The sequence below is a fragment of the Leuresthes tenuis genome, unplaced genomic scaffold, assembly GCF_036924035.1.
Source record: "Leuresthes tenuis unplaced genomic scaffold, fLeuTen1.0.hap1 SCAF_3, whole genome shotgun sequence".
Lineage (NCBI taxonomy): Eukaryota > Metazoa > Chordata > Actinopteri > Atheriniformes > Atherinopsidae > Leuresthes > Leuresthes tenuis.
Genome location: NW_027325357.1, coordinates 18098667 through 18239808, shown reverse-complemented (window position 1 = coordinate 18239808; position 141142 = coordinate 18098667). Strand labels below are relative to the sequence as shown.

The 141142-nt window shown below is 40.2% G+C and overlaps 10 protein-coding genes across 16 annotated transcripts; 2 read left to right on the top strand and 8 right to left on the bottom strand.

Moving 5' to 3' along the window:
• Window positions 1-46629: 46629 nt before the first annotated feature.
• Window positions 46630-55025, bottom strand: gata2b (GATA binding protein 2b). The gene is made up of 5 exons (XM_072382248.1): window positions 54635-55025; window positions 53534-54127; window positions 51833-51978; window positions 49177-49302; window positions 46630-47630 (listed from the first exon to the last, which is right to left on the bottom strand). Exons 1-5 carry the CDS (start codon window positions 54858-54860, stop codon window positions 47346-47348), a joined length of 1377 nt encoding a protein of 458 aa, XP_072238349.1. The 5' UTR covers window positions 54861-55025; the 3' UTR covers window positions 46630-47345.
• A 12846-nt stretch (window positions 55026-67871) lies between these two features.
• On the bottom strand, window positions 67872-74674 carry LOC140304170 (fibroleukin). Its single transcript, XM_072383158.1, has 6 exons — window positions 73607-74674; window positions 72006-72201; window positions 71582-71659; window positions 71391-71503; window positions 70989-71251; window positions 67872-68347 (listed from the first exon to the last, which is right to left on the bottom strand). Exons 1-6 carry the CDS (start codon window positions 73883-73885, stop codon window positions 68005-68007), a joined length of 1272 nt encoding a protein of 423 aa, XP_072239259.1. The 5' UTR covers window positions 73886-74674; the 3' UTR covers window positions 67872-68004.
• A 1816-nt stretch (window positions 74675-76490) lies between these two features.
• On the top strand, window positions 76491-85065 carry LOC140303481 (ras-related protein rab7-like). Its single transcript, XM_072382247.1, has 6 exons — window positions 76491-76858; window positions 80699-80761; window positions 82560-82686; window positions 82810-83028; window positions 83411-83539; window positions 83672-85065. The coding sequence occupies exons 2-6, from the start codon at window positions 80709-80711 to the stop codon at window positions 83765-83767; spliced, it is 624 nt and encodes a 207-aa protein (XP_072238348.1). The 5' UTR covers window positions 76491-76858; window positions 80699-80708; the 3' UTR covers window positions 83768-85065.
• A 1065-nt stretch (window positions 85066-86130) lies between these two features.
• On the top strand, window positions 86131-89548 carry arpc4 (actin related protein 2/3 complex, subunit 4). 2 transcript variants are annotated; one of them, XM_072382261.1, is made up of 6 exons: window positions 86131-86201; window positions 87181-87299; window positions 87413-87524; window positions 87906-88001; window positions 88570-88740; window positions 88976-89548. In XM_072382261.1, exons 1-6 carry the CDS (start codon window positions 86199-86201, stop codon window positions 88979-88981), a joined length of 507 nt encoding a protein of 168 aa, XP_072238362.1. In that variant the 5' UTR covers window positions 86131-86198; the 3' UTR covers window positions 88982-89548. The 2 variants fall into 2 exon arrangements, with proteins under 2 accessions (XP_072238362.1, XP_072238361.1); XM_072382260.1 differs by having other exon boundaries at window positions 88570-88751; window positions 88989-89548.
• A 140-nt stretch (window positions 89549-89688) lies between these two features.
• pfkfb4b (6-phosphofructo-2-kinase/fructose-2,6-biphosphatase 4b) lies at window positions 89689-104734 on the bottom strand. Of its 2 annotated transcripts, none has more exons than XM_072382259.1 (14): window positions 104633-104734; window positions 94689-94805; window positions 94504-94600; window positions 94201-94267; window positions 94032-94106; window positions 93887-93943; window positions 93526-93647; window positions 93235-93442; window positions 92976-93122; window positions 92779-92883; window positions 92556-92685; window positions 92338-92400; window positions 92066-92130; window positions 89689-90632 (listed from the first exon to the last, which is right to left on the bottom strand). In XM_072382259.1, exons 1-14 carry the CDS (start codon window positions 104673-104675, stop codon window positions 90573-90575), a joined length of 1356 nt encoding a protein of 451 aa, XP_072238360.1. In that variant the 5' UTR covers window positions 104676-104734; the 3' UTR covers window positions 89689-90572. The 2 variants fall into 2 exon arrangements, with proteins under 2 accessions (XP_072238360.1, XP_072238359.1); XM_072382258.1 differs by lacking the exon at window positions 104633-104734 and adding an exon at window positions 96381-96569.
• Window positions 104735-107311: 2577 nt separating this feature from the next.
• LOC140303479 (actin nucleation-promoting factor WASL) lies at window positions 107312-111481 on the bottom strand. 4 transcript variants are annotated; one of them, XR_011915190.1, is made up of 5 exons: window positions 111046-111469; window positions 108561-109056; window positions 108183-108474; window positions 107602-108057; window positions 107312-107515 (listed from the first exon to the last, which is right to left on the bottom strand). XR_011915190.1 is itself a non-coding variant. In XM_072382246.1 (5 exons), the coding sequence occupies exons 1-4, from the start codon at window positions 111142-111144 to the stop codon at window positions 108394-108396; spliced, it is 414 nt and encodes a 137-aa protein (XP_072238347.1). In that variant the 5' UTR covers window positions 111145-111469; the 3' UTR covers window positions 107594-108057; window positions 108183-108393. The 4 variants fall into 4 exon arrangements, 1 of the variants encoding a protein (XP_072238347.1); XR_011915191.1 differs by lacking the exon at window positions 107312-107515 and having other exon boundaries at window positions 107594-107825; window positions 107904-108057; window positions 111046-111476; XM_072382246.1 differs by lacking the exon at window positions 107312-107515 and having other exon boundaries at window positions 107594-108057; window positions 108561-108647; window positions 108910-109056.
• Window positions 111482-112635: 1154 nt separating this feature from the next.
• On the bottom strand, window positions 112636-117571 carry LOC140303478 (MAP kinase-activated protein kinase 2-like). Its single transcript, XM_072382245.1, has 10 exons — window positions 116944-117571; window positions 115813-115952; window positions 114601-114665; window positions 114440-114519; window positions 114211-114337; window positions 113988-114063; window positions 113747-113871; window positions 113290-113375; window positions 113124-113204; window positions 112636-113027 (listed from the first exon to the last, which is right to left on the bottom strand). The coding sequence occupies exons 1-10, from the start codon at window positions 117205-117207 to the stop codon at window positions 112791-112793; spliced, it is 1281 nt and encodes a 426-aa protein (XP_072238346.1). The 5' UTR covers window positions 117208-117571; the 3' UTR covers window positions 112636-112790.
• A 615-nt stretch (window positions 117572-118186) lies between these two features.
• Window positions 118187-125356, bottom strand: uroc1 (urocanate hydratase 1). The gene is made up of 19 exons (XM_072382244.1): window positions 125016-125356; window positions 124272-124402; window positions 123690-123783; window positions 123523-123582; window positions 123300-123428; window positions 123142-123203; window positions 122984-123050; window positions 122726-122869; window positions 122531-122619; window positions 121160-121222; window positions 120867-121046; window positions 120668-120765; window positions 120485-120557; window positions 120120-120309; window positions 119936-120034; window positions 119730-119829; window positions 119315-119396; window positions 119128-119227; window positions 118187-119010 (listed from the first exon to the last, which is right to left on the bottom strand). Exons 1-19 carry the CDS (start codon window positions 125139-125141, stop codon window positions 118870-118872), a joined length of 2028 nt encoding a protein of 675 aa, XP_072238345.1. The 5' UTR covers window positions 125142-125356; the 3' UTR covers window positions 118187-118869.
• A 2474-nt stretch (window positions 125357-127830) lies between these two features.
• Window positions 127831-130763, bottom strand: chchd4b (coiled-coil-helix-coiled-coil-helix domain containing 4b). Of its 2 annotated transcripts, XM_072382243.1 has the most exons (5): window positions 130555-130763; window positions 128808-128906; window positions 128441-128695; window positions 128366-128395; window positions 127831-128245 (listed from the first exon to the last, which is right to left on the bottom strand). In XM_072382243.1, exons 1-5 carry the CDS (start codon window positions 130574-130576, stop codon window positions 128169-128171), a joined length of 483 nt encoding a protein of 160 aa, XP_072238344.1. In that variant the 5' UTR covers window positions 130577-130763; the 3' UTR covers window positions 127831-128168. The 2 variants fall into 2 exon arrangements, with proteins under 2 accessions (XP_072238344.1, XP_072238343.1); XM_072382242.1 differs by lacking the exon at window positions 128366-128395 and having other exon boundaries at window positions 128411-128695.
• A 1156-nt stretch (window positions 130764-131919) lies between these two features.
• On the bottom strand, window positions 131920-138093 carry sec61a1a (SEC61 translocon subunit alpha 1a). Its single transcript, XM_072382241.1, has 12 exons — window positions 137995-138093; window positions 137309-137376; window positions 137130-137195; window positions 136227-136305; window positions 136018-136149; window positions 135828-135937; window positions 135259-135412; window positions 134962-135122; window positions 134671-134868; window positions 133883-134074; window positions 133721-133797; window positions 131920-133493 (listed from the first exon to the last, which is right to left on the bottom strand). Exons 1-12 carry the CDS (start codon window positions 137999-138001, stop codon window positions 133307-133309), a joined length of 1431 nt encoding a protein of 476 aa, XP_072238342.1. The 5' UTR covers window positions 138002-138093; the 3' UTR covers window positions 131920-133306.
• Window positions 138094-141142: the final 3049 nt, after the last annotated feature.

The window sequence follows — 141142 nt, the reverse complement described above, 5'->3', positions numbered from 1 at the left end:
TAAGCTGATTGGTTGATAGCACAGAAGACAGGAATTATGCTGGAGGTGCAGATAAGGTACTGTTATATAAGCTGGAACCAGACCAGGACTGACGTGTTGAGCGTACTTTTGACGTGAGCTGTGTGTCAGACAGCGAGGAGGTGAGCTTTCACACAGCAGCAATGAGGGACGATGCAGAAAGGAGGCCTTGTGAGGACACAGACCAACATCACAGAAACCACTCAAGCAACTGAAAAATCACAAGCATCAGAAAATCTAGACATAAGGGACTTTACTTTCTTGTGTTTTGCTCACATTTGGTTCAGCAGTTCTGTTGTTTGGCTGTATGATACAGCCAATAAATAACGATATGGTATTCACGCTCCTTTAAAGACAACGTTTTGTGGTTATAATTTGAATATGCTGTAATCCGTGTGCATCGCTCTCCAATAAGACTCATCCCAGGTGATTGTTGTTTCACTTCTCACAAACTGAATTGTGTGGTGACCCTTTTTTTTTATAAGACCGATTACACACTGTTTGATTCATTCAGCCCTTACTTCTTTCTTTTTTTTTACTTCCACATTGCTTTTTTTATTGTTTTATATGAGCCCTTATCAAACAAGCTTAGTGAGCTTGGAGGATCTTGTTTTGCTTATTTTGTACCAACAAATTGATATAAAATACAGTTAGCCTCAGGCCTGATTTCTTTTTGTACCAAGAGTTTTTAATTCAATTTCTTTTTTTTTCCAGCAGTTCTTTTAGCCTAAATTACTTAGATTTGTTTTGGAATTGCTTTAATTATTCTCAGTTAATTTAGCTAAAGTTGCTTTTTCAAACATTTTACTCCAAGTTTCTTATTTGTTCATTTAAACTGTTTTTTCCCCCTTTTTTTAAACGTTCATACTTGGCTGGTAAATGAGGAACACAGACTGAATCACTGAATTGCTAAATATCAGTTATTCTTTCGTGTTTTAATGCATGCTTTACAAAGATTGAACTTTCAAAATGATCAGAGATGAAATCCTCTTTAAAATGATTGCATGACAAGGAAATTATTGTCAGACAGAACAAAACTTTCAACATTGTTCAAACACAGTATCTGATAACGCCCCATCTGTGGTTGCTGAGTTGATGAATACTAACCAGAATAACAAAAGTCACAGTACACAAATTTAGTCACAATCTGTATTTTCAGTGAACACTAGAAAAGAAACAGTCGATGAGGAAAATGTTCCTCTCCATTTATTTTGGAGATTCAGAGCTGAGACATCTACATTTGGCACTAGTGTCATCTTGGCTTATGTTTTAACAGTAATAGTAATATGTAATACAGTAATATTCAGTAATACAGTAGTATTCTCCAGAATTTATGTAAATAGGCCCAAACAACACAATTATGATAGTCTTTGTCTGATTCCTCTTCATCAACAGCTCTCTCTGTGTATTTATCAACTGGATCTTAGTGTTTGTTTAAGAAAATACATAGTTGATTTGAAACCTTTGTGAACTCAGCAGGCAGAGAGATATCATATGGAAAGGGTTAGCTGACTGGCTCACTCATCTGGATGTAGTTTTATGGAAGACACATCTTGACTCACTGATTCATTTTCTTGATTTAGCTCATTTTTTTGTTTTTTATTCCTCTTCTTACTAATGAAGCAAAAACTGCTTTCATACATGGCCACTCTTGTTCTGATGCTCTTTTTTCTTTTACAGGGCAGCCGCTGTTAAACCCTTCCTCCTGAAAGCATTTTGTTCTGGCAACGCAATGTTGATTTTCTTAAAACTACATTTGGACAAACTTTACAGTTGATTTCCAAAAGTATATCTCTTGGCTATTTGCCGCCTGTCCTCAAGCAAAACATACACTGTTCAAACTAAGGTCTTGTCCCAAAAATGTTATGCTTTATTCCCCAGTCTGGGTAAAGTCATGTGTGAATTATATGCTTGCACGTGGGACTTTAAAAAGTTTACACAGTCCCACCAGAGTTTGAACTGTATGTTTTATTTGTCCACCTCTCCAAATGCAAACTCAGCTGAAGACTTTTCATCTGGTTGGATTTTTGGTAGGCTTAATATTTACATAATCATGTTGCTTTGGTATTTTCACATTTGTTATATATTTATTTTTTCACCAAGGCAACAGGGATAGGACATTAGTTGATCATGAATGAATGTGAATGTCATGACAATCCATTGTTTGCAGAGAAATTTAAATTAAAAACACATCGTCCAGTCAAAAGAGAAAACAGGGAATCCGCAGTCATGAGCCGTTATCCTCTGGAGATCATGCATGTCTATACAAATTTCCACGTAACACCATTCATTCATTTTCTATACTAATTTTATTCTATTCAGGAGAACACAGGAAGGCCCCGGCTGAGAATTGGACCAAGAACCTTCGTGCTGTGAGGCGGCAGTACTAATGACCACACCATAGTGCAGCCCCATGAAACACCATCTAATACAAGAGTTGATATGTTTCAGTCTAAATAAAGTTGCAGATCAATTAACTGATGGATAAATCATGTAATACTGCCAGGGAGTTGGGCAACACTGGAGAGAAAAACTTTTATTTTCAAAGTTAGCCAACTTATGGTCCTCATTCTTGACTTGTGACATTACTTCACATAGGAAATCATAGACCATGTTTGCAGCTGCAATCATGACCATGGTTGTAATCAACCATGGCAACTTCTTTTATTATGACATGTAGGGAAAAGGGAGGTATTGTCACTCACTTCTGCTGCTTGGAAAAAGACTGCAGGCAAGGTATGAAGCGACCTGAGTCTAACTGTCCGTACTCCCATAAATAGGCATGCACATAATCGCTAACACAGGAGAGACAGACACATGTGGACATTTACAATCAGGTTTTCTACCACTTTGATCCATTAGTCCAGGCCTTGAGGCTTTGAAAACCTTTCAGTATCTTGCTCTTAGCTCAAAACATATGGTTATTGTGGTTAGTCTAATGAGTAATATTGAGGTTTAATGACATAACTCCCACCTGGAGAGGCAGTCTTTGAGCAGCTATTATCAAGCCTGCTGTAGAGATAAGGCAGCCATTAGCCAGGCTTGATCATTTCATGGCTGCCGCAACAATAAGAGTGACAGCCCTTTAACTACGCCCACTAAGATTCACAGCTTCCTCTTTTAAGTCATGTCTACAGATATGTGGTGGAGGGTTTTATGTGTGGGTCAGAGGCCATTTTAAATAAGCAATAAATGTTAAATCTGCCTGACATCTTCAGTATCCATTACTGCAAAGAGCATGGAAAGGAGTAGACAGAGAGGAAAGAGCGGGAGTGAAGCTGGTAGGTGGAGGAGATGAGATCAATAGAAGCAGAATAGGGGATTGATTCAGGCTCTTAGATCTTTGAGATTAGTAGCTCGATTAGAGACAAATATGGAGGCTTATTCATGTGACCTTAGCAGTGACAGCCTAAACTAAGGCGCCATAGAGTAATTACATTCAAACCCCAATATCCTATTGATGCTGGAGATTTGTGGATGACTGCTGCAGGACAAAAAATGTTTGTATGGCCCAGTTTCAGATTAGACTGGTGCGCTGTCACTTAATGATTTTTCTATGCTTTTGACTGCACTCTCCGGCGCAGAGTTACTTCTTTCATTGGTTGGTTCACCCTGAATGTTTTTGGATATTACTTCCAACAAACCTCTCATCGCGTTATCTTGTGGAGAATGCTTTAGGGTAGTTTCTGTTTTGCAGTAAAATATGTTTTCAGATGACCTGAGGTGTTATTGAACAATAGAGGCTTCATGTGTTCTGGATGTTCCAGTACAAAACGTGCCCCATGCAAATGTAGGCAAATGCAAGTCATCATGTTATCTATTGCCGCTTGTCTATAAGAACTGGTCTGACAGGTGGAATCGCTTCATGACCTCAAATGATCTAACACACTCTTATCAACCATAAAAAATTCCTACGGTAACCCTCATAGCAGTTATATACCTTATTTTGGTATGTAAAAAAAACATAGGAGGACATTTCTACACTGGACTCATCAAAACTTGCCTGTGTTTAATCAGTGTTGCTGCTATAGGTGTTTTTGTATTTTGAATGTATTTCCATGATGTTTGTGCATTTTTTTGTTCAGGCTTTGTCCTTGTCCTCCACTATTTCTGTCTATTCCTATTCCTTGTCTATTTCTGTTCATGGAGCTTGGTTAAGGCATGCCTGTAGTCAGTGCTAATCAAAAGTTCCTCTCGGCCCCCTCAACTTCACTCTATCCCACCCACTTAGAATGTTTTAAAACAGTGAAAGCATAATTTCATTCTGCCTGATCTGTGCTCACCCCATTGCTCCTCCATTTGGCGCTTTAAGTTGTGAAAAAGATTTCCCTCACCACTCCAGCCTCTGTGCAGTATAGCTGTTCTCATTCACATGTTTAGAATTGCTCAGCTATGTTGCAATGAGGCCTTCATCTTAAGCATTTCCAAGTTTAGATTAAGGTTTTGGTAGGAGTACATTCCTAGGCTGATGTGTTTGTGATTTAAAAGACTGTCAGTGTCATGCTTGCTCAAATTGTTCCAGAGCATCAAAAGCAGAGTCACTGTCAAACAAATGTATGTCACGTTAAATCCAATACAGAGTCCTGACTGAACTGATAGAGTAGGTTTATTTTTTTTAATTGCAGCTTGTGTATTTCTCTTTCAGGATTATGCAAACACTGCAAGTCCAAATTTTGTGTTACTGGGTGGTGAGATGAACAGGGAGGAATTGAGTTGTGGTTAAATTGGGAGGTGGCCCTAGATTACTTTCTGTGAAACTGGCCTTGATGGTGAACTTCGATCATTGATTGGCTTCAACTTTATGGTTTTGCTATAGGAGAGGCAAAGCAATGGACTGAAATTTCAAGGTTTTAATATTTCCATAAAGAACCACACCAGGTGCAGAACCAATGAGTATACAGACACCAGCATTCAAAAGCTACTCGTTCAAACTTCAGACTGGAATTTACAAATAGATTACAAACTAAAAAAATGCTGTTGGACAGGGATGTAAAAAGTATTGGTGGGATGGAGGCAATGGCTTCTTGACCTCTTGTTTCCAGTGTACTTGGACATAAGACTCCATTAGGGTCTGTGAGACGTAATTATGGTCATCAGAAGGTGTTCATGAGGCTCTGTGCTGATGTCCACTCACTGATCAATTTGTTGTGACGGCACAGACTTGCATGGACACACACAGAATACTGTATCTCAGTCTGTAGATACCGATCTGCTGCTCAAGCGGTCCTACAAGTGGACTTGAAGAGGATATGCCAGTAAAAACAACAGTACTTGTCTTGATACTTGTCTGAGGTTGCCTGCAGTCTTACTATACATATCCACAGCTGAACACAATTGGGCCCTTGCTCAAAATCTTGGGTCAGGCCTCACCGTCCTTCAAACTCCATCTTTATTTGTGAATCTATCTACACAGTTGTTCGATATCATGTTGGAAAAAATGTGGACAAAATCTCTCAACACTCATGTAAGCTGCGTGCCAACTGAAATATCTGTCATCTTTAAAGTTTGGGATTTTTTTCAGGAAACTAAAAGGTTCTTTCCAATCAAGTTATTTTCAACCGAGTGGAAAGTAAGAATGTAGGTTAACAAGCTTTTCCTCGAAAACGAAAGCTACTTAGCCAGGCTAGATCATACTTGCACAAAGTTACACTTACTTTTTTTCTAGATGATATTTCAATATTTTCTAATTGCTATTATTAATTAACCCTCTAAGTGCCATGGTCGACTTAAGTCGACAAGATGGCGCCTTGAATAAAACGGCCGATTGTGGCAAAAATAACGTCATATTTTGTTCCTACTCTCCACTTCTGGTTGGCAGACATGTCACACTTCACATTTGACGCAAAAAACGTCATCCTTCAATGTAATTTTTTTGAGCTACAGCAAGTTGAATCTGTATGAGTTCTTCACCGAGCGAGTAGTCATTGAGCTACAGCAGCAGAGCGATATAGTCAGCATTAGCAAGTATTTTTTTTCCAATAATCGCACACTGTCCACTAAAAAGTCTCTCCTGTGACATCAGTTTGTTAACTTGTCATTTTAATCAAGTTGTGATAGGCTTTTGGGAGTGCCTAAACCACTGCTGACATCAAGAAACGACTTCCAAAGTCACCACCATTGTTGGTGTCAGTGGGTTTAACCATTTTAGCAGTCACACACACACACATACATATACATAGAACCAGTAAAACCATTAGAACAACATTATAGTGAGTTAGTGCAGAAAAATATCTATATTTTCATTATTGATAATTACAGTGATGCTCAAACTGTCCACAATTCTAAACCAAACATTTATTTTAGTTATATATTTGCGGGTTTTGTTTTCACACAAATGCTTTATTTTCCATTAATGTCAGCCTGTAATTAATGTGGCTTACGGGTTGTTTATGATTGGCAGGAAAAGTTTATTTCTGTTGCATATAATGATATGGCTGTGGGAGATATGGCAGTAAATACTTACAGCTAGAATTAGCGTTGAAAAAGTACCCTCCTACCAATGCTCCTGTGCAGACAGCCATTTTAAATTAGATGAATAAATTTGGAAGCCTAATTATTTTTGGTGCTGTAAGCTATTATTTCTCTCTATGAGAAAGTGAGGGATGAGATGAGAGAAAGAGGGGATACATGATCCCTAGAAAACAAATGCAGATGTATTTGCTCACAATCTCTCACTTCTTCAGCCCCCCTTTTCTTTTTGCCAACAGGCATAACTTTATTTTTTTTCACCCGTCATTAGATTGGCACCAAACAAAACAAACTCAATTAACCTTATTTTTCCCCCTTAATTTTCTTAATTCGATGCTGCTATAATGGTGGAGGTTTAATGTTGAATAAGTAGCTGAAACAATTGTCTTTTAAATCAGTGAATGCCATCATCACAAACCACAGCTTGTCAGTCTCTCTACTTTCAGCCCCACACATGGTGTTTTTGGCTGAGTGTAATTCAATCAATTCACACTAACTTTCTCCTCCTCCCCTCTTTTCCTGCTGAACTTGCCGGGTCATGTTCCGTGGCTCATGTGTTTGATTGAGGCCTCCCTCTCGTGTCTGGGAGACGGAGGAGGTGGGCTCCGTGGGGACAGACGGCTCAGTCACATCGGGACTGAACTTCCCTGAGCTGGGAAACAATTACAACTTCCCCCATCCTCACCCTTCTCCTCATTTCTCCACTGTCTGTCCAGGGCTGGTCTTTTCTTTCTCTGTCTTGCTTTAACACGGTCTCTTCCATCCCCAGTCCTGGGGCGCTATATACTCCGTTATTTATTTATGTATCAAGAGACGGAAATGGGCTCCCACCCAAGGAAGAGGGGTGAGAGGGAGGTGAATTGTGACTTTGTGCACATAGAGGTGTGTGTTTGCATGTATAAGCACATGCATATACTACACATGCATTGTATCGCTGTGTCTGGACTGATATGTAGCCTTTTACTTATCCTGTGGTGTTTTGAAGTACAAATAGCAATGATTTGTGCATCACAGTTGTGCGATAGGTGAAGTAGAACGTCCCTCTTTCTGGTTTCATGGCATACTGCTGATTGACAATGGAGTTAGTGAGATTTAAGGCCATAACAGATGATTGTACCATGGCATCAGAGCCAATGTCATCGCTCATCCTCAGTTGGTCTTTGACTTTTGTTTGTTTTGCACATAGAGTTCATTATTAATAGCATGTTTTCACAGAGACGGGTTTCTGTAAATATTCAAATCTGCTCTCTTTGTGTTGTAAAGCAACACAGATGTAGCAGTCACAGTGCAAAGTTTCGTTTTAGCAAGCATGACTAACTGTGCAGTACACGCCTGCATGAAACACCTCTGCCAAAAGTATCAGACCCCCCCCCCCCCCAAATAAAATGCAGGACACAAGAAAAAGAAAAACATGAAAAAAAACTGAAGCAGACTTACCATTAGATGAGAAGTTCTGATTGCATTGTGCACTTCCCAACTCCTTCCTGTACTTGACTTTTGCCTGACCTAAGGGACACCCCCTTTGAAAGAAGTTAGGGACTTCTGCTCAGACGCTCCAAGCTCGAGGTGGAGTAAGACGGGGTGAGCTGAGGTTCAGAGTGCCAGCTTTTTACGTTCAGGCTGGAGTTCGTGTTATCTCCTCAATCACTGCCGCACGCTGCTGTAATTGCAGCCTCTGATCCTTTTCTGGACGAGCTTTCATTTTCCTCTGAGGAGATTTTTGAAAGTCTTTTAAATGTTTCCCTCCTCAGTCAACTCTTAACCTTTTTCTTTGGATACTTGAAAAGAAAATCAGATGTTGAAAAAAGCCAATCTAACTCAACTTTGTCAGAGCTACATGTGTGATTAATTGTGAATGTCTTACAAATGACACCAACCAAACAGCAGTGTGGTTTGATAGGGTTTTATTCTGCTTGACATGTATTTATTCTGTTGAATGCTGCCTTGTCGTAGTTTTTTCTTTTTTATATTGGGGGAAGAGGGTTTTTGTGCTTTGTTATATGGTCTCACAGTTTTCCAGAGAAATCACACTTTGCTTTAATGTTGCACTGGTGCCATGCATCTAAAATATACTTTATACATATATTTACCCAAGTCATTGTTAGAGGGAGCTGTGTCTTCTCTCTACCCTGTTTAATTGTTATTTCTCTGTTAACAATGAAAACAACAGATGTTTCCAGAAAGATTTTTTAGACTTTTAGTCGACATTCTGTCCTTTCCGTTACAAACTGGTTAAATGTCACATGAGTCAAGTGTTTACATTACTTGACTTAAAACTCGACTCTAAGCTTGCAATGCAAGTTTGATAAGCCTAGAACAACACATTACATCCGCTTCGTCTGATGAGAGGGCGTACGCCTTTTTCTTCAGACTTTCTTATGACTCAAATCATTCTTCAAAGATTAATTTAGCATGTTCTTTGGCAAGTTTAGTATTCTGGTTTGCATTGAAATGAGACCAGTATTCATAGAACCAGCTTTTAAATACGTACTTTACCCAAGTTTTGTTCTGAAAAGTGATATCCACCGATTTACAGCTGTTCATCTTATAAATTGAGTTAGACAAGAGAAATGTACCTACGGTGTTATATATAGTAGAAAAAAATGTGCCTGTGTGTGTTTGCATGTACTTTCTGTGGCCAGGTCTGCTTTCTTATCACCTTCTACCTCTGTGATTGGCTTTAATCAGCTCTCTGAGCTCTGATTGGCCTTTATCTCCCAACCTGCCTCAGATTGGGAGGTCATAACGCCTTACTGCAATGGAGCATAAATGTCCTGATAAGACACCGATAGCAGAGTCCAGCCCCAACACACACCGATAACACTCAACATTATGTGCTGACTGTCATCTGCTGCTGGCAGACCCACATAGGTTATTTTACTCATTTTGATATAACAAGCTCTGCTATTATTTTTAAAATGATTACGTAGACTTTGTTGTGTTGTTAATTTGTTACTTTTTCCAAAAAATTTTTATAAAATCAGTTACCGGATTTTCCAAACTCATTTCCAGCTGATATGAGTTATAATATATTAGATTAGTGAACTTTTATTATATCAACTTTAATTTCCAGTTCAATTTGGTTGTAAATTGCTATGATTCATGTAAATGCCTAATTATATAATAGCCAAAGAGAACACAGATTTAGGGCTGGAAGTCCGCTTATTCTAATCTATGAGTATTGTCTTTATACATTTCAAATGTACATGTTTCAGCAGTGCCTCCTTTTTGTCCTCAAGATATTCTTGTGAAGGATTATAATTAGGGGGTGGTCATCATTAAGCTTGGTCAGACCAGTGATTTTGGTGTGCATTTGTGTGCAAGTGCTACAGGACCAAGAGTGAGTGCACAGATTCTATTTACATTATTTTTCTGATTATTGTCAGGGTGTTCTGTTAATCCTGTCATTTTTTCTCTACAGTGATAATGAATGAAACAAATGAGAGAAATGCTGTAGATACAACATGGGAAACAAATGTATTTCTTTTGTTGGAGGATCCCATTAAGACACTTTTGTAATTTTTACAAGTCACTAGAAACGATAAGTTCAGCTGTTTGAGAGCCTAGACTGATTAGATAACTGTGCTTTGACATTTTCCGGCATTCTTTCCTGATTAATTTGTGTGAATGATTTTCAGATTTGTTACAAACAGAAAAACAGAAAACACTTTGATGTGTGTTTTTGGGTGCCAAATGATGACATTACAGCATATTATGTGTGTTGGTTTTGAGAGTTTTTCTTTTTTTTTAATTTTGTAGAATTTTAAATTAAAAGGGAAATATGACAGTGCTTCATACATTTACCTCAGCATTACTGAGTTAAAACACACTGACAAGGAATAAATAGATTTGTTGCCTATATTAAGTCCTATTGAATTTCTTTCAATGACATCTGAGATTGCTTTCTTAAAAGATAAAAAAGCATTACTGTAATTAGGAGTAAAGGCATACGATTTTATTTGAAAAAAGATAAATATATTGTTTTTTTCAAAAGTTTTCAAACTAAAATGATCACCATCTTGAATAACTGCACTATTTAAGTTTAGGTAACTGTTTAAATAACATGACAATATAACACTGATGGGTCCATTCTGCAAAATAAATACCTTTGCCTTGATATTGTATAAATTGTTTATGTATTGTATGTATCTATATTTTGTTGTATTTTTGCTCTTGCTTAAGTAGATAGTCAGTTATTTTCTCTCTTGTGACTGTAGCATTAAACACTGCAGGTCTGTACCGTCTGTCTGCGTAACACAAGTGTTGAGTTGGGTTATACTGAACTGAGTGGGAAATCATTTAAGATGCTCATGAGGTTTTCCAATGTGGAAAATTGAACTCAACCATTCTCTCCAGCTCAGGCCTTTAGTTTAATGGTGTACAGTATATCAAACACATCCAGATCTCAATTACCATTCTTAATGAGAGAACCACTCTAGAGGAATCCCTTCTCCATCTGCAACCTTCAAAGGCCCTTAAAAGAACATCTGAGGGTCTTTATCAGACAAAGTTTTGCCTTCATTTGAATAATTCTCTAAATCGGCCAGAGGGAGATATGAAAGTGAAGAGTGAGGTCCTGAAGTCCTGAAACTGAAATGAGATCTGGGTATCGCAGGGAGGGAGACGTTGTGCACTATGATATGGATTACAGTTTAGGGGTCTTTATCATTCTCTCCTCCAGTTTTTGCCCTTTTCTCTCTTTGCCCCAACTTATGCTTCCCTAATATTTGCGTTAAAGCCCTTACAAATGTACCGGTGTTCAGTATATACTACACTCACGCTGAAACATTAACATACGAACTCGCTCAGAGGTAAAAGGGGGGTCAGGAGGTGTTGAAGGGGAAGAGAAAACGTCTCAGATATGAGTGTTCAGAGGGCCTGTATCTCATTACATAGGAGAGTGATAGCCATCAGAGTCAGAATAATATTTAGCACATGCTGCCTGCTAATGAAGCAGTAATGTCCACAGACTGGAAATGAGAACCAGAGATGGCTCTCTTTTTCTTTTATCCCCTCATCTTTGCTTCACTTTCCTTCCATCCCTGCTTTGTGTTGACTGTTGACCATTGAAAAAATTAGATGCTACCCGTTATTATTTGTATTTGTTTCTTTCATTGTTTTTGTGAGGCCTTCATATGAACTTTTACTTACTTACTTTTTCTATTCCTTATATTACATATTCCTCTTTTGAGTTCAGTCCCTGTCATCCAGTTATAATTACTGTACATCTGGTACACGGGAATCAACTGAGGGCAACTAAATGTGCATGACTATCACACTTGCCAGCAGTTTTATAAAATGTCACTAGTGTTTGATTGTTGCAACTATAGCACAGAAACGTATTTATGTCTTGTATTGTTTCGTTTACATCCAAGGGAAAGCGTTATCAAAGTTCTCGTTAATATAATTATTTAAGAATAATCAATTACAATATCCTTTTATGGAGTTAGTGTCCTGACGGTTTACAAAAAAAGATTAGTGACACGTGATTATATTCTTGACCTTTTCTTATTGCTTTCTTGATGGTATTACCTTTTTATACAGATGATTTCAACAGTACCTTTTATAGATAAATGGTTGACAGCAAAAACTATCACAGACACACATCAAAGTAAAACTGTCAGTACTGTTAAATGTGCTTTCAAGAATCTTGGACCACACTTGTGGCTGTGATGGTGGATTAGGTTTAGAGCTGAAACATAAAGTAGTCTTTATGGCTCTGCTATAAAACACTCTGTAAAGGGACCACCCTCTGCTGACTTGATTTGGTTTTAGGTTGCGATAAAGATATTATGTTTCCATTGGTGGGCTCATTTATAGCATCAATTACACATAATAGATGATTTGTAGGGAAAAAAAGGATCACATATTAAAACCGTACATAAAACACAAATCATGAACTCTTTTGTTTCTCTCCTTCATACCCACAGACTAGCAGAGTCTCTAAAGGGCAAATGCAAATCACCCAAAAGTTAAACCAAAGGAAAAAGCAGGTTTGAACCCAGCTTATTTGGTTAATGTTATTAGCTCAGTCCATGTTATTCATCCTGTACAAAGGCCTCTTTTTTTTTACACACGTGCATACACAAAAACACCTGCACAAAAGAAAAGATATTGTTTCAACTTTCCTCCATGCCCCCTCTTTTCTCTAAGCCCAGCCCTCTTCGTTGTCAAGAAGATTTAAAGGCTCTTTTTCCAAGCTCTTTTATTGTAAAGACGGTCCTCCTGTGAAGACCCAGCTCCTCCCTTCTTCTTCCTCCCTTCACCATGTCCCTGCACAAACACAGCTGACAGGAGGTGGAGGCGCTGCCACGACACAGTCGCGTGCCTCCCAACAAATCCCTTTCAATCCGGCGGCCAGCAGGCCCCGAGTGGGCCTGTGTGTGTCTTAGAGACTGTCCTCAGCTTTTGAGTGTGTTAATCTGTGTATTTTATGGGCTCTGCATTTGTGTGTGTGTCTTTTTGTTGCTCCCGGCATGTTGTGTCTCCTGTGATTTCTGAGAATAATTTAATTGGTATTTGTCCAATGGATCAAGAAAGGAGTTTATTGATTATTGGTTTTAAAAAGAAAAACAGTTACACACACTCAGCTGATTGACTTCTGGAGCTTATCAGTACATTGGACATCAATGCAAGTTTGTTTTGCGCCTGCTTGTTGCATTCATCAATCCTCTGTCTGAACAGTTTGTCACCTCACATTAATGTTTGGTCTGTCTGGTGGATCAATCTTCCTATAAATCCATCTAATCTTTTCTTTTTATTAAAAAGCATTAGTGTCCACTTAGTAATATTTATTGCTTACTGACATGGAAAACAAGGCTGAAGCACTTTCAATCATGCACTGCAACCCCAACCTGCATCATGTGACATTGCAAATATTTGAATCAGTTGACCTGGACATCCAACATGCATGTGATCAAGCCCATTTGTGCAGGTGCAGGTTTCTAAATAATTTGACTAGCATACCCCCCCCCCCCCACAAGAGTTTGTTTAGGTCAGTTGTTTTTGTAATTGTGAACCAGCAATGGAACCAAAACTTACTTTTTGTGTCATGTTCTGCATACTTGTCACTGCTCCCTTCAATCGTCACTGTGTCTCCATTTGGATGCTTCCATTAATGTGTTGTGTGCGCCACTTTGTACTTTACTTTGTGCATACTTTTGGACTCACTGATGCTGTCTCCGATTAAGCATTACATGGGTTGAGCACAACAACTGTGACTGCTGCGTTAGCTGCAGCATCCCAGACAGCAAAAACTTTTTGGTCGAAATGTTAGCCATCACTGAACCCAGTGATGGTTGGCTGACACATTGAACTCAAATGTGTCTGCTATCTGGGATTTTGCCACATCTAATTCTACAGTAAAGATGATACCAAGCAACACCACAACATGAAGATGTACGGTAAGTGCAGAACATAGATCTATGTATGGGCTCCGTTGGTGCCTCAGACACACGTTTACCAGTTGTAGCACTTTGCCGTCACTTGGGGAGTCCCGTAATATGTGGAACAATCTGTGCTGGGGGCTGCTCTTAGTTATGTTAGTGATGTTGTTGTTCCTTTAGCTTTGCTCTGCTGTGGAAAAGAGAAACAGAGTGAACAAAGTCAAAGTGAACAAAGATCTGCTTTATGATGAAGTGAAACTAAATCTTAAGACAATGAATATTGTTTAGTGCAGCTGCTGTTTTCACATGCACCCCTTTGTTATCTGTGGTTTCTGGCATTTCATCCTCTTTGTGGTGAAATCTGTTGTTGTTGGTCCTTCGTAGGTCTAGGTGGTTCAAGCTATATTTCAAACAATCAGCATTCGATCAACCCATAGCGTCATCTCTGAATCCAATGCGATGTTACCCATCAACAAGCACATAGAGTGACTCAAACAGATACTTCTTATAAAGTATAAAACAACTCTCAGGGGTCATTCAGAATGAAAATGTATGCTCTGTGTTGGTGCTTTGCACACTTCAGCAAAAACACATTGTTCTGTTATGGCATTTTTCTCTTTAGCTCTTTAGCTTTTTTAGGTTCTTCTTTAGGTTCTTTAGCTTTAGTCTGCTGCAGAAATAAAAAGATCAAAGTGGACAAACTGCTATGTGCTAGAGTCAAACTCAATCGTTAAAAATGGTTAAAAATCGTCCACTTTAACTACTGTCCGAGCTTTGTTTTTTTGTGTGTTTTTCTTATTTGTGACTAAATATGTTGCGGCTATAACATTTGACTGTCACATAGCACCATACCAAAGGGTTACGTGTTATTAGCTTTTTGAATTGTACGCAAAACCATCTGCAATGGTTGAATACCTTAAACCCTTTACTCAGCTTGGGATGAGAGCTACATATATCAATGTACTACCATGAATTAACCTTTACTTGTTGGTCTGGACACACTTATGCACTCAAACTAACAAGTCTATGTCTCTTTAATTGTCATCCTTTTTTTCTAAAAACAAGAAATCCAAGGCCTGAAGAATTCTTTCTATGACTAACACAGCTGGTATCCTTTTCCTCAGAGGCTTGACTCTGCATAAAGGCCTTTTCTTTTCACCAGGTGCTCTCATGCACGACCTTTGCCCTATTACACTTTGCAATGATATTGCTGTTTGTTTTTGCTATTGTTAAGATGTTAGAAACTGAGCTGCCAAACTATTATGATGTAAATTCAAGCTGTTGGCAGTCTATTGTCTGTCCCAAAGTATAAATTCTAGTCAGAGCTTGTGTTTGTTTATGTGTGTTATTGTCATCCTAAAACCAAGAATGTTAAGTATCACAAAAGTGCTTAGCATTTACAGGCTCCTAATACAAATGATAGTTTGTATTTTGGTACTTTTTATACGTCAAATATTTTCATGGATTTGTGTTATGTCTCCTTATCCTTATCCTCTTCTTACATTACGTCGTGGAGATCGAAGTGATGCAGTCAATTATGGATGGATTTTTTTTTTTTTGCTGTGTGGCATTTTAACCACATCTTTAGAAACAGCTCTGCAGCTGCCTCGTGTGTGTGTGTGTTTAACACTGCAGGTTAAACACACAGACACACACACACAAACACAGCAGCCCTCTAGCTCTCCTCAGTCCAGGGGGCAGTAAAGTGGTTATCTCTCTCTTTCAGATCATAATCTGACAGCAGCTCCAGCCTGTTGCCAGGTTACCCCTGGGGCGTCAATCTCTATTTAAATCCTTTCTGCCTCCCCGCCCACCCATCAACACCAGTCCTGTACACTCACCACCATCCTCTACTGCCATCCTCTGCTACCCTATTCTCACCCCCCTAGCCCTAAGGGTCCCCGCTCTACTCCCTCAACCCCTCCACCAGCCCCCTCTCTGACTGCGATGGTGGCATCAGGCTGAATTCACACAAGGCAGCAGGTGACACATGGATGCTTTAGAATCAGCTGGTATTCAGAGAAAAAAATTTGGACTGTGTGTTTTTATGCTGCAAGGGCGCATGTTTGAGGTTTTTTTTCCCTCAAAACTCTGTGCTGCAGGCTGTTCCCAGTGTTCTCTGGCACTGGTTCACTCACAATGAACAACCTGGTCTCGTAGAGCTGGGGGATGTGGGCTAAGTGGGTTTGTTTTAGAGACGGACAGCAGACAGGGGGTCTAGTAGCTGTAGGAGGATGTGGGCACAGTCTGCTCAGCAGGCCGCGCTCAGACGAGGAGATGAGGAGAAACGATGGAGAGATCGAGAGATAGGGAGTCTGATGTCTGAGAGAGCATTCCTTTTCTTCTTCTCCTCCTTTTTTTTTTCTGTCCACCACTGGTTTGTGAATGGAGGTCCATTGTATGTGTTGGAAGGGGCGTCTTGCGTGTTGACCCTCACCCGAAGGTCATAGGGCTTGTATGGTGGTTGAGAGAGACTGTATAATTGTGGCACAAATGCAAAGACAAGCCCACTCAGAGGCCCTGCCATTGTGCCCGTTTAACCTCAGGGAAGCTGCCTGCCTGAGCTGAGTGGACTACTGCTGAGCAGGATTCACTTTCTGGGCTCTCAATATACAGTACAGTGTCGACCCACCCTACCATGTGACTGTTACTAGTTTTGCTTTGTTTTATGTCTTATCTTTTGTTGGTTGGTTAAAGCCCAGAGGCTAAGGAAATTACAACATTATTTTCCATAGAAGCATGAAGAAATAACAGATACCTGTTGTAAGGTGCTGTAGGAGATTAAATAAAGAAACTGATAGATGAATAAAACCTCTGTTTCCAAAAAAAGTTGGGATACTTGGAGTATAAAATGTTGAAATGAACTGATAGATTGACTAATTCAGATCGACCCATTTATATATCCACAGATGGTGTTTGTCATCTTCCTGATAATCATCATAAAAGATAACCAACATATAAAATGGTTAAACTAAGAGTTTTTTTAAAAAAGTTCTCTAATATTAAAGGAAAAACACTAGAAGGAAAAACTGTCAGCTAATTAGTTTAATTGGCATCTGCTCAAGTCAATTTCATTTTTTTATTTCAAACATAGAATAAAACCATAAAAATTAATAAACTGACAGATAAAGTGATGGTGGAATTTCAGAAGTCCACACTATAATGCCAATTGAATTTTTTAAAACAGCAGGGTTATTGTGCACGTCACAGTTTTCAATGTCCCGCAGCACCATTGATGGAAGTACATTACTGCTTCCTTTATGTGGCCAAGTGAAACGCAGGAGGTATCTATAGCATGTCTGTTTATTACAGTAGACTCTGGAGTTTCTGTCCCCGAACAGTTTATCAGGAAATATATTTCTATTTCAGGGTCTTGCAGAATATCAATATTAGTTTCTGACAAAGAAACATGGAATTATAGACAAAAAATTGAGACTGAGATTTTTTTTTTTGTGTAGGCCTTGAGCCATTCTTGGCACCTCCAAGCTGGTGATCCCAGAACACCAGGATCTTAGCGTGGACGTGTGTGTGTGTTGGAGCCACCGTTGTGTTTGTGTGTGACTGCTGTTCACGTGGCCCAGTCCTGGTCAGTGTGTCAGTCAGTATGTCGTGTGAGAGGGCATGCTCTATGCATCTAAAACCCTTGGGCTGACGTTCGCCCGGCTCAGCCACTGGTGCTCCACCTGGCTGATTGATGTGGGCCTGTTTGAAGTCCTCTCAGGGAGAATGAGCTCCATTCATAGCTGGCGCGCCCTCCGCACACCCAGCCCCAACTCTCCCTACTATCCCTCCACTCTGTTAACAGCTGAAATGCTACACTGCTCAAAGCTCAGAGTGGTATGAAACTGAGGTGGACAGACAGCAATATGATAGATAGCCACAGGACATTCTCAGTGTGTGTGGAGCTTTAGTTTCCTGCTCCTCTTATTTGAATACACTGTAGGCCAAACTGTGTTTCAAAATACGACCATCACTACCAGAGTCTGTTTACTGCAGGCAGTTTCAGTGCGTTTAGAAATCACCGAAACCACAGTATTATATGTCACTGTTGTGAACTTACAAGGAAAACAATTGACAAGATTTCTGTTATCAGTTGATTTGTTTATTGATCACTAAATTATTAGTTTGAATTTTATCACATCACCAAATAGGTACAGTGAGAAGGACGCTCAAAGAGCCCTCTCTTAGTCAAAGACAGTGCTTTAGCGCACATTTTTAAAATGTGTAATCAAGATATCAACAAATACCTCACCCCCTCCATCAAGTTTCATTATATTTGGGTTGGTAGTTTTTTTGTAATGTCGCATATAAATTGAGTTTATTGTCACGTAAAATGAAATAATTTTAAAAAATCCTTTTTTACACAGAAGGGGAGTTGCCAAGTATTTGGACTCTTTGCAAGAAAAGTTACTTTAAAAAGAGAATAATTATATAAACTAAAATGTTATCTGCTAACAGTGTCTTCTCACAATGAAAAATGAATAACTTCAATATGTAAAGAAATTTCATTTCAAACCCCACCTGGTTTCACATAAATATGAACTACAAATTATTACCATAGCTTTATGGGATGCATAAGAATAATGTGTTAAAAATTATTGCTAATGTCTCAATTGCATGTTGCAAGATGGCGTCTCAAACCTAAAACCAAACAAGCTGCAGCTGACAACCAAAGGCAGGCCAGTGCCATATCTCACCATTTCAACTGCAGTGATTCCTGTCTGCACCAAAATGAGTGAAAGTTCTGTGTATGAGCAGTAAGAAGTCTTATTCATTTGATTCCATTTGCAATCCTGCATAAATGGCAAGTACTGTGATGGCTTGAGTGCAGTTGATCAAAATGAAGAGCAATGTTAGCCTAAAAGCAACTTGTCTGAATTACAGAATGCTGTGAAATCAACGAATGTCTGAATTGACTTCACATACTACCGTCTTTGCTTTAGCTACAGCTTAGCTATTTCAACCTGATGTCCAGTCTTTCTGATATAATATATAATTTGGCAATTGACTGTAGCTACATATTTAAACACATTCTTGTTTCCATTACTAATACTAACTAAATTCCATAGTCCTTCATGTCAATTTTCATCTCTCTAGGTACCCCTTTCACGTCGGATGGGGAACAGACATACAGCTTAATATTACCTGTTAGTCCTCTTCAGCTGTAAGTGATGCTCCAGCTGCACCAGCAGTAAACACCAACATCCTTTTACACTGCTCATTTATCACTGAGTAACAGACTGCATGAATTTGTTTGAGAGGGAGCAAGGGCTCGTCATTCAATTCCCGAGTATGAGACTCATATTCAAGACCAACCTTGAGGCCACTGTTTTTACTTCTTTCTTCTCTTTAATTAATTCAATAGTTTGACTTCCTTTGCTCTATTACTACTGCCTAACAAATTACAATTACTTGGTTAAGGTAATGTACAGAAGTTCATGTAAGAGGTTGGGAAAACCTTTGAAATACACAATAAAATGGATTTCACTACAGAAAGCAACATTCAGCACCATTTTCCACATATTCATGCTGTGTTTTGGTGCTGTTATATTACCAGATAGGAAGATCCTGCACATTCAGTAATGATGCTTTAGAGCAACCCTGTGCACTAAGAACCGAAGCAGCAGGCCTCTGATGAAGAGTCAGTATTTGGAAGTGGGACCAGGTTGCACGTTTTCCCAGACATGGGCAATCTGTCATTTCACTTTACACAAAAAAAATGTATTTTCTCTTTTTAAAAAATATTGAACTTTTTCTAAAAGAATGCGTCATACAAGGGTCATTACCAAACATTTGTGATTGGTTTCCAAACAGCTTGTTAAAATCAGATGTACACATAGATGCACCTGCTCGTATAGAGCTTTTTTTTTCTTGTGTTCTTTTGTATCTTGCATTAGTGAGTATGAACCTTGCAGTTACTATCAGACAGATCTACTGATGACAGGTAGAGCCAAGGTCAGTTCCTGGCCCTCTCACCACGCTTTGTCTGTGGGATCTCAGGAATGCACAGGAATGTGGGCTCAAACAGGTGGCGAGGTCCTCCTCAGAGACAGACAACCAGACACAAGCCTAAATACTCCTCCCCAATTCTTCTATCCTTTTTCTAGCTCTTATCAGGCTCCTCTTAGTCGTTTTTTTTCTTTAATCTGTGTCTGAAGTATAACTGTCAGTAAACTGATTATCTGTTTTATCCCTGCACATCACAAGTGGAAAAAGGAACAAAGAGACAAAAGGCAGATTTAACATGAGAACAAAGGTTGGGGTGATTCCCCCTTTTTAATCACTGCAATTTCCTCCATCCGTGTGATTTTTTTAACACATACTATTTTCCACATTCTGCTGCAAATGAACTGCCAGGACGCCCCTCGTTCCCAGCATAGGTTCATCTAATCTACCTCAGCACAAAGTCAAACAGGTATTTCTCCTGGTTAAACTGGAGAAATAACCTGCCCGAAGTCGAGCCTAATGACACTGAAGAACCCTCTGCCGTCTGCGTCCCCCATCTCCCATCCTCCCATCACCCTCTTCCCTTCATTCAGATTGTTATCGTCCGTTAGATTATTACTTCCTGGATAGACCTGGAGCTGCACCAGCCCTCAATTTTAAAACTCAGGAAAACACATACAAATAGATTTTGGCGCCGCCAACAGTCACAAAACAACCAAATAGAAAACCATGCAGCAAATAGCCATAATAAAGGCAAATACAGAGACATGTTATTAATAGCACAGACCAATGCTGTTTTTTTGTGTGCTCAGCTTCTTGTCAGTGATGTTGCAAAAATGAACAAGAGTGAGTTTTATGCTTAATTCTTGCATTTTGATATCATTGATAAGTGATGTTGTTGTAGATATAACTTCTATCTAGCCTTAATAATTTGATTATTAAACACAAAAAAATTCAAATTATCTGAACAGATTCATTTTTCTCATTTTTCTCGCATCACCAGCAAGTAGAGGACTATAAAAATATGTGTTAAAGTGCCTAAAACTACTCCATACCGGTGTGGTCAGCCTCTTTTTTGCGTCTGTTGTCGTCTGTGCTATTTGAATCCCATTTCGTTATCTGCATTTGTTGTGACTATCACAGCACAGTTCTGTTTGATTGCTTTGTTTTGTCTGTTTGCATACATTTGTCCAAGTTTTGGCATACTGAGCTCCCACATTCACCACCATTCACCTGCAGAAGTAGAATTTACTTCAGCACACATTTATTTGTATTTCTCACATCAGAACTAGAGACACTTGATGTAACACAACAAATGATGTTGAAAGCCTAAGTGAAGGAAAATTGAAACATAAAAGATATCAATATTTTATCATTTAATGTATATAACAATGACTGTAACAATTATACCCTTTGCTTTTTTGCTTCCAAGTCTTGCTAAATAAGCCCCAGACGTGATCTTGGGTAGTTTTTTTCTTAGCGATATCACAGTGTCGACCTGTTTTCACCCATTACTTATTTATTTTATCTAAGTCATTTAAATCATTGTGTTTGAAAGTGAAAATTTGATTTTATTGGTAGAATTCTATGTTGATTACCATACATTTTCAGAATTATAACACCAAATGAAGCCAAATTCATAAATAGCATGTCATGTTTCATTTCCCTAACATTTCAGAGTCACAATGTTTTTCAGAATAAAACACTTAATCATTCTATTTATTATGTATGAATAAAAGCTTCCTTAAATTGTTTCATAATATAAACAGGAATGGAAATGGAAAATTTGAGGTGTGTAATTGTTACTGAAGTGGAGATTTTTGACTGAAAGAAAAAGAATTTTGGACTAAAGACTCATATTAATTTCCTCAGGAAATCTATACATGACTACAAACTGAACAAATAAATGTCACCATGAACCTGCTCCAGTTTATCATTGCGGTAAAGAACATTTTTGTAGAAAAAGGTATAGTAAATATTATGTTTGGATATGCAAATGATGCTGATTTACACACATGTCACAAATGTTTATATAGTGAAATAAACCCAACTCCATTTTCAAACAAAATGGTACACTGTATTTTACTCAGGTAAAAGCAGAATGCAATAATCAGCTAATCCTACAAACCATTATCTATATTAAAAATAAAGCATAGAAAACATATCAAATGTCCAAGGTGAGACGTTTCACGAATTTATTGAAATTATTAACAGTTTTTGAATCGTATAGCAGCAACACACCTTAAGAAAAATGGGTAATGGTCATAAAAGGCTGGAGAAAAAAAAGTGATACAAAAAGAAAATACAGCTGGGAAACAGCTAATTCAGTTGACTGGCAACAGGACAGTAATATGATTAGGTACAAAAAGAGCACCTTAGAGAAGCAGATACTCTCAAAACTAAAGATGGACAGATGTTCAGCAATCTGCAAAATGAATGTATTAATAAATATATTCTGTCATGGAAATCACTGCATAGACTCAAGAACATCTAGAAAAGATCATCTGTGAATACAGTTCATCATACCACCCTCAAATGCAGGTTTAAGCTCAAGCATGCAAAGAAGAAGCCATACGTGAATATGCTCCAAAGGTAGTTTAAAATGGACTGAGCCAGGGTGGAAAACATTTTCTGTTTCATTTAGAAAAGAAACAGAAAATACAATGAAGAAGACAGCCACTGTTTTGTTTTTTGTTTTATTATCGTAGATTTTGTACATTGTACATTATTTACTGTGAACTTTATTTTCTCTTTGATTCACTTAACATGGTACATTATGGATGCAGAATAACCCATAATCTCGCCATGAATGTTTCGCACCAATATTCTACATGGACAAAATGCACCTACAACAAAAAATGAATAAATAGCTACATTTGTTGTTTTTACATCAGGAACCAAAGTTCCCTGTAAAATTTTCCATTTCCCAGCTCTGTTACTTTAAATTTCACCCTGAAACGTGGCATTAATGCGTCCCTTGGACATATTTGCATTATGATTTTAATGTTCCTATGGACGCTATTCAAATACACCATGTCTATATCCGTGTCTCCTTCCCCACTTTAGCACAGCACTGCAGCCATGAGACTCTCAGTCTCCATTATCAGATCACTTGAGGGGGAACCAGAGCCACCCAGGCCCCTTTGACACCCACTTCAACACATACTGTCCTGTAAGACTTCTGTGTCCTCTGATTAGATTTGACTCCTCAAATTGGATCTCTTTTTGAAACAAACACCCTTTTATACACATGAACATGCACACAAACACACATAATCTGAACACTGAAACCCTACTTAGTTGATTGTTTGCACAGTGACTCTTATTCTCAGTAAAAGCTGCTAATAGGAGCAAATTACTGCCAACAACTTAGAAATATCAAGTGCCTAACTGCTCTGCTGTAATGTAGTTAACTGTTGACCAATCCAATTATGGGCCCGCAAGAGGCTCAGTGGAGCCGAAATGGGATAGAGAGAGGGGTGTGTCAGCCTCAGGGGACATGGGAGTGGAAGGTACCTGACTGCTGGCTGCTAACTGTCACTGTTTGGCTGTAATTAGATTTGGAATGGACCGTGGGGTAGAGTTGCCTCTGCCATCCAGACTAGAGCAGGGGATGTGATCTGATCAGGCTGTGTTAGCAAACATAAAACAGCTCAGTGTCTCTTATTCCCAGTCCTTCAAAAAATTAGTCTTCCTCTGTCTCATTTTAACCTGTTAGGACAATTTAGATTTCCCTGGGCTGCACTGACTCCAATATTTCCATTTAGAAACCAGATAGTGTTTAAACTACATGCTTATCATAGTTTAAGAATTGATTGAGTACTTTCAAGGTTAGAGTTGCATGCAACACCTCTTTGAGTCAGAGGCGTTTTAACCGTTAAGACCTACATGTTTGTTTTTGTTCTGCTTTGTGAGACACATTAGGCCTGCAGTGACCCCAAAGGTCAGCAAGAACACAGCTCTCAGCTCACTGGGTCAACTTTGTTTGACGTTTGGAAATATTAGAGCAGTGACTCCAATCGGGCCCGTTAATCACAGCTAATGCAAGTTTGATGCAGCAGTATTTCTGCCTCTATCTCCACTTCATTTAACCTCCATTACCTCGGCCTTGTTTCCTCATTCCACGTCCCTGTCCTACCTCCTTAACCTCACCCCTACTCCACCCCCTCTTTCTCCCCGTGGTGCTCTGTTTGACTGGCTCCATTACGCAGACCCCCCCTACTCCTCCCCGGCCCCGCTTCCCTTAGGCATCCCAAACCTCATTTGCACAGATATGTTTAGCCAGCACAGGAAGCAACCCGTGCCCTTAACAAAATTACCGTTCAGCCAGCGAATGAGCCGCGGGGCTCGTCTGCAGGGACCAATCACAGAGGGCCTCCACTCTACCATTTCCTTCTTTGAAAGGAATGATAGCTCCAAAATGCTGACTTTTTTGTATCCCCTCTTTCAGCAGTGAAACTTTGTACCCAACCAGGAGCTCACCTCTCACACTGTGAACTAATGCAGTCCATTACAGCTTTTATATGAGCTTCATAGCCTTGAATGATGTTAATGATAAGGACAGTAATGATAGCGATGTAAATGCACTAAGTGCTGCGTTAACGGAGCTATGGTGCACGGCCACACTGCGATCACTATCTCTGCGGCGCCTCTGTAATTTGGCTCTGAAGTTTGCTCTATTAATGGGACCTTGCTTTTCCTTTTTCCTCTCACATCCTTTAGCTCTCCCTGTCCCTACATTCCTCTTTCAGTCTTGTGAAACTCTCGTTCTTCCAGGCACACTCTGTAAGCGATCACACTGTTTATAGAAAGGTTGATGCGCTCATAAAAAATTGACCAAGAATATTTTTTTTACATTTGTGGAGAGGAACATCCATTTACATTAATGCCTCAGAGCAAGCCTCTACAAACTTTAGTTTAAACACTCCCTTATGTTTTTTATTGCTACAAGTCTTTACCCAAATATGGCCTAAAGATGAGGCCTCCCTTTGATTCCTGTTTAGTATTCCAATGTTGTCTGTGGTCTTGAAGGAACCATGAGGCCACTTAAACAACTCTCCCCACTCCTCCCCCTGAATCTGTTTCAGTATGCATCAGAGACTTCGGAGGGTAACCATGTGAGATATCTCTCCTCCCTCATTCCAATCACCTCTCCCTCCATGCCCTCTGCTCAGGTAATTAACTTCTCCCTCCCATCTCGATCCCCTCTGTGCCCAGCCTCTCTCTGCTCCTTATCTGGGCTCCTTTCAGACTGTTAAAACTATCAGCCCTCTCCTCACCCCACCCCTGTCTAATTCTTCTAGCTGAAGGTGGGGAATAGGTAGAAAACTAATCCAGACCTGCCCTCCATCGCCACCACCTGTACACCCTCCCCCCCCAACTTTCCACATCGGCTCACCATTTCCATCTCCCACAGAGAGAATCACTTTCTGTATGTGTTTTGTCCTCTTTTTAAAAGAATTGGCTCTTTACAAAGATTCATCTCTCTCACCTTCAGTTTGAATAGAGATTCAGGATTAATTTGACTTGTTATCCTGATCAGTGAAAGAGAGACCTGATCCCTGTTCACTATATCCTGATTAGGAGCAGCACACGCATGCACACACTGAGGAAGCGAGGTGAGCAAAGTCAGGCTAAATCCATGACTTTTGGAACTGGCAGGGATTAAAGGGAAATTGTAATTGCTTTTCTCCCCCTCTCTCAGTTAATTTGTATTGACAACTTGTTTCTGCCCTGTCATACAGCAGAGAGCAGAAAGGTCGCAGCTCTGTGATTAGAGTTGGGATGACACTTGACAAAGACCGAGCACGAATGAGAGGACAAGACAGAGCAGATGAAGCTATCGTCTCTCTTCCTAATACACTAATGCCACATTATGATCTGATTCACAATGTCTGAAAAAGGTAACATGCACATAGTTGGTAGAAAGTTGAATGAAAAACACAAAGGTATGATCTAATCACTGTCATAATTACCATAGTGTTAAATGGGGAGAGGGCTCTGATGTCAAAAGAATTAAGTGGAGAGACATACACGCCACTCTTATTCCGTCTGCTTTTCTTCATCGTTCTTTTCTCGCACTATTTCTATCCGTCTTTAACAGCCTGTGACTTGTAGTGTGTGGTACTGCTTGCTGAGTTAGAGGTCAAGTGTTAAGTGCTGTGAGTGTGTGGTGAGGATTGTTCCAGATCGTGTGCGGTTAACTGAGACGAGGTGAAGTGCACTGCTGAAAACGATCTGAACTTGAAGGCATTAATGACCAGGATCAAGTGGAACGTACAATTAATGAAGCAACCTCTTTAAAGAATGGATCTTAAATCTGTAATAAATGTCAATAGACTCTCAGATGTTGATTTGTACATGAACAAAAATGATTAAAACAAGTAGAGCTGCACGTAGAGTACATCTAGCTCTATGGTCTGTTTAATGACATAATACACAGAATAAAAAAATGCTGTGACTTCTCTTATAAGAATATCTTCAGATATTCAACAGCTCAGTAGATTTGAGACAAAAAAAAACAAGTGCCCGCCTCAGTGTTATAAACCGAAATGTCACCAGAAATTGTCTGAACTTGAAGTGGAGTTTAAAGGTGTCACATTATGCTTTTTATCTTTTAATCTCTATCAGTGTCATAAAGCATTTTATGTACATAAAAGATATAAATATCAGTCCAGCCTGTGATTCTTTGTAATCACTTCATCCTGATCAGGGTTGTGCAGCGGCTAGAGTAGGTGACTGATCCATTATAGGGCTAATGCATAAAGACACAATCATGTGTCTGACACAATCGTGTCTTCAGGGAGGGAGCTGGGGCGCATGGTGAAAATTCACACTGGTTCAGGTATACAAAATCCACAGAGAATGGCCAGAGCTAACCAAGAGGTTCAAACACAGAACCCTGTTGAAATAAGGTGACACTGTTTATCGCATACAAATATAATGATACTTAGATTGAATTTGTTTCAATTGGATGTTTTTTTTAGCAGCTTAATTTCAATGACTTTGCCCTTTACCAACATACTAGACTGGGGGGCTCCTAAGGAAGGCAGTTAAAACTATCACTTATTTGAAATATATCAGTAGAGAAGGCAAAAATACACAAGTTGCCTTTGTATGTAAGTGATTTAATTAACTACCATTACATTTGTATCTCAAAGCCGTACATAAAATAATTACCTTTGACAACAATTTGACATTTAAGTTTACAAAATTAACTTGTTAAAGAGCATATTTCCATCCCTTATTCAGGCAAGCCTTGTGGATTTTGGCCAAATGGCTTGTGACCAGTGTCACAAGTCATAAAAAAAAAAATTGAAAACATTTGCATTATACAGTTGTGTATAAAGTAACACTGCTGCAGATAACCTTTATATTGTCTGGTAGAACAGAATTTGGTCTAACGAAATACCTCAAATATTCTGTCTTTTTGCTGACAACAACGCCCTTAATCACAAAATGAAATGACTGTGTATCACATTAACACAATTTAAAAATGTTTACATGGTTATCAGTGTTGAGCCTTTTTTTTACAGCATGAAATATGCTTCGTCGGGTGTTCAGGAACCTTAGTGCTCTTTTCTGGCTTTTAACATAAGTTGATTTGAATGGTGAGACGTCTTTGGTCTCAGCCTCAAAAACAATTGATAAAATGAATGCTTGAAATCTTCTAACAAAGTCTCAACACATACTAGACAGTATAAATGTCCTTTAAGTGAGGTCTTATTCTTTTTGCTCTCTTCGTTGTATCGTGTTGCGAGGACAAAGCCATGAAGATCCCTACTCCTCTTACACCTTCATCTATTGCAAGGGACAAAGACCTGATTTGCACACCCTCTTCCCTCCCTTTTACTGTCAGAACAGAGGTACCGTGGATCGTTTGCGGCACTAAAGAAAGCTGGAGCGCAGAGAGGTGGTGGAGCTGGCGTAGGTCTCTGTGGGGTGAGGAGACTGGATAGAGTGAAAGAATGACTGAGATAAAAGTTAAATCATGAGAGATGGAGAGATGAAAATGAGTGGGGGCAATAGGAGAAAGGAAAGCTGGAGATTACTCACAGTGCTTATCTAAAAGCAAAAGGAGGTAGGGATGGGAGGAGAAAGACAGAGGGAGGCAGAGTTGTTAAATGTTTGGGATCAGTTGGTCAAGCCAGCAGCGTTGATGACTGCGGCTCCATATAAGACCTGCCATTAAACTTTCTTCATCACTTTGTCTCCCCTCTACTGTCACCTCAATCCTCACAGAAAGGTCGCTGTTTGTCATTTTCTAATGAGGATGTGCCCAGATTGTTTGGACTCACTCTCTTCATTGATTATGTAAAAGCTGGCCTTGTTCCTGAATACTAAATAACTCTTATGTTTCCCCGCTGCCTCTGAACTCTTTAGTTACAGCTTCTTTTAAACCTGTCAAAACATTTCTGTATATATGTTTTGATCGTTCTCCTTTTCTTTCTTACAGACAGTACTTGCTACTCTTCATATCTGTGTTATCTGTGTTCATGTCTGATGAAGCAAATTTAGCAATTCTTCAAGATGCAATATCGTAAAGCTTTGTCGTATTATCATAGTAAGCAGGTTGCACAGATGGGAAACTGTCTGATATAAACACAAAATGAATGATGCCTACATTCAGTTTAGCTGTTTTCATTGCTATTGCTGCTGTAAACACTTGTGCTTTTCCCATCAGGACCACCACTGAGTCAAAATTTCTGCTGTGATAAAGGATCTGTTGCAGATTGCTGGAAAGTAGCCGTATAATCTGTATGATTCAGGCCATTGTTGATTCCTGATTTTAACATTAATCCACTGATCCATAGTTAGAAGCAAAAAAAGTATCAGTGATGACAATACAAAGAAACTTTTTCGATAACCCGAGAAGCCCAACACTGTGAAATTTAAAACTAGATTCTTGCCATGAGGCTTGTGGAAACTTCTGCAAATTACTAACTTAACCCAAAACCCAATCATCGGAGACAGATGTTGTTGTTGTTTTACATTTCAAGAAGCAACAGATGTCTAGAATTTCAAATGTTTCTCACATCTTTTGACATTACTCAAAGCCATTTTTATTGATACTGCATTATCAGTTTTATATCTATAACTATATATATAAATAAAGTTCAAACATAGTTAAATGAAAAGCTTTATCCTTCTTAACACTGTACAATTCTGGAAGTGCTGACCTCACACTTTGATATCATAGTTGCTATATCTTTGTCTTATAGGCTGGAAATGGGTTTAATCGCCTCAAATGTCTGCTCCCCATTTTTCCCCACCTGCACTCAGTCTCACAAGCAGCCCAGTCTAAGATTACCCACTATATCCTGCAGCTTTGTTGGCACGACAAAGAGCGCAGCGAGCACTCAGATGTCACACTGTGCAGTTGCATAAAACAACCGCCACCCCTATATGAAACACACAAAGACAGGCAGTCATGTAATGCACCCTCTGTATTTTGTTCATTGTTCTAGGTGTGCTGTTTTCCTCTTTTTCTTCTTTGTTTGTGGACTGTACACCCTCTCGCTCCTCACCCCCTGTATAACTTCCCCTTCTCTTTTTTTCTTAAATATCATCTTTTTCTCTGTGCTGCAGCCTCTCAAATCTGAAATATTTTGTTGTTAATGTAGGCTACATTGAAGAATTGGATACCTTGTTTTTGTGTCTTATGACATTTTATCGTTTAATTCACCATAAGTCAAGAAAATATGTTAAAACACTACTTGTTTGAGGTCTCAGAATAATCTATATGCAGACACATCGCTCATTTACAATGTGACAGATGCTACAAAGTGCCATTACAAGCAGCTCTCGAGGGAATGTGTAGATAGAAGTGCATGAATCATCTGAAAGCAGGAGTAATAGGATGCTCAGAGTTACTGAAAATTATGACTTTGGTGTCAGTCAACTGCAACCTATGTTGTCACAGACACTTCTCTTTTTGAATGTCACAATGTCCTCTTTCCACATTTGTGTACAGAAATAAAAATTGTTTGGTTCCACACACATGGACACGTTTTAGATGCTGTCGTCTACTGTGACCCCAGATGGCCTTTTTCATTGTGTCTAACCAGATTAGGATAGACAGATAGAGATGGAACCAGCTGGATATTTATGGCATTAGTACCTGCAGACCGAGCACCAGTGACTAGCCATCAAATCAAACTTATTTGGCCGCGATTGACGAGTGATAACGACTTTTAAATGGAGAGCACTTTGCCCTCCATGTGATAACTGTACATTTTAGGCTGAAGTGCTCACAATCTAGCAGAGTACACATTACATGTATTAGCATTGGTTATTTTTAATGGTTTGGGTGAATCAATGAGATGAAATCTCACGGTAAACCAGCTTTCCATTGACCATCTTGCTTGTTAGCAGCACAATGAGAAGTGACCAGTTGACTGGGATGTGTTCACTGAAGCTCTGCAGAATAATTACAGGTGGTGGTTGTTTCCTACAAGTCTGCCAGAAATCTCCTGGTAAAAGTAGAAATACCACAGACAAGAAAGGATAGCAGAATGTAGCGGTAATAGTGAATTTGTGAGGTACAATCTCCTGCAATCTCCATTAAGTGGCAGTGAGCAGAGCGCCAGTCTGATAACCTTGCTGTCTAGGAGTCTGCACTATCAGTTAAAAGGAGACATCATTGGATTAAGTATACCCTTTTACAACCCAAAACATCTGATCTATGACTGATACATGTTGTAATTAATTACTAAGTGAAATTACAGATGGTCAGACAGTATAACAGTGATTAGGCTCGAGCACAGACTGATCTTAAGAGGCTTACAGTAACCTCTGCTTTCATAATTTTTTCTTTTACTGTGTTTTGCTTTTCACAGGTTTATTTTGGAAGTGGCAGTGACCTGTGAGAGAACACTATAAACACAGCTCTGAATGCAGCTCTGACTGTGTTTCATGTAGAAGTGTGAGTTAAGTTGGGAACAATATACAGTATATATACCATATAAATATATATATACATTTTTATATATCCGCTTAATCCAACACAGGGCCGCTGGGGGGGCTGGAGCCTATCCCAGCTGCCATTGGGCGTGAGGCAGGGTACGCCGTGCACATCGCCAGTCCATCACAGGACCATGCAAAGACAAACAAGACAAACAATCGGCCACACTCACCCGGAGAGTACCCGGAGAGAACCACAAAGAAATTAAAACCAGGAACTATGAGGTGACAGCACTAATCACCACACCGCCATGCAGCCATAATCCAAACTTGACAAAGTCATTTTGTTGCATAACCCTTTCCAAACAGGGAATGAAAAGGAATGTTTGTCAAAGAATAATCCAAAATCAGGTATATTGATAATATTGATAATTGATCATTGATAATATTGATCATATGAAATAATGAAATAACCCCAACTTAAAATAAAGTCTATAAGAGGAAGATCTTCTGCGTTATTCTATCTGGAAGTAAGTGTATAACAAGGGCCAGTTGAAGGCGCAGAGGGAAATAGTTATAGAATGATAAACAGGACATTTTGGAGTTGTTTCCACATTTTGATTAGGTTTAGGTATCACAGCCAATTGGAAAAGATGGTGGCCAGGTTTCTGAAACACTGCTTCATCATGGTAACCCACCATGTTGAACAGTGACATGAAAATGCACAGTTTGACCATGTTTACACGTTGTGTAGATGACTGACGATAAGGAGTTTATACTCTGGATTTACATTCGACACCAGAAGGTCCTGACAAAATGGTTACAGATGATGCTTCTTTTCTTCTTTTCTTCCCTATTTAATTTTTTTGTATATTGCTGGATCTTTATAGCAATATAAACGTAAGGTGATAATAATTATTTTTTACATTTACAAATGAAAACGTATTTTTTATTTGTTCACCAACTTGATGCTCTATCTACCAGTGTGTCACATAAACATTGCTCTCTCTATATGAACTAAGTTCTATGCAGGGCTTTAGATGCAAAGTGACAAAATAACGGTCAAAAGAGCAACTATAATAATAATGGGCACTACGATGTCTTTTCGAGGTGTTGGAAAGAGCATTTTACAAATGACATCATATGTCAGTACATATGATTTGACAGAATTATTCTTTATTCCATGTCATTTACGTCTTAGAAATGTGATTGACAACAGTATGTGTGAGATAATGCGGGTTTGGTGTCAAAGCTATTGCCTCAGTGTTTTTTTTTTAAAGGGACGCGTGGTGGCATGAATGAATTTATATGAATGCAGGGGGAGAAATTGAGCATTAACACAGTGGAAGTGGCGCTGTTCATTTGTCAGCAGATGGATTGCAGCCATTCAGAGGAAAAGCTTTTAATTTGGTTCTGGTGTGGTAATTAGGTTTCAATTCGCTGTGCTCTCTAAGAGGAATGGGGATGGTAATGAAGTTAGTCATCTTACTGTGTGTGTGTTTTGAGAGAGGAAGAAGGGTGGGCTGTGGTGGAGGTTAAGTATGCAACGTCTACATTTTTCAATGGCCCTCTCTGCCTCTCAGACTCTAATTCATTGTGTAATGCTGTTTATTGCGGGTATCACCATGCTTTCATGCATTAGTTAAGTGGTCCCAACACATTACTGTAATGGGGATAGAACATGAAAACAGTCTGAAATCTGATCCACCACCTCTCTCTTGCTCTCTCTTCTTCATCTTATTAGTGTGTCTCTTCACTCTACACTAAATATTTCCCTTCTGTCTCGCTCTATCATTTCCTCTCTGTCTTCTTCCAGTGATCTCCTTTTCCTTACGTCTGAACTGAGCTGATGTCATTAACAGCCTGATAAAACATTCAAAGGACAGAACATGGGAATCTCAGGTTATGCGACTGGGGAATATAATGAAAGGTGGAGAAACAACACTTTAGTGGAGGGATTAGCAGACGACATGAACAAGAGAGAGGCGGAAGTTTATATTCGATATGTACATGCTATATGGTGGCACACAGGTGGAAAATGAAAACAGTTTATTGAATATAACCTAGAGGGACAAATAAAGATGATACATGCCATGATATTAAATGGATGAACTGTTCTGTCATTGCTTGTGTGGTCTCAGTTTGCACATTTGTGTCCATGTATGCTCTTTAAAACTCGATGTACTGTATCATAAGTGCTTTTTATGTCTCCGTGCACACTCGTGTCTTATGTATGTGTGTGCGTGTGTTTGTATATTTGGCAATAGGCACACTAGCCACATGACGACCCCTGCGTGACCCGTGAGAAGCGTGTAGGCGCCGGGTTCAGTCTGACTCTTGTCACATGATCCACTGCTGCCCTCCCTCACCATTCACAATGGAATATTAATCTGAACAACACACGCTCACGCACACATATAGCAGTCAAAAACACTCGTGCCCTGTAAAAAAAAGAATATCCCTCACAAATAAATGCCTTCTTTGTCTCCTTGTGCAGCTCTGTCTGAACATAGCACAGCATATAATATTTACAGCGCAGTTTTCAGTGTTTCTCTTAATGCGCCTTGTGTTTAGATTCAAGGTGCCTCAACAGCCTGATCTTTTTCTGATCAGTCATAACAATGCAGTAGCACTAATACCGCCAAACTTTAAACTCTTTGTTTAAAGGCCTTGCAGGCCTCCTGTTTTGTCACTCTCACCCTAAGCTTACATTTGAGTGTCACGGGTCTTCTGTTATTCATTTTACTCTTTTTCACCTAAGTTCCTCTGAAGATTATTAATCTTTCAATAATTTAGCCTCTGATTTGTCAATATATGCAAGTTAACAGGCTGGTTCTTACTTCCTCTTACCTCTCCCGTCTCTCCCACGCTAGGGGCCCTGTCCCGACATCCTTGGTGTGTGGGCTGACTCCAACCAGGCTTCCTGTTATAGAAATTTGCGGAACCGCGTTCCCCGCACACAGACACATACACATTCACACACGCACAAACACTACAGCCATAGGTAAATGTATGCAAATGTGTGTGTGATATAGTACTAGCGTGCGTCTTCCTGACACAGAAGTCATACCAGGCGTGAAGCTCTGACAGTGTTGCACACTGAAAAATGTTTTGGAAGACTTACTGCTCCTTAACTTTGAGTGGCACTAATCATAATACTAATTGTATATACTGTGAAACATGACAGTAAAACAGTGATTAACCCAACTTATCTAGAGGTGTGAAATGGAAACATATACACTATTGTTAAGCATTTCTTACAGATTAAAGGAAAAAAGTCTGAAATTGAAATTGGTAAGATTTATCTAACAGCAAAGTTTTCAATCAGCTGAATAGCTTTTGCTTCACTCTCCCCATCCAAACATGTACAAGGAACTACGGTGGCTGCTAAAATGTGAAAAATATGAAAGGCCCTGTCCAGAAGTAGTGTCAGGTTTGTCCATCCAGGGCTACTGTAGAATCATGGCAGTGCAGTATAATAGATTAGGAGGAAGACAACTCATGCTTTCTGTAGAAACAAATGGCCTGATTCCACACTACTAGATTTTTGTCAAAATAGCTCCCTAAATCTCATTCATTGGAAGTTTGATACCGCACTTGTTCCCAAACACAGAAAATTGAACATTGTGCTTCAGTACTGAAGTCACATCATTGGCTACCTGTTCACAATACAAAAATATCAGGCAGTTTCCCCCCCTGACTTTCTCTCTGTCTACAGCTCAATCAGGTCTCTCAGGTCATAATGTGCAGGTCTCTTCGCTGCTGCCAAATTTAGATCAAAATCTACTCTGAGTGCTTTTTAGTTACTGTGGTTTCGTGCTTTCTGCTGAGCTGAGGTCTGTTACAGATGTCTATATTCAAAACTATATGTAACTTTCCTATTTTCCTAGGGATCATGGCTATTAACCTAAACTTAAACATGCTATATGCATGGCATGTTTCCCACTATCTTAATGCTACTGAACATGCTCTGTGGAAAACTCAGAGCAAACACAGGTGAACAATGGCTGTAAGTTTATTATCTCCAGCAAATCTCTCATGTGTAGATCAGATTCATTCATGCTTCAATGCAACAATGCAAGAAAGTCGTACCTTTTCAAGTTAACTTAGTCAGTGCCACAGATCAGCTTCAATTTGATTGTGTGGCTGTAAATGGTACAGATTTGTATAATAATGACATGGCTTAACAAATCAGCTAAACTCCATACAAAGACACATTAACATTGGTTTACAGAGGATCCGAGGGACGTATAGTCGCGCAGGTGTAATAGGAGTACAGCACAGTACAAGGTGTAATTTATAGGAGCAGAGGAGTGCAAAAGCTAAGTATGAGGTTTCAGAACATGGACTAATAACCTCACAGCGTCACTCAATCCGCAGCAATTGTGCCGGAGCTCCTTGGCTGCGTTGTTGCGGCAATTTGAGCAGCATTGTTCCCGTATGTGCCCAGGGCAGTGGTTCGTGGAGGAAGTATTTTCTTAAATGACAATAAAAAGCACAATAAGAGGGTGAAAACGAGCAGTTTGATCATGTTTATTTCAGAAAAGATTCCGTTTAGAAAAGTCAAAAGGATTCTTTTACACTCTGTACATCTGAATATGGGCTGGTTGACTGTGTGAAAGTCTCAGAGTGACTTACAACAGCGCATTATAGATGTGCTGTTGTAACCCACACGAGCCGCTGCTCCTCGGATGAGGTCTGCGTTTTACAAAGCAATGGATGGATTTGTGTCCCATATTGTTGCGTTCATGTTTGACACTGAAATTTGTATGTATGTTATCTTCTATAAAGTCAAAGTCTCCAAGGTCACAGTGATGTAAATGGCTAACCATGGGCCCACACTGACTCCAGGACCCTTACAATGGTACAGTAAACACATTGTGCTAAAACCAGTCCCCTACCCCCACCCTTCTCTACTTATAGTTTGGTGGCACAACGTAAAGGGAGGCTGCCGGGGCGCTATCTGACTCGCTCATCAGCAGGTCAAGGGAACAAACCTCGAAGAAGGACTTGAATGGAGAGGAATGTCAAAAGGTTTTAGTTGCACTAAGGCTTGACAAATTAAGGAAGAAACAGGAAACTGCCTGATATTTTTGTGTCAACTCTCTTTGATCTCATGTCCCATTTGTCTCCAAGAAATATCTAATACATCACATATTATATATTTATATATCATGATGCAGCAAAATACAGATACTGAAATTAACTGAATTCAGCATGTAAATGGAAGCATTTTTAGGAACACGTCTGAAATATTGTGCATAGAGGCTAGGAACTTAGCTATAAAATATTCCCTGACAACACACAGTATTGCATGCAGCTGCTTTTTGCAGTACGTCCACATTTGGGTGTATTGCTTTCACAAAAGCAAATTTGACTTGCTTTTGACAGAAAATTGAATACAGGAATTTTTTGCAGGCCATAATCTATTGCTGTATGTGTATATGGTCTCAGTCTTAGATCTCAAATCTTCAAGTGCATATGTGTGTGTGTTTGTCTGTGTGTGTGTGTGTTTTCACACAGGCCTGCATATGAGCGTGTGGCTGGTTAATGGGGTTAAACTGTTTAGGAAACACACATTGTCTACCAGCTCACCGAGTTGTAGCAGCTGCAAATGCCTGCAGTGATTTCTGTAAACATGAAATGGCTCCTTTACAGGTGACAAAACAGTCCCATTATATCAGGGCTGAATAAAAGACAACAGAGCTGGGTGTTGTGTCCACGGCAACAATTGTGTTGAAATTAAAGATGTGAAAAGGCCGATGGAGGCTGTGCTAAATGGTAACAGAGGGTCGTGGGGATGGAGTGGTGGGAGGGTTATATGTCACACTGAAGTAGCAACAGAATCTACAGATGAGGCAGATCCATGTCTGTCACTCGCTTTTCTTTTTCACTGCTTCTTTTTTTTTCCTCGGCGCTCACATGCATGTCTCCAGTTTCTCTTGGCCCGATTTCCATTCCTCGCCCCACTTCGGTGTGTGAAAGATGTGTGAACATTATGTTCAGCTGCTGTAAATGACCAAAGAATAAGAAAGGGTAGTGACGATGTTGCCGTAAAACACCAATGATGAAAAAGTAGATACGTGAGAGAGATTTTCCAATTTTTCTGTCGCTAAGCTGCATCTTAGCTGCAGCTGACAGCCATCAGAGCATTCTTCATTTGGAGAATCAAGGATGAATTCTATCAGCGGACCCTAACAATTACTGAAAACAAGGCCACAAATAAGGGGATTTTTGCCAATTAAATGTTTGATTGATGGTCATTTTAGGATCCAAGCTATTGAGATTTATTAATTTTTTTTGTCCAGTAAAGATTCACAGCTCTGGTTCCTAACTGTGTAAAATTACCCAGAAGTATATGAGTAGCAGCCATAATAACAGCTGGTTGAATTCTCTTAATGCTGAGGAAAGGAGCTTATATGTTTTTGTTGGTATCTGCTTTAACATAGTAAGCATGGGAGCATCCTTTATAAAAGGAAAAAGGTAATTCCATCCCACAAATACTTGCAAGTATGAGATGATACATTGTCTTTTCTGTGGAATTTATTCATTTTTTAACTGCAATTTCACCACTGCAGACCCACATCACAGCATAGTGTTAGTGTGGTCAGATTCTCATTGAAGTGGGGTTTCCATTTCCTAAGTCCTTACTTATTTCTCCCACCATCATGTCTTAATCTCATAACACTTTTCAATGAGATCATGAAAAAGTGCTTAGGTGACTGTGGATGTGACTTTTTTGTCTACTGTTCCTCCTCCCTTCCATCCTCTGAAATGATAAAAGAAAAGAAAGAAAAAGCAAAATCATTGTTGTGAAGATTGTCAAACTTTAATGTTTAATCAACTATCCCTTGTGTATTCACTATATACCTGCTACAAGGCCAGCAATAGATCAATACCGTACTAGTTTAAAATTACATAGTGTCTCACTGTGCACATCCACAGTGTCACTCACCTGGTAACTGGCTTTCACCCTCTAACAGTCCCAGAGGCATTTCACAAAGATAGAAAAGCAATAAAAGGAGAGGAAATGAAAAGCAGCTTGATGGTGAAAGTTGATAAGAGGTGCGCTCATCAAAAAGGCAATCAGCTCAAGTTTTTTTTTTTTAAATGTGGAAAAAGAAGGAGGTGAGCCAGAGAAGAAAGAGCTGGCACCAGAGGTCTCACACCAGGACACCTTTGTAATCAAAGTCACAAGAATCAAAGTTGTACATGCACATGTTTAGTCCTCAATATGTGTAAGAAGGAATTCAAGGCCAATTTTGCACATTTAACACATAATCAGTTCTGACTGCAGCCATTTCCATTGCAGTGTATGCAACCAGCTCTCCCTCTTAACCCATCCCATACAGACACCTGGTAAAGACAATCACTTTTCAGTGCTCACTGTATCTCTTTGATTGTAAGGCAAATCACAAGAAAACCCATCTTGCCGAGCTCCAAGCTGTTGTGGTCAGTCCACCATAACTTGGACCAGTTAGTGTCCATTTATAGCAACTACAGTGTTTTTTTAAATTTAACAACACTCAATAATAGAAGATGCACGGACCAAAGATGTATTTGCTCGCTTCTCTTTTGTTCTGTTTTTGTTACCAAGCTTTCTATATGTATTATAAAAACATTGTCAACTCTTTTGATCATGATGATCATGTAGTGAAAATTGTGAAAGCTCAGTAAAAGCTGCAATGAATTAAGTGCTGTAAGTATGGCTAAAGATTAAATTGATTTGCTATGGCTGGATTCAAGACAGAGCTGCTAACATTCTGCCCGATAACTTAAACTAACAAACATCAGCCTTTGACACTTTCTTCCCTTTCTCTTTTCTCATTGTAATGTTATTATTCTCCTTCTCACAACTTCCCTTGCTCATCTATCGTCATAGCTTCCTCCTTCTGTCGATTACATATTCTTGGTGTACCATGTTTCTCATTCCATCTTGTTCTCTCAGTCTTCATTTGTTTCTCCAATGTGATTGGTTCCCTGCCAAGGGGGCCTCTGCCCTGAGCTGCCATATGCTTCACAGGTCACTTGAAGGTCAGCTGAGAGGTAACAGCAAAGACACTTGGGCTCCAGCATAAACCTCTTTAGGTATCCCTTCTTCAAAGAAAGTTTGCTTAGGGCCATCAGAGGACAAGATTATTTGTTGGAAGTACAAAACAATGAGGTATTGGCAGCGAAGAAAATAATTTCTGCTGGATGCTGCCAATTCGTGATGTGGTATTGTTTTTAACCTGGGGGCGAAAGCTGCATGTGAAAAGTGAATACCTGTGAAAGGTTGTGAACAAGAATGAGTGTTACATGGAAAGGGGATTTCAAAAGAGTTACAATTTTTTCACTTGACAAGGATAACAATGATGATCACAGACTTTAAGGTACGACTGTGTGTTCTAGTGTGCTGTTGCTGCCAACTCTGATCACATATGTGTGAAATCATAGACAGTGTAAAGCAGTTAGGGTGCTGATGGTATGTCAGACCTGCATTTGTGCTCCTCACTTTAATTTTGCATTCAGCTGTTGTTTAGTTTCGCTTCTACTCTTTGGTAAGGTTTAGGCACCAATAACACCTGCACAGGTTTTGAATTAAAATGGACTCTCCCAAAAAGTCTGTTGCATGTTGCAAATCTTTTTTTTTCTGATTCAGAGGATGAAGGATTCCCCTCCATCTGCAAAGGACGCAAAAGAAATGTCCCACTGAAAATCATTACTTTTAAAGAGACGTGTGTTTGTGTGCTGACTGTCCAAAGAAGAACAGCGTTGAAGTTATTGAAGATTGTCAATACTGCACATCACCTACACAACAAAGTGGTTAACAGTGATGAGCACAGTTGGGTTTCATAGAAACGGAACATTTGTATTTCAGTGCGGCTAATTAAAAAATGTAATGCTATTTGATCTTAGTCTAAATTTCTGAATTTGGATGAAATCTCGACTTCCGCATTTCAAATTTAGTTGTGTCTTTGAGTGTCGAGAGTTCTGATTTTTGACCTGTCATATGAACCAGTTTGTGCAAGTTAACTCACATCAAGCTCTGACACATATAGGCCAGAGTGAGTGTAACGTACCTGAGATATTTTGTCTGTCCTTCTCTCTGTCCTCCGCTCCCGGCCTAGATATCCCACCTCTCAGATTTCCTGAGGGCTGAGCCCTGGGCTTTTTGTCAATTTTGTCATAAGATAGTGGGGCCCAGACGCCCAGTCCCAGGGGCCCTAACACACAGTACATTAGACCAGTGCCGTACAGTCTTGCACTGTCAGGCAGATGTAATTCTCCCTCCCTCTCTCCTGGACCCTCCCTCCTCCTTTCATTGGTGCAATAGGCAGAAGAAAAGAGGTGATTGTTCGGGGACAAGAGGGATGAATTTGTCTGCTTCAGACAGGAGAAGAAAAGCAGTTTGAAAGGAACTTGTCAGTGGTTGTGGATCGGGTGGTTGGAGGGTGTCCCACTTTTTAGAGAGAATGCACCGTGTGTCAGCATGTTCTACCTTTTCTGCAGAGCCCAGTCTGTAGTCAAATTATGTGTCTGTATAGGGGATGTTTGAGTGTGCACATCAACGTGTGTTTCCAGTTGTGCACTTGTTTCCACAACATAGTTAGAAGATGTTACCATGTTACCATTTTGTCATAGTTTTGCATTTAAGTCTTTCCCTTCCTGTTTCGTTTTTCCCATTTAAAACAGTTTGTCATCAAACATTTATGGACTCTTTATTATGGCACTTAATGGCGCCTGTCTTTTTAAGGTCTCCTGCTGTATGGTATTGCATAACAGTGTGGTCATCTTCATGGAACACTTTACACTGTCAGCTCGGTGAAAGTGTGTCAGTGGGCCTCAGTGGATCTAAAAGTTTTGTTGGTGAACTTCCTGCCTCTTCCTGGATTTTGAATATCAATAATACTCTCTCTCTCTCTCTCTCTCTCTCTCTCTCTCTCTCTCTCTCTCTCGTCTCTCTTATTGTCTTTTGTGCATTTTGTTCTTCTTGAGATCCCAGTAGAGACAAAACCATTGTGCAACAAACCTAGATCTCACCGAAGCTCATCCCAGACTACAAAAGAGAGCCACTGGTGTAGATTCCTCACTTGTAATTCCTCACCTTTGAATGTGCAGAACAACTTGAAAAAAGAAAAGAAAATTGAATTGATCTCAAGACTGGCAAGTCATTTGCAGCAGAACACATTTGCAGTCACAAAAATGCATCATAATGATATTTAGTCAAAACAAAAATGAAAGAACAGACAGAGGTCAGTGGGACACCGCAATATGATTTAAATAAGATAAAATAAAGAAATGAAAATAGAAAACAAGATAGTTATCATTACATGTGTTTTCATGTAAAATGTCGTTGTTGGATATGTTGTTTGAATTTTACTTCTGTCCTGGTTTAATAACCTCATTCCTGCATCTATATAAAAACAGTGACATGATGATACCATCAAAACCGATGATGTTCTTTGGCTTCTTTACCATCTGATTCTCCAAGAAGGAACACAAATCTTTTCGTTTAATGCCAATAATTTGTAGAAAACCATGACAATGCAATGAACCCTCTGATTGCTGGTCATACATCACAACTCCCAGTTAAGAGTATTGTTGTCCAGGCTCCTCCATCTACTTAACCCCACACAACTTCAGGTTTAAATCATGCTGCATTTGTGTGACAGTGGAACCCAGGTTTTATGGAGCCAGTATGGAGAAATTATATATGTGAGTATTAATCTGCTGACTGGTACTTCAACCAAATGGTTTCAGTGTGTAGAAGTGAACTTGGTTTGCAGTTTGTGCCACTATTAGCACTCAGGCTACGTTGTGTATGCTAATGTTCATCAAGAGTTACTGGAGTGGAATTTGTGTCCACTTTAGATTTTCACGGTCATCAGAAGCTTTAGGTCTCAATGAAGAAACATCTGGCTGAAAAGAAGGGAGAGTGAAGTAGAGCTGTTTCATGCCCAAAAATGAGTTCCAAGAAAAAGAGCTGTAAATTAATCATTTTAAAAGGAAGAATTGTTATGCTTCTCTGTGGTATTTGACCAGTGCATCTCAAAGACAGGGCAAAGTGTGTCAACTTACAAGCAAAGCCTTGCTTTGTATCATATATTAATATCAGCAGTGGGATACAACATTTTGTACAGCTTAATGTTAGTTTGTCTATGCAATATGCAGCAGCTGTACATGTTCATACGCAACAAGTGTTATGATTTCTGTCTTTTTTATATCAATAAGTGATACACATGATTTTGGATTTGATCATTACTTCACGAGTCAGAGGCTCCTTATACATAAATGTGAGTGTGGGTGTATATGAACTCATTATTCTGAAACTAATTTGAGATAGAAAAGGAATATATTATTCGTTAACCTATTTGAAAGAATTTGCAATAAATGAGAAATTCCAACTTAGTTCCAGTCATTGCAAAACATCTTAAATAACTCATATCCTGGTTTAATTGTTTTTCTTTTTTTGTCAGCAGGATACCATGTGTTATTCATGTTAGAAGCACTTTTGGTGACTTGATTGTCTATCAGAATTTCTATGGTGATATGAAAGGCTCGCCCAGGGGGACTTTTGCATTGTGGGATTTTTACAGCTGAGGCCATTCAGAAAAGTAACGATAGCGATGAAATATCATTTCTCAGACTGTGTGTAATCTTACTCTCTCTTAAAGTTGCCTTTACGAGCAGTAGAATTTTGACCTCACTATCTGAGGATCTGTCCATAATGTGGATGAGCTGTTTTCTCAATCTTCTTGCAGACACCCCCTCACTTCATCATTATTAGTTTTCATCACTGGATAAAACTTGGCTCTTAGCCCCTTTCATCTTCTTTATCACCATCTGTCAGCTAACTCAACCCTCTGAACTCACCTCTGTCCTTGTTTTTGATTCCAATAACTGAATTTGGTAGAAAAACAAATGGTCCCAGGAGTTGTTGCCATGCAGAGGTGGAAGCTATAAAATTCATTTGCAAGCTGATTTAGTATGCCCACCCAGTCCCAAATCCTTGCTCCACAAAGGTCTCCAGAGGTTCACCTTGTAAAGTGACTCTTGCCACCTGGCTGCTTTTCATCTGGTCTTCACAAGGAAAGTCTAAAGTCATATTTTTGGGGATGAGAAAACATTTTAAAAGGGTCTTTGGGAGGCCCTGGAAGAATGACACAGTAAGTGCTTCCAGGGTGAGGGGTCAGAGAAGTCCTAAGAGGAGGCTGCAGGCTGCACTTGAACTGACCCTTAACTGCATGCCTCAGAGCAGAGATACCTTTTTTAGTTCCTTGCTGAGGAACTCATGCGCTGAGAGAAACTTTATAAATGGAGCAATACCTGCAAACTAGTTCAGGCAGCAGACTCAAGCTGCATTGTTGGTTCACATGAGATCTGCCACACACTCTACATTATTTTTGATCCATGCAGCTACTGCTGCTGCTGTCTAGTCAAAAGTATACCACTAGATCCCTGCTTTTTTTGTTGTTGTTGTTTTTTTTTGCCTTTCCAATACCCCAGTATTCAGAAATTTAGGCATGACTCCAATATCTTATTGGAAAAAAGCATTTCAAATCTGAGCTGTCTGACAGAAGTGAAGTCATGGTGTGCCAAATTACATACTTTTTGCCATTGGTCTATTCTTAGATTCCAAAACTGCATTCTGAGGCTATATAAAAAGTTTGAACTTACCCAGCACAAACAAAATCTGTTCACTGTGCTGAATAACCACAGTATACACAAATCAACATAGCTCTGTGCATTTTTTTTTAATTAAACCTTTATTTAACCAGGAAAAAGGTTAAAAATCTCTTTTTCAGGGGAGTCCTGGCCAAGACAGAACAGCAGCACAAACAAAGAACACGTCAATCAAAACGAACACAAGACATTCAGATAATATCACAACAAATAATGGCAAAAAATGCTAAAAGTACAAACGTAAAATACAAATGATGAAATCAGCAACAACAACATCGGCTAAAACAACAACACCTTGACAATTCCTTTTCTAGATCTTTCAATTTGGATTTAAAAACATTCAAAGAGATCAGATCTTTGACTTTTAAAACGTTCTGTAAAAAAATCCAGTCAGATGGTGCTGAGTGCCCAAATGCCCTTAATTTGCCCTTAACCCAAATATGCTCCATGACTCAAATTTTCCATAATTTTGAAGTTGAAGTATATAGGGCAGAGGGTGTGCTTAGTTTGATCTAAGGTCATTTGAAAATGTCTTATATCAGTGTTGTATGAGCCTCATGTAACTAACCAATGATGAAAGAAACCAATTTCATAAGAGCATTATCCAATGAGCAGATGTGAATGGTTAAGTAACTCGGAGAACATATGGCTCATCCTGCTCAATTTCTGTCAACAGCACTAATCTCTGCTGCAAAGAGAAGGAACCAGTTTATTAGAAAGTGGTGTTTCATATCAACAAAGGTTTGAGGAGTAACTTGAATGCACTGATCATGTTCTACAGAGAGTTAACCTAAGCACTTCTGCTTTGTGTAATAAATGAGAGGTATATTACACAACCAAGGAGGTCAGTGGGTGGATGTGTTACAGAAACACAACCAGCATGCCCTGACAATGTTATTTCCTTCCAAGCAGCCAAAATAGGCCGTAAATAAAACATTAGTAGATAATCATCTTCAACGTTGATACAGAAAACTTCTTAGTAATGCCGCAGTGGGCTGAGAGAATCTTATTCATTCTGAGTTGTGTTTCTGTCTACCTGAAATCTAACACTTAAAGTGATCTTTTAGTTGTTTTGGCCTCCACCTTTCCCTGCATTATGTTCACTGACTTTTGACTCTGAGAGTGAGAGTTCATGGTTGTTTGTCTCTTTGTGCCCCTGTGATGGACTGGCGATCTGCTCAGGGTGTACCCAAAGCTGGTATATCAGAGGTTTTCTTCGCCAGATGACTGCCAGCTCATTAATGTTAAGTTGAGTTAAGTTGAAACTTTATTGTCATGTAGAGAAACGTGAAATTACTGCTACCTCTGCATTTAACCCATCCAGGTTGGCACCTGTTGAACACACACATGCACACTCATAGAGACAGATTCCATAATCACAGAAGCGGTGGGACAGGACAGGTCACCAGTCTTTATGCAACAATAATTTTATTTGCATGTTTTTGGTATCTGTCATCTTCAACTCCACGACTTTGGTGGCTTTCCTCACAAGACTGGTTCACCTCAGGGCCCTCTATAATATTTCTTTTGAACTGAAGTCAGAAGTTTCAGTAATGCAGATGATAGCTAAATGTCCCAACATTTTCCTTTTGAATTTGTTTGTATGATTTTGAATTTATTTCTTCATCAATAATGGCAATCAATCCTGGCCCTCATGTAACAAAATAGACCCAAACCATAATACTACCACCACCTTGTCTCTCAAATGCCATTTTTCAGTAATACATACATTTGGTTTTTAAAACAAAATCTTATAATTTGGGCTAATCCATTCACAAATTGTTTTTTTTTATAAAATTGTGGATGCACAGCAAACAACATTGTAATCAGTGTTCTCCTGATGGTCAGTTTCTGAACATTAACATCACCCAATTAGTGAGAAGAGTTTAGTTTATGAAAAGTTGCTATTGGTTAGCTTTTGTGACCTCGCTGGTGCTTTCACACCTTGCTTTTGTTTTGGTCTTTGTTGGCCACGCAATCTAGGAAAGGATAGTTATCCATCCATCTATTTTCTATACCTGCTTAATCCAATTCGGGGTTGCAGGGGCCCTGGAGCCTATCCCAGCTGCCATTCAATGAAAGGCAGGGTACACCCTGGGCAGGTTGCCAGTCCATCACAGGGCCACAAAGAGACAAACAGCCACGCAACTCACACTCACTCCTAGAGTCAATCTAGAATCCCCAATTAACCTAACATGCAGGTTTTTGGATGGTAGGAGGAAGCTGTAGTATCCGGAGAGAACCCAGGCACGCACGGGGAAAACATGCAAACACAGAAAGGCCCCAGCTGATATTCAAACCAGGAACCCTCTTGCTGTGAGGCGACAGTGTCAACCACCATAGCCACAGCTCTTGAATATCATCATTTGTAGACAGTCAGATGGACTCTGTACAGATGTGAACCTTTGTGTAACCTTTTCCCATCTGATGATCGTCAACATCTTTATTTTCTCAGATTTTCTTAGATCTCAGTCTATTATGAAGCCCTGATCTTAAAATAAAATGGGTTGCCATTCCATTGAGTGAATACACCTGATTCCAATTTTACGTTCAAACTAAGGACTGATCCAAGTGGTTCAACTACTTTTGCCAGCTGTTTAATTGAGTTCTTTTTGTCTAAATCTAAAACTTGACATATTGATGCATGAAATGCAAAAAGACATTCAAAAGGGTTTGCAAGCGATAACACACCACTGTGACTCTCTGTGAGTTCAGTACTATAAACAATCCCCTTTGTGTTTAAGTAATAATTTGATCTTTTTTTAATGTACAAATGAGTACATGATCTGATCAGAAGGAAAATAAGTTTTCTCAGTCATCATTGCTAGGTTTATATATTTTTTATTTTTGTAATCAACAGTTTTCAGAGGCCAACAGACTTTCAGCTTTTATTTACAGATTGCTAAGAGCAGGCATGTGCCATTTCAACATTGAATGATAGATTATTGGTAGAAGAATGCAAATTAAACGTTTGCTTCAGGTGTAGATAAATTGTAAATCTGATGTTCTGGTGAGGAAGCAAAGAAGCTGATTTTCATATGATTAACATGGATTTATAATTTGATGTGGAAGTGAATAATTCTTAGTGTTGCTTTGATTTGTATTGAGTAAATTAATAGTGCTACCTTCTTGAATGTTCTCAGTTTGAATGTTCCTCTTGTGTTTCTCAAAATCATCATTGTACTTGTAGGTTTTCACCTGTGAGACTTACAATATGTAGCTGACATTGAATAGACAGAACAGGTTGGATATTGAACTTGATCTCTTTATTTCATTCGAGTATAAATGTTGACCAGCTCAGACAAAGCGCTTCAGCTAAAAATATATTCATAATTGGGATAACAGTATCCATATTACGAATCAGGTAATATCATCAAAGAAAAAAACAATTGTGAAAATAAATTATCTGAATAACAATATTAATTATAATAACAATAATTATAATAAACAGTGTCAAATTAGAATTCATAAACCTTTATCGTTTGCTTTCTTTCTCATGTGGAGAATTGCTTTAAAATTGTCCATGAGCAAAAAACCCAGCAAATTTTAGGTAGTGAAGGGCATTTTTCTGTCTGGGACACTCCCTCCAGTCTCAGATATTTACAATATTCACAGTGACCATAAACCAGCAAGTGTTGACCCACACTGTCATCGGTCAGGCTGTCAGCGGGGCAAAACTGTGAGGTGCAAAGACTTTTTTTTTGTGTTTACATAAGTGTGCCTGGTTGACAGGAAGCCAAACGTTTCACCACCAAATTTGGTACCTATAGATAAGTAGTAAAAGGTCCTTTCTTCTCACAACCCACCACAGGCATAATCAACCGAGAGACAATCAAGATGAAGACACGCATGCTCCATGCCTGTAACACTGTACACAATGTCCTCGGCTTAGACCCTCAATCCCCTCCATGTAACCAGCTCAGGATCTGGAAATCGATGCCACCCCCACTCATCTTCCTGTCAACCCATCGCTGTCACCATGTTAGAGTGATGCGGGTGGCCGAATGATGGGTGTATCGGCGTGGGCGTGGGGAGCATGTGTCCGGTGTGGCTGAAGGGTGGCAAGTGGCCCATGGACATGTGACCGGCCAGTGAGGCGGCACTGAAGGGAGAGCCCTTGTCGTGCAGACTTTTGGAAAACTCTTCGTAGCTGTCGCTGCCCCGCTTATTCTTTTTGGATTTGCTGGACATTTTCCGGTTGCGTGTCTGTATTCCCTCCTTTTTCATGGTAAGAGGCCGGTTCACCTGTGTGGGAAAAGATAGACGAGGAGGTGAGAAATGCTGTTTGGAGGGACGGTTCAGTTTACACCAAACTATGATATTTACCTAATTCAAACTAAGTCATGTTTTGGTGCTTTCATTTTTAAACTAGTAGACCAATGCCAATATTTGTAATTTCAAATAAAGTTATCCAGATCCATTCCCAATCCAATTTAATGGGTTCTTGCTTTAACAATGCGCATCTCCACATGCATGAAATTTGACTTGAAAGTTTAGTTTTTCTAGCTCCACTCTCAGTTTGATAAAAAGCTTTAAAAAAGATTAAGCATTTCCTAAAACAGCACTTTCTATGAAACATTACTCAAACACAGCTGTACAGTGCATTTTCCGCCATGGACTAATGCATACTGAGCTACGGGAGTAGGAGCAGTGGAAACATGGATGTGGGATTCACTCAGTAAATTATCAACAAACATGCCACTCGGTGCAACTCTGTTATTCACAGATGCGTGATTAATCGTTTTTAAAGGGGACACACTATGAATAAACAATCATTTTTTCTCGCACTTCGCAGCATTTATTTGGTATTCTAAAGGTCTGAAAATAAATCATTTAGTGAACCATTCAGGTTTACAGGTTACTGTTACACCAGAGCACGAGTTCAGAGTAGAATTATCCAGTCTCCCTATATTCAGCTCCTCCTGTAACTTCAAATCACGCCACATTTGATTAGAAAGTCAGGGCTAATAAACCCGAGATACCCCCCCAATTTGGAAGTTGGAACTCCAGGGCTTTAATTTGTTATCAAATGCAGCCTCATTAAAGATGTACAAGGACAACAGAAGAACCCAAAATAACTAAAATGTCATTTGAATGTTACCCATTTAAGCAACAACTCTAATTGTTCATCATCTAAAAACTTGGAAGAAAAACTCTCACACACACACACACACACAGAAGAGAGGGATGTAGTGGAGCTGAGGGGCTAGCCCCGCCCACTAAAATAGGCTGCTGTGAACAGAGGTATAAAGTCATCGCTGAAAAGTGAGCTGTTATACTGTCTGTCTCTGTTACTATGATCAAATCTGACCTGACTAGACCTCCAGAACTGTGTCAACTTGTTTCAACGTGTATGTATATTTCAAACACCGATGGTACTCTGTACCACAGAAACCTCAGGCTTTACTTACACAAGGAATATCTAATAATTAAATCAATTAAGTGTTGATTTTACAAATATCCACCTCCGGCGCCTTTACTGTTTATTTTAATGCCTCTCTAGCTTTAATACCACTCATATGGAGGCTGGCCTTGTGGCAGACCCTCTCAACAACAGTTCCACCATTGTGACCCTCAAGGGGATTACGCCTACCATGGAAACAATGAAGCACAAAGAAAGAAAACACCAACGAGTGCAACAGTGTCTAAGAGTAGAAAAAGTCTCATTCCTTCTCCTTTTATCCTCGCTTTCTTTCCTGCCTCTCTTAATGCTCAATAACCTGGCAGTTTACTTCCCATCTGCTGGGCCATGCACTGGGTCCACACTGGGGATCAGCGGTCAGAGACTTACGTTATGCAGTTTATAGTAGAGGCCACAGGCGTTGCACACTGGGTCTCCATTTGCATTGCGCCGCCAGAGTGTGGTGGTGGTCGTCTGACAGTTAGCACAACAGGTGCCAGCTCGTCTGGCAGCAGACTGTGGAACAATAAAGATTAAGCTTTGATTAGAGCTCAGCAACACAAGCAGACAGGCCAAAAGACAGTTTAGGTACCGGTGCATAATATAACCCTAATTATATAACCCATAATTAATTAGATGTTTCTATTCTACTGATTGAAATGGCTGTGAGAAATAAAGATGAAGGCTAAGGACTGTCATCGTGGAAAATGATGAATAAGCTAAGGTTCATTACACATTCCCAGAGCTCGCTTGCAGATTTTCAAATTTGTCCAACAGCGGTTGAAAGACCAAAAAGAAAAAGACATTTTTCATTTGTGTGATTATTGTGAATAAAAATAGAATTTATTAGCCACTAACTGAAACTGTTGCACATTATTTTGCTCTTTGACAAACTAATTAATGACTCATTGTTGGAGCTCTGGAGAATCAGTTCATGTTAGTTTCCCCCAGTAAAGTCGCTGCTCAAATTGATCAACAAGACAGTAAATATAATTTATCTTCATTATTTCAAATTTCTTTTAATCTTTGTTGGTTTAAAAAAGTAAAAGGGGTGCACAGATTATGTGAGTCTCAGGTCTCTTCTGGTTAGTTAAGTCTGAGTATTTCGTGCTTTTAACTGATTTAGACCTATTTCCAGAACAGGAAATTAATATAACAACCTGCACCCGCAGTCAAAAATGTCCCAGCAATTGTGTCATCTTAACAAACGTGATATCAGTATTTTATTTACTTTCTTTTTTTCTTTCTTTTCTTTTTTTTTTTTACATGAACACAGTGAAAGTAGAGTAAACGGTGCCCAGGTTGCACTGTGGCATACTTCAGCTTCCCTGGCTGTCCCATTAGTCTTTTTTTAAACTCACTGTGCTGCTCTGCGTCTCTGGTGGACGAAAAGCTTGACCACTAGAAAGTGAGGTCTGGGCCTATAGTTATAGAAGGCCGCAGGAGGAAGCAGGCGCGCTGGCCCTGCTGCTTTATCTGGAGCGGTCAGACATCCGGAGAGGAAACAACTGGTAGGCTGCTGCCGCTGAGCGCAAGACGCAGTGGAGCGCTGCGAGTCCCGACCGAGATGTACGGAAACCAGACCTGATATATGACCGTATATGCGTTTATAGGCCGTGTTAATGGCGCGGGGGGGGAGACATGCTCGTATGATTTGTATGAAACAGACAGTTGTTTTCCTGCTGGCGTTTTGGTGTTTCTATTGAACATGTTTCTGAAGGCGACAAAAACCCGCATGTGTGGATTTTTTACAAAACTTGTACCGATGGTTATACAAACGACTTTCAGTCGCAAAGCAGCGCCTTCAGCCTTCTTCCATAGCACAAGCTTGTCTCTATAAAACATTTTCTTTTAGCAGTGGATTGTAAGTTGGTGGGAGAAAATTAAAGTATTGTTTTTTGGTTTTTTTCTGGTCCGAAAATTAGAAACAACACTTCTCATCTGAAGCATCCTGATGTTTTCATCAAGTGCTCTTTTACAGTAAAACTGGTTCAATGGAACAATTTCCTCGCGTTCTGGTTTAAGTGTGGCGGCCCACAGTGGAACACAAACGTTTAATGCCTGTTGACTCTGCAAACAGCCCACTGTCTTCATGTCACAGCTGCCTCCTTCATCAACACATTATGAAAAACACAGCAGCTGCTGTATGGGTCACACTGAGGTGGAGAAACCCTTTGGTTTGCAGCCACCCCTTTGTGGCTGCAAATGAAAATTTAGGGGAAAAAAATATCCTGAAGGGGTAAATTTAGAGTTATCTAAAGCAGCATTCTTGTAGCTTGAAATTCGCAGATTTCATGTCCTCAACCTGCTGTGGCTGAATGCATTATAGCAACTTCATAGGTAGGATGGATGTGACAGAAGGTTGAATGCTGGCCTAGTTCCAAGCAGCAATGCTGATGTAAACATTTATTATTTACAATTTACTCTTTTCAATATTCATTTATATTTATGGTCCTTTAAAAATCATGCATCTCCCTAATGTCAAATTTTCATGAGCCGATAAAAACAACAGTGTTTCGGCTTCACGGCCGGGCCTCATCCACATAAAAACACCGGCTTTTAATGTTGTTTGCTTGGCTTTAAGAAGAAAAACTTTAAGAACACAGCTGATCCCACAGTTTATATGATATACTAAAAAAATAAATAAAGTGCAGACACACAATACACGACCAATCTGTTGCTCAGATGTCAAACTCAAAACAATCCCAAACTTTTTGTGTACAACACAGAGCAGCACTGTGGCGCATGAGGTGTCAGCGAGGAGTGTGTAGTTTCAAGAGATGTCACGGTGGCCCTGCTATCAATGACAGCATCAGAAGTAGCTATTATAATGATAACAGCAACAACGCAGATGGCCTGATTCTGCTCACAGCCTGAGCCGAAGGAGCAAGAGGTGAGCGGGAAACACAATTCCTGGAAACTGATTGGGAAAATATAACTTTCCTGGAATTGTACCTCCGCCCCTTCACCCTTCACCTCACACTTTTTATTTACTACCCCTCGCTTACACAGTTGTTGACTTCCACACAGAGAGAGCGGGACTCACCAGCCTGCGCTTGGGTTTGATGAGTGGCCTGTTCTGCCCGTTCATCTTGTGGTAGAGTCCGCAGGCGTTGCACAGGTAGTGTCCGGTGCTGTCCCGTCTCCACAGAGGTGTAGAGGTGGCGCCACAGTTTACGCACTCACGGCCCTCTGAGGGAGAACACGCATTGACATGTGTGAACAATACAAGTCAAATGCTGTGAATCTGTATTTAAGTCTGTGTGTCCATGTGCACAAGTGTGTGAGCCCCTGCTGTACCACTGACAACAAAGATTAAAGGACTTTAGTTCTGCCATTTCAGACGCTGCATTGTTTAGATGCATGCAACAGACTGGAAAAACGTGCAGACTTTATTGCAGCTTACTTCAGCAGAGGCACAGAAAGAGCCATAAGTTGAAGGGATTCCTGTACAAGTAACCCTCAGTGTCTGAGACATCAATTCAGCACCAATTCGTCTTTTAAATAACACGGACAACTATCTCCACTTTAGGAAATGAATCTTTTGAATGTCTTGGACATCTGAGATCTCATAAAGCGGGCAGCCACAAAACACCAGTTTATGTCTATATTGTGATTGAACATTTCAGTTATCAACGAGCTGAAGCAATATTGTTAAACTTGTGGAGCTTAATTTTGCAGCCAGTGTCAAAAGAAACTGGGGGCTTAAGTTTTTCTGCACCATATCTCCGCTAAACATGATCGTGCTTAAAGCCTTTCTGGCGTGCAATCAATGGACAATCAGGACAACGTCTTAGTGTCTTATGTAACAGAGAAGCGACTCCTGAACACTGAGGTTCTGGCTGTGTGCGATCTTCCTTTCACACCTCTGCGCTGGATCCAGTTCACCGTCCTGCTGCAGCCAGCTCGGGCGCAATTACACAGCCACGGTTAACAAAAGAGGGTTATCAAAGTGACTCTGCTGTGCGCTGATTTTATTCACTGGGTAGCGAATTGTTTCTACTGTTACTAAGAGTATAGAGTTTTTGAAAAATGTTAAAGTTCGCTGATGCATAAATCACAGTTGCATGCGTTTAACGCAATTTGTCAGTCAAAAGAGATCAAATCCAGTAGTTCCAGATCAAGGATTATTGAATTGTATCCATTATCAATTAAAATGCTACAATTTAAATAATATAAACGAGAGAATCCTGACAGGGTTTTAAATGATAAAAAATATATATGATAATAATAAAGGTTAAGGTCTTGATAGATCTTAGTCTTTAGAATAAACGATTTTCTTACGTTTGATCTTTTTTTGTCTGTTTGTTTCGTTAAAAAAAAACATGCGTGGCGATAATTTACCTAAAGTCAGATTGTTTACTAGATAACGAAAGAGTAAAATGATAATCTCGTAAAATCAGATCAAAGTTATAGTAAATTAATTCATACGTGGCATTTCAAAACACGTGACAAACTATGCAAATCTGCCTCACAGGTTTGTGGCACAAACATTATCGCCAGCCGATGACGGCGCTTTAAAAAATGCGTGACGTTACTTTGTTATTGCTGCAGAGTTGCTATCTGTTGGTTTAGTTTGGTTAAACTGACACCGACTCGCTGCAGTTCAAAACCAGCAGACCTGTGATAAGATCGTTGTATAAACCACAGGTAACCTCTACGTCTAAATGCTGGCTGAGGAGTTTCAGATTTAATTTCCTTTCCTTTATTTTTGGGGGTTAGTCTCGAGCTCCTGCAGAGGACTCACCGGTGCAGGACCGTGTCTTGCCTTTGTTCTTGGAGGTGAAGCTGGGTGGTGATCCCAGCAGGCTGCCCGGGTGGAACAGACTGCTGCCGTAGTCGTGGGCCGCTGGGAGAGAGTAGGGGGCGTATGTCGGGATGGGATGGTGGGTGGAGGGAGTCTGGGCGCTCATCGAGGTCAGGCTGCTTCGCAGCGGACTGGATCCCTCCATCTTCATGCCCTCCGGTAACGACACGTGGTATTTGATAGATTCCTTCTCGTCCATTCTGGTGGCGGAGGACGACGGAGACACGGCCCCTGGATCCGGCGACACGTCTTTGGGGGGTGTGGGAGGGAAAGTGTACAAGTGGGAGCTGGAGTGGGACGGCGGCGTTAGCGAGGATGCGGAGACCGCGTTTGAGTTGCTGCTGCACGGGTAAACAGCAGAGAGGGCGCCGGGGGATGCCGAGCCGTGGTGGTGCAGGCTGGGCTTGCTGAAGGGACTGACGGCCCAGGGGTTGTGGTGGTGGGCCGACAGGGCTGCTTTCCCCCCATCCAGCCATGAAATCCCCGGACTGTGGAGGAGATGAGGCCGGCAGACCTGAGTTCCCGTCAGACGAGCTGTGAAATTACAGCAGACATTTTATTATAGACAACATGACATAAGCTACTAATTTAGGCTGTGTGGGGTTTTCTGTGACAGGGAAGTTTGCATGCAAACATCATGGAGACTTGTTGATTCAGTGGATTAACTGTGTTCTAGACCTGTAAACAAAGTAAGGTGGGTGTACTCTCTCCGTTATAAAACCTATAAATATATATATCTCTATATATAGATATCTGTATATATATTGAGAGACACAATCTTAAAATCCACAGTTGATGTTTATCTTAATAATCTAAAACATCAGAAAAATACAGAAGCACAAACAAATTAATATTAATAAAAATAACTGACACATCCAGTTTATGGAAGTCAGACAAAAACCGAATTATTTTTACCTTCTAAAAAAAATATTGAAAAATCTCACATTCACTTTGGAAAGTCCTATTTAAACTGCGAGGGATTTTTCTTTTCTCTTCTTTTTTTTTTCTTTTTGTCGGAGGCCTACATCTGCCTGGTCTTACCGTGCGCTTGGCTGTAGGACACTCTGGCCCTGGCCGAATTGTGGTAGTACGGGTTCCCCTGTGAGTCCAGGTGATTAAAGAAAACGTCCACCTCATCTGGAGGCAGGAGCTGCGCCGTGGGCTCCATGTAGTTGTGCCCTAGGCCGGGATGGTGAGAGTCTGGATGTTGTCCGTTCAGCACGGCGTGGTGATGCATCCAGCGGGGCTGATCAGCCGCCACATCCATCTCTGTGGCTCTCTGTTGCGCCTTTTTTTAAAAAAATATATTTTAAGTCGAAGGATATCCAGGAGCTGACACAGAGTTCTGAAAATGAGCAGTCCCTTAGAGGATCTTCACTTTTTCCAGTGTTTGGTTTGTTGTTCTTCTGAGGTTAATCCCTCCGCGATCCTGACCATCTGACTCTGGGAGCCTGCAAGCAAAGAGCAGACGTTAATATTTTAAAGGCGGAGGTGTTGTGCAGTGATATGTGTTTGTGAGCAAACACGGGCAGAGCATGTGCACGCTTCTCCCGTGGGGCAGGATGCAATTTAAGAATCATTAAAAAAATAAATAAATAAACAAAATCTCAACCCAACACTAACACACCCAAAGCCCAATGCATCTTACTGCAGGCCACTTGAAATACTTGACAGTAAGACAAATATGCCGTATTTACCGGTGTCGTATCCGCACGCTTCTTTGCAAAGCCGCTCTCTGTCCCCTTTTGGTGCTGCCTGCAGGTCGTCTGCAGTTTTCGGTTGGCGTTTGTCAGAGTGAACTCCGTCCACTGGGACTTCAAGCAACGCGCAACAACTGTGGCTGACAGCGCTGGGCCAGGCTTGTTAAGCAGTCATGGGCGGAGTTTTAAATAAAGCTATGACTCAGCCAATTACATTCCACCTCCGCGAAACCTCTGAGGCAGAAGCCCCGACCAGAAAATCACTGAGATGTTTTTTTTTAGTTTTTTTTTTAAAGTATTATCATTACATTGTGTCCTCCAAACCTTTCTGAATGTTTTCTTCTGGGTTGTGTTATCTGTTTTTGTTCCCAAAAAATCACTTCAAAAATAACGTGTCGATTTGAAATAAATAAGTCAAATGACGTTTATTATATAAAAACAAGAAGGAAAACAGAATGAGTTCCGTAGTCCAGTCTGTGCACAGCCGTGATGACTTTAATAATTAGAGATGATTTCTTCCAAAACTCATAAGATGAACTGCGTCAAAATACCTTTGATGGCAGCGACAGAAGTGGACGCAGAATCGCGCCCACGTCCTTCTACTGAACGTAATTGAGCTGTGAAGTATTCGTTATTACACAGACTGTGTGAGACATGAGTTCTTTGAGTCAGCACAGCTCATGCTGCCAGCAGACTTTGTCACAGAGCCTTTGATCAGTGGAATAAATATGAAGCAGTGATGGGCCTATAATGCAGCAGCACTGGGAAACACAAGACAGACCAAGTGCTTCGTGCTCCGATTAATCTGACCGAACGCTTTGCAGAGCAGTGTTGAGGATAGATTCATAAAAATGTGTTTCGTGCTTTTAATGAAGAAATGGGATCATGCGATGCTGCTCTGGCCTTTTTTTGTTGTCTTTTTGTCCTTTGCAATGGCTGAAAGTTCAGTCTAACTTCAGTTCAGTACCCCCCCCCCCCTCTCTCTCTCTCTCATTCTCTCTTTCTTCTCTCTCTCTCTGTCTCTCTGTCCTCCTCGAGCATGATTGACGGACAATAATTGGAGAGGGAGCGCGTGCAGCCCCGACCGGCCGACGCTGCCGACTGCTTGACGCCGTTTCCTGACGTCAGTGCATCCAAGAGAGAGAAAAAAAAAAAAACAGATTTAGCAGGACATGAACTTTTTTTTTACAGCAATCCGAGAGACTGAGAGAGAAGGAGAAACGGTGCAGGGGGTTGCCCGGGGTCTGCTGTGGTCCCAGCGGATGAACTCGAGGAAGGACACTGATATTTACACTGTGGATGCATTAATAATACATCAAGTGCATCCTCCAGATTCAGTCCAACAGGCTCTGAATGACACACCTCTGGAAAAATCGAGGTTAGATCAGATCAGATGCAACGGCCTCAATGGAGGAGTTATTTTTTGTGCAATATCACAGCTATATTTGGATAGCTGTCTGCCCAAAATCTATCTATCTATCTATCTATCTATCTATCTATCTATCTATCTATCTATCTATCTATCTATCTATCTATCTATCTATCTATCTATCTATCTATCTATCTATCTATCTATCTATCTATCTATCTATCTATCTATCTATCTATCTATCTATCTATCTATCTATCTATATATCTATCTATCTATCTATCTATCTATCTATCTATCTATCTATCTAATCTATCTATCTATCTATCTATCTATCTATCTATCTATCTATCTATCTATCTATCTATCTATCTATCTATCTATCTATCTATCTATCTATCTATCTATCTATCTATCTATCTTATTGTTTTTGTCTTTTTTTCACATGTTTAACCCCATGTAAAATATTTATTATTAAACGGTCTTGTGTTGTTGCATTCGAGTCACGATTGAGGGGAAATTCACCATATAGACTGAAGGAAGCAGAACATACCAGAGGGACGAGTGAGCAGCATTAAAGCTCATCAGCATGATAATGTGAAACTACACATGCTTCGAGTGTGAGCCCTCTTGATCCGGCCAGGCGATAAAACCTTATCGGTGGCGAACATCCACTGCCATTTTTAGGATTTGACATTAATTCAATCCATCCTTTCATTTACGCCTCTTTCTCTCACGCGAGCGCTGGAGTAGGAGATTCAGCTGTGAGAATTTCATTATGCCTTTGAAAAGCAAGTGGCATTAGCCAATAATAAGAAAGATCAACACAAATAAGAGCCACGAGTAAAATTAATTATTATCATTGTTATTATTATTATTATTACATAAGGACGTTTTTTCCTCTTTTGCCCCCCACTGTGTTCTTGTTTTTCTGCACCTTTAGCATCAAAACAATTATTTGCTTCGCAAATGTTTCTTACGTGCGCGTCTGAGAGACTGAAGGAGAAACTCAGAGAAAGAGAAAAGAGAAATCCAATGCCGGTGGGATCCTCGCATCCCACTGATTGTAGCCCATCCCGGGGTAATTTTTCATCGGTGCTGCCTAATCTTTGTTCTTTGTGAAGATAATAAATAGCCTAATCGTTATCAGCGAGCTGCTGGAGGTGTCAGAGAGAATGGGTGAGGCTGGGGGGGCTGATCAGCCTGCAAAATAGGCTCCAAAGTGCCGCGGAATAAATGGCATTTCTTATCTCGCTCTCCCAGATTATCGCCGCCTTTTCAAACTCGCACGACAAATACATCTAATGCAGTAGATGCATCACTTACAGGACCAGATCTGCGTGCATGATTGAAAGATAGACAGATAGGGGGGTGGGGCTGCACGAGATGTTGGCTATTATTTACACGTTTAATGTTCTGCATGTGCAAAGTCTTTATTCGGCGTATTTGACAGCATGGATGCAGCTCTTGCTCTTATTATTTAGGTTATCTGCAGGAGCCATCTGAGGTTCCGCTTCTTTGTTGTGGTATCTTATTTCTTTCATCTTGGATTTGACTGGATAAGAGTTGAACAAAGGTACAGAGCCTCCATCCAGGGAAAATAGATTTGAATAATATTTTCATATGTTAATATTTTTGTAAATGCGAACAACGGTGAAATTAGGCCACGTGTGTATGAGCTGAGGCTTTCTCCAAACTGGCCTTCAATTAATGCTTGAAACTCAGAGGCAGGCTGAAATCACGTAATCTATTTCGTCATTCATTTGTTTATTTGTTTCTTTATCTATATATTCAGATATCCAGTGTCTGAAGTGCACTTTGTCTGGTCTTGAATAAAGTCGCTCCTTTAAAGGGCTCTTTAGTGTCAAATTAGAATACACACACACACACACACATATATATATATATACTTGATTTACCCACACAAAGGCTGCAGTGGCATGCTTACACAAAGATTTAAAAAAAAAATCGAAGTACTATCAAACACAGAGCATCAAGAGGACCTGATTTATCGCAAGTGTGTGCACGAGGAGTGGCCTGCTATGACAGAAAGAAAAGGTATTTTTTTTCCAATACATACATACTGTATGTTTAATAACTTGGAAGCTGCAGCAGCCCTGGGTGCTGCTGATGGTCTCCAGGGCAACGGAGATAACAGCCCAGTCATTTTCCATATCTTACAGTCTATTATATTCAAGGATTAGTTCTCCTTCCTGAAAAGGTCAAACATAAAGTCAAGTCAGCCAGGAGTGCTCCTCCTCCTCCTCCTCCTCCTCTTCTCCATTCCATCTACAATGACAGAGAATTTCCCCCTTTTTTTCATGTTAGGTAAAGCATTGCGATGATCTTTGCAGATACACTTTATGGATGCAAACCTTTAAAGAAAAATAAAATAAATTCCTTCACCGTCACCAGACGAATTCTGTCTGTGATTTTCCTTGTTCTATTTCCTGTATTTTTTTCAGTTTTATATACATATTATCCTTATAAATCCTGAGTCCTTTATGGGAACTGTTCACAGTGACCCAAACTTAGTTTTCATTTGACTTGGAGAAAAACCATGTCATTGCTAAAAGTTGCTCCTGAGCCTGACATGATGCGGGTACTTTGAGCACTCCCTCATCAGTCAGACTTGCACACAATCAGTCAAATGTTGCACGTTATGTACTTCATTAAGTCTGTGCCTTGAAAAGATACCATTAGATTGGTCTTTTAACATTTTATTCAGAGAAAGGTGGAGATGATAACTCAAAGACAGCAGCGATCACAGAACAACTCTTGGCGAGTTTGAGTCATGAAAATGTAGTTTCTAATGTTGGCAAACTTTGAAAAACACCAAGCTAGTGATATTTCTAGAGCCATATTTGACTGAGAATCGAAAAGGGAAGCCTGCACTAGTTTGCAATAAACTTTCAGAAAGCTTCCAAGTGATTGCGTCGGCATTGGTGGGTTACTCATTTAACTAGTTAATGATCCAATCAAACGTTGAATATTTGTGCAGTTGTGAAAAAAGTTCATTTGATTTTATCTTTTAATGTTAATTTAATGAGCTTTGATTTACATGAATTCTGTTTTATTTCTTTTTTTTATTTAATTCATTATTTCTTCAATTTGAATTATGTTAATTCACGTGAGTTTTTTTCATTTGTTCTGATCTCAAATATATATTTTTGATTCTATACCATTTTAAATGAATTGACAAAGACCGAACAATGGTCAGCAAGCTATGTTGACACAGTGGGTAAATTCATTCAAAGACATGATGTCATCCATCTCTTTTCTCAGTCCCTCAGTAAAAGTCCCTGTCAGCAGCTGTGTGAAAGCCCTTAAAAAAGGAAACTTTCTGCTGGGAACTTTCAGTGCCATAAAGGAGGACTCCTACCGGTCAAACACCTGGCTGCAGGTTGGATTAATCAGGCGTATGGTGCCACCTAGGGGAGAAGAGGTGGTCTTTTCATCCTCATTCAAATGAAAGCAGCTGGCCCCCTCACTTCTAAAACATTGTATATCACTTCTGAATTAATTCAATCACAGATTTTAAAAAAGACAACATACTGCACATGCATTTGATAATGTTGAGGCATCGCATTTATAGTCTGATTTCACCGTAGGGCCAATGACAAAGATTGGCCTCCTCCACCAACATCAAAACACCAAATGAGGCAATAAGCTTTGAAAGAATGCTTTTCATCCAACAGGTCAGAGATTTGCAGGATCTATGCTAGGAGCAGTAAAGCTACCAGCTTTGCTGTCAGAGGAATCCTTGTGCGCTCCTTGGGAACCGACCGGTTTGGACCTTTTTCCAACAATATCACCTCGCTATCAAGTTGTGTAAGTTGTTTAAATGGGCCTATAACAGCCAGCTGCAATATTGGAGTGATACACGCAATGTTGGGCAAATGATCAAACTGTAATCCAGTAAGATTATATCATATATTCTTCTGAAATTATCCCTAAACCCCCTTCTCGAAAATTGTAGAAAAAAATCATGTCGCTGAAGGATCAACAAACTATTTTCAGTATCTCCGATATCTTTCGAATGTCCCAACTTGATTTCATTCCTCGCTGGGTGTATTCTCAAGAGTGATCTTTTCTGAGTCATTACAGGTCAGAAGTTCACTATTCCACTTCCTGCCCAAAGAGCAGCAGGAAGTGAGAGTTTACAACACCTTGTCACTAACCACCTGTCAATCAATCTCTGTTTCACCGGAGCTGTCCGGGGAGTTGTAGAATTCAAAACAACAACCCCCCCCGCTCCCCCTCAACCTGTGAGTGTTTATAAAAATTCTCATCAGCGTGGCCTTATTTTGTCTGTGAGAATGAGAGTGAAAATCCAGTTCCCGTGTTAATGTGTGTGTGAATGTCTGTGTGTTTTGCATAATATACGTGTGCTCAGGACTATGAGTGTGGTCAGTAATGATTTCCAAGGCTTTTTTCATTTAATGGCTTTATCATTATAAAACAATTTTATATACACATATAAAAGAGCTGCTATAATATTAGCAATATTAGCATTTTTTTCTTTTAATGAATCATTTTAGTGTATTTGCTAATTTTGGATTCTTGAGTTGCTTTCTTAGTGCATTAATAGTTATTCAGGTCATGATATGTGTTCTTGCTTGAATAGAAACATACAGTGCAACAATCTTCTGCTGCTAGAGGGTTTCTGGTTCAAATCCAGGCCGGGGCCTTTCTGTGTGGAGTTTGCACGTTGTCCCCGTGTAAGCGTGGGTTTTCTCCGGGCACTCCGGCTTCCTCCCACCACCCAAAAACATGCATGTCAAGTTAATTAGGGACTGTATATTGTCCCTAGGTGTGAGTGTGAGTGAGACTGGTTGTTTGTCTTGGCCCTGTGATGGACCCCGTCTCTAGGCTCCGGCGTCAGAGAGGTAGGTGACTGGGCATGGATTGTCCAATGTTTAGAAATGAAATTGAGCTAAGGGGAACAATGTCTCTCGCGTTTCTTTGTTTTTCTCTGAATGAGCTAGGCTATTTTAAACCATAAAGGCAAGAAGCACTCGTGCACTAAGGTACACTCATTATTTCACAGCAAAATTTAAGTGTGAATGTGCTTTGTTTCATGTATAATGTTCATCTCTGCTCGTTTTGTGTCTGATCTTCGGTGATTTTGAGCTATAAATCAGCTGACTCCCCCCTTCCTCATGTCTGCAGCTTTGCTTAAGCCCATTCTGTGGAGGTAACCCATCCCAACTGCCACACACACTTCTCTCACACGCACAGAATAAACTAGATGCATCTGATCCATGTGTTGTCTTTTTATAAAGAGGAATTCCTGCTGTTCACACAGGAGACACAACTGTTACAAAATTTGTTTGTGTGTGTCCGTTTTGTCATGTTCTCGCAACTCTCTGCAGGTGCAAGAGGGAAAGCAACAGAGAGAAGAGAAACACAGCTGACCATTAGGCTGCTTTACCACATCCTTCATGCTGTAATCCACTTCTTCTTCAACACACACATACATCCACACTTTTGGATTTCATAATTTGACAAACACTGTTTGCATTTCTGTTGGATTTGTTGGTAAATGTTTATTAGGATTATGATGAGCTGCTTCTGACCTTCAGGGGGCTCCTTGTGTGCTTTCCTGTCTATGGGTATTATCAGATTAGATAATCCTTTGATTTGAGAAATACAGTCTGCCTGATCAGCATCTTCAACCCCTTTTCTGTTGCTATTTGCTTCATCTTACCCTTCGTGTAACAGTTTGGTAGATTATAATGGAATAGCAGCGCTCTATTCTCTGAGAGGACAATGAACTGCTTTGAAGTCGTATCTCAGTGATACTGAGATTCACCAGTTCCCACTCCTGTCAGCCAAGAATAACCTGCAGCTGCAGGGGGTGCAGTGGGTGAACGTTGGAATATCGTTTGGTTGTGGTAGAACAGGAACATTTGCAGCAATGCACAATATCCAAATCTGCAGATTTATTTGCTGCACTCTCAATTCAACCTTCAAACTAGGATTTATCTGTGCAGCCTTTCATGCAAAAATGCAACTTAAACTGCTTCACAAAGTAAACTTAAAACAGTGCAGACAAAAAGAATTAAAGGAATAATTTACAATATGTAACACATTGAGCAATAAACATTGAAAGAGTTAAAACCCCTTACTGGTACATTATATGTCTGTCAAAGCTTTGTACTTGCAAAACGCAATAATTTACAGTTACAGCATAAAAATATGATCCAATAAGATACAGAAAAACAAAAAATAATGAATAAAATCAAAGAGATAAACATCAACAAGTAACTTGATTAAATGACAATGAAAAATAATTTTAATATTACTTTTCAAAAGCCTTAAATAATGTTCTGGAGAACTGTTTTGATATGGGCACCTTCCCAATAAGAAAACTCTGCAGCTACTTCATGCAGGGTAAGAAGAACAGTCATGAATGGCCATTCACTGATTTAATAACAAAGGTCAGTTCTAAAATTGAGCCAATATGTGTCATTACAACAATCAGCCAAACATTAAAAGCACTGTGACCCTGCTCAGCTTGTTACAAAGCAGTTGTGTGTTCTGCTGAGGGAACAGATGTCCTGGCATTCACGTTGATGTTGCTTTGACACTTGCTACCTACCTGAATACTTTTGCAGAGCGATCAACCTGTCCTCTCACAACAACAGCATTTCCCTGGAGTTGTAGCCGCTTAGGAAGGGCTCCAAAAAACATGACAAAGAATCTGAGGTGTTAAACTGGCCTCCAAACTCCCCAGACACCAAACCGACATCATCTGTAGGAAGCAAGTCAAATCAAAAAAGACCCCACCCACATCGCACGGGGTTCAAATCTAATGGTCCAGTAAAGGATACCCACAGGTCTTATTTGTTCATGCCCTGACTGATCGATGCTCTTTTTGCGTGAGGAGGACCTTTAATATTAAGCAGGTGGTCATAATGTTATGGCTTATAGGTGTTTGTTGCTCTTCATCAGCACTTGGGCTGCCAGTATCTGTACAAGCTGTAAGCAGCCAACGGCTTTTACAGATAACTGTGTCATCATGGAGCAAACTCTCAAAGCAAGTTTCCAAAATCTTATGAAATCCATGGCAACGACAACTGAACCTGTTTTAGTAATAGTATGATGTTCCTAACAAAGTACCCGGTCAGAACATTAACTTATATACTGTTTTCTGGGTTCGAAAACTTTAGGTTTGCTGCTCCCAGCAACACATTTCACAGACAAACTGTCATGTGATGTACTGACTATAGCTGCTTTGAATCGAATATCAGAACTCAGAGGCAGACATAAGCAAACAAACATTGTTGCCTTTAATGTAAACTATGACAACGTGATCACAAGGGATGTAAATAGCATAATTAAGAAGATTAAAGATGATATTCAGTCAGTAAGTAATCATCTTGGGAATTTAGACAAAAAAAAACCAGTTGCAACAAGAAGTCTTGCAAACTTCTGCAGTCATTTGGATTATCAAAAAAGGGCCATGTGCAGATGCTGAGTGTTAATTATGGAAATATTTTTGTTCATTAAACAGTAATTCAGGCTCATAAACACACCACGGCCTCTGGTTCCTCCTCCCCCTCCTCCTCCGAATGCGTGCAGTACATTCGCTTTAATGTGCAGATTTAGACAAGATATGAAGCGAGGCCTGCCACATGGCGCCCTCTGTGTCTTCACTCTCTCCTCACCCCTACTCACCCCTCCTCACCCCAGCTCTTCACCACATCAGGATACACTTGTTCTGCTGAATTCCGGTTTCAAACGGAACGCTGCCTTGCTCTGGTTTTCTGCAGGACCTGTATTAAAAGCAGGCACATGCTGTCTCTCAGTGGTCCTGTGGTCAAGGAAGGGGAGCCCCTAACGGCCTGTTATACTCACATACCTTTCAAACCTCACTAGCTCCTGTTTCCTCCCCACCCCCTGGCCTTCCTCCTCTCCTTGCCCTTGACAGCTACCACGTACACCCTTATCACCATGAGAGCAGATTAAAGGATGAAAAGTTCCTTCCACTGCACGCCTCTAAGTTCATCGCCTCCTTCCATGTGTTTTGTGAGGTCACATCTCCAAACACTTTCCTACTGTGGACATACACCTACTGAGCTTGAGGTTTACGCTCTTTACATTATGCACTAAAACTATTCTTATGTTATAAACACTGTTTTAACATTTCTGAAACTTTTGTCCTTTGACCTTTGGCCTTAATAAACAGTGCCCCCAGTGCTGAAAAGAGGCATTGCAGCTTGAATTTCTGAGGCGATGAGGTTATTACAGCATTTTGTTGTAAAACTGTAAAACTCACTTGTATTTACTTTGGTTTCTAATATTGATTAGGGCAGATATACGCATATTCCACTAAAAGAGATCACACTTCAATCAGTCATATGATATTATCAAACATGACATCACTTACTTACTTTTTTACTCACCAGCCGTCATATAAACAGTCTGTAAGTTTAACACATTTTGTATTGACTGTTTTCTTTAAGAGCATGATGGATCTGTTGAACTTTCATTGAGTTTCTGCCCTTTTCTTCAGGACTGGTTGAAGTTTCTCTTGAGGAAGTTATTCCCTGATTTCATTTGAGCAACGTTGCCACCTACTGTTAAGATGATGTACCATGTCACATATTGTGTCAACTATATTTGCCTTTAATAATCAAAGAGGATGTGCTGATTTTTGTGCAAAACTTCAGCAAAGCTGTATGAATTACCTGCATTAATTGATTAATTATCTGACAGCTTGTTTGGGTCTACATGCAGATCTTTACCTCACCAAATATGAGAGAAAATGTTTATAGAAATTCTTAAAGTGAAAGTGAAGTTTCACATGTGAAAATGTCCCTATCTATCAGGAGAACCTTGGAGAGGGAGACTAATTAACAGATTAAAGTTTGGTGGATTAATGGATTGAATGGACAAAATTTCTTCTAATGGCGATTTAGGGATTAGGTTTTTGCCCATGTTTGAAGCTTGTATCACCAACAGAAAAAGCATCTGGTGAATGTCTGCTCATTGAAGAATAAATGCTCCCACTTGCATTCAACATAACGGTCAGCACACAAGAAAAAAGATGAGCTAGGTTTCTGGATTCAGTTTGATGTTTTCTTATGGCTCTCAGTAACGAAAGACAAAGGTCAAATATGAACTTCTTCCAGAGAAGCGCTGTGCTTCTCAAAGGGATATGCTGGCTAACGGCTACCCAGCCTGGGCTTCCGGCCCTGGGCCGGCAGAGGCAACATGGTATAGCCCTCACACCATGCAACACCATCACTATCACCCTACCCCAGACACTGTGCCAGGATACTGTGGTGACACAGCCCTCAGGCTCTGTTCCTTACTTGTCAACAAGACTGATGGATGCAGAGAGGAGGAGAGAAGAGGAGAAGAAGGCAAGATGACTGATTGATACTTAATGGGTAAAGCTCAGAGTGAGGGTTCAAAAGTATGGTAGATCGTGTTTAATTTAGCAAGGTATCTAAAAAAAAAAAGAATGTGGATAAAAAATATTAATAGAGAGTGGCAGGAGGATGCTATTGCTGATTCCTCTTCAGTGATGACATGGAGTCATTAGGTTTTGGGCTGCATCTGAGAAATCCATCATTATCCAACACATTTTAACAATGTTCCAACAGAGAAACTTTATCTAGTCCAACAGGACATTCTCTTACCGGTCTGGTTTGTTGCTGTATACATTTTTTAGCAGTTATCTTCGACTGAAGCAAAGCTTTTCTTGGTCTCGCCAGTATGTTCAGAGGCCACCAGGGGGCATCTTTTATATATTGATTTCTCCAGTGATACAACACTGCACTCAAACAAAGACACACAGACAAACTCAAATGAGAAAGCTGATATGTATAATGGCTTTTATGGGTGACTGATCTTGATTGCTTATGGTGAACTGTCTCCTGTGTGAGTGTGTTTTTATGTACAAACGTGTGTAAAACAGAGAACGGAAGAAAAGCAGCTTGAGGCTGGGCAACAATACTTAAGTTGTCCAGCCTCAACAGTAAGAGCTCTATATAATTTTATGAATCCAACCATGTTGTGCGCCTTCAGAGTATTTTGTGTGTGCGTGAAATGCAGTTATGTGTGTGCACAAGTGCCTGCAGTGCTTCTGTGTGGATACTTCAGAGCCTGCTGAGTGCCCTTACTGTCTCGGCCCCTTCACATGTTAATATTAGACTCCCCGCTTGTCAGAGAGACTGACAGCTTGCTGTGAACACTGCAAAAATAGGTGCAGAATTTTGCCAACACAGTCAGACACACACTTACACCAATCGCACTGCTCACACTGCAGCTCTAAAGGAGAAAAGGCTTCGTGAAGCACAGTAATGGAGGAAGCCGCCAGCCTGATGCCAAGTCTAGAGAGCAGGTTAGGCCCTGTGTGGGCGTTTCTGTATGTGTGTGTTTGTCTGACTTAGAATTTGTGTATAGAAAGACAGCTTTGGAGTATGACAATAGAGAAAAGCTCCTAATGGTCAGCGTCTCCGTGATAGGAGCTGAAAATGGGAAAGTATTAATCGGGCGAGGTAAGAGAAATGGCTTCTCAAAAACTGGGCAACACTGCATTTAGAGTCAAACTGTGAGCTTTGGGTTTGGCTCTTCACTATTACAGGCTGAGGCAGAACATAGCTGCCTGTGGTTTGGCAGAATTTTTTTTTCTTTTTTTTTAATTCACATCAGCACTCTGTCACTTGAATGGCAATTTTCTGGAGCTGTGTACCTAGCAGCTGTTTCAGCGCTTTGCTGGGACGTGACGACTTCTCGACTCCTATGGCTTTCTCTGACCTGGAATAATCTGAGTTGTTGAAGATGGTTTGAATTTAATGAGGCTTAGGCAGGTAGGGATAAATGTCCAGTATCTGGGGGAATTCCTGTATGTAACATGTTGTATGTGCACAGTGCATGTATTGCAACCATTTAAGCCCACCCTGTATGTGTAAATACCAGCCCTTTTCATGCAGTATGTTCAGCGCAGGACTGTTGCATCTTTGTCACCAATGATATTTTTGTTTGTATTGTAGGGATCTAGAAATGGGGGGGTGATTTTGATGCTGAGAGAGATGCCGGCAGAGGTTGCCACAGGGCAAAATCGACTAATGTATGTAAGGTCTGATGTAAGATGAAAGCACCTTAATACACAACAATAGGCCAAAAGAGTCTTTTTGTACATTTTTTCTTTAATCTATTAGCTCCCATCTGCATTTAATGGATATGTGCCATAAAAGCTGTTGTAAAGAGATTTGTACAGACACTAACTAAAAACCTCTATTCCAACCCAAAACATGTTTTCATCTGGTATATCACAGAAGTCTACTTTGCAGTAAATATGCCAATATGGATTATTCTTGTTATCCTTAGATTATTCCAGCAAAATTCTTAGGTCTTATCTTCATCTCTATCCTCTTGAAAGAGTAGCGTTCCCCGGTTCGTCCATCTGTCAGGATGTACCATGTACCCCAGTAGATACCGTTGGTCACGCCACTGTAGCGACCACGATAATACCGTCCATTCAGGTTAGCTGCCAGGCAAGCATCAAACCACCAGCCTGCACCATAGTACTGACCACAGTTTCCAGAAGTGTACCTGTCATTGTCTCGGTCAGCAGTGCTAAAAGATCTGCCATCGTGGTTGTATCGCTTACTGTAGCTTAATGCATTGCCAGCATCACCAGAGTACTCCCGGGCTGTCAGGCGATACCTGGAAAAGGCAAAAATGATATATTAGCTTTTTATAGTGACAAGAGAGGAGGCCATGGGTATGTTAGATGGTGACAGTGGAGAGCTGATAAAAAGCTGCACCACCAGTCACCAGAGCAAATTTAGATTATATTACACAAGTCTTTGACTTTTTTATGATGGTGTGCAGAGCAATGTTTGAATTGAGTTATTTTGAATGAAAATATTTCTTATGTTTATTCTCTCCACATGCTTCTCCTTTAATTTGTTTCTTATCTGTAGTTGCGAATTGAAAAAGAAAAACAGCCCAGCTGGCAATCACATGAGTTGGGAACATGTAAAAAGGGAATGATCTGTGATTTAAACTCTTTTAACCCATTGTGAAAAAGCTTTTTATCATAGGTAATAAAGATTTCTAACAATGTTACTGACCTTTTTCTGAAAGGTGCTACATACTTGAAAGTTGATACAACTAAAAAGGCATAAAATACATTTAATTTTATTAGGCAATATCAGCTCCACTGATCCACTGACAGGTTCGACATCATCTGTTTCAACAACTCCACAATGCAGCCAGATTATGAATGAAAATCTGATGGATGAATATGCTTCACAAGAACTCTGTTGGTGTTCTGTCACATAAGGCCTCAAGATGTTTACACTTCCCTAACTTCGGGCCTCTGTTGATGTGAGTTTTTTTGTTTTACATCCCACATAAGCTTAAGCTGATTCAGATCTGAGGAATCTGCAGGCCAACTCAACAACCTTAACTCTTTAACTTGTTCCGCAAACCAGACCGGAACATTTTTTGTACTAAGGCAGGGTGCACCATCCTGTCCACAATCCATTTTTCTGCATTGTATTGTCCTGCAATTAGGGAATGCCATGTTTGGTGCATGGTTTGTTTCAGTGTTAAGGAGTAAGTATTACTTTTTTAAATAAAATCCACATGACTCTCAGCATTGCCCAGAACATCCCACTACCTTCCTCCTCTCATAGTGAGTCCTGCCACAAACTCTTGCACAGGTAACAGGGAAACACATAGACTCGGCCATCTAAACGAAAAGGTGAATCTAACGATCTCATACCTAATGTTGAGGTTTTTCGCAGATTCAAAGGTGTCATCATGAGCACTCTGACTGGTCTGAGGTCATGCAGCTCGACAAAAGCAGCGAACTCTGGTGCATTGGGTGTTTTTTTTTACAAATTTCTATTTAGAAACTGTCTGCTCACTTGCTGCCTAAGATATCCCACCCTTTTGACAAAATGATCAGCAATAATCACTGCACCTGCTAATAGTTTTAATATTGTGGCCATTTGTTCGTTTAATATCACAGTTTCATAGCCAAGGAAGACACAGCTGCAGAACACCGCATCTAAAAGGACACTTTCAAATGTTGAAAATAAGACATTTTTATCATTTTGAAAAATACTCAATCAGTCTTGAATTTGATGGCAGCAACATGTCTAAGAAAAGTTGGGTCATGTGTAGCATCCCCTCTTTCTTTAACCACAGTCTGAGTTGACTCATCTTCATCTTCAGTGCAGAGGATGCAGCGTCTTTGATTTTCAAAAAGAATTTCAAATTTTGATTTGTCAAACCACGGAACAATTTTCCCCTTTGCATCAGTCGATTTTAGAGGAGCTTTGGCTCAGAGAAAATGGCAGCGTTTTTCGGTCATGTCCCCATGTGGCTTCTTCTTTGCATGATAAAACTTTCACCTTTATTGTGGATGGTACATTGAATGGTGTTCACACACAATTATTCCTGGAAGTGTTGAGCTGTGCTTATGCAGTGATTTCCATGACAGAATCATGCCTTTTTTCATTGCAGTGCTGCCTGAAGACCGAGAGATTACAGGTATCCAATATGGATTTTCAGCACCTTGGACACAGAGAGGTCTCCAGATTCTCGGAATTTCTTGATGATATTATGAATCGAAGATGATGGAATATTCAAATTCTTTGGGATTTTAATATTGAGAAACATTAATCTGAAATTGTTCCCCAATTTGGTGTTGCAGTTTTTTTTTTGTTTTTTTTTTTGCAGATTGCTAAACTTCTGTCCATCTTTATCTAAGAAAGCCTCTGCCACTCTAAGGTGTTTTTTTTAACACCGACGTGTTGTCAGTTAACCTAATTAGTTGCAACATGTTCCCTCAGGCTTTTGTTGCCCTAATACAACTTTTAGGTGCATTACTGACATTAAATTTAAGATGAACTAATACGTTTCACGAAATAGTAAAATGTCTCACTAACATTTGAAGAAGTTTTTTTCATAAATAAGATGATGATTGATTTATGACTTATGAGTTTATGAGACTTGTAAATCATTGCATTTTATTTATTTTTATTTAAATTTTACATTGCGTATCAACAGCAGGAGTGGTAGTTTGTCTCATTTGTCTCTGTGATGAACTGGCAACCTGTCCAAGGTGTACTCTGCCTCTAGCCCAATGACAGCTGGGATAGGCCTCCTTGCGACCCTGAATTGAATTAAGCGAGTATAGAAAATGGATGGACAGCATCTCAACTTTATTTGAATTTGGGTTGTATGGAGAGCATTTTGAACTTTTGTCACTTTGGACCTCCTGACAAACGTATTTTTCTTCATCCTTTTAAGCAACTCTGATCATTTAGTATGTGTCTGCAGTGTGCTTCACCTCTGTGCCTCTGAGGCCACTTTGAAGTTGTTGTAGGTTGCTTGGCGCTTTTGGTGGTGCCAGTCCTCCAACTCAATGCGGAGTTGGTGTAGGCCAGAGGAGGTGAGGGCGTGCAGCACTGCATTACCCAGCCAGTGCTCACCCTGCAGATTGCCAAAGCCATCTCGGTATTCCTGCCACGTCCTGTTGAAGTCAACTGAGCCATCCATTCGAATCTGAATCACTGTCCACCCACCGCCCGCCGTCTCCATGTCACATTTAGCCTGAGCCAAAACAAAGACTCCGATGTGATAACACCTAGACTTTTTTTCTGATCCACAGATAGCATGCAAAGTTCTGAAAGAAGAGAACTTGAGCGGGGGTCTGTCTGTGGGTTTTAAGAGTGTGGTGAATATGAAATACCTCGAGTGTCGGCCCATTCAGATCAGGCTGGATGGTGTAGATTCCATTCTCTTTGATCCCAAGCCTGTAAATCTCTGCACAATCCTGAGGATGTAACCTCTCCATGGGGGCAACTGGGAGCCGTACATAACACAATTTTATTCAGCTTTTTTACTAACAACAATTTAGATATTCACCCATGATGCCCTCACCTGTGGGTGGATATTGTGTGATGCTCTTTAGGAAAAGCAGCAGGTCTTTTTCCCCCTCTCTCCCCACTGCAGCGCTCTCTGTCAACCCAGAGAAAGATCAGGTTGCCACAATAGATATATGGACTTTTACAAATTTCACTCAGGAGTTTTACAAGTATAACAGCTCCTTAAATCTAGTTCATAGAGCTGTACACTATGTGTACCTGTGGGCGCGTGAACGCACAGTTTTTGCTATGTTATCTAGTACAGTTAAATTCCTATGCACTCACCTATGACCGACACTTTGCAGGCCTCATCGAGGTTGTGTTTACTATGCAAGTGGGAGAGACAGCAGTAGCATTTGTGTGTGCGTGTGTGTGTGTTTGTTCTGTCCATGTTTGTCTGTGCATTGAAGAGGTGGGGGTTATGAATGCGTACCACTCACCCAGTCGCTTGGCCATAGCTCCGAGGGTTTGGCTGTGACAGTGGAGGTCACACTCTGTCAGCACAGCTGCCATTAAAGCCAGAATGGCCCCTAGAGAGTTGCTCTCCTGGCCCCCATGACTCCAAGAGCCTCCTGATTCCTGGAGAGAACGCATGCAGCGCTGCAGCTGAACCAGCCGCTCTTTTACACCTCCAGGCTGCAAGACAGTATCCACAAGTCTATAAGATATTTTGTTACATATTAAAGGGAAATTTTGGTACTTAAGTACTCGGAATCATTTTTTTAACTCAATGACTAGGATGATGGGAACCAGTCAGGTATTAAGTGAGGACTCTGTAATTGGCATCCATAAAATGGCTGCATTGCAATCTAATAGGAAACACACAGAATTTTTTAAGTGAAAATGCTTTTTTTCCCTCCACAAAACAGGCTTTGATTTGTTATTTTTGAAGAGTCTTGCAACATTAGTGATTTCTACAGAGACAGACGTATGTCAAACATCAGGAGAATTGACACTGAGATGTCAAAGGAGGCAGGTTTTTGCAGAAAAATAAAGGTGTAAGTGTGAGTAGAGAAGACTGGAGTAATTTCATAGATTTGGAGGACAGAAGGCACAACTTATTCCTTATCTAAAATGGCCAATCAGGTTTGCTCAATCACTCACTTTGCAAAGCTTTCAAACACTATCTTTGGTGTACTGGGCAAGGCTGGAGTTGTGGCTAGTTGTGCTACAAACGGATGAAAATCCTTGCAGACCATCATTGTTTGCAGTGATTATGTAACTTGTATGACCACAACCAGTGAAAATTTTTTAAAGTGCTTTTACCAGAATAAAAGCCAGTTAAAGATTGCAGAGACCTACTCCTGTTGAGATGGGATAATAGTGTTAGCTGCAATTATTTTTTTTTATCTGCATCAGTTTGGATAAAAGCATAGCAGAATATATGCTAAAACTGGCACTGCTGGACCAATTCCTGTTAATATTTAAGATTCTTGACGACGGGAAGATGAGGCCTAGATTTAAAAATACGATAAACGGGTCCTTTGTCAGAATTGATTCAAAATGGCTAAATCTTCTGAATTCCTCAAAAATATAAATGTGGTTAAAATGGGTTCAAGTAAGGAAATTAAAGGTATTTGTGTGCATTATCCTTTGGTCCAGGAGATGACATCTCAAAGGGTAATCCATGCATAAAATATCATTGCTCAGTTTTGTGTCACTCTCAGTTTGTCACTTACATCACCCATTGTGATCATGTCCGTCACGCACCTGTTGCTGCATGAGCTCACCACAACCATATGATGATATTTTTAAAGCAGATCTAATTTTATCCCTTCTTTGATTGCTGACAGTCATTGCTCCATGGCTTTTAAGCTATGCCAAGTTTAGCATCCCGTCAGATAGGGCCTTCTGGCCAGTATGCTGCTCACCTTCAGTGGCACCTTCATTTAGGTCAGTGTTGTGGATCCATCTTATACTCACTTACACTCCTTCTCTGGCTTTTCTCTAAATGACAACTGAAAATACACAAGATGGAAACGACAAACCTGATTCTGCGCAGCTTGCTATCTCAGGATGCACTGCAGGTGACACATCTTACCTTAGGCTGAACCTGTGGGAAATCCTGCCTGTGCTCCACCCTCCGAGGAGCGTCTGAGATGACTGGGAGTGAAACCCCAAGACTGCATGCACTTGTCCCAGTTTGACCCTCGCAGGACGTGGTGCTCCCATCGGCTCCTGTTCCCGGAGGGATGGGTGCAGCCACTAAATTGTCCCTGCAGGGTGGATGTAAGCAGGCTGGAGATGCATCCGAGGACAGCAGTGCTCCCACATACAGTGACAGCAGAGACAGCATACCGAGAGAGCTGAAAGGACTCATGGAAAAAATGCTTTGTTTCAAGCCTCTGAATGGTGATCCAAACTTGGTGCCAGATGCTGGAATTGCTTTTTGTTGATGATTCCCGAACTTATGCTTCACTTCTCTTCATATCCAAGAAGGGCCCCTTCAGGTTGAGAAGTATATGCCGATCTTTTGTTTAGATCTTTATATTGTTGGCCTAGTCCATGTTGTATTCTCCTTCCCCTCTTCCTTTTTGTCTCAGTTCATCTCACTTCTCGTCCTCTTCTTTGTCCTGCTCGCTCCGTGTTGGTGGGGTTGCTTTGGCTCAGATTCCTAGATAAATGCGGCACTCTTTGCTGTCTGAAACGGGCTAATGCACCCACCCCCAACACACACACCATCTCTCCATCTCCTCAACTCATCTCATTCTCTCTCCTACACTCCCACACAGCCACACACAGATGCATGTTTACACACACACACACACACACACACACACACGCACACACACACGCAGCAATCCCATTTTATCTTGAACTAATAGGCAGTATAACATCATTTCCAAACAGACTTTTCCATTTTCACTTATGATATGTTTTATTATCAGCTGACATTAATCAACTCTCACCTTGACCATCAAGGTGAACATCTAGCAGAAGTTCTAAATATCTGTCTCCTTCCCTCCTGTGAACTATTTACTCCCTCTCATGGCTTTTGTGTTGCACTTTTTGTGTTTACAAACCGAGTTCCAAAGAAGCCATAAAAACTGCATGTTCAATAGGAAAGAGAAAGGAGGAATTCCTCTATAAACACCAGAGTCATCTCAGTCATCAGGATTCTGCAGGAGCACGCTCTCTGTAACAAGGAAGACAAACACACACATGTACACTCACACATGAACACCGAGCATTACTGTCATTACTGAGATCTCCTTTGGGATTATTGTAGAGAAATATTACCACGATGTGAGACGGCAGCTCTGTGGTCTTATTTTCTGCTTGTGAATTAAAAGATTCAAGCGTCTGGATGCGGGATATTTTTTTCTCTGGATGTATAATTATACAATGAATGTATGTCTAACGCTAACCCTGTTTATAGCAGTTACCAACAAACAATGGTAAAAATGTATATACATTGTAAAAATGTGACACACAGTTGGCAAAGTCAGAGTCCATTTGAACCAAACAGTGAGATCTTTTTAAAAAATGTCTAAGATGAAAGCAATGAAACTATATTATCTAATTTCAGTCTTTTTTCATTTATATCCTGTCACATGCAAGTTGTATAAAACCACATTTTTCAGATACTAAAAAGCTGTTCTTGAAATTGTTAAAAACACAAGGCGTTTTAGAAATGTTTGCACTTCTGTTTTGTTTTTATTTTTTTTTACTTATTTTAATTTTGTGTTGTCTCTGACCTAATGTTAACCTGATGGCAGAACTAAACAGAGTAAGAAAGAATATAAAACACAAGATAGTACAATGGTGCACATTCACTATGCTGATATTAGGGGTAGGGGGAAAAATACATGGGTAAAACTACAGAAATTTGATAGAACTATGTGAATATACAGAATCTTATTCATGTCAAGCCTTTTCTTATTTTGTCTCAAAGTTCTTATGTATAGACCATCTTTAGTGGCTCAGAGATTTATATACAGAGATTTATGTCCACCTATTATCAAGGCTTACAGTTGGTTGGGACATCCAGAATTAAACTGATCTATTTTCTTTCTTTTTTTTTTAAATTCACATCATACATTTTCAACTTAACTTACCATCCTGTCAAATAGTGATAAATAAATTCAAGATAAAAAGCATCGTCGGGTATACAGCATTCAGTCATCAGGGGGACAATCATTGGAGTGCTGCATTGCTCCACAGAGGTCCAGAATATGAACATAAAGGAAAGTCTACTGCCATAGAATCACTAAATTCATTCATTCAAAATTAGTTAACACTGGCCTCTAGTGGTGGATGACCTCAGTCTCCCTTTGGAAATCACCAGGATGAACCTCACTGAGCCATCACGTTTCCAACATGTTTTTAAAATCATAGACAAAAAAGCCTTTGTGAAGGGGGGTGTTAAGATATTATTCACACACAGAGGTGGAAATCCTTGTTTCAAGATAAGCAGAGGTATAATAGTCTTAAGGATGTACAAGAATTTTTAGTTTAACCTTTGCTTTTAAAGTCAGTCTTGTGATTCCCCCAAAATTAAAGAGATAGACTACATAACAGCTCTATAAACACCCCAGTTAAGTTTAGCCCAACAACACTTAAGCTGAATACTTTTTCTTACACATGTTTTGATGATTTCATCGACTGATTTTCTTGTTACTTTTTTTTTTACTCTACTGTGTCATAAGGTTCATGTTATATCTGCATTACACTCCCAGTCCTTCTCTTATCACCTAAAATACTGAGATTTTAGAGTCAACTTCTGTTGTTTTTAGTTGTTTTGTACAAATAAAGCTGATTTCTACACATTTGTTCTTTAACTGCTTCGTTGATGACAACTAAAAATAACCACACCTTGCTGTAGCCACGAGAAGATGCTTGATAAAGCAACAACAACAACAAACTTGTTTATGAATATTGCACAACATAGGCGGGCAGCGTCTGACGTAAGACGCCGATTATGTTTTGGAGAAGGAAGTGAAAGGGGAAGACAGAAGCTGTGGGTAGTAGGTAGTTAGCTGGCCAGAAGGCAAGCTCACAACAAAAGTGCCAAATTTATACACCCGTTGTTGATAATTTTATTGGCAATTTACGAGACGACTTTTTTTCCTTTTGTAGTTTTCCTAAGGGACAACACATTTTTGTAAAAAAATAAAACGAGGCATCGGCACATTAACGCTAGACAGCGAATTGAGCTCCGGAGAGCTAACTAGCTAACGTGACGCCTAGTTAGCCGCTGACGGTAGCTGTCCTGAACAATAACAGCCAGTGAGCTCGCAGCCGGCTCTGATACGGTCCAGAAGTCGCTTCTGTGGTGCGTTTCAACTTCAAAGTAAGTTTTTTTTTTTCCCATAGCATACAGATAACAATGCTTTTATTTTTAATTCCTGCTCAGTCAGCATTGCGGTCGGTGTCTTGTTAACCAGACGTTGAAAAAGCTAATGGTGGTGCAGTGTTTTTCGAGAAGCTGGTTGGCTAAAACAAGGCCGGCCTGTGGCTTCTCTGGGTCGACTCCAACAAGTAAGGAGTACCGGAGAATCGAGCTCAGCACCGCATATTGATACCATCTCCTCTTTGTGTTGACAGGGACTATTATAGCTCTCTAAATTAAGTCATTTTCATTTGACGTTTATGTATTCATAGATGGAGGAATTATCTCCAACAATTAGTAATATTTGGATAGTTTCTGAGCAATGGCATTGGCATCATGTCTTGACATTTTCATGGGTTGACATTAGACTCATCTCTCAATAGGCTGTGGGAGAGACGTGCTACATATTTCTGTTGTTGTGTTGCCAAGCAGTCGGACGTTAAATAGTTTTTGTTTCGTTTGTGACTCACCGGTTATGCAGGAACACGTCGTTTACTTTGATTTATGTGCCGAGCTGTGTCAGTGATATTTAGGCTGTTTATGCATTGTTTTTACAAAGATCTGCATCAACGTCATCTCCCCATTCAACGTCTCGTTTTATCTTTAAAACCTTGTTCAAAGCCAAAATGTGCCCACAAGGACTGTGTCTTTGCTTTGTTCCTCACTTCATTAGATTAGTATCAACTGCTGCTCATTAATATGTGAGTTGGTCGAAAACTAGTAAATTAGGATATTCAGATGAATAATAGATACCACCAAGCATCAGAGAGGGGTTGAAACTGAGTGGACAACGATGATGTAAATATGATTCTGTTGGTTAAATATAGCTGTTCACAGGGTGAATGGAAACGTATAATATTAATTTTGCTAAATTATCACCTTCAAATCAAATAATAGCTGTCAGGCGTTATGTAGAATTGTTACAGGCTCTCCAATGTGGCCACAATGCTTATGAATTGTTAGGATGACAAGAAGCCTGAAATACAATGCCATCCAAACATAGAAATCCCTCAATACCTTCTTTTTAAAATACAGCCGTATTCCCCCACTGTATGAAGACTGAGCTATGTTGCTGCCGTCCTGTGATTTTTGTTTTTAATGATTCACTGCAGACATTGGCAGCTACTCCCACCGTGCATTTAGCTCATCTCAGGTTACTTGGTACTGGAGGGTAACACTGCACACTTCCCTGTTAGTTTGGCTCAGCTTTAATTTGGTATTAACTCGTGGGTTCTTTTAATATAGTTTTGTTAGGCACAACTTAAGCAAATAATTTGTGTTTTCCTATTTAATACAGTCTTACGTTTCAAAATCGAGTGTTAAACTATGGCATTGTGCTTTTGTGGAAATCCTTACTAGCTCATGGCTCTTCAAGAAAAGGTTGTCTGTGTTTTATTTTATACTTATACGTAAAATTATAAGAACTGCAGCAGTCTCTGTCTTTTGTAAACTAGTCAACCAGGAAACTGGAAAATGACCTAACTTTATGATATCATGAGATGGAGTGAGCAGTGATAAACCTCTGTGCTCCGCCTTCCAGGTCTAGTTTTAGTTAAAAGTTTGTCTGTCGTGTGCATTCATGATCCGTATCAGAGGTGAGTTGGAGCTGCTCTCGTCCAGGATGTACGGGCAGAGGGGGATTTTGTTGGGACTTTTGCTCAAGACAAAGCACTTTGTGGTTTTTGACACATATTTCTCAATTGTGAATCCATGAACAGTTATGTAACCGCTACTGGTGCCGTTTATTGTGATCAAGACGGTCGCACACTTGGACATTGTGAAGTTGGCTTAATTGTCTGTGACACCGCCTCCTCTAAACCATCTGCTATTGTCTTGGCTAACGGAATAATGGCAAACGCTTTCATTCACTTGAAAATGACTTCATGTGCAAAACCCAAACATTAAAGTTGTTCCAAGTGTCACAGCATACCACAAACTTGCATACTAGGCTTTTGCTTTTGATAAAAAGTGTCTTAGCTTATTGTTAACTAAACCTTCCACAGCTAGCATGTAGAAAGAAAGAAAAAAAATCAATGCTCTGCTGCATGTCAAAGGTTAAATATCTGATCTCAGATTCTTCTGTAATCATGTGACTGTGGTCGGGGCTCACCTAGCCTCCAGTGAGCGGCTGTTGTTCATGCCTCCGTCAGCTATTCTGTGCTTCACAGTGCTGTAGTCACTGAAGAGTCGGGCCTGTTCCATTCAGATAGAAAACAAGTGTACTTTCCAGTTCTTGGTGGTAATTTAAGTGCTTTTGTTTTCTCTTGGGGGGGCTGAGGTAAAATTATGATTAAAGGGCTTTTTTTCCTCTGTGTATCTGTTGAATTATAGATGAGTTTTTTTTTATCTTGTGACATGGATTTTGGAGTATTATATTTGGTTTGTAACAGTGTGTGTGTGGGATGTATGTGGACCGAAAGATGATCAGGGTTTCTATTAAACTGTCCCAAAGTTAGGTATAGAAGTGTTAGTTGATGAAATTGCATTCAAAATGATAAATACATTTATACCTTTTCTCCACAGACCTTGTAAAGAAAATAACCCACATGTGTAGTATCATTTGACTCTTAAAAAAAAAACCTAAAAAAAAAAAAAATCTACTTAGATATTTACTATTATTTAGGTCTAATTGTTAGACGGCTTCTTCTGCTGCCATTCCCACAGACCGTTTGCGTACCTACAGTAGATTTTCCTAGTTTCATTGCAATGACTGTTTACATGACACAAATAACACTGTGGTGTGAGGAAAGATAGAGCAGCTTTTTATGAAACCACTTTTTGTTTAGTCTGTCTTGCGTATTTGTTCACGGAAATGGTTTACTGATAATCCTTCAGGACTGGAATGGAGGTTTTCTGCCCTGCAGCACAGTTTTCATCCATCAGAAAAACACAATATCTGTTCAACCAATGACCAGAGTTTGACAGAGCACAAGAAAATGTTTGCTTTTAGTTCTGTTTACTGACATAATGAGTTTATGAATGATATATTATTTTTGTTGAGTTGTTGTATTTTTTGCATATCTGGTGCTATAAAAAGAAGAACAGTGCATACTATGTTCGCCATATGTTGTCATTCACGTTTTGTGCAATCATTTTATTTAATTTTTGTGAGAAATGATGGATATTATGTCATCACTGAACAGTTGCATGCATTTGGGTGTTTAGAAATTACGCAATTTGACCTGTGAACATTTACTGGAAGTGAAGTTACTCTCTGTATTACCATGACTGGTCTAATCCATATAGTTATCATGTGCATAATTTTTATTGGATAAAACACGATATGTGGATTTAAAAAATGCCAGTTTTGTGCACATTATGTATGTTAACTACATGGTTCATGTTTTCACGCCATAAGGTTGTCTTACATACTGTTGTATTCTTTATTATCCTTTTTGATAGTGTGCTGAGAGCAGCATGTGCATTAACCTGTTGTGGGCTTGGTGACGGTAATGTTACCAAGGAGTTGACCCTATAAAAGAGGAGTTCCTGTAGAGAGTGTGTGTGTGTGGGTGGATGAGAGAAGGAATGATGTGCTCCTCGTGATTTTACCAACAGCTTAGAAAGCACATGACTGGAATGAGCAACATTCAGACCTTATTGGTCTTGGAAGCATGAAACTCAGCACACAGATCTGTAGACTAATGTGTCCCAATAGGATGGTGTGCATCAAGTCAAATCTATTTTCATGTTCATTTTTAGTGTCCCTGAAATGAAGTAACTTGTGATCAGGTTGTGACTTGCACCGATGAGGATAAGAAAGTGTTAGTCTAAACTTTTGTGTCTTTTGTATTTCTGCAGCTGTGGAGGTATGACATCCAGGAAGAAAGTGCTCTTGAAAGTCATCATTCTGGGTGATTCTGGGTGAGTCACAACATGGCAAAGTTTTCTTCCATGTGTCAAAACCAGCAGAGCATGCAGGGGTGATCATCACTGCTCTAAAAATAGTTTGATGGGAAAAACCTACATTGGATTTTTTTTTTTTCCTTCAAGTCCCATTAGCTTTCTATGTGTTGTGTGTATATTCCTTTGTGTTACTTCCTCATTGGCAGAAGTTGTGCCATAAGCTGTCTCCAGGCAGACTAAAGCCTCTGCCTCTGCCTCTGTCTGTGCTTATCTGCTGAACTGGTTGGATTCAGTCTCTGCCATTATCGTGTTGCTCATTTTCTATATGTTAGAGAAGCTAAAATAAACTCATTCAAGGAGTCAGATTGACAATCAGAGGAACCTCAACATCACTGCTGAATTTGCTAGATTCTAGCCAGAGTTACTTTAACAATATGTGGCCTGAAAATGTTCAGTAAATCTCACAAGAGTGACTATTAGAGTAGCTAAAAGCAGCTAAAAAGTTCTTTAGGCTTAAATGCACTGATAAATTGAGTGAACACAATACGAGCCATAACCTTTGAATTATATCGGTTGGGTTTCCATCTATATTCTTGTTGAAGATACACATTTAAAAAGGTCACTGGTGGCAACATTTTCTTAGCCTTTATGTACATTAGAGCAGATTAAACTTCTAATGCTGATCAGTTGTGACATGGCAAATGTGACTGACTCTAGAGAATACACACAAACAAAAACATGCTGGATAGAAACACATTTCTGAGGACCCCTGTTTTCTGTTACATATGGCCATGGTGACTGTTTTTATTTTTATTTTTCCTTTAAGTCTTGTTTCTGGTTTGTGACCATTAATCTGTTTATTACAGCCAACACCTTTACTGCCATTGAAGAGGCCAAATAGCTTAGTTTATTCAAACTGAGGGAGTGGAAAAATTCCAGGAGTGCATTTTCAACAAAGGAACATTTCAAAAGTTCACTTTGAATTCAGGTGATAGTTGGTTGGAAACAGCTGTCATTAATCAGGTTGAGTTTGCTGGATCTGTTCTCGTATTTTATTTATTTTTTATGTACAAGAGTGTTTGAGACTAACATTGCAGCACATATTCAGGAGCATTTGCTGCTGCCATGCAAGTGATCGTGTGTGTGTGTGTGTGTGTGTGCTGGTGAGTTTGCTCTTTCTGCTTACTTGTATGCAGATTTCCTTTCACTCCCAGCTATTGGAGATGCGTACAGATACGTGCATTGTTCATATCAACATAACAAAGAGCCTCATCTGCTGTTCTCAACATGTTGTACAGGAAATGCAGCGATTTCCACGGCATACTTTCTGCGTCACACGCTGCCTCCTGCAAACTCTAGCCACCCGTTCCCTCGCACCTCCTCTCTCACATTTGTACGCCAGGAGAGCACATCTCCAGCAGAAAGCCTCCTGCTGTGATGTGCGAACAGTAACAGCACATTCTTCTGAATATCCCTGATGTTCGTGTGTGACAATGGCTTATGTAACTGGAAAAACATGGATAACCTCATTATAATTTCAGCGATGGTTCAGTTACTATTTTTACTTGAGTTAAGATACTCTAAGCGGCCTCTTACTGAAGTGGTTCCTTTGAGAGGTTGTGTGGACAATCAGGTTTTAATTAATCTGCCGTTGTTGCATTTGTACTTGCCTTAACTATATTCTTTTTAGGTAATTAATTTATTGTGATTTTCTAATCTTACTCTTATTATTAGGTCATTATTAGATCTGTGCATATTTCATAGTTACTATTAGCTTTGCTCATTTATATAATCCTGCTGTTTGTTGTCTTCTCAGAGTTGGAAAGACCTCCCTAATGAACCAGTATGTGAACAAAAAGTTTAGTAACCAGTACAAAGCCACAATAGGAGCGGACTTCCTGACCAAGGAGGTGATGGTGGACGACCGGCTCGTTACAATGCAGGTATGGCTTTTAAAAAGGAACAAAACGTGAAATTGTTGCAGAATTTAAATCATTGAATTGTTTTGTTATTAAGAATTGTTTTTCATTTTCTTTTACTCTGATCTTCCTTCGTTCTTTGTCAAGATCTGGGACACAGCTGGCCAGGAGAGGTTCCAGTCTTTGGGTGTTGCATTCTACCGTGGAGCAGACTGCTGTGTGCTGGTGTTTGACGTAACCGCGCCAAACACCTTCAAGACACTCGACAGCTGGAGGGATGAGTTTCTAATCCAGGCCAGCCCTCGAGACCCTGAGAACTTCCCCTTTGTGGTGCTAGGCAACAAGATTGACTTGGAGAATAGACAGGTAGTTATCAGTTTCAGTTACCTGAGAGACAAAGGCCAGATCCAGTGTACTGGAAGTGATTTTGTGGGCTGTACAGTGGTGTGGTGGTTAGCATCGTCACCTCACAGCAACAGAGTTCCAGGTTCAAATCCCTTTCTTCAAGGGCCTTTCTCTGCGTGTCCTCCCCCTGCGTGCATGGGTTCTCTCCGGGTAACTCCGGCTTCCTCCCATCATCCAAAAACGTGCATGTTATGAGCTTAATTTCTGTCCTTTTTCATTTAGTTTCTTTATGTGAAACTGCATTAAGTTTAACATTCACTGTCTTGTTAAAATGTCGTGTCCTTTGAGTCTTTGAGTCCATCATAACCATTATTGATATATTTCCTACTGTTCTTACACACAGGTGACCACCAAAAGGGCTCAGGCTTGGTGTCAGAGTAAGAACAACATCCCCTACTTTGAGACCAGTGCCAAAGAAGCCATAAATGTAGAACAGGCATTCCAGACAATTGCACGTAACGCCCTCAAACAGGTGAGTTTACAATAAGTGAGCTCTCATATTTCAATATCCTACTCATGTTAAACGAGGATAACTGAGCTCTGAAAATGATTGGCTTCACTTGACACTGATTTTTTTTATTTTATTTGTCTCAATGCTTCATAGGAGACAGAGGTGGAGTTGTATAATGAATTCCCAGAGCCCATAAAGCTGGATAGGAATGACAGAGCTAAGCCTTCTGCAGAAAGCTGCAGCTGCTGAGGAACAACTTGGACCATCTTCTCTCTTGGCTTTCTGAAACATCCCGTCATCACCCATTTACATCACCTCCACCTCACTCCCAGGGAAATGACTCCCCTATTGGTCTTCCTCCTTCACACCACTGTTCATTCCATTGACACAACCCCCCCCCCGCCCGCCCGCACCCCCACATCACGCAGTATGCTGCATATGGATGTTTTCTCTCCCACTTAGTACAAAAAGTAATACACTAGCGTACTCTTGTATAATATGATGACAAATCCAGTGCCCAAAGATCACATGAGAGAAGAATGACACCCCCTCTGACCTCACAGTCCCTGACTTGGTAGCGAGTGAACTCCTGTCCTGCCCCCATATTCGACAGGTGTTGTTCCTGCTGCTCCTGACTCACACTGAGAGGGCAAGATGGAGCCATGTTCAAATAGTGCAGTTGATAACTCTGGATGGACTGGCTGATCCTCTGTAATGTGAGACGATGTTGGCTAATGTCAGCATCCCAAGTATCTTATTTTCTCTGTTTGCTTTCCTTTGCCTATCTGTTGAGAAATAATCTAGTAGAAGTATATGTATATTTTTTTTAATTGGCTGGTGTTATTTTCAAGCCAATCTGAAACACATACTTGTTTTTGCACTTTCATGTTTTTGCCTTTAAATGTTGTAGAGGGATGACTGATTTTGGGCAACGTCTTCTGCCACATGCCTTTTTTTTTTTTTGGAAAGCTTCAAATTTATACCTCTGGCTGTATTTCCCCCTCAAATATCTCAAAATAATCTTTCGGACTCTGGTGATTGTATTGCCTTTTCCCCATCAGGATTAGATTTTATAACGCTGCAGAACATATGTTCCTGTGTTACTAAAAGCTGATAAGGCAGTCGCAACATAAAATGTTAATTCCTCGATATATTAATTTAGCCGTTTATGTAACATTACCTGTACTGCTACTACTTCTGCTCTATGTGTTCTGTCCCTCATCAGATGTCTCTCAGTGCTTGACATTTACGGTATGCTCCACCAACACTGCTTCCACCTGTCTTCTGTCATGTCTTCGTTATCGCTGTTCTATCTATCTGCTTGTAGCTCAGGTTGGCTAAGTACTTAATATTTTTAACGGATTGTGTACTATGGTGTATAGATGGTAAAGGATAGAACTGAAATCAATGTTTTCTCTTTACATGTAAAGAAAATATCCAACTATTTGCCCTGGTATTATTCCTTCTCCTTACAGAAAACATAACTGCAACGCCAATGATGTTGTTAAAGAAAATTCAAACATCGAATAATAAAATTCTTGAATATATCAATAGTTCGGCTTTTTTTTTTGTCTCAATTTCCTCTTTGGTTTTTTTTTTCTTAAACGATATTGTATCTAGAGACTCATTTTCATATGGAAATATTTGTTATTATTGGCACTGGATTTATTTTTCAATATTGAATTAGTAATTTACTACGGTTAGATGAGCGCTGTTCTTACAAGTGTTTTCACTTACTTGGACTGATTGCTTCTCCTTGGGACTGTAAAGGTGTTCTCACAAGGTGCTCAAATGACAACTTGGCTAGCTATCGTCAAATAACTTGTGCTTTAGTGATTAGTAAAGCTTCAGGCATAGCAAAAGTCTACCTAAATTTGAAGTTAAAAGAGGGGAAAAACAGCAAAAATTATTTGCTTTCTTTGTCCTTGAAGAACAGCAGTGTGGCCTCTTCCAGGAAGGTTTTTTTGTTACCTATTGTTAAAGGATTCAAGTTAAGATGGTGTGATAGTGAGAAGCATCTACAACACTGAGACTCCTACAGCAAACAATCTATAAAAGCTATATTTACTTAAGTGTTTTCTCCGTCTGTTAAGAGCCTTCACCGGTTTAATCAGCCCAAAGGTATATAAAATGTGTATTGGTAATTAAAGGAGGTGAGCCAACTGCACAGACATCCAGTGTGTCTCAGTATGCTGTCAGAATAGAACAGTTTATACCTGCACAAATAAATGTCTCATGAATTATTTTACTGTTGTGACAAATCAAAAGAGTTTGCTGCAGAAAAAGACAAATGAGCACAGTTTGTAATCCAGTGTACAGATATTCAGCTTTTGTTATTGGAACTCCACCTGGTTGTATAATAGATGTATTAAAATAACAAGAATCTGTCTTTTAAAAGCAATATATAAGTAAAAAAAAGTGAACTGCACAAAACTTGGCTTTTGGTCACTCTCGCGGAATTCAGTTATTATGGTAGAATGAATTAATTTTATAGGACAAAAGTATAAAGAGATAGTAGTTTGCCAATTCTGTAAAATGTACACAATTTAACCCGAACATGAACGCAACGTTGGCAATTTACATCTCATCTTGCTTGTGCGCTCATTCATTTCCGGTGTGTTTGCGGAAAACGCGAAGAGTAGCTACTTCCGCCTTTAGCCGCCTCTCCTGATACTGAGAAATGGTAAGAGAAAATAGACATATATCCAAAATAAAACGTCACAGTTGAATTAGTTACATGTTACAGAAGTTGTCGGTAGTTATTTGTTGCTGGTTATGTACTAAAACTGCATTAATAAGGGCGTACTTAATTTTTTCCACGGGTCATCTTTGAGGAAGCTATGAAAGCTATTAGCTAACAGGCTAATGTTAGATGATCGGTCTTCCCTCTAAAATGTAGGTTATAAGAGCTTTGGTCATCTGTCATACTGACATTGTTACTTAAATAAATGTTTTTACTATACGTTGGGTGAGATAGTGAGATACTTCAACTGTAGAAGGAAGGTTGCATCTGATTAATTCTGCTGATACCAGCTGACATAATGAAAATGATGATACCCCAGATGCAATGGTGTTACACCTTCTGAGGTGGCTTTGTTGCTCCCAATAATAATAATAATAAAAGATCAAATACAACTGCTAAATCCTTGCTTAAATTTATAGATAAAGACTTTACATTTCAAGCTGTCATGTTCGCTGTCAGTGTCCACGGGAGGCAGATGTTGCAGCCGTGAGACATTCAGTGTTTAAACTGATTCACAAATGTTGAGATCAGGTTTCCTAGTTCTGGATTTTATTTAATGTGCTTCGGCGAGGTCATCTGCACAGAACCACCTCTGATTTAGCTCGACCATACTACCAATTTTAGACCTGTATCAGTTTCAGAATATAAAATATCAGTTCACGTTAAATAATTCTTTTTCTAGAATAATTCCTAAAACTAAAACACGTTTGAAATGAGTGTCTTGGATTTATCAAACAACTGTAAGTTAAGTACTGTACTGTACTGAATGTGCACTTCAGTATGAAACATGTCACTGCTCTCTGTTGGACAAAGAGTGTAATGGCACTTCTCTAAATAACACCAAGCTTATATTTGATATTATTATTATTATTGATATTATATTCATGAGCAATGATTCCCGTCTCCTTCTAATTCTCAGACAGCAACCTTGCGTCCATATCTCAATGCTGTGCGTGCCACGCTGCAGGCCGCTCTCTGCTTGGAGAATTTCTCCTCGCAAGTGGTGGAAAGACACAACAAGCCAGAGGTGGAAGTCAGGTGAGCCAAAAAACAGAACTGTGATAGCGATTTTGAAGGAGTTTAACCTTTTAATGCCGGTCAAGTGATGGCGTGACAGAATACTATTAGCGTGTGTTCCTTCTCATATCCAGAAGCAGTAAAGAGTTGCTCCTCCAGCCTGTAATCATCAGCCGTAATGAGAAGGAAAAGGTTCTGATTGAGGGCTCCATCAACTCTGTCAGAGTCAGCATCGCTGTTAAACAGGTGAGTCAGGTTTCTGTGGGTTGACCCCTGCCTGTTTCACACGGACGGTTTCGAGGCGAAAGTGATGCACATTGAAAGCATATGAGTGTCCTGTGTGAAAGTACAGATGTGGAATTAGATGGTTAAGGTTGATCCACTGCTGACATGCCTTGCTTTGTTTAGACAACAATCTCACCCAGCGCTAAGCAGCCTCTGTTTGATTTGTGCGCTTCATCAAAGTGGAACAATGACAGCTTAATGAGGAAGTCGTTTGTGCCGCTAAGGTGTGACTATCGTGTGAAAAGTTTGCCGACTCAACAGCTGCCAGCAGTTGCTGCTTATATGAAATCCTCCAATCTCTGTAATCCCTGATTTTCTTATTTTATTCATTTGCTGCTTTAGGCAGATGAGATTGAGAAGATTCTGTGCCATAAGTTTATGCGTTTCATGATGATGAGAGCAGAAAACTTCTTCATTCTGAGGAGAAAGCCAGTGGAGGTAAGTTTACATTGAATTAGTAATGGATGATGCTCAAAATAGCCTAAACTACGAAAAAGATGAAAATCTAATTTCGTGGCATGAGCAAAACATTCCACGTGAAAGTTTGGTGGACACTGTGGTCAGGGACAAACCAAAGAGATGCTAATTATTATTTTTTGTGTGTACAAAGCCCTGAATGACAAGGAAGCTCTCGCATTCCTGTGAACTCATTAAAACACCCTCAGAGCACCACTTCTTCTAGAAAAGCTGCATTTGAAAACAGCCTCCTGAAACTCGAGGCTTTTTAACTCTTTAATGTCTTCTCAACCCGATTTGATTTGATTGGATTACAGTGAAATATATCCTTATTGGCTTGAATTGGACTTTATCTTTGAAGTGCCTCTAGATATTTGTTAGGATTTAGTTCTATATGAATAAAATAGAATTGGATAATGGGATTCCTGATTACAAATATTCAAAGTTACTGTACTGTAATTTCACAATACTCTGCTGAAGCGAACATGTGAGAGTCTTTTAACACTTCTGTTTTCATCTCTCTTTCTCCCTTCCTTCCTTCCTTCTGCAGGGCTATGACATCAGTTTTCTCATCACCAACTTCCACACAGAGCAGATGTACAAGCATAAACTAGTGGATTTTGTCATTCATTTCATGGAAGAAATAGACAAGGAGATCAGTGAAATGAAGCTCTCTGTCAATGCCAGGGCTCGTATTGTTGCTGAGGAGTTCCTCAAAAATGTGAGTTAAGTGTTCATCCTCGTTTTGGTGTCCAAAAGTTGAGATGGTTTGTTTTAATATTGGGATGTGAGTTCTGTATGTTGCAGAGTTTTTCAGTGGATATCACAAACATGCATTCTTATTACTAAGCTACTATTAAGTTATTATCAGATGATTAATGTCAAATCTGTAACGCCTTTATTTTTGGTGCGTTCCAATCTTCTGCAGTTGTGATGTTGTCCTTTTATTTTCGCAGTTCTGAAACGGAGGAGACCAGGAAACACATTCCTTTTGCAATCTTGGCTGTCACTGTGGAGAATTCCCGTCGCAGGGCAGGTCACCGTAACCCTGCTCAGTCAAGAGAAGTAAAACATAGGATGTACAGTAAGACCGTACAGGCCAACAGGGTTCCACCCTTTTAACCTGAAAATGTTGCTGTGCTCAAAGTATTGATGTTTGTACATAATGAGTATTCACACCAGACATGAATATCTGCCTTTGGAACAGTAGAGGTCGGGGCAGGTCCTTAGATATTTGCCATCCTTATTATCGAGCACAGGATAAATTTGACTCTTTTTTTTTTTTCCCTTTTTTTGGACTGTTTTTTGTTTTGTTTTTCCAGATAATTTAAATGTTTTTAAATATATATAAATATATATTAGGATTATAAATTCAATTTTGCTATGTTTTATTACCACGAACCTTAAACTCTGAAGGCAATCGATTTAATGTTTCTTGTTTTAGTTCACAAGTAAACAAAAAAAAAATTGAATTTAAAGTATGTATACTTGCTGGCAATGAAGATAATAAAAACATTGTATACTTTGTATTCAAGTGATTTAATCCGTTCCGTTAAAAACCACAGATGACACGTTTCTCTTTCCCCGCACATGTCGGACATTTATTTAGATTTCCACAACTGGAGACGGACGAGGCGTTCAGAATATTAGTTGCATACATTGTAGTTCCTTTTCTCCCCTAAACAGGATAGCACAGACCGTTTCACACACAAATCATCAGAGATACGTATTTACAGTTTACGCAGTACCTCTCCTCATACCCCCGCATGAAAACCAGGTGTTCGTTGTTGGGGTTTTTTTTTTTTGTGGCAAATGAAGTAATCAACTAAACAAATGCCTGAAGAGGAAAAACAAAGGTAGATTTGTCGTAGCTTTTCTTGCATCGGTAAAGAAATGCGGAATCCCAAACGTTTTGTTGGGTTACGCCGCATCATCACATTTTGGATTACACCACTTACGGAAACGTGTCGCATCCATTTCCAGAGTTATCTCAGTCTTCTGTAGCGTATTTGTTTGGATTAGTTTTTAAGTTTAATCTTCACCGCTGGAATGTTTAAAACTTCATCGCATTGCCTTATTTTAAAAAAAAACAACAAAACCATAAAACCAACCATGAACAGAAAACATGGCTTAAACAACACGAACGTTCATCCGTAATTAATGTGTCTGCATTTTTTTTTTTTTTCTTTTTCCTTCCTGGATTCACATTGACTCGTACATTTAAAAACATCTTCCGAAAAACAATGGAAGCATATGGCAGTACATACAGTAGTACAGAGGTATGCTAAGGAGAATCATGGAAGTAGATGCTGAACATTAGGATCATCATTGCACCCGTAACAGTGGATCTACGTATCATTAATACTGGCATTTGTCTTTAGTGTTCTCCACCGTGAGTCGAGCTACGTTAAAATAAAAAATAAAAAGATTTACAATAAAAGTCCAGGAGGATGTCTCTGCCGTAGAAGGCGGCAGAACAGCACCGTTCACGTGATGTTCAGAGGTCTGAACTGTGAGTCAGATGAGGTCTCGGGTGGAACAGGAAGTCCACAGTTAGAGGTGAGCCGGGACCGTCTGCAGAGCATCTTCTGTGCTGCGCTTCACGTTCACATTCTGCAACAGCCGCGGAACAAGTAAGACAAAAGTTAAAAGGTCTGTGCTGCACGTATTACATTTTCTGATCATCAAATAATACCACAATATATATTTATACTTATTTGAAAAATGTCGTGATGCATTCGATGAATGTAGCAGATGTCATGTGTGGAACTTTACGGCTTTAAGTCAGTGCAGCTGTTTTTGTTTTTAGCTAAAACATCTGTCAGAAGCGCACTTCTAGAGACCAAAACAATGGATTTCTCAGATGAGAAGTAAACGTTTTAATATTAAATAGCTTCCACTGTTGCTGAGACACATCAGCGCCCACTTCAGCCCACAAACTAGCATATTTAAAAAAAAAAAACATGAAGAGAGAGAACTGGGTCTGTGGAAACGTGAAGTCGCTGTGTGCGATTTGGCTTCATCAAAATAAATGTTTCGACCACAAACAATAATTTGAGAAAACAGCTGAATTTATTTCCGTTTACAAAAGCGTCAACCTCTACAAAATCAACATGGAACAAGTTACAGCCGACTGAAAAATATTAAAGCCGTGTTTTATCCAGCAGCAGGTATCAAACCCAAGTTAAAAAAGTAAATGAATAAATAAAAATATGTCGGCATAGGCACAAAGCTTTGCTTAGAAAAGGCGTCATTACTGGACATAAAAGTGAAATTGTGCATCTTTACAGGCGCAGTGAAACCAAGTTAATCTTTAAGAGCGTGTCGGTATTACACGTTTATAAAAAAAAATAAAAAAAAACAGTCACATAATGACTACAAGTATGGCTTCTTTTGCAATACAGTCACAAAGAGAAAAAAAGTCTTCACATGCCACTTTGAATGATCGTTTCCTTATTCATCCACTACAGTGTTAAACTGTAAGCTCACACACTCCTGCTTATGGCAGTTAGGGGGACGCTACTCTCAAACCCAGCAACAGCTGGTCCCATCAGTGAATTCTACGCTTTATCTCATAGTTCAAAGCTTTTTGTTCCAAACAAAAGCCTTTCAGATGTGACATTGTATCAGTGTTGCGTACACACACACACACACACACACACACCTGAGTGATTCATCCTGAAACTGGTATCCCCGGATGGAAAATGGGTAAAAAGTTTCAGGTCATTGCTGAAAACGTGGGTAAGAGCGCCGATGATTCAAAGTTGTTTTGAGTTGCTGCGATGCCCGAATTTGTTTCTATTCTCACTGATAAGAAAAAGGAACAAATCGGCACCAACAGCTAAGCCGGTCCGTGATGGAGACGCAGGCTGAGCGTTACAGGACGTGATGAGCCTCTAAAGAGGACATGAGTCACAGTCGGTGTCTCTTTCAACACAAGGTTTTCTGTTTGGGTTTCTCCTGATTGAGATGTGGGTCACAGATGATGTTAGCTTGAAAACACAGTCGGGTCAGGGGCTTCTCTGTGTGCTGCCTGCGACACCTACCTCTGGTCTGTCTCTATGCGTGTTCACAGCATCCACTCGTAAATACACAGACTCCACTTTACATCCTGAGGAAGAGCGATCAAAAGTAACATTGTTAATAATCAGACCGAGGAGACGAGGAGGAGGTTACATGTTAGCGTACTTGTCTAAAGGTTGCAGTTTTGCTGCTGACTCTACTGTTCTATGATCAGTTTATTCCTTTTTTTTTTTTTTTCATACAGTAAAATGACGACGGCACATTTATAAGCTGGTAAAACAAAAACGAAACTCACCATAAGCCACAGGGGTCAACTTCAACACGGTGTGCAAAGGGCACTTGAGATAAGGCAACTCATCTGTGAGGACAGAGACAATGTTCTAGATGAGTTTTCCACGTGGAAACTTTTCAGTACCCTGTAGTTTAGCTGAAGAAAGCCGTAAAACTACTTTCTCATAAATGATGAAATAAAAAAAATAAAAAAAGAAGGCCCAAGTTGAATTTCCTTCTTACGTGCAGTCTTGTCCAGGAAATACGCAAGAAGACATCGCATGACGGCCTGATGACAAATGACCAGAACGTTCTCTTGTCTCTCCAGCTCCATGATCACTGGCTCCAGTCGCTGCACCAGGTCTTCATATGACTGAAAGAGAAACCCGCAGCCGTCAAACACTTAAAAGCCCCGCCTGGGAACGATCAGGAAGCCCACCGAACCCCTCGGAAAACGTTTCATCACCTCTCCTTTCGGATAGCGGTAGCGGTATTTGTCTTGGTCTCTCATTGCAAACTCCAGTGGGAAATTCTCTTGGATCTCCTCGTACATCATTTCTTCACACACACCCTTGGTAAAGACAGGAGACGATGCGATTAGATTTTGCACGTGTACTTTGCGACGACTTTGTAGAAAACGGGTGAAAGCAGACGTTGACATACGGCGTCGATTTCATTGAGAGCTTTCCACTGCTCGTACGGCACCCCGAGGCACTCCGCTGTCTGGATGGTTCTCTTCATCTGGCTGGTCCAGACTTTCAGATCGTTGATCTTCTGTTCTTCGATGAAATTCCTCAGACTTTGGGCAAACTGTGGGGGGGGGGGGGGGGCGCACACACCATTTCAGAAATATGCTTGAAATAAGAGTTGCGACATTGCTTAAGACATCTTTTAAGACTTCACTCATGCTGCAGATACACACCTCTTTTCCTCTGGCAGACAAGCCAGAGTCTCCTCCGATGCGTCCCTTTAAGTTGAGGTCGCTCTCACCGTGGCGACACAGGTAGATGGAGCGCGGGGTGATGTGGATGTTCATCAGGTAGTAGACGATTCGACTTTGGATGTGATCAACCACGCGGTTCACCATGTAGCGACGGCCCACATCCATGATCTTTATGTAGGACACATCCCTGCAGGCGGATTTTCAGTTAAACACCTTTTACATTTTACGAGCCGCTTCCGTGACCGGAACAATTTTTTTACGTGTCCCCACCTGTCAAGAGCCTCATCCAGAGGCTGGTAGGACGACTCGTAGCACTTTATTCTGTTCATGAAGTCTTCGATCGCGTCGTCTGAGTCGCAGTGTACGTAGTCTGGGTTTTCCAGTTTGACTTGCTTCAAAGAGAGGAAACACGGAGAGGATGTGAGCACAGGAAAAGAGGGAAGCGGATGTTGGCTGTATGGTTAAATCTGAACTGAACTGAAGAGATGGTTAAATCTGAAGAGCATCTTGATATGGAGCGTTTGTCTCAGCTTGTTCTTGTTTTAGTATTATTTTTGTTGCAATTTTTTTTAAAAAGGAAATAAAAACACACTAGAATAGATAAAAAAAAAAAAAGAGAGACCAATCCTACCACAATGTTTTGTGCGATGACGTCTGGGTCCTCGCACACAGACTCCACGAAAAACACCTGATTGGACAAGAAAACGCTGTAAACAAACCTGGAGTTAAATCAAGCCAAGCTTTAAAAAGCACATACAATTCTGCCTTCATCATACTCTGAATCCATTTTGCTCAGCAAACTTCATGATGGTTCCTCTTCTTTCCCTGGTCGTGTTCGTGGCATCAAACACCTGAAAACGCACACAAACGTCCCTTATTAGTTGACCCGAGCACATACGTGTCCATATGCTCACTTTGCACGGAGACATCTGGGACAACACCCACCGCAACATGTCCTCCTTCAACGCACAGGTACTGCCGGACATCATTGAGGGCTGACGTGGCGCACTGACTGTGAAAGGACACAAGTATATAAATGATAATAAAACGGTGAGGGGAAATTCAGATTTATGACGAGCTTTGCAGGATTTTGTCCCAGAGATTATTCAAGGCAGGTGATTAAACACATGATCTCCTCCTTTGTTTAATGGGTGCTTATCAGAGGCTGACTACTGCAGATTGGCTGGCTTTGTCATGGTTGCCTGAACGGTTCAGGCCGACATCCAGAAAGTTTTGCCGTGGACTCACCGTCTGATTTTTACGCCTTCTTCGTTATCTGGACGGAAAAACTCAAAGGACTTGTAGATCTTCAGGCACTCCCTCCTGTAGTCACCAACATTGAACTCTGTTACAAAGGGAAGAAAAACGTTGCACTTAAAACCTCATGAACAGTTGTAACTATCGGGGGGCAGATGTGGGGATGTCGCTCATACCTTTTGTTGGCACGCCGATCCAATTCAAGTAACGCGTGAGCTTCTTCGATATGTACGTTTTCCCTCTGGCAGGAAGTCCAACAGTCACGATGAGAGTTGGACAGTTTGTCGTACATACTGGGGAAAGAAAGAAAAACAAAGCAGAGACACACTCCATTTTAATTTAAAAAGCTTCTCACGTGTTTAACTGGGTCAACACGGCTCGTCAGCATCGCTCCAGACTGGAGTTTTATTAGTCTGAAAAGGTGCAAACGCTTTTGCTGTATGATGGTGACGCACAGCTGCAGAAGAGTGGATATATAAACCACAACAGACAGCAAAACGACAGCGACCTTTACAGCAGAAGGTGAGGTCCATGTTTGGTCCTCTTAAACAGCAAACCGGAGGCACACGCTTATCAATTAAGCGCAGAATTGAGCTCTGCGGGGCGCCCAGTGTAGTTGAGTCTCTTCTTTTTGTGGTAACTCAGCTGTATCTCTGAGAGTCGTGGGTCACTTTTAAATATGTGGCAATCTTAAGACTTAGACTCAACTTTACTGATCCTTTTGGGATGACTCTCTCCATGAAATTCAGTCTCCAGCAGCTTATACAACAATATTCAGCACACAGGTGGTAAAAAGAAAATAAAAATATATATACAGTATATAAAAAACACAAGATTGGATAACAAAATTAGATAACAGAATATACACTCTTAGAGTATATAGAAGTAATCAGTGGATAATTGACCAAGCTATTTAATTAAATTAAATTAAATTATTGTACTGTGGTTAACAGGTTATTATAAGACGGTCATTTCGACAGATAAATAAAGTATTGCTGTTGAATAAAAGGAAAAGCAGCAACTGTTTGCTATGATGAGGTGCTTAGTGGCTACCTGCTACCTGTTACCTCCTCCCCCCAAAAGTGAGGAGTTGTACTTAATGGTTACAACCAATCATAAACCCTCTGTCTGGCTTTGCTGTTACATAAAAACAGCTCAGATAGGTAGTGATATTAATCCAACTTAATCTAACCGCTTTATCGTTGTACAAGACTACATTTTTGGTCAAGTTTTAAGAGTGCCAAACTCCTGCCAAGACAAAAGGAGACGCGTTGTTTGCACCAGAGAGGTCACTGCACGGCGCAAATGATTTGAACCGATGCTGTAGAGGCTCTAAGCGCTGTGTTTTTGACCAAAAGATAAGAGGGGTTGAAACGTTTTGTGCCTGACACAAGACAGGACTAGCTGCTCCTTGTTAACAAAAACAGAAGAAAGCCGCTTAAGCTTAGCAGAAACGAGCAGACCCCCAAAGAGCAAAGCAGACAGGCTGCGGTAAAGGAGCAGCTGATTCGCACACAGACGCGTTCGAGATGTTCCAAGGTAAATTCGTTTTAAGGAGCCACGTGAGTGTAAACATTTCCTCAGGCGAGACCCAAACTTCCCTGCGTGGAAGTGTTATTAACGTAAACCTACACCAGACGAGTTGAGGATGATGCAACACTGCGAAGAGCAAAGAGGCAAAAAAATACATTTAAAAAATCGCCAAACGCGAGTTAACGCCGAAACAGCGTAATATCTAATAAGGGATCAATCCAATGAGTGACACAGGACTATGCTCAAGAATGACGAGAGAAAAATATATATGTATATGAGAAGGGGATCGATATTCTCATCCTTTCGTGCACTTGTCGGTCTGCTGCATCTCTTACCCCGTCTGTGAGCTATGTGGCTGCTTTTATGAGGCATCCAGATCTTCCGGAGCGGGTTCTGGGTGAGCTCCCGCGGCTGAGTCTCCAACACCAGCTCCTCGTTGTCTATCATCTTGTATCCTGGGTCATTTATCCTCTCCCTCAAACAACAAACTGAGGCAGCGGGCGTCCCTGCAGTCTGATTCAAGAGGCTGAATAGGGGGAGGATGTCTCGTATCAGCTGAGGGAACAGCAGTTTCTCGTTACCGTAAGAACTGCAAACGGAGCGCAAGAGAAAGTGCGAGAGAGCAATATGTCCTGTCCAAGCTGGATGTTTACTTCAGAGTTATTACTTCGTATTTCCCCTACAAACCAGCTATAATTCTAAGATATTTACTCCTCCCATGTTGTGGTGTTCTTCCAGTAGTTTACTCACGTCCAACTTTCTTGTGCCATGCGAGATGTAATGCTATTAGCGCGAAATAGTTTCAGCCGCAACAGCACCTTAAGTGTGGAAAGGTGTTGTTTGGAAGTAGACGAAAACTAAAACAAAAGATAGGCAGAATGTATCCAAATGAAACAATGTTAAGCCAATATTAACAGTAGTTTCATATGTGTTAGAAAAGCAAATATTGTTGTTGAACATTTTAATTTTGGAGCGTTTTCCATGGTTTTGTTCGCTAAGCATGTGGTGTAAATGTTACATTTACAGGTCTCGAGATCCCTTTGTCAGTCATTTTCACAAAGGTTTGTTTTTCAAAGAAAACCCTATTCATATGGCACCGTAATGATGATGTGAAATGAGCATGCAAAAAGCGAGGGGGAGCAGACGTCCGAAGAAAACATGTGCAGTCGTTCACATGCAACACACATGGACAGCGAATGCGGCAGAGAAATTAACCAATCACAGGAGAGGTTAGAGGCCCCGCAGCCAATCAGAGAGGAGGAGGGATGAATGTAGGGCGCGCTGCCTGTAACAAGCTCAAATAAGCGCATAGTCATGTAAAGTAGGGTTTTTAAGTTTTACACGACCCTATCACGGGCCCCCGAAGTGGAAATCACACAATGTACTGATGGCAACAGTTCAGCACCTTTTAATATAGTAGACAGTCTTACACAACAGAACATTGGGTTGTGCAAGCATTTTTTTTTAATCGAGGATTTTATTCAGTTAATGATTTATGAAAAACGTAGACATTACTCTGCTTTTGCCCGTTAACCATTTTACATGAGACAAGACAACATATGAGAGAGGAAAAAACACTCTAAAGAAAGTGAAAATGTTTGAGGAATCCTAATTTACAATTTTTGTGAAATTCTACAAGTAATCAAGAAAACTATAGTGGCTAATTCAGAGACATTCGCTGTACTATAACCGCTGTAATTTCAATTTACAACAATTTACACTGGAGAAAAACCTAAAGAAAAAAAAACTAATGACAAGAAAAAGAAAACGGAAGATAGGACATTTAGTTCAGCCGGTTATTTTATTAAACATCTGATGCCTTTTCTGGTGATTTAAAATTTCAGCAACCGAAGTGAATTTTGTAGACTAAAATAACTTTGCCAGGACGTTAGCATGTGCGTGCCCAGCATTACACTCGCACGTGACTGTGGGCGGACAAGTCACGACTGGACTGTGTGAATTTTATGAAAACTTCCTGATTTATGGAAGCATGCTGCAGTACACATGGGCAGCAAATGCAGCAGAAATATCAGTGTCCCGAGGAGACCTGATGTAGTGCGACACTGGCTGATGTAGTGCGACACTGGCGACACCAGGTGACGCTGTTGCCTCACATTTTATAACTGCTTGGTAGGAAGACCTGAAACTGCTGTGATCCAAATGAATACAGAAACATGTGAATGGAGCAATAAGTAGGTTACTATAATAAAAACAATGCTACTGGAACACAGTAGAAACATATAAGCAATAATAAAACATTTTTCTGTTGAAATTTTTCACTGCATTCATTTAACTTGGTGTTTATTTACTATTTATTTACTTTGCCATTCAATTCTCCTTTTTTAATTTTTCTTTATTATTTTCAATCACATTGTCTTGCTCCATTTGTTCCTTCTAAATTATTTGTTTCTTTGTCATAATTTACTTTTTCCAAGTAAGTTTTTTCTTTTACAATATTAGTTCTAGATGTATTTACTTCTCTATCATTTCCACTTTGCTACAAGTAAAACAATCATGGAACTACTCCACTAGAAATAACGACTAACACTATGATAGCAGCAATGTGATAAATTCAGCATTATAACCGAGGTTGAGACCAGAGATCACGACTGTCATGGGTCATCAGCATTTCAGCAGATAATCACAATAATCCTCTAAACACATGCACATGTTTTCTTGACCTTAATAAGAAAACGTACACTTGAGCTCACCTAGAGTTAAAGGGGGCTTTTCTAATGGTAAAATGTGTTGGCGGACCATTGGTTTTAAGTTGTTTTGCAGCTTTAAATAAAGTGTATGTCACAGCCACTGCATCCAACTAACTATAAAGAATCCAAAACAACATCTCAAATTTTTATTCATTCAAATATGATAATGACGTCAAACATAAAAAGGGTGATCAAACACAAAGAAACTGAAAAAAACTACACGGAAAAAATATTTAAAAGTGTCTTTACTGTTGATGTGATGATGATATTGTAGCTACAGGTTGTATCTTCGCTGCTCTCTAAACATCTTCAGTTTCTGGACAGCTTCACATTAAAATGCGAGAAATAAATGTCAGTGACAAGTACTTCTAATTAAAACAATGAGTTTGTGTGACGAGCCCAGGGAAGGTAGGCTGCTGTAATCACACGTTTAATCACCCATTGTTCACATGCTTTAAGCAGCAGGGCAAGTTTGAAGAAAATGGCATGGGCGATAAACAAGTGTGGGCTTAAGTTCAACTGTAACAAAACACAATTGCATAACATTGCAAAACCCTGCAACAGAGGTCATATTAAGCTAAATGCCAAGTGGTGGCATTAATTGCTGCTGGTTATCTTCAATTGTCAGAGCAGTTTTGCTGATATGACACCATAATGCGTTATCTTCTTGACTGTTACTCTAAACACATCTCATCATCCACCTGTCTTTAAAACCAATGCACAAATTCAAGTTAAAGTTAAAAAAAAGTGAAATGCGTGAACTGCCTTGGGTATTAAGACCATAGAATCTGACCTTTTACCTTTAGAGTGGTGCTTAAAAAGTTTTATGACCAATGATGTAAATTAGGTGCTTGAAGCTCCTTCTTGTCTGGATCTCGTATGACCAAAGTTTTGCCGTTTCTATTGTGTCATGTTGTCTCTGTTACACTGAAAGTGAAGAAAAATGAAACTGACTCTATAATCTAATGTAGATTTTAGGCCAGAGTACATCCAGTAAACAATGGGGAACAACTGATAACTGCTGACCTTCTAAGCAGTGATAGATTAAATGCCGTTTTGAGTTAATCTGCATCAGCTGCCCAGCATTTCAAAAGGCCATCGAACAAAAGATGAATTAACATACTCACAGTCCAGGAAATGTTTTCATTGTGGCAGCTGTGGAATGACAGACTTTTTTTTATGTGTGGAAACCGGTTTTAATTCTCTTTCTTAAAACAAAGTCTTTCTTAGTGCTGCTCTCTGTTGCTAGTCAATGCGGTTGTTGGATTAACTAAAACTTGGTTTTCCATTCAACCCCCCCCCCCCCCCCCCCCAGTGGTGTTAAATGTTCATTCAGGTACAGCAGCTGTGTCTCTCATTTCTGATCCTTATGTGTTGTTTTATATAAGAGGAATGGACTATAAAGCTAGATGAACATTACCAGGCTTTCTTTGTTGTAGCTGGTTCAACAAAACCTAAAACTCCATTCAAGGATAATCTGTGCCATGACAGGAAGCACCTTTAGATGACACCAGAAACCACAATCGTATGAAATCAAAACTGAGCCAATAAACAATGTGATTGGGGACAGAATCACTCAACTTGGCTGAAATGAGCTGAGGCACTTCACACTGTGGAAGCTGCTCTCATTCACATTTTGTTCAGTTTCTTTCATCATATGGCTACACGTCAGAAACCGGGATTGAAAATCCGCCCATCAAGACTACGCGTCAACCCACGTTCACCTTAAACCATTTCCAGACTGTTGCTGTCGTCCAACAAAGTCAGGATTTTATAATCGCACCGTTATTTGACAAAAGACGAGATATTTACAGAAAATTTAGCTATACTAACACGTATCTAATTGTGTGTTAATAATCTAGTTAGAAGAAGCTGAATGTCTTCAAAGTCTACTCACTCGCGTTGGAAAATTTTTTGTCAATAACTCAGTTTCGTTCCCACGCATGTTTACTGAGGCGAGGATATTAGTCTGAGTAAATGGCCAAGTCAAGTCAAGCTGTAACTGTACTGTGCGTGCAAGCATGCTGACTGATCATCAGCTTGCTTTGTTAACTTGTGTTTTCTTGAGGGTGTGAGTGCACTCCTGTATGAGCGGGTGTTTGACACATCATCAGTACAAAAAAAATGCACCAACAGTGTGTCGCCTGCTCACATCAAGAGAGGAAAAGTGGCTGCAATGGCGAGCTGAGAGGAATATAAGAAAATATGCTAAGGCAACACAGAGGAAGCAAAAAAAAAAAAAGGAAAGAGGAGTTTTGATGGGAAATTGTTAATGGTGTGAATCTGAAAGTCAACGTTTATGATGTTAAAATCAGTGCCTTCTCACAAGGCTTTGTTTAGCGGCAGTGTTACCGTACAACTCAAGCTATTTCTTCAATTGAGAATCTAAATCAGCATATCATCATAAAAAAAAGTAGAGAGAGCGGTGCACTTCTCCAGCGAGGTCAAAAGAGGTTAAAACTCTCACTTTAGGCACAACAAGCCTCACAAAACCATTAAGCCTGCTTTGTAGTACCCGACATTCCTTAGACACAAAAATACACCACAGAATACAACAACACTATCAGCCACTGCTCTCTCGACTTAAGAAGCTGCTGCTGATAAAGTCCACACTGGTGAAGCTCTTTCAAAACTTCAAAAAAAGAAGCGACTGAACATCATCTGTAACTGGTATTTGCTTTAAGATAAAGACACCGATGGCCTCCTGGATAAAGAGACACAGGTTAACCCATATTCACAATGTCCACAGTTTAGTTGTTGGACTTTATCCTGTTGATGTTTATATGGAGGCAAATGCAAAGTACAAAATGTTAGAAATGAAGGCGAATATGGATTTAAAAACCCTCGCTCACCGTGGGGAGGTGTCGAGATCAGGGCCATTGGAGGTCATTCAGCATTATCCAAAGCAAACTAAAGCTTGTTTTTAGAAACGGTTCAAAGAAAGTCCTCTCCCACAACAATGTTACCAAACACACACACACACACACAATAAATACAGAAACACGCTGTTGATGAATACATCCGTGTATGGAGCTGTGACCAAACCAGTAAAGCCAGTGAGTGCACTCAGTGAGCGCAACCTATACCAAGGTCAATGCACTATTTTACAGTTTTAAAGACACCAATCCAGATCCTCACTTAGCTTTAAAGGGCTCTTCATTTGCCCATGCCCTGCATATCCACCAGGTTCCATGCTGACAGTCATGCTGGTGCTAACAGTCATGCTGACAGACAGAAAAATAACAATGAAGCCATATCTCCGCCTCAGCTTCCAACTTGAAACAACAGAGAATACAAGTGCCTGAACATGGGGGTCAGCACACTTTTTGATATAAAGTGCATTCTGGGTCCATTTTCAGGCCTTTATCTTAACCAAATGGCTCTATTATAATTATATTGAGTGGACTAAAATGGATTTTGCAACAAGAAATTCTAAAAAGATTTCCAGTTTTCAAATGTCCCAACTCTATACTAAATAAATCTACAATATTCTAAGGAGAATCAGCAAATTAACACAACACAGGTTCACTTTCACTGTTTTTGTTCAAAATATAAATCACATTAATGTCTAGTTGAATATCAAATAAAACCACATCTTCTTTGTCAGTGGTAAAGATGAATATTTGACCAATTTTTGGGGGAATCTTTTTATGTTCTTGTAGAGAAGTGTTACCCAGAATCAGTTCATACTGGTTTACATGCCTCAGAGGATTACAAAGAGGCAGTCCCTGAGCCTAATGAGCAACAGTGGTGTCTCCATAGCACACATCTCACTACATTTGCAAGGCTAAACGTGTAAAAAAAATAACACACATACAAAAAAACCTATGTTCCGACTCTCGCGCATGCAAAACATGAGTCCCGTCAATGCACTGTGCAGTTGAACAGTGGCTGCAAAGGCACAACGTACCCATGCCTGAAGCCGTTAATGTGATTCTGGATCAGCGTGTGAACTTTCCCCCAGATAAAGCAGACACACTGAGGGAAGGAGGAGCCGGGAGAGAGATGACAATTCTTTGTACAAGGGCTAGAGGGAGTGATTTGCGGCGAGGATTTAAGAGTAGAAATCTGAAGGAGACGTAAAGGTAAAAAAAAAAAAAAAAAAAAGATTGCGGAGTGCAAAACAAAGGGGATTGAAAGCAGGTAGTCTCACAGCAGCAGGCGCCATCTGAGGCAGCCTCCTGGGCATGGGAATGAAAAGCCTGCACGATATATGGCTGTGGTGGAGCCAATCTAATAATGTCATTTGTAATGGGTCTGCTCCACTCGCTGAGGCATATTCCTTGCAGCTACGACACATACAGGCGATGTGGACACCAGTCTTCAATTAGCATCACATTTGTATTGCAGTAAGCAGCATAAGTAGCTCAATGTGTCGACTGTCATCACAGTTTATCAAAAAAAAAAAAAAAGCAGCTGCTTACATGTTCAGCAGCTGAATGGAAATAAACAGCCTCCACCAACATAAAAATGCGCTCTGTTATGTTTTTATGGTTAGCCCCTCCTCTCGGGCTGTGCAGGCGGACAGACAGCCAACGGAGCACTTCTCCTACTCACCAGCACAGCCTGAGCTCTGTTCATCCCCCGTACATCTGCTACAGCAGCTCAGGCTACAGACATTTAAACCACTGTGACCACACTCCAGTTTCTCCCTCTCTCTCTCCCTCTCGCTCTCTGTCTGTGCAGCTCACAAACGAAACAGCTCGGCAATATGATGTTAAATAGGCCTCCAGCATACATGACTCACAAAATTACGTAACAGACTATTCTCATAATAAGTAAGGCACTGGATTATATGGGCCATAGTGTTAGCTCTGGTTCCGATGCCCTCTGCAGATAACGCCATCTCCTGCGTGCGCACTGTTCATTGAAGGAATTAAACAGTGAGCTGGATCTTGAAGTATTCTGAAGTGAGCAGAGAGAGAAGTTGAGACTTAAATGCTTAGAGTCCCACAAGTGTGCCTCTGACATGATGGAGCACCTACTGGACCTGGATGTTGGGCCCCAAATTGACAGTGAAATCTGCTTTCCATCTGTCCCACTGTTAACTCATATTGTGGGGGGAAATGGTGTCGCTTACAGCTGGTTAACATCGCCCCTTTTAATCCTAACATGAGAGTTAAGCAGCTCAATAAAATGATAAAAGACATTCGAATACAACTCCAAGGAAACAAAACCACTGTGTTGTTGCAGGTTTTAATCTACATGTGGGTCATGTCTACACGTGTGAAGCCCCGCAGGACCACCTGAGAGAGGTTTCTCTTAAAAAAAGTCATGTCATTAAACCTTTAAGTGATGGCATGCCACACATCCTGGTCTTATATTATTGTCTGATATTGAAATTCGTTCAGTTTGAGCAGTCTGATCAAGAAAAAAAAACCCATCTGGAGTCACCACTCAATCAGTTGAATCTTTAATCTGATGTTTTTGGAAAGGTTTTACTCAACATTGTGACAAAAAGCATGATGCGTAGCTGCCTTTTCAGAACACTTTACAGCCTGTGGATTTCTCTCTCATAACACTCATCTCCTTGCAGGCTACTCTAGCTGCACTCAGGCTAAGCAGCAAGTAGGACGCTGCGATCTAACAAAGCCTTTCCAGTGTAACAAACTAGATCTTCACAATATACTTCATCATATAACACAATCTAACTAATTTTTCGGCCGCAAATAAGTCGCGCTCCGTCCCGCCTCTTCTCCTGTCAGGTCTGAAGCAAGCCTACGTGACGGACTTGTTTACTTCCTCTGCCTGCTAGCCCAGCTGCTCTGTAGCTCTGCACACAATGTCGACCCACAACAGCGTCCAAATCTTTAAAAAAAAGCGATCAGTCTGACGGAGAAAAAATAAAAGTGTAAGGAGAGCTCCGCTTTGCACCCTACCTGCCTTATCCCGCATGTTTCTCGGGCGGCAGGAGCCCCTCATGGTCCAGGTTTAAAGCCCAACGTGGAGGAGGCGCTTGAAGCACGGACTGTACTGGAGCGCAGGCTGCAATGAATGAAGTGGGTGAGCGCTGAGAGCGGCGCGCGCTCAGCGTCGCGTTCTCACGGGCGCGTGCACCTCCGTGTTTATATTCTGTTTTATTTCCCCATATTTCACCCAAATTTCTTCTTTGAATATATTTTTGAAGCTTCACAGAGTCTCTCTTCGCCTGACCAATTACCGACACCCCTCTGCATCTGCGTTTTGATCCTTAGATAAATGACCCGCGGACACAGAAATGGTCCCCCAGTTTCTCCTCAGAGGGTCAAAACACCCAGTGCCAGCCTGAAATCGACACGAAATAACCCCAAACCATGCATACGTGAGATTATTTCGTGTCAACAGCTGAGTCAGTATTTTTGCATGATCTCACTTGACTTTGAGATGATTTTTTTCTCCGTCTCTCGTAAATCTGTCTGTGGGATACTGTGAATCAACTCACGTTTAAAGTAAGAAAAAAAAGACGAAAAAGATTGGGGGGATTTTCAGGTGAGGTGAAAATAGACACACACCGAAAGAGGTGGAGGCGATGGAGGATTATGGGTGTTTACTCTGACAACTGACTGGACTGGAAATGCAACACTGGCAGTGTTTACATAAAGGTGCACAAGAACCACAGCGAGATGTTACATCTATTTTATGTTATTTTTTCAAAAGCAATTTTTGTTAATAAAAAAGGGCAATTTTTTTGGAGCCATCTTTTAAGGCAGCAGCTTCAGAGCGAGTTAATGAAAACTGAACAAATGAAATGGGGGAAAGGCTGTTTCCGTCTTATCTGTCTTAGAGACTGACCAGGAAAAAAAGAGAGAATGTTACCAAAGCTGCTCACCACAAGCGACAACATTGTACACCTGTCTTCAGCTTAGCTGGGATAGGACTGGTGCAGGAGCTGTGTACTGCCCAATGGACTGGCCTTACAGAGCGACTATGGCATCACAATTTGTTCTTAATCTTTACTTTAATGTAATTTTTCCCTCTGTATTCATAAAGTAGTTCTTCATTTCGACTCAGTTTCACAGTTATGCTCAGTTTGTGCCCCATTTAGATCATTTTACATCTCTATGATCATCAGGAAGTCAAATTTAGTTGCTTCATGTCTCTGCATATTTTTGTGCTATATTATGTCCTGTTTAGGTCATGTTGTGTTGCTTTATGGTCATTTTGTATCTTTTCTTTGTTGTTTTGTGTCACACTGGTGTTTCTCTCATGTCATTTTGTGTTAGATTAGCTTAACTTTGTGTTTCATTGTGGTTTTCACATCATCTGAATGATGTCTTTGGGACATTTTGTGCCTCCTTTTGGACATCTTCTCTTTGTAGTCTATGAGCTTCTCTTTACGGTTATTTTGTATCTTTTCATAGTTAATACCTCATTTAGGTTGTTTATCAAGTCAACGGGGCCATATTGTGTGACATTTTGCATGTTTCTCACCTTTTTTGTTAAACCTCTATTTTTATATTTATATCTCTTCACTTAATTTATCTTGCTTTAAAAGCCACACTTGAGAAGTTTGTGAATATTAAAACTATGTGTTTCTAACTCATTTAGACGCTTATTGTCTTTTGTTATGCACATTCTCAGGCCTGAGAATGCCCCGGAGCTACGGGGGGCTGAGATGACACATAGTTTACGACTTCGACTTCCAGCCTCACACCACACTGTTTTCCTTTACGTTTTTTTGTGAGCTTTTGATGTCGTCTCTTTGGCCCTTTCAACATGACAAAAAGTTAATAAAATTCCCTACAGGCATCAATAAAGCACATCTTATCTTATCTCGTGTGCGACTGTACATTTGCATGCCTCTCGTGGAGATCTGTTTCAATGATGTCACATCCCACAGCCGTGGGAGGAGCTAAAGAGCAAAAACAAACAAAAAAAAATAGGTTGTTTTGTGTTTCTTTCTGAGCTATGTATGGTACTTTGTTCTTTTGGAATACGACCGAGGGCCCCCTGACTCTTATGACCCCTGGGCCTGTGCATGTGGACTGAAACAGCATTCCACATATGCACAGTTGGCTTTTTAAGAAATCTGTCAACACCCGGTCCAAAGAGCCTTCACAGGCACCATTTTACCATTTATTTTAATTGTGGTCAAGCACTGAAGGTATAAACACTATGAATTGTGTTGATAAAACATTTCCAACACATTTTCCAATATCACTGAGGGAATTTCATGTATTTTTTTTACAATGTAATAGTTTTGCATAACTAAACTAGTAACAGAGTTTATACTCGTTTCATTTTGACATCGGGGTAAGCATACATGTGCATTATGATGCATAATTGTCCTGGTAATAGAAAAAAAGAAGGTTCTGTTTGTAATTTTCTTTTTGTTTTTTTGCAAAAAAAGACAGACAGTCTAGATCCAGTTAGTGTTGTGACAGCATGGGAGAGTAAAGCCTCCATGTTTTGTTTATTTCAGTGCTGCACTTAATGAAGACTTAGAGGCGATAGGGTACAAATGTAAATCCCTAAGCTGTGATAGGTCAATAGCCGTACAACTAAGAACTTTTCCCACAGGGTCTTTGTGACCAGTTAACCTGACCTCGTGTAAGACTCAGAGACAAAGAAACAGAACATCAGCAGACATCTGTCTTTCATAGCTGTGGAGGATTTCCAGCATCAGAACTTTTGAAGCTCTCTTAAAGGTTCTACTCATTGTCAGTATCTGAGTACAGTTGATGTGCTTCTTTGCTTGTGTTTGCCTGGAGCATCTGCTTTTGTTTGAATACCTCCTTCAGTGCAGTCAAGATGAGGTCACCCTTTGCCTCTGACTTGCTCACCTATCACCACAAATAAAGTTCCGTTTCAGTCCACAAACTTTACAAAATATGGATTTATAGAGTTCACACAGATCTGGTTTTCTTACATATTTGAAACTTGAACTCATTCTTTTTCTTTCTGTTGGAGAAGCAGGTGGATGAGAAGAGTGCCAAGGGTCAAGCTGTCTTCTGTTTGGTGTGTCTGATCCCTGCATTGCCTTCTGAGAGGTCGTCCAGCTTTTGATGGAGGGGACTGGCGGTAAAGGTCCTTTCTGCAAAGCAAGGGAGATGGACGCCCCTGCAGATCTCGGTAGTGTCTTAGCGACTGGGTCTATCAAATATGTAGGCAAGGTCTTACAAAAGATATAGAAAAGTATAAGGAATGAAAAACTTTTTGATAAAAGAATACCTTTTTTTCTCAACTCTCTCTGCACAGCCGTCAGTCCTCCAAACTGGTTGATGATGTAGTCAACAGCCTCTGCAACATCTTTGTCCTTTAGGTCTTCCTCGCTGAGTCTTGCCTGCATCAAAATCCTCCTCATAGCAGAGTCCAGATCTTTAAACTTTGAGCCGATACAACAAGAAATAGACTGATGTGTTATTTTGAAGGAATAGTTACACTTCAACTGCATTATGGAGGCAGTTTCACTCTGTTAAGCTTTATATCTCCCTGTACAATCAGACTTACAGAACATGTAGCTATAGGAGTTGTGGTGGACGGTGCATCCACTGGGAAATGGCTCTCCTCATTTGAATTTGTCTTCTCTGCAAATGGAAGACGTGCAAATGGAAACTAATGAGAAAAGACAGCGGGTTTACCCTTTGCTTTATTGACGTGTCAAGAAAGGAAACACATATTATATCACATGATATCTGTGTTACTATGATTTGTTACTAGTCTAACTTTGGACAGTCTCCACTGCAAGAAGGAATTCCTCCGCCTCAGTCTCGTTTGCAAAGTTTAGGCCGACCTGGTGGACCTGAGGAAACACAGCAAATCCACCTCAAACCAACCCACATCTCTTGAGCATGACTCACACACAGATATTTCAACTGGGTGACTTACATCTGCAGGGAAAACATGGAAGTACGGGCGAGCTGCAGTGTACTTGAATGGAATGTATACTTCCTGCTCCCACAGCAACTTGGCACGCTGTGTTTAAAGGAAGGATAAAAAGCAATGGGGAAAGTGGTTATAAACAGTCACCTATACGTGGGGACACACAGGAACAGCAATAAGTCTTGTTGATAGAAAAGGAAACTGTAAATAAGGGGAAACACCACAAAATGTCCCCTACGTGCAGTTGTGGCTGTACGCACAAAATGAAGACAACAGAAAGGCCCCTCACTTCAGTGAGGGGAAGTAGCATGCACGTTTCAGTGGGTGGAGCAAGCAGCTCCGTTGTTCCTCTTACCTTGATGCAGAAGAGACGCAGGAAGAAGGACCTTGTGGAATAATCCTCAGTGAGGCAAATCACACCGCAGTCTAAATAATGCCAGCTTGGTCTCCCACGCTGGGTATCGTTGGCCTGTAGTAGCTGTGCTACTGTAGTTTTGATTAGCTAAAATACATCAGCAATCACACAAATCAAACATCTGAATTGTAGATTAAAATCATTCTTCTCATGATATGTTTTATATCGACTACTCAGGAGCTTTTCTAGTGAAGCTCCTTTTCTTTTTCCAGAAAGGAAAATCCTGAATTCAACATAGCATCTTGTTGTCTCGTGTAGCAGAAAAGTTTAAGAATATTTTCTTGTGGTTCATTTTGAGCATATAATCAGTTTGTTTCTGCTCTGGTTAAATCTGGACATAAATTCCCTTATACTCACAGAGTGCTTCTGAATTGTGTTAGATATTATCAGATCGGTATATATATATTTTATCTGTATTTTCCCAAAATCATGTCTTGTGCCTGAGAATAACCTCTGAGGCATTTATGGCTCGGTTTTAGAGCACCACGTGGCGGACAGGCTGCTCCTCAGAGAGCCAGTGGCCTCAATTTAGAGGTTGATGATGTTGCACTTTAATTGATGATCCACTTTTTTTTTTCACACACTTTGTGTGAGCTTCAGGAGATCAAACCTTTCATACTTCAGGACTGTAACGTGCAGGTAAACCTTGGCATACAAAGCCCTCTTTTATCAGTGATTCATTTTGTTATCTAATAGTCAGTTATTTTCTGTAAATTGAAATGCAACATCTAGTCAATCCTAGTTGTGGTTAAATGTACTATAACTGAGTGTTTTTTGTCCTCAACACGTTGCCCTTCAGTACTGTAACAACGTGGATATTTTCAGTCTTCATACTTCGTGTTTGATTCTGTTTTAGAGGAAAATATTGCATGTTTTGCATCCTTGCTTTTGTGATTTTTGACAAAGTGCACAGAAATCTGACTAAATGTCTTTTGTTGCTTTGTCTTAGATCAAATGTTCTACAGAAGCACAGCTGACCCACTTGGATGGTGTTTAAAACGGAACAAACACAATCTTGAATATTGTATAATTAATTTTTCCTGGAAAAATATCAAAATTATGCAGTCCCTGCTGCATTTCTTTTCAATTATTTCAAAGGCCAGATTAAGCAAAGATCAAGACAAGACATTAATCATCAATTACAGCCTAAAACATATATCTTTTTATCATTTTATATTTTGTCCTTTAAGTACTGTTTTCAAAACTATACTTAGTAACTTTACTTCAAGTAAGACTTTTAGTGCATCACTTTTACTGGTAATAGAGCAGGGTGACATTGGTGATTTTACTTACGTGAAGCCTTTGAACAACTCTTCCACCTCACTACCTTAAAAGGAGCACACGCTGGACATGTAACTGTTCTGAGAATGGAATCATAATATTCAGGTTTTGGTTCGTTCTCCTTCATTAAACTGACAATGAATATTTGTGACGTTGTGTAGATTTGGTTGGATACTAATTATTATCTGGTGAAAATAGTTACACAACATATGTTGTTCTATTTCCCTATTTAACTTGACTTTAACTTGTACTTTGCTAATGATCATTTATAGATACTTTTAAGAGAACAGTTCCTAATGCTTATTTTCCATCGACCGGGTCCATGTGTGTGTGTTCCCCGCCTGTTTTGTGTTTACCGCATTAATACAATTTTCTCTATTTCTTGATTTTCATTTCATTCTAAATGTCTCAATTTGAACCTTTCAGAAGTTGCCGCATTAAACAGTTTTGTTATTATATGTTTTTACAGGACCTGCGCTGGTATCGTGGTTGTGCCAGGCCAAACAAACATCTGCCAGCCAGCTAACTATAAATCTATCACAGCCCTCACAGAAAGCCTGTTCATCCACAAGGCCTCCTCTGATAGCTGCTGCTGATAACATGATAACAACCACAGCAAACATAGCTACACACAGATTATTTATTTCGTAACTCAGAAATTATTTTTAAATGTCAGCAACAGGCAGCCACTTTAAATGAACTGTTGTTCTGTTTTAGATATTTGTACATTATCATGGAAAATCAAAGATTAATCAGGCAAACTGTACTTTACAGACAGTGATGAACAGAACTGACCTTACAGTGAGGTTCCAGCATACTCACAAGGACACCTTTCTCACGAATTGTGAGGAGATCGCTCATTGCCTCGGTACCAATGGTAAAACTATACGCCATGACTTGGCTTCAGCTCACTCCAACAGTCCCAACATTAAACTTGCTTCCTTTCCAAATGAGTTACACAAATCCACTCAGATCCTTATGACTGGTTTCAGTAGCAATGTTTCCAGCGTAGTGCCTAGCCATGCAAATTCATGGTCACTACACAGGCAGTGTAGCGTCCAGTAACCAAATGAGCTGTGGTGTACTGTACAGTAAACAGCAAAAGCTTTGGGTAGCAAAAAGACATACTGAATTATTTTAACATTGTACCACTCCTGTTATTTAGAATGATGTCCAAGATGATCTTATTACATTACAAAATGATATTTGCTCACAGAAAACACCTTTTCAGCAGAAGCCATTTCCATATTATTCCATGCTATCACAAAACAAAGAACAAGAGTCACAGAAAAAAATCTGTTTAAGGTCCCCTCTATTGGCAGCCATATGATGTATGGTCAAGGAGTAGTGGTGCTGTCTGACGTAGCTCTTGGGAATGTTTCTATTCATGTGACTTTTCATGAGTGTTCAAACATCTCTGTTTGGCCAATCTGATTTGATCTGCAACAGTCTTAGCAGCATCTCAGCGTTGATGACTTCCAGAGCAACTCAGAGTCCTGTCTGCAACATTTGGAGCAAAACTATTGACTCATTTTACTCCATCCATCCATGTTCTATACTGTCAAACCGTCGGTCGGGTCACAGGGGGAAGCTGGAGCCTATCCCCGCAGTCATCGGGCAAAAGGTGGGGTACACCCTGGACAGGTCTCCAGTCCATCACAGGGCCACATAGAGACAAACAACCACACATGCCCACACTCACTCCTAAGGACAAGGGTCACCAATTAACCTAACCTGGGAGGAAGCCGGAGTACCTGGACAGAACCCACGCATACACAGGGAGAACATGAATATCCACACAGAAAGGCCCCAGGTGGGGATTGAACCTAGAATCCTCTTGATGTGAGGCAAAGGTGCTAACCACCACACCACCGTGTAACCTTCAGTTTACTCCATTTTACTAATTAAATTTTGAAATAAGGCTTGCTGATAAAATCCCATAATTCCTTTCAATTAGTTACGCTGCGTCATGATTCTTATGAGAGCTGATTACTTACTCACCGAGGCTCTTGTGTTTTCCTTTTTTTTTCCAGAAGCCAAAACTGACAAGCAGCATCAACGGTTTGGCAGCGCTTCAGGGAGGAAGACTTTTAAAGTGAGAGGAAATGTGTAATAGGAACGATAAATGAGGAAGTAAGTTAACATCTTGACCTGTCAAGTCTTACATGTCCCTTGATTTTGCCTGTTCCAAACACATATTTCATAACAGACTCCCAGAGTTACTTCATGACTTCTGTGCACTATTTTCTCATTTACAACAACTCCACACATTCATTTACAACAAATTCACTTTGACTTCACCGTCCCAAAATCAGTTTAAATAGTCACTTGGTGTTAAATGATTTGTGTGAAATGAGCTTTTGTGTAGAAAGCAACACAACAAGATTGTAAAACGACCAAAATTTATTTCAATTGGTTAGAGTAGTTAAAAAATAAATGTAATTCTTTACACTATTGAGTGCAGTGACACAAACAACTAATACAACAAGTACAATATTTGATATGTGAGCGGGAAACTATTGCTTACTCTGACTTTTATGTCACTTTCGCCCAGTAATCATTTTCCCATGTTCTTCCGTAAATGCAACTTCCCTGTGACTGTTACTCCCCACCCCTCCCTCTCCATCCTCTCTGCCAGCTTCCTCTGTTTGGTGAGCTCCCCCAGCCACCGGCCTCTTGCGCCTCTTCAGCAGAGGGTTGTTGGATGTGTCCAAGTCTTTGATCTTCACCTGGTCATAATCCACACGCATTGTGGCCAGGGCGCTGGTCATTTCCTCCTGTTGGAACAGTTCGCCCTGTAAATCTGATCTGGTGATCTACTGACACCTTGTGGTCACATTCTGGAAACGCATTCAGATTAAAACCAGTCTGACCTTTACGTCGTCCCACAGCTCCTTGTCCTCCATCAAAACACGAGAGGTGTGCAGAGGTGTTGGAGGCACCACCATTGACTTCTGTTGTACAAAATTAACGTCCATGATAACACTGAACAACAATATGTGAGTTAACAAGCACAAGCCTCGGAAAGTATTCACTTACACTAATCCAAGGATGGTTCATGAACTGTCCAATGGTCATTCTCTCACTCGGGTCTGTCTTCAGTAGCTGAATGATGAGCTGTTTGGCTGCAGGGACATGGAATAAAAACCTAATTAAACAACCCAACAGCTCTTTAGTGTTAATGTGCATCCACATTAATGCAGGTTTATGTTACAGTTTTATCTCCGCTGATTTCAAGCAAAACTGTTTGAATTTTGCAAAGCTCTAAAAGTTGTTGTATTCTGGAAATGTTTTAGTGTGTTTCAAAACCCACACACCAGAGCAAACAGTCAACACAAAACTACTCATTCCATTCCATAGTTAATGTGGCTCAATGAATGAGTCAGTACCATATTCATTCAGGACTTTTTTTTTTCTTCTTTTGGTGTAATTTTATAGGTGTGTATATTTAGTATGTTTTTGTTGTTAGATTTATAGTTCATGTTCAAAGCCTGACCTTCCTCGGAAACGTCAGCCCACTCAGGATTAGGAAATTCATATTGGCCCAACCTGATCCTCTGTTTCATGCCTGGAGAGATGGCCTGACCTGTGTTTGAGTAGAATGGAGGGAATCCACACAGTCTAAAGAGAACAGAACCAGAAGAGGAGACGAGAAGAGAAAGTGTCCTGTCACAATTGATTAGGAGATATAAATATATCATTAAGTTGAATAAGTTACAGATACAAATGATACTCACAAAATGTACATGATTACCCCCAGAGACCACATGTCACATGACTTGTCATATTTTTCTGGCCCAAGCACTTCTGGTGCTGGATGACAAACAGAAAAAAAAACACAGAAAAGTGTGCATGATGGAAGATACACCAAGGCAAAGACAACATAAACTGAATGAAAGCAACCCAATCAAATACCAGGACTGTGATAGCAAGTTTCAAAACATTACAGCCAACACTCACCAACATAGTATGGAGTGTAACAGGGGGTTTGGAGGGAGTTGTGCAGTGTTGTCTCCTTTGCAAATCCGAAGTCAGTCAATTTTAGAGTAGCGTTACTCTCCTTGGTAGTATAGAGCAGGTTTTCAGGCTGCGGTATGAATGACAAAGAGGAAAATATAACAAACAGAAGCAGATAACTGGAAACTCTTCTAAATTTTACTGTGAGGACTAATTTAGACAGAAATAGTACCTTAACGTCTCTGTGAGCAATGTCCATGTGGTGGAGGTACTCTATGGCTGTGCCGATGTCATGCATGATCTCTGACACCTCTGATGGACATAAAACAGATAGATATGAAGACAAATATCACAACACAAACATGAGACCGTGACACATGAGCTCTGACCCACCTCTCTCTGTGAAGGCCTGGTCCCCTCTGGCCTGAATGCGACTGAACAGCTCTCCTCCCTCCATGCTGAGACAAGATTGGCAAAGAGATCAGAAGTGGGACAGTGAGGGTATCCTTGCCAAGCGGACACAGTTCTCAACTAGAATCATGCTATTTTCATTTTTTTTGCAAAGTCCTTGTGCCTCTCTATTTACTGTTCAGATGAGTCAAGTCCTCCCAGCAAAGGTAGACTCAGATGACTTAAGCACGTCCAGATATTTAAAAAAACAAATCCACCCAAATGTGGAGTTTACATGATTACATTTCGATGGTTTTGGACTATGAATTAGATATAAGGCGTAAGATGTAAATGCACTGACGGTGGTGGCAGGTCAAAGTTTGTGTTTTTTAAAATTAAAATAAAACGTGAGATTTATCTGAATATGCAGCTTATAATGAAGCTGCTATTTCTGTGTCATTACGGCATCCTTCTCAGATAAGTGATGTGTCACTTTTCATAGTGTTTAAAACAGCTGTTAGGTTACTGGTAATATGTTCTACTGAACTTAACTAACTAAAATTTGACTTTTGAACTGTTGGTTGGAGAAAAAGAAAAAAAGAAAAACATTCTTATCCCCTGCTTTAAGAGGGTGTGATGACCTTTTTTTTTTAAACAATTTTCAAACGTGTAAAGCTCAATGTTTAATCAATGAATAGACAAAGGTAAATTGAACATTAATTGTCAGTGACTTTGGTGTTTATGACTTGAGAAAAGGTGAGAAAAAAAAAGGTTTCATGTGAGTGAAACGGGTGAAAGTTTTGCCAGGACATTTTTTGCTGATCAGTTTTTATCTGTGCAAGTGGTTGAAACTGAGTTTTGGTAGGTTTTTGATTTTATTCAGAATATCGCTATCACTAAACCTTTTTTCCACATGTTTCTCCTGTTCTAGCTTCTCTATGTTGATACTAGATCATTTTTGGTTGCAGTTACAGTATCACAGACTCATTATGAGACTCTTGTCTACTCTCGGGTTTACATTTCTTATTTTTCAAAACTTATTCTGGTTCTGGTAAGATAACTCTTACATCTCAGAATTTCTCCAAGTGTCTCTGGCCTTATAATTGCTGGCCTATTTCTCACTGAACTTCCGGATGTGTTTCGGATAAATTTTTCAAAAAGGATACAAGGTATGAAAATGCAGACAATAAATAATGAAGAGCCGGTGATGCTCACCATTCCATCACAATGAGCAGACATTTCTTCCCCTGATGCATGTTTTCATACAGGCTTAGGATTCGAACAATATGGGGGCCTCCAGACACTCGCCAGTGCAGCTCAACCTCCCGTCTGGCTTTAGGAGTGTCGTATAGAATCTGTTACAACATACCAAAAAAACCAAAAACGTTTTAGCGGAGAATTCTATACATATTACATTCATCAAGATGCAATGCTTTACATCTACACGAGTAGATTCATCTACCGCAGAAAATCTACAGATAAACATTGAAACTAAATATTTTAAGAGTGAATCCAGTAACATTATATAAGACAAAGTGCTGCTGGTAAGGGTATCCTGTCTTCCTCAGGAGCCATATCCTTATGCACATCACAATCCATTCTGGGGGCTGGATGAGGAGGAAGGTGTCTGAAATGTAAGTGTTAGATATGTGTGACTTTGCACTAAAAAACCTCAAAGCACAGATGACATCATCGTCACTCAAACATGCCTGCTTACCAAGAAAGGGTTATCTCTTAACATTTCATCATAACCTGTTTGGTTGTGGCTTACCTCCAAAGACCTTCCAAAGAAAACATGTGGAGGCAGTCATAGGCCAGCTCTTCCTGTTTATTTTCCTAGGACTTTGCTGCAACCCTACAGCCAGCTGTTTATTGATTTAGTTTCTTACAGCACATACCATGAGTTGAATTTTGAATACTTACTGTTGAGTAGATCAGAGAAAAATGTCGATTTTAATTATGCTGAATGGCAGAGGCATTCTTTCTTATGTAATATAATCACAAAGCAGAGCACTGTCTACACAACAGTCATCAAAACAGAAAGGAAACTGTGTCACAGCATCCCAGACAGAATGTCTGGGTAGCTCAGAGCCAGATTTGCTTTTGGATTACTGCTTCATTTATTCAGGGCTGAATTGATATCTAATGATACAATCACGCATACATATGCAAAACATCACCAAACTTCACATCATATTGGAAACAGATTTATAGTTTAAGGTACCATTGAACGTGTGGACCACAAAGTAAAAGGAGACACGAATAATGCATGTCTTCTTTCCAATGACAGAAGCCCTGCAAATGTCCATCAAAAGGATAATTAAAGTAACACGCGGACATACACACCTTGAGGGCACACTTTTCCCCTGTTTTCTTGCAGTAACACTCCAGCACTTTGCCATTGATTCCCAGACCAAGAACCTGAGATGTTATTTTATAATCATCTGTCACTGCATGTCTCCTGAACTCCAGTTTAAAGTAAGCGGGTGGCAGGAGGTCAGTGAGGCCGCTGTCTACACTGCTCCCCAGGCTGATGGAGTCATTGTTGAGCACTGTCCCGTGCTGCGCAGAGCCTGGATTTCCCGATCGCTCCTCCTGGTTGTGATGCATTTTTTTCACTAAAAGCGGCAATTGCTGCAGACGTAATCTCACCAGTATTTCCCACAGCAATTATCCAGTGTCATCCTGATCCATTCAGGACACTTTCTTACCTTGCGACTAATTTCTACCCACAGTTACTATACAAGGAAAATAAGGTAGCTATATTTTATCTGTAAATCCTCCCTTGCGCACTGAAAAGGGCGGAGATTTGAGCGGTACCGTTATGTTGGCGCAGACAACTATTGAAGATTCCAACTTAAAACACTGAATAGAATGGCGGAGAAAAAAACCCAATACATTAAAAAGCGCCGAAAAAACTCTGTTACCCTTTTCTGGTCCTCATCATGGTTATCTGCCTCTCTTCAGGGAACGCCAACCCCTCCAACCCCATTTACGTCAGCGCTGAAAGGCTCAAGTTCATTCACCATTCACAGTCTTCTTAAAGGAACAAGCACGCGTAAAGGCGCACGACAGGTTACCAGTGGACACACGGCAAAATACCAGATTACAAGAAATTTGATCCCCTGATAAAAACAAATGAATAAATAAACAATGCTGCCAGCAGCCTTATAGACAGAGGCATTTGGAATGTTTGAACAGACGGAGGACTCCTCCTTTTATAGTTACTATTCTCTCAAGAAGCCTTTATTGGATTACGTTCATTTTAAACCGACACTGTGATTCCATCAATGATTTGTCTCTGGTTTCCTGCCCATGTGCTCTCTGGAAACTAATAAGCATCAAGTGGAAAAATTGTGCCGCTGAGTACAGAATCAACAACATTAAAGCTGCTATAAGATGCAATCAAACAGGCTTTGGCTTCCTGTTAGTGGGCACTTAAGTATTTATCTGTTGTGAGTGTAGAGCTACAGCTTGTTTAGGCACAATTCTCCGTCATAGATGTGTCACTGACATTTTGTACCCTATTTGACAAACTAGTTAAAAAGATTATTAATACACAAATAACTCATGGAGGTTTGATAATTCATACAGGCTTGAATTTTTATTTTCATCACAAAAAATAAAGTACACTGTTGCATAAGAAATTATTAAAAGCACTGTACAGGCATATTTCAAAAGTTAAGTCGCTGCTAACCACATCTTGGCCCCCTCTTGTGTTTTCCTTCCTGTGGGCTGATCAGGATGCTGTTATAGTCGTTTCTTTAACAAAACTTTTGTCTCTCGCATAGAGTTCACCATCAGCCGGCGAGCGTGTTCTGGAGGTGAAGAACTGGTCCACATGCTGCTATGCTGAGTGGACTATGGCTGCAGAACAGAAAAGCTGCAGTCCAAGATAGTGGAGTTGTCTAGGTGCAGGATTCTGAGGTTAGATTGTCAGCAGTAATGGATTTTTTTTTCAATCAAAAGACTTGCATATTGCACCTTTAACAGTCGAGCAAAATATCAAGGTTTGCTTTGCATTTTTATGGCAGACAGTTTATGCAACATTCACCACTGATTTGATTAGTAATAAAGAGCAGGTATAAAACTTTATTTATTACTGGTTTTCAGTGTATTAAGCTGTCTTTGTGAGTGATTTCTCATTGTGTACAATTTGGACTGTTGGATAAGGCCTCATTTAGATAAATATACTGATGTGATTACAGCTGCAGACTTTCTTGGCTGTGTGGCTGTAAGTTGCTGGCTGGTTGAACAGAGCTGAAGTGTTAGCTAGCCCTGCAGGGCACGGTCCAGCACATGCTCGTCCTGCACGGGAAAGGGCATGGTGACACGCAGTTGCCTGTTCTCCTCCATGGTGCGCTGGATGGTCTCATAGGCATTTGAGTTTCCAGACCAGCAACGACGAGCCACCTGCAACAAATAACCACACAGATGGCTGTCAACCAGCAGTCATCTGCAGCCTGAACAAACGATGAGTGCTCAGGGAGGCTGGCATCTATCAAGCTGCTTCCGCTTCAGCACTCTCACCCCATTGGAGACGTCCCAGTTGAGCATCAGACTGGCACGTCGAGCTGCCTCCTCTGAGCCATCCAGAAGCAAACCAAATCCACCATTCATTACCTCTCCCCTGTAGGCGGGATACAATCATAGTTAAAGTGAAGTGAGCCACAGTCACATAGATTCAGATTGACTGAATATGACCGGTCAGTCTCACCAGCCAACACCACCACCATTGTGAAGAGCGACCCACGTGGCACCTCTGAACGCATCGCCAACAAAGTTCTGGACTGCCATGTCTGCAACGAGGAGCCATTGTTTGCTGTAAGTTGCCTTGTCACATTACGTCTGATGCATTTCAATAACATGCACAAAGGCAACAAATTAAAAAACGGGGGTGGTCACAACCAAGGCCAGTTTTTGGGCAAATACACAATCACAGATCACCGGTACTTTCATCTGTCTTCGCTGAAAACTTGGAGGATAGTTTCAAAATGTGTTTTATGTGTTCCTTCTAGGCATTTTAGTTTGTCAAATTCAATTAATCATTGTCAGAAAGTAGGATCTGTGAGGTCTTTGTTTATGTTAACTATATTTGGTTTGTTTACTTAGTTTTAAAGCCAACCACATACCTGCACAGAAAGCAGAACCATCGTATACATTAGAGGTCTCCCTGAAGGGGCTGTCTGTGCCGCTGACATCATGATGGTCTCTGCTTATAACCACCGGTGCCTAAACATGAATAACAATAAAATAGACTGCTGAGACTCCTCTGAAAAGGTGACATGCTGATAGCAGTAACTGTGAAACAATCTTATCGAGCAATTCATCCTCATACTGAAACTCTTCCATCAGCAATGGCCTGGTTGATAGCCAAAGCAATGCGGACTCTCCCTCTCTGGTCAGAGTAAAGAATCCGGGCTTGGGATCCCACAACCTAAACAAGATGAAATCAGGAATTGTAGCTAAAACTATAGCTTTTCATTTGTGAGATTTGCCCTGAAAGAGCGCAGAAAGCTGACCATTTTGTGTTTTCCAGCCTCTCTGATCCAGCGGATGTTGTCATTGTACTGCTGTTTGATATGAGCTGAGACATTGGCGCTGATTTCCTCCAGAACAGTTGCAGCAATGTCGTCCGTTACGGCCAGATCTTGGGGATCACCCGATGTGCACACCCAGCGAAATGGCCCAAAGCCCAGCGAGAAAATATCCCTACAGATAAAGAGCAGAAAGGTCATTCCCGACAGAAGTTCATTGGCCCATCACTTGTGAGCTTTTTCTAGATTTATCACAGTTTTTTGCCTGCTGATAAACATAAAATAAGATTAACGAGATGCATCAATGCTGCTGGATCAATGCTTCATAGAATGAAATGCAAATGTCTCACCCCATGATGTGCTGAACATAAGAGGGATAACGAAATTCTGTTGCTCCTCCATCTACTTTTTTAACCTCTGCACCTATATTAAAAAATACACATATTTTGATTTATTGTTATTCTAATGCAGATCGAATGGTACCGATTGTTATTATTTTTTTGTGTAGGGGTTAGTGTTGTTAAATGACTCACCAGCTCTTTGGGCCTCCAGGAGGAAAGCATTGCCATAATCCCAGAAGAACATACCTGCATCGGACAACTTGTTGATAGCCTTTATATGTCTTCTGAGGCTGTGATGATATGAAAACACGTTATTCGCTGTCTCTAAATAAACCAGTGTATTATAGCTCAAACAGTGCAACAAACTGTTCAGCTCTGAGAGTGAACTTACCTCTCTTGGACAATGTTTCGGAATCGGCCAGGATCAGTCGACATGAGCTGGTTGGCCTGACGGAAGCTGAGCGGGACTGGGTAGTAGCCTCCGTTGTATGGGTTGTGCAGTGAGGTCTGATCTGAGCCCAGATCCACCAGGAGCTCTCCTGTTTTCTCAAACTCCAACAGGAGCTTCTCCCTGATCAGGCAGGTAAAAATATCACAAATATTTCAGTAACAATCCAATCACACAAACAAAGTCTGTGGCTGCAGACTTGGGTTCTTTGGGTGCAACTTTCACAGTTTACTCACCACAAATCAATGACATTGCCATGGTAACCCAGACTGAGAGGAGTCTTGGAGCTCTTGGCCTCTCTATAAGATGAGATAATAATTGCTGGTTTTCATGATTTTCTTTAGAATTTAGAAGAACGTTTGGATGCTAAACATAGAGACAATTCATTTCTCAGGCACAGTACTAACAATGCATTGGAAACATTTTCAGAACTTTTTCCCATTGTGTTGCGTTCAAGATAAATCTTGAGTTACAGACAGCTCTCCATAAAAACCAAGCCCAAGCAGGCTTAAGCAGTCAAGACTACATTAGGGCATCAAATTTATATTAGCATTTGGCCTCTTCGCCTGCTTCTTTAAATAGTTTTTTATAAGAATAATTCTACAAACTTGAAACACCTTTTAGCAGGAGGTTTCCTGCCAATTCCTGCCCACTTTTCTTGGAAGAAATGTTCAGTTTCAGTCATGTTGGAGTCATCAGTGCAGGGTCATTTTCTCTCCAATTATCCTCAACTCAGGTCCACACTCTGGCTTTAACACTGCAAGACTTTTGCAGTTTTTCTAAGGGGTATGCTTCAGTTTGTTGTCTTGTTAAAAAGCTAACCTTCCTCCCAACCTCAGATCCTGACTATTCTGGAAAAGTTTGGAAAATATTGCTCAGTGTTTTCCTTTCTCTTTATGCTGTTTATCTTCCAGTCTTGTTGCGGAAAAACATCCCTACAGGCTGAAGCTGCCGCTGTCATATGTGACTGTCGGAAAGGTATTAATGAAGTGATGCTCACTGCCTGTTTTCCTCCACACACATTGTTTGGAATTGCGGTCACATATTTGGCAAACTCCCAATAGACTGAAGTAGGCCTTTTAGTGAAGAATGGTTTCTCTCAGGACACTCTCTCATAAAGGCTGATTGGTTGAGTGGTGCCCTGATGAGCGTTTCTACTTTGTAATGATGGAAGATTTTTTTTTATTAGACTTTGAAGGCTGGAGAGGTTTTCTGCAATCCTTTGCCAGATCTGTTTGTTGGAAAAATACCCTGTTGTGCAGGTCTATGGGCAACTCTCTCAACTTGATGGCCTGATTTTAACTCTCCAACACGCCATCGAGTGTGAGACCATATATTCACGTTTTTGTCTTGTTAATAATGTCCAAATGATTAAACTAGGACTAGGTAAAAGCATCTTATGGACCACGGCTAGAAGTAAGATGCACCAGAGCTCAAGTGACAATATCATAACACAGAGTCTGACTACTTACTCCATCTCACACTTGATGATGTCATATCAACAAAATCAATGTCATTGACTGTATAATTGATGAGCTTTGAACTATTTCATAAAGATTTGTATGTTCCTTCAAAATTGAATTTTACAGTAATTTCTTCTCTGTTACCTGATGCGTTTAATGCAGTGCTCCAAACTGCTGGTGACTTCCATCAGCCAGCCCTGCTCATGTCTCTTTCTCAGAGGAACTTCATCCACCTACACACAAATCAAACTCTCCAAATCACATAAACACACAGCGCTTCCTCCATTTTTGCTCATTCAGCTGTGACTAATAAGGGGAAATGATTGGAAACTGGCTGACCTCAGCAATCACACCAACGCAGCCGGCGATGACGGCAGCTTTGGCCTGAGCCCCACTCATGCCACCCAGGCCAGAGGTCACAAAGACACGCCCCCTCAAGTCATCAGTGCCCAGGTACCGCCGGCCTGCATTCAGCACTGTCAGCTACAAAAAGAGCCACACAGAAACATACAACGTGAAACAAGAAACACGTGCTACAACCCACATTAGTGTCGTGTTTTATTTGAGGGATATGGTGTGTGTTAAGGTTAGTCAAACCAGAGTGCCATGAACAATCCCTTGAGGCCCAATGTAGCAGTAACTGCCTGCTGTCATTTGCCCGTACCTGTATACACACAACAACAGCACAAAGTTCACACTTAACACCTGCATAAACACAGCTTCATTTTCAGATTTCACACCTTGAAAAAACTTACATTGTTACACCAAGCGCGAACATCTTCTCATATTGATCTCTGGAGGAGTAATTTGGAATAACCTGATTAAAGAAAGGAGGGGAAAAAACAACAACAGTGAGTCTCTCATGTGTGTCTGTGTGACTTTATGAAGGCAGATGTGTTTTTTGAGCAGTTACCATGCCGTTTGTGATGATGGCGCGAGGTGAGGAAGGCAGGCTGGGGAACAAGCCCATGGGATGTCCACTGTACATCACCAGAGTTTGTTCCCCTGTCATCTCACTCAGGTAGTGCATTACAAGGCGGAACTGCACTCACACAAACACATACAGACACCAAACTTTAATATGCACATGTTTAGGGTTCATAACATATCAAAGATACAAGAAACTAAGGGCTTACCTGGGCCCAGTTGCTAAATACCTGTCCATTCCCACCGTAGGTGACCAGCTCCTGGGGAAACTGCAGGATGAGGAAAGATTTAGCTGCTATAGAGACAGTGAATTAAACAGAAAGACTGATGAACTTAGCTATTATCCCATAGTTAGAAGCTGTGTAAGAAAGCTCACCTGAGCCACTGCTGGGTCCAGGTTGTTCATGATCATTAGCATTATGGACGCTGCTTGACGTGTGCGGCAAGGATACTGATCTATGGGGTAAGCTCTTTGGAAGAGAAGAAAAGTCACTTCACTGGTGGGCTGGAGCAAATAAACTGCCACCATAACAGTGTAATGTCGATGCATCTTCTACAGCATCGGGCACTACGTTTGTCTTTCTTTTGTCCCTCCTTTTTTCTAAAACAAAGTAGATGCATGAAATCCTGAGCAATTAGAGTGAAAGATTTAAGTAAATGTCAAGTGTCAGATTTCTGTACGTTGTATAAAGAAGGAACTTTAGGATGTTTACAGCCTGATCGACTGTATATGTCAGCAGATAAATACGTTTGACCTGACGTGTATATCCATTATATTAGCTGTGCCAGTGATCTTTGAAAGTTTGCAGCGCAGCTATAAATATCTACCTGTACAATATTATTGAAGTGCTTTAACAAAAAGTAAAATCAGTCAATGTACAAATATTTGAGTTTGTATGACTCAAATTGCACTTTTGGCCTCAGAGATCCCAACCAGACTCCCATCGGAGCTCCTCACCTCATCCGTAGCGTTGGACAGAAGCGGTACATGTATATGTGCCCGTACTGCCGCAGCTCTTGAGCAAATTCAGGCGCAAGTGTTGCATGGTGGGAGGGGGGGAAATAGCGCAGGGCATTTCTCAGCGCCAACTAGAGGGAAGAGGGGTTTGCAGTGGTTTAGCAAAAAAAAGAATCAGTGTTTAAATGACGTCAGACAGACACGAGTAGATCATTTACTCCTTTTCCCACCCCTCTTATGCATCAGGCAGAGCTCTCCCTGCGACACCCTTAATAATTAACTGAAGCCCTCGCTCTGAGTTTGGGCAATCACTTTTGACCTGTGAAAATAATCCGTTTTTTTGGTGAGCGAACAGATGTGATGCAATAAAGCAGAGTACAGAGTGGACTAAGGCACAATGTAAAAAATCTGCTTCCAAGTTGGACATCTTTTATGACAAAGTAACTCCGTTTCCACCGATTACTTAACAACATCCACAAATTGTGTATTTTTCTTTACTTTTTAAAGGCTGTTTTTACTACAGCACAGGTGCTTTGAAATCAATCAAAGCAGTGAAAGGTGAGAAAAACTGGAATACGGTCATTAATGACAACCACGTCTCTGTTTCACAAGTCTGAATGTCCCTGATCACAGATCAAATCAAATGCTACTCTGGAAGAACTAAATTAGAGTGCATCTCTGATTACAAACTATTGAGTTGCAAAGACGCTGAAAAACGACTGTATTTCTTATGCATTTACTCACTCGCTCCTCTTCAGCTGTGAGGTTGGGAGTCCGAATAGGTGCATGTGGCACATTGGGATCTCTACCTCGGTTGGGTGGTAAAGGATCCAGGGGTAGGCCGCTGCATATTTCCTTTAAATTAGACATACTGTCTGATATTTTTGGCACACACTTGCAGAGACTTGTAGACAAAGATCAAGCCGGGCGCTGAAGGCAGCTCTGATCCTCGCTGCAAACACGCTTCTGTGGAGACGAATGCTGAGCACTCGTGAGCATTTGAAGCGAATTACTCTTCGCCTTTCTGTCCCATTGGTTTTTTTGGTCATCTTTACCCCTAAAAATCCACCAATGGTACACCACAGCTAGACGAGCGTGTTTGATAATTATTGATCCCTGAGATAGTTTGAAACGATGCATGCCTCAGTGGACAAACACTAACACTGACCTCTGACCCCTGATGTTTTGTCATGTAACTGAGTTAAAAAAAAGAAAGAAAAGAAAATGCACCAGAATCTTACCCTAACCCTGTTGACAGGTCAGAAAATGGTGTAATAAAGAATGTGCAATCTTCCTTTTTCCTTTGAGGTTCAACTGCACATACAGCTTTTATCACCACCACCTGCAGTTCTATTTATGTCTCAAATCTCACTCTTCACTCAGTAAGTGCTTTGTGGAAAAGCATGAAGACACAACTGAATGCCATTCTTTGTGTCTGTGTCTGTGTTGAATTCATGTACTTTCAAGGTTAACATATTTATAAATACTGCAGATAGTTATTGGTTGCACTTTATTATTATTATCATCACGCAGAGGATATAATGACTACTCTAAACTCTCCGAAGGCTGATTTAAATGGCAAATTAGTTTGATCTAATGTAAAAGCAACGTCAAAAATCCAATTCTGCTGCAGTCTACACAGAGACCCAGGAGAATTACGGGTCTCTGTGTAATCGCGCTTGCATTAAATAACCTTTCAGGAGCCGTCAGTATCTCATACATATAGTCACACATGACTATCAGAGCATCTTGATTTTGGAGACAGAACTGAAGCACAGCAGAGAGGGAGCGGGAGGGAAGTGCTGTATTCATTCAAAATTTCAAGCTTAATCTGGCCCCTTTTTTAAATTTGACAGTCTTTTTAAACAAGATCTACAAATCAAATCTGGTTTCAAAGCCAACTTTTTCAGCTTACACTTTAAACAAAGGTCAAATCCTTCCTCAATGAGAAAGTCAATCTTGTTTTAACCGTTTCCAATCTGAACTACGACAACTCATTATCCAACTGAAGAAACTCGGCACTCGTATCACCGATGCAGCTGAAGTGCAAAATCCAATCAAGAAAATTCCTGTTTACTGAGAAATTCAACGTGGTATTGTAGTATCGAAGTATTGTTACGTTGCAAGACGAGCTTGACTAACTCTACATACAATTCTACAGCTGACCTGTGATCAGCAGCACTCCTTGCCCTATAAAAAGTAATTCAGTTATCTATGATCCGTTCTTAATGTGCCTCTGCAAGCCGTACGACTTTTTTCAAGTGTATTTAATGAAGTATTGAGAGCAGTTTCAAAGAACAGTCTTGAGCCTTCGTCACACTCCTATATAATTCTACCAAAGTTGTTTCTGTACTATTTCAAGGGAGTGCGGAGAATACATGAGGTCTCCACGAGAAAACCTACCCAAACTCAGCCAGCAGCATCCGACAAGACACACTGAACTCTGTGGGTCACACAATGAATCAGTTATCTATATTAATTAGAGTTAATTATACTCAATAACAAGCCTGTACGGCATTAATCATCTATTTTTTCACTTTAAAACTACAAGTTACAGAGACGGTCTGAGTCCTCTAATGGGTTGCATTTTTTCTACAAATAGTTTTGTCCCCATAGAGACCTCCGGGGTAGAGGAGCTGGAGGTCAGCTCTCAGTTGCTCACGAGTCCTAGTGATAAAAACCTGTTTGCTCTTGTTGAAGGTTAGAAAAAAAACACAAGGTCATTTTTAGGTGGGACAACCGTGGCGACAGAAAAATCAAAGATTTCACTTGACAAAGACATTTTTATTAGAAAACTTTCACCAATGTTCGCTTCAGTTGAGCCTTTGCCGCACTTTGCCTTGTTTGGGTTCAGATGAGGTAAATGTTTTCAGTCTGGTTATAAATTAGCAGAGGTGCGGCCCCACAGAGCAGAGGGCAACAGTGGAAGCAACACGTAACACACACACACACACAAGGAAATATTCTTCAGTATATCCATTACTCATACTTATTCAATTCAGCAAATATAACAGTGACATTATTCAAATAAACTTTAGGTCAAGTTTAATATGAGGAGGCTTTGTGTAACGTACAAATAAAAAAAAAAAAAAAAACAGGAGATAGATGCAAGTATGAAAGAACAGATGAGAAAAATGTACAAAAACACATTTTATTGTAACTTTGCAGCCTCTGACGTTGTCATGGTTAATCACAGAGTGGGCACGTAGAGCAGTTTGTCTCGAGACATCAACCTATACACACCGTGCAGTCCGTGGGTATAACCAGCTTGGTCCTCTAAGTGCCTTGACTGAGGTTTACAGAAAACTGTTTGAAATGAAGCCAGTGTTTGAATTTAAACCATCAACATATATATATTTTTTTTACCTTAATTCAGAGTATTAAACACACGCAGACCTGAGGCGTCATAATGCATCAAGTCAGGTTGCAGGAGAATTCCATTGCAGGTTTTTCTCAGCCACATAAGACATAATGAATGTTCTCTGTATATCAAATCGGCTGCATTCACATTTATATTAATTTTACTCTTATCACAGCCACTACTAGTTCTCCGTCTACATGGGCAGGGAGCTTGTTGTTTTTTTTAGTTTTTTTTTAAAACAGCTGATCAAATGGTTTCAGGTTATCAATATCAGTTTGTATGATCTGGTTTTACCTGGTCTCTCCATCACCTGTCAGTCGTTCAGTCTTTCAGCTCTCATACCAACACACATCTCTGACAGCAACAACGATTTATGATGTTTCAAAGACCTTTTGTTTGTTAATTCTTCAATTGTGAAAAACTAAGGAGAAATAATATTAAAAAAAATATACAAGCATTATTTTTGTCTCATTAGGGGATGAATGATGGTAAACTGTAGATAATGAGCCTTATGGCACACAAACTAAGGCTCATTATTAGCTCTCATCTGAGCTCTTTGTGGTGGGCAGTGTGGTATCAGAGTCCTGCTCAGAGGCAGGTGTTGAGTTAACACCTGAGGGCTCTGCAACAGAGGCCTCCGCACCCGAGGCCTCTGTATCCGAGGGCTCCGCACCCGAGGCCTCTGTATCCGAGGCCTCCGCACCCGAGGCCTCTGTATCCGAGGGCTCCGCACCTGAGGGCTCCGCACCTGAGGGCTCCGCACCTGAGGGCTCCGCACCCGAGGCCTCTGTATCCGAGGGCTCCGCACCTGAGGGCTCTGCAGCTGTAGATTCTGAGCTCTGACTAGATGGTGTCTCATCTTCTTGTGGGTAGAGCTCCGGGTAGCGCTGCAAACACTCCTGCATACCTCTGAACTGCTCCAGGCACTCGGAGCCCTTCACTTCCTCCTTACTGTAGTGGAAACAGGAGAAGGCTTCCTTAAATTCAGTCCCACAGGGACCGCTGGCCATACCACCCAGGCAGGGGCAGTTCCAATTTATATCCCCATTGGGAAGTATTAGACCTAGAAAGAGATAGGAAGAATTAATTTATACACGGTACACCAAAAGCCTCCTGTAAAAGCTTTAGCAGCGCTCCAGTTCAGTCCGATGACTGGTAGTGTTGCTGCTCCTCACCTCGCTCCTCGTATGGGTCGTTGGGGTCTTCCTCTACGAGCTCAGCACTGCTTGGTGTTTCATGATCCTCTTTGGTGACAAAGATGATTTTGTCTTTGCCTGTTTCGAGAAAAAAAAGAGGTTACTGTAAACAAATGGTCTGAGAACATTTTAAAACAGTGTCTGCTTGAATAGTGTGTGTGTGTGTGTGTGTGTGTGTGTGTGTGTGTGTGTGTGTGTGTGTGTGTGTGTGTGTGTGTGTGTGTGTGTGTGTGACTGTGTGTCTGTGTGACTGTGTGTCTGTGTGTGTGTGTGTGTGTGTGTGTGTGTGTGTGTGTGTGTGTGTGTGTGTGTGTGTGCATGGTCGCGCCTACAATTCTTTACATTCTGGTGTTTAACACGCCGGGTTGTTCAATGAATAGGAAAGCTGTAAATCAGGCCGGAAAGGCTCATTTATCAGTCAATCAAACACAAAACATCATTCATGTTGCATTTAAAAAAATACCATTCTCTGCTTTCTATAATTCACAAATACCTCAGTTGTACAAGTCAGTAAATGATCTTGTTTTAAATGACAGATTGTGGGATGATGCAGAGGAAAGACATCTGAGGGCATAACTTTTCATTTTTGGGAAATGTGATTGGTATTTCACATGATTTTTAACGACATTCTACATACAGAGTTATACAGAGGTAACCAAAAAAAATGCAAACAAATAAAATACATATGAAATTATCCATTATATGCAAGAAAAACATGAACAAAATGGATGGAGGTCGATGGATGGGCGATCTCTCCCTGTGGTACACGGGCTCCCTTTGACTGTGACTGAAGACTGGCAAGTCTGCAGTTAAACTGGTTTAAGTGTGGAAGTACACTAATATCTTGCTTGACTACGAGTACCAACACAACAACGTATGAACATTAGATTTCAGGCCAAAGGTCCAGCACTGAAACTGTGAAGCAACAGAAGTGTCTAAATTATACCAAAATGTACTTATTCTGCAGAAAAGCACTAAGTGTTCACTTTAATTCATTGTTAGATAAATGTTTGTTAGAATTGACTGTGCGTGTACTGCCTCGTGGTGGAGCTGCTTCTATCTATTTTGGAGTGAGCCAGATGGTTCCACATCTGGAGGCTGGTTCTCCTGAAATGTAGCAACCAATGAAAACAGGTGCAGCACTTTTGTGAGGAGCCGCCTGCCTAATCGGACGAGAAGCATTGGTTTTATACAACAATATGTGCTCTGTTTGAATAGGTTACACATCTACGTGCAACGTGATCGGATTCCTTTCAAATAAGTGGAATAAAATCATAAATAAATGTGTAACATAACTGACTAGGATGCAAGTTACTGGAAGTCAGTAACAAGTCACTAGAGAAAATGCAATGAGGTGCTTTGAACCACTAAATCAGACACCAAAATAAAGATAATGATATTGTTTGATCGCAGACAGCGTTTATGTGACGTGACTAGGGATTATTTAAAAAACATATCTTAAAACGAGCCTTTTTAATGAATAAGTGGTGCTGAAACCTCCGTATTGCCATGCAGATTGTTGTTGGTCAAGGTTAAATTCTGTGATGGCCCAGGTGGTAGCCGTCCACTCGCTATATACAGCAGCTTATTTCGACTAATTCACACCCAGAAAGCCGCCTGATAAGCCACTTTAATACAACGCACATTTTCATTTTTCATTCACTCTCAACTAAACTTCAGCGTTAGCATTACAGAAAAGTTAGCGGGCTTAGCGCGGCATGCTCACCTTCGTCTCTGACCGAGCTCATTTCTTCACGCTGGAGCAGATTAAATTCCTTCTTTGGGTCTACTAAAGCAGCGGACAGTTCACCGACGATAAACGCTCTTACTGTCAATCAACACTACAGAAGTAAATAATCACACCTTTCTCTCCATCACCAGGGCGCTGTTTCACAACTATCCTTGTTACAACATGATGAGCGCCTCTTCTTCTTCTCTGCTATTTCCGGTAGCACTCACGCTGCAGGACGCTCTGCTGCCGCCTGCAATACAAAAACGTCATGGTTTTACAGAAAAACGAGAAAATCGCCGTAGTGTCTGTCCCTCTGTATAGATATAATAGTTAAAACATTGCGCAGGATTAATCTTCCACATTTTAGCGAAGGTTCTGGAAAATATACATTACATTGTAAATTATATGTCTCATGCAATTAATCCATAGTATAAGAAGTGGAAGAATCAGAAAACCGAAAATGATGAAATTACCACACTTGATGGCTTTGTAAAACATACCTTTAAAAAAAAAATTTTTTTCATACAATTTAGATTTTTTGCAATCTTTTTAGATCAAGTTGAGGACAAAACGTACAGAATCGCCTTGTAATTTTCAACATAGGTAAATATGCTGTTGTACGTCGCTGATTGGGAGAAACATGGAAACAAGAGAGTAGAAACAATGCTAAGGATTCTAAATCCTTTCAGAAGAAAATTTAAATCAGAGGGTGGCAAAAGATGTTGGTCATTCCCAGTTGTATGAAGATAGGTAAAACGAAGAAAAATGTCTAGAAAAGTATCAAGACAACAAACTCAAAGCTGAGTCTTGTAATAGAAAATGCACAACAAAACAGGTGGAAAACAAATGAGTGGAAATAGTTTTTGTGAGTGAAGAAAATTACATCCAGAAAAAAATCATTCAAACCATCACTGATTCCTTAACACAACATGACAAGGTTGCAGCAGACTATAGAGCCACAGGCATGGACTGTGAATGATTGGATGAAAGTGATATTTAATGATGAATCGTTGATCTATATCTGACTTGGAGATTATGCTGGAACTTTAGTTTCGTGCGAGTCCAGGACTGCCTGAAGGGTAAAAAAAAAAGAAGCAGATTTCCACAATCATTCACGATACAGGATTGATGTCCGGTACAGGACATCATCAGTCAAGGACACCTTTGTGATGCTGAAGTCATTTTTCAGGATGTTAATCCATTTAACCGAAGAGCAAAGAATGTTCAAATTTTTCTTCATATCAACACATGGCCAGAGAAGAGAGGGGCAACAAAGTAATGTTTATTTTTTTTCTTCTTTTATGCTTTATCAGCCTTGTAGTCTCATGTGGAATAAAAAGTATATATCAAAACAGTAACAATCGAAAAGGACTTTAATGATCAGTTGCTTTCATCTTTCGTTCCACACCGATTGAATACATATCCCCATACACTGGAGGAGATACATCATATCAGTAGGCATCTCATTCAATTCAACTGATCCCAGATGTGGTCGTGGGTGTTCCAAAGAGATCTCTGAACAGATGAATTCTCTTTAACAAATCCAAAACAAAAATACAAACACACACATTGAAAACCCTAATTAATTCCCAAATGACCGAAGCTGCAAAAGTGTTCAGAATTAAGCAGCATCCAAACACTGCAGAGACCTCAGAATATTTTAACTATGCAAACAGAAGCACCACCAACGGCGCTAGAAAAATACCTGAGTAAAGATGGGCGATGCAGCCGAGACAACTTATCAAAAGTGAACCTCTTTTCAAGTCTTTTTTTATTTTATTGAGAATTTTTTTTATACAAGTTTGTTCTGAAATGCATTTAGTTTTAACATATTCAAAGACTTTATCTTACACTTAGGACAAATCCAAAGTTATTCAATGCATGGCCTATGTACAGATAAACATTGGTCTGGAAAAAAAGTGATTATATGCAGAGGAAATAACAAAAAAAAAAAAAAAAAAGGATCTTAGGATGTGGGTAACAAGAATGAATTTGACACATGGTTTAATACTGCAGATCCCTCGGAATGCCACACATTAAAACAACAGGAGCTGCTTTTTTCCCCTCCCTCACATGGTTAAAAAAACCCATTCCTTTTGAGGCTGGAACCCAATGTGAGCTCCATATCCTCTTTATTTGGGACCCTGACCACATTCAAGCTCTTACACAAGGTCATACTTAAGGAACATATACAGTACTTGACTCAGCATATGACAGTTCAGTTTCTGGTCCACATCTTCACCTGATTGGCAGGTTAACAGAGAAACAAAATAAAGCTGATAGATAAGGTACAGACTAAGAAAACACTAAGCACACAGCAGGCAGTTGACCGTCATCATCCAAGTCAAGTATGCCTGCATACTGAAGCGCTCATTTGTCAGTCTGGAGAAGGAAGAGAAAACAAACGAAACTCCCACAGGAAGCCTTCGAGTGAATCATGGGGAGCTTCATTCTGGAGTCAGGTATATAAAAAAAAAAATAAAAAAACCTTTAAAATTTAAAAAAAAAATGGATGAAGTTGAGCTGAAATGGTGGTCTGTGCATAATTTAGAAGATGTATGGAGGGAGCAAATGATGTGAATGACAACATGTAGCTCCAACACTTCACACTCTCCCATTTCAGCTAAGGTTCCTGAAGAGTCCTCAAACGTCTTGAAACAGCTGAGGTGAGGATGCAGGGGATGTAAGATAAATGCAAGGTTGGCGATCCTAATAAAAGTGGGTGGGCGGGACAATCGTGGCTCTCCTAGAAAAGCAGGCCTCCAAAGCTGCCCACTTCAGTCTGTTCTTTGACAAAAATTTCAAAGTACTGATAGATGATGGTGACGGCCAATAGGATTCCAGTGCCGGAGCCGATGGCTCCGAGGAAGTCCGCCATCACTGATAAAGCACCGATACACAGTCCACCAAAGGCTGCTGCGGTAGGAATGTACCTTAAAATAAAAACAAGAGAGAGACATTGAGTACATTATAATTCAGATTATAAAATGATCTCTGAGGAAAGAACAGGAAAAGGGGAAGTTAGGGGTGGTTATGTCAGTCAGGGTAAACAGTGACAGTGTGGCCGTTAGCTGAATTCATACTAAACAATTAATTCATAATAAAAAAAATCATTTCAACTGTGGAAATGGTCCATGTTTTAGAGGATGTTTGAGTTTACCTGTTCAGTTCATGAACCATTGAGGTTTCTCTGTGTCCCCTCATCACCATCTGCTGCTCCTTCAGCTGCTTGGCCACCTGCGAGATGGTGAAGAACAAAGCTTTAACACTGGTAGAAAAATCAATAAATAACAACGCATGCTGAAGAGTAGCTGTGACTTACATCCTTTGCAGAAGATCCTGAGACTTCGATCCAGGTTTTTGAGAAAAAGGCACATGAGCCCAGCATGAAGGCGATGTAGATGAGGGCGTGGACAGGGTCGTCGAGAACGGAGTAAAAAGACTCGGGCGGAGAGAGGTAGTAACAGAGTCCCCCGACAGGATAAGCACGGGCTGGGCCTCCAGATGTGGCGTCCTGTAGACATGAGCAGAAAAAGAATGCTGCATTCAAGAGGAAGAAAACTGTTCATTTATTCATTGAGAGCTAACAAAATATAAATCTTTAAATCCATTTTTTTTTTTTTTTTTGCCCTACATCATTCTTACACACCTCAGCTTAACTCCAAGACAGCCATATAAGGTGGATTGAGTCATATATTCAAAATCATACTGTTTTGTAACTTTTAATAAAACACAAAAGGTAACTTTTCGTCTTAGATTATGTTTTTCTGAAGCTTTATGAGCCGTTATTCATATTTGTACCATCCTCTCTTACATGTCGGCTGCTGCAGTTTGGTCATAATTAGCATTTGAATCCTTTGTGTGAGGTCACACCAACATTGACCTCTGACCACCAACATTTAAATGACTTTATTCTGAAGTACAAAACATATGTTTTTTGCCAGAATTGCAGAAATCCCTTCACGGTGTTCCTAAAATAATGTGCACACAGGAACGGGGCAGACGACCTGAACATTTTGAGATCAGAATAATACTAAAGACAAGGAAATACCAGGGAGTCCAGAGCTTAACTGAGAAACATAGAGAAAAAGTAAATAGGTGTATACTTACAGACCACGTTCCAAGCAGATTAACCAGGAAATTCCCACTGAACCTTGTGGAAAGCATCTGGGAGATAACATAGAGGTTGGAAACTAAGGCAGACTGCAGGATGATGGGAATGTTGGAGGTGTAAAACAGCTTGATAGGGTAGGTGTTGTACTGGCCACGATAGCGAGCCGACTTGATTGGCAGATCCACCCTGAATCCCTGTGAGAAAATATACATTTCATTTAATGATTCCTATTAGATCCCTTAAGCATTTTGAGGTGAAGCAACACAAGCAGAGCGACAGCAACTCACCTGAAAGTATATCACTACAGCGAAGACGAACACAGTGGCGATAAGGTTCATGAGGTTGGGCAGGTTCTGTCTGTAGAAGGCCTCTCTTAGAGCTCGCACCTTGTCAGTCCTTGTAGCGAGCAGATGGAAAAGCGCGATGATTGCGCCCTCAAACTCTGTGCCTAAAAACATAAAGTGGAAAAAAAAATGTTTTAAATGCTTTTGGGAACAGCAAAGAAGCGACATCGATGACTTCTGAGCGTTTCCATGATATGCTCACTTCTCAGACCAAAAACGATTTATTCTGTGGCCCCTCACCTCTTCCAGTGTTCACAGTGGTGGGACTAAAGGCCTTCCATACGATGGTCTCACAGATGTTCGTGGCAATGAACAGCGAGATTCCTGAACCAAGACCATAGCCCTTCTGGAGCAACTCATCCAGCAGCAGCACAATCAGCCCGGCTACAAACAGCTGTAGAAGAACACAACAGTTACAGTCAGTTGGAAGAATCCTGATGCAGTCATGTGAAAATTATGAACTATGAACTTGCATTTCTTTGGAGAATCTTGACTATTTTTAGTTTATGGAATACATCAGACCCTTTTGTCCTCAAAACGGGAGCTAAGGATGTCTGTAAGTGCTTCTAAAGCCATCAATTCAACAGGAAGTGCATTTCAATTTGAGAGTATTAAGCTCCATTGATCTGAACTAAAGGCCAGGTTAATCTCTGCAGTCAAAATCTACATCTAGTGGTTTGTTGACATTGAATTTATACTCTAACATTTTCGTTACAAGTGCACAATCAGAGATTCTTTTCCACATACTCGATTCTTTTACAATCCACAATTGGTTACGATACGGTTAAGGAAATTCCTTGTGTTCTTACCTGAATGATGATGAGCAGACAGATCCCAGCACCCATCTCTGATGGATCTCCATACATGCCAGTCATCACATACACGATAGCCTGGCCAATGGTGATGATCATCCCAAATACTGAAAACACAATCAAAGGTTAGAGAACAAAACTGTCAATTCTGACCACCTTAAAAGCACCAACTTATCAGTTTACTTACATTTCTGGGCTCCATTAAACAGGGCTCTGTCCTTTGGGGTGTCTCCAACTTCAATGATCTTAGCTCCAGCAAGCAGCTGCATTATCAGCCCAGAGGTGACAATAGGTGAGATACCCAGCTCCATCAGAGTACCTGGAGGGAGATACTATTGTTAGGTTGACACAGCAGACTTGCATTTAGTCTTTTTTCAATCTGTGCTTGACAGATACCTCTGTTTGACGCCAGAATGACTCTCATCCAGTAGAACGGATCTGCAGAGTCTGAGGACATTATGCCAAAGAGCGGAATCTGGAGGAGCAGAGTTCACACAAACAGTTTTAATTGCTTTTGTGGACGAGATATTACATGTGGACAGATATTATTTAACTTCTATTGCTTGCGGTTGATGGTTTGAACAATCAGGCAGGCACTTAATCTGCGACAGGCAAAATGTCAATTCTAAATGATGCTGATTTACTGCTTGTGAACACGATCAGCCGAATGAGCAACGACCTAAACAAATCTAAACCGTCAATGACAATTTGTCACCGTAACAATTGGTTGTGGCTTTCTTTGGCCCAGTGAAATCCCTTAATGTCCAACTGTAGTTCAAATGGCTGCAATTACTTTCCTTTCTACAACAGGGTGTTACCCTGATCTAACTATTTAAAGTTTTTAGGCAACAGTAAGAAACAGAACTCATATTTCAGGCTAGATCTCAATTAAATACCACTCCTTACAAATAGGCTATAAACATAGTAGCAGAACTGAAAGTAAATCCAGTAGCTACTGTCATTGTTTTTCTGGCTCGTGCAGTTGACAAATCTGGGGTCATTTAAGGTGAAAACTATTCAAATGAAAATACCAGACAGAACTAAATCAATACAAATTGACCATAATAATGAGTCTATGACAGATCTAATGGTGAAAATACATAAATGAAAGAAAGCTTACAGTGCAACAGGTATTTCTATTGTCTTAAGTGATAACTGTTAAAATACTGGAATCAATACACTTGCACAGCCTCGGTAGATAATGATATCAAGCCATAATAACACTAACTTTCTCATTTAATAAATATATAGAATGGAAATAACAACTGAAAATGTGGAAAAATGCACAGTGACACTTACCTGGCAACACACCAGAAAGATGAAGAGAGTAATGGCAGTCCATAACACTTTTTCTCTGAACTGGATCTGTTGGTTAAACATATTGAGAAGGATTTAACAGGAGGCAGCCAACATAAGGCTTATTTAGATATGGTATTACAAGACTTTAATGAGGGTGAAATAAAAAATAAAATAAGCACCTTTCTCTCGGGTTTTTGGATTTCTGGCAGCACTGCACAGAACGGTTTTATCACCTCCAAGAATTTGACTGGAAACAAGCAAGCATGAGAGGTTTAACAGGAGATAATAGCTGGACATCAATGGGACGTGGCAGTGTATGGTTGGGGGGGCGGACTCCAGGAAAAAATCTTAATTTACAATATCCAACAAAAACAGCATTTAGTGTCGCGGTGTTTACGATGGCATTATTTCACACTCTGTCTGTCACGCGTCTCTGGTACCATTTAGCACATTTTATCAACTGCAGGCTCAATATGATACCGACTGCGTTATGCGTCGTCATCACTAGATTGTCAATGTCTTTGAATGAGTGGCTAACAAGGTAGCTAACATTTGGTTTCCGTTCAACGCGGTCCACAGGTCGGCCCTAAAACTGAACTAAAAGCAATAAATCCAGCGTATGAAAACGGTCAAATCACTGATTAATTCCTTAAATTATTACTCATTGTAAATAGTCTATAAACACAAAAGTAACAATCAACCAACTAGCTATCAACGTAAGCTAGCAGTCCGCTATCAAAGCCAGTACCGATACCGTGAGCTAACTAAGTTAATAAAAACACATTAAAACAAAACATAAAAATGAGTTTTAAAGGAGTCTTGAATGATCGGTCTTAAAGAGCTCGTGTGACAAAGTAATACTCACTGCCCATGATGTCGCCACTGTTCAGTTAAACGCTTCTTTACTGTGGAAATCAAACCAGTCTCACTAACTGAGCCACCGGGAGTAGGAAGAGAGGGAGGACTGTAGAGACACGTCACCGTTACAGACACGACGAGCTGGGATTTAAAGAGACAGTACCAACGATTTCTCCTTCGTGGTTTGAGTCCGTGAAGTTAGACATTGTCTTTATTTGTTATAGTCACTGATGTCTTTCTACGTCACTTGAACGTCATCAGATTTTTTTTTACATAAAAGAACTAAGAGTATATATTCAATTTGATCATGATTTATAAGCTCTGTTTTTAACTAACTGAACAATCAAAATGCGTCAAGTAAACAGCTGGCTGGATGGTGTATCAGCACAGAAACAGGCAGACCTAACTTTTTTATCGGAGGTCCTCAAAAATTATTCTACATTCGCATAAATTAAAAATATTGATCTTGCCCCAACCACTGCACTGATTATAATAATTGATAACATTTTATGTGACACCTGGATAGATTATTCTACGTAATGTGTAGCTTTTGTTTTTGTGATAATAGTCAAGTATGTCTACGTCTACAGCGTATTTACAGTAAACAGAGCACATGTTGACCAAACAGCTGCACAATACAGGGAAGTATGAAAGCTAAAGGATTATTTGAGAAGCACTTTGGTGCAAAGACAGCCAAAATAAGTTTAACTATTGGGGGGTAGAATTATCACCAAGATAAATACATTGACATTTTATATACTACCACAAACATGGTGTAACCTTAACTTGGTCTGAAAGTGAAAATGACAATAAGAAAGGATTTATCTTCGAAAAATTGCTTCTGCCACAGTTAGTATTTGAACCTTCCTTTTAGGAATCATTGAATGCGGTCTATCTATTCATTCAGCTATATATGTAAGAGTATTAATCTCTGGTTCATTTTGGTAAAAAAATATCTTACAGACAGAAGTTTCCCTACTCTTTCACTTGTCCTTCATGCATGCACACACCAGCGGGCCTCCACCAGGGAGCAGCAGTGACCAGAGCATAATACTCGGAGAAGTCAGGTCTTCTGAAAGCGTCAGAGGCTAAAGAGGCATGCACACAAATGGGTAGACAAAATGACACGTGTAGTTTACACTGTTAATAAATGCCAGGCAATTGGCCTGCAACAATAATCAATTTCTTCGGATATAAAGGAAAAAATTGTCACTTCCAATCTTTGTGATTAGGAAGTGTAGACTGACGCTGAAACAGTAAGCAAAAAAAAAAAGAAAAAGAAAAAGAAACACATGCAGGGGAAAGGAATGTGAGGGGGTCTGTCCATGTGTCCAAGTGTTGCACGTGCACAGTGAAGAATCTCTCCACATCTGTATCTCCTGCAAACCCCAACCTGCGTCTTTTATGTCACAACGTGTCAGTATTTTGCAACCATCTAACTGCAAACACTTATCAGAAACTTCTTGCTAGCCCTGAAATCCATACGAGAGAAGGTTTTTCAAGGAAATGAATAAATGAGTAGATAAACACATTTCTCCATTTCAGCATTGAAATGTCATCATTGTCATCTAACAAGTGGGATTTTCTCATTAGCGAATGACTGCGCTCTGTTTGATTTACACTTTGTTTACATATTACAGAGGGTCCTTTCTTTTAGAAATGTTGCTGTATTTTGATTAAAATCCCTATTTCAAACACATATAAGGCAGAAAATAATCAATCTATTTAGATACACTGCAATGAGTGGTGTCTGTTTGTATATTATACCACTGATGATGCATCCTTTATCATCAAATGAGCAGAGCAGCCTTTGGTGGGCATGTCAGGGTTTTTCTTTCTTTCTTTCTTTGAAACTATACTGAAATGTGATCACTTCTCAGCACAATGTGGCTAAAGCATTTCTCACACAGCTGAAAGAGGAGGAAGGCACACAGTGTAGCAGCTTTCATAGAACTTTCGGCTTTCTGTCTTCTGAGAACTCCCAGTACTCATCGAGCTGAGACACGAGGGAAAAGATAAGAGAGGCAACTCTGACAGAATAGGGCCCCTCTGTACCTACAGTTTTGTCCACTGACAAGGGGCTCCTCGTTTGGTTGTTACATTTTTGGCCACATGTGTGCTGATGTCAGTCTTTATTGACTCAGTGATGTGTTTATTGAGCATATACAGCACTTTTTAACCTCAAACTTCATATTTCAAGAGAATTTAGACTACAAAAAAAGGAGCTGAAGATACTACATTCTTAGAAGAAGTGGTGAGCATACCGGAAAACATAAGCCAACCAAATGCCATGTATTCATAACCCATCATAACTTTGCCAACCATCCATGTTGTTTGTGTTTCGTCTTGAGTTTGCATGCTATTTCTCAGCATGTTGTCTAGGATTAGAAGGTAAGGGAGTCTCAGTGTTAGAGTTTGAGTGTCATTGTTCAATTTGTTGAGCATATGTCAGCAAAACTGACTTTATGAGGAGTGTATGCTTGGTCAAAATCAATGGTTCCTTTATCGAATTCTGATCGAATACCTGTGTGCATGTGGGAAAACAGTGTTATGAAGCCTTTTGTGATCAGAGAACCGCTAAAAACTCTGTGACGTGATGTCATGTCAGCGAATAATTAGGTTTGAAAATTTGACAAACTTTGAGCTCTGAATAATGTCAGCGCTCTAAAGAAATGCCACTTTGCCAGTGTGACCACAGATATGGTGCGAGAACAATTGACACAGAAAATGTTACTGGGCAGCTGGTATTATATAATAATCATTGACTATGAAGCAATGTTGAATTTCACTGACAGACACTGTTGGTCTTTTGTCGCCTTTCATTTTTTTCTCTCACATTCATCTCATTCCTTCTTTTGTTCCCTACAATTCAGCTCCTCTGATGCAAGAGAGCAGTGTTTCTGTCTCTTGTTTGGTTGGTCAGTTCATTTGCCCACCATTGAAACCTGGCCGCTCACCACATACAACCCCTCACTGACTCCATTGGTGAGAGCAAAAGCCCCACATTTGCGTTTAATTACCACAGTTTGTGTTTCTGTTCTTCAGTCACTGGGTGTGTGTGGCTAACAGAGGATCAGGTAGAATACATACAAACAGACGTTGGGGGGGTGGGAGATCCTGAAGCAGGACTAAAGCAGCAATTAACAGGGACTTTC

Excerpts from the sequence above, each read along its gene's own strand:
- uroc1 (XM_072382244.1), bottom strand. The coding sequence starts at position 125,141 with ATGTCTAATTTAAAGGAAATATGCAGCGGCCTACCCCTGGATCCTTTA. Across the intron at positions 123,429-123,522 it reads TATTTAGCAACTGGGCCCAG|TTCCGCCTTGTAATGCACTA; the intron begins GTAAGCCCTTAG and ends GTGTGAGTGCAG. Across the intron at positions 122,620-122,725 it reads GCGTTGGTGTGATTGCTGAG|GTGGATGAAGTTCCTCTGAG; the intron begins GTCAGCCAGTTT and ends ATTTGTGTGTAG.
- LOC140303478 (XM_072382245.1), bottom strand. The coding sequence starts at position 117,207 with ATGCATCACAACCAGGAGGAGCGATCGGGAAATCCAGGCTCTGCGCAG. Across the intron at positions 115,953-116,943 it reads GGGAAAAGTGTGCCCTCAAG|ATTCTATACGACACTCCTAA; the intron begins GTGTGTATGTCC and ends ATGTTGTAACAG. Across the intron at positions 113,376-113,746 it reads GGCTGACGTTTCCGAGGAAG|CCAAACAGCTCATCATTCAG; the intron begins GTCAGGCTTTGA and ends ATGTCCCTGCAG.
- LOC140303481 (XM_072382247.1), top strand. The coding sequence starts at position 80,709 with ATGACATCCAGGAAGAAAGTGCTCTTGAAAGTCATCATTCTGGGTGAT. Across the intron at positions 80,762-82,559 it reads ATCATTCTGGGTGATTCTGG|AGTTGGAAAGACCTCCCTAA; the intron begins GTGAGTCACAAC and ends TTGTCTTCTCAG. Across the intron at positions 82,687-82,809 it reads ACCGGCTCGTTACAATGCAG|ATCTGGGACACAGCTGGCCA; the intron begins GTATGGCTTTTA and ends TTCTTTGTCAAG.
- gata2b (XM_072382248.1), bottom strand. The coding sequence starts at position 54,860 with ATGGATGTGGCGGCTGATCAGCCCCGCTGGATGCATCACCACGCCGTG. Across the intron at positions 54,128-54,634 it reads GTCCTACAGCCAAGCGCACG|CTCGTCTGACGGGAACTCAG; the intron begins GTAAGACCAGGC and ends GTAATTTCACAG. Across the intron at positions 49,303-51,832 it reads TCAAACCCAAGCGCAGGCTG|TCTGCTGCCAGACGAGCTGG; the intron begins GTGAGTCCCGCT and ends ATTGTTCCACAG.
- arpc4 (XM_072382260.1), top strand. Across the intron at positions 87,300-87,412 it reads AAGCCAGAGGTGGAAGTCAG|AAGCAGTAAAGAGTTGCTCC; the intron begins GTGAGCCAAAAA and ends TCTCATATCCAG. Across the intron at positions 87,525-87,905 it reads TCAGCATCGCTGTTAAACAG|GCAGATGAGATTGAGAAGAT; the intron begins GTGAGTCAGGTT and ends TTGCTGCTTTAG.
- pfkfb4b (XM_072382258.1), bottom strand. The coding sequence starts at position 96,492 with ATGATAGACAACGAGGAGCTGGTGTTGGAGACTCAGCCGCGGGAGCTC. Across the intron at positions 94,268-94,503 it reads GAAGGCGTAAAAATCAGACG|TCAGTGCGCCACGTCAGCCC; the intron begins GTGAGTCCACGG and ends GTCCTTTCACAG. Across the intron at positions 92,686-92,778 it reads ACCGCTATCCGAAAGGAGAG|TCATATGAAGACCTGGTGCA; the intron begins GTGATGAAACGT and ends TTTCTCTTTCAG.
- LOC140304170 (XM_072383158.1), bottom strand. The coding sequence starts at position 73,885 with ATGAGTCCTTTCAGCTCTCTCGGTATGCTGTCTCTGCTGTCACTGTAT. Across the intron at positions 71,504-71,581 it reads CACACAATATCCACCCACAG|TTGCCCCCATGGAGAGGTTA; the intron begins GTGAGGGCATCA and ends TACGGCTCCCAG. Across the intron at positions 68,348-70,988 it reads GTGGCCTCAGAGGCACAGAG|GTATCGCCTGACAGCCCGGG; the intron begins GTGAAGCACACT and ends TGCCTTTTCCAG.
- chchd4b (XM_072382242.1), bottom strand. The coding sequence starts at position 130,576 with ATGAGCTCGGTCAGAGACGAAG. Across the intron at positions 128,696-128,807 it reads CGACCCATACGAGGAGCGAG|GTCTAATACTTCCCAATGGG; the intron begins GTGAGGAGCAGC and ends ATCTCTTTCTAG. Across the intron at positions 128,246-128,410 it reads CTCGGATACAGAGGCCTCGG|GTGTTAACTCAACACCTGCC; the intron begins GTGCGGAGCCCT and ends CAGAGCCCTCAG.
- sec61a1a (XM_072382241.1), bottom strand. Across the intron at positions 135,938-136,017 it reads GTTTAATGGAGCCCAGAAAT|TATTTGGGATGATCATCACC; the intron begins GTAAGTAAACTG and ends TTGTGTTTTCAG. Across the intron at positions 135,123-135,258 it reads CACTGTGAACACTGGAAGAG|GCACAGAGTTTGAGGGCGCA; the intron begins GTGAGGGGCCAC and ends TTATGTTTTTAG.
- LOC140303479 (XM_072382246.1), bottom strand. The coding sequence starts at position 111,144 with ATGGCGTATAGTTTTACCATTGGTACCGAGGCAATGAGCGATCTCCTC. Across the intron at positions 108,648-108,909 it reads TGCGTCTCTTCTGCATCAAG|CGTGCCAAGTTGCTGTGGGA; the intron begins GTAAGAGGAACA and ends CTTTAAACACAG. Across the intron at positions 108,475-108,560 it reads TCCATGTTTTCCCTGCAGAT|GTCCACCAGGTCGGCCTAAA; the intron begins GTAAGTCACCCA and ends GTGTTTCCTCAG.